At 38.6% G+C, this 144179-nt stretch overlaps 1 protein-coding gene, 1 long non-coding RNA gene and 2 pseudogenes across 2 annotated transcripts; 2 read left to right on the top strand and 2 right to left on the bottom strand.

The window, feature by feature from the left end:
- Positions 1-25389: 25389 nt before the first annotated feature.
- Positions 25390-27960, bottom strand: LOC116420205 (diphosphoinositol polyphosphate phosphohydrolase 3-beta-like). The gene has a single exon (XM_031944510.1). The coding sequence runs from the start codon at positions 27585-27587 to the stop codon at positions 27021-27023; it is 567 nt and encodes a 188-aa protein (XP_031800370.1). The 5' UTR covers positions 27588-27960; the 3' UTR covers positions 25390-27020.
- Positions 27961-73798: 45838 nt separating this feature from the next.
- LOC100931186 lies at positions 73799-75078 on the bottom strand (annotated as a pseudogene).
- Positions 75079-78997: 3919 nt separating this feature from the next.
- LOC116420253 lies at positions 78998-142744 on the top strand. The gene is made up of 3 exons (XR_004230554.1): positions 78998-79133; positions 80079-80203; positions 142683-142744. It is a non-coding gene; the product is annotated as an uncharacterized LOC116420253 (long non-coding RNA).
- A 95-nt stretch (positions 142745-142839) lies between these two features.
- Positions 142840-144162, top strand: LOC100932150 (annotated as a pseudogene).
- The last annotated feature ends 17 nt before the right edge of the window (positions 144163-144179 follow it).

The following is a 144179-nucleotide window of genomic DNA, read 5'->3' as shown; positions in this document are numbered from 1 at the left end:
AGTTGTGTTCCCATTAGATTGTGACTTCCTTGAAATCGGGGATCATTTTTGCCTCTTTTTGTATCCCTGGTACTTAGCAAGGTGCCTGGGGGGAAAAAGTGCTGAATAAATGTTTATTAATTAATGGAGGTGGGAATAGAATTTGGGTCACAGGATCTGGGGATATTATCCAGCCCCCTCAAGGTCATGTGAAAGGAAAAAAGATGATACCATTTTCCAAACATTGTATGACTAAGATGATAACCTCCTCTTTTCCTCCAGTAGAAGCTTTCCAGCTGATCACCTGCAAAGAACCATACAATCTAGGACTTGGGTATGCTCAATTCAATCCAGCTTTCCTCACATGAAGACTGATTGGTCCAATTAAATACCAGAGAATACTGCTTTTTGGCCATATGACCTAAACCCTGCCTGCTATACAGCTACGTAAGCAAGTACTCAGTCATGAGAAAACGAACATTGCTACTAGTGATCAGCCTTCCTTAACATGCTTAGACTTCTGATTTCCTTTGATTGCTGGTCCTCTTGATGAGGTTTAGATTTGGGGTACCCAAATGAAATTAGGGTTTCTGGTGGGCAGGGAGTTTAATAAGGTCTAGTGGCGGCACAAGGGTAGGGAGTTCTGAGGATTCCCTTCTGGCGGCGCAGTTCCCTGTAAAGGAATTTACAGACCCGAAAACCTAGATTGATGAAAGAGGTTTATTATGGGGATTGGAAGTTAGGAAATAGGTGAGGATAAAGAGAGGATGGCACTGGAAAAGAGTATTCCAGTGGGCAGAATGTCCTTGGGGTGCCAACCATGGTGGTTGGCATGTTTGGAACCTCTACAAAGAGAGGGTTTTAGTTTGGCTCTTTTATAATAGGGGGTTTTGGCTATAAGCTGAAGGGGGCTCGTGGGTGGAGTCCTAGGTTGGGTTTCAGGTAGTGTTAGAATTTGAATTGAATTCAGTGGGTTTGGGGACTGAGCCAACCCCACCCAGATAACAAAGATGAAACTGTTTGTGCTTGGGGTGGAGTCCCTTCACTGAGGGTTTTCTCCTTTAAGGATTTTCAGTTTTGGGGTTCCCTCTTCACTCTCACCCACTTGTAAGCAAAAAATCTCCTTGGATACTGAGGAACCCACAATGAAAAGTTTCTGACAGTTCCCTTGTCAGTTACAAGCAGAGACAGACTTCAAGTCCATACTTTTTGACTCCCAGTCAAAGACCAGAGGGCTCTCTCATATGGCAGTGAATGAATGGAATATTGCATTTGATACCAAATCTGTGACTGAGGGATTTTCCAAGAGACAAAGGATTTTTTCTGTGCTCCTCACTTCACTTGCATAGATACGTGCTGTCCACATGCCAAGTCAGATTGTGTATGAACTTCACTGTTTCATGTATTGAGATCCATCCCATGTCCAAGGACATGGTCCCTAAGGAAATGAATGGGTTAGCAATTTTCTCTGTCCCTAACCAGCCTACAAGGATGAACATACCAAGCTGGAGAACTCATGGCATTGCCTTTTTTTTTTTAATAGGTTTTTATTTACAAGATAAATGCATAGATAATTTTACAGCATTGCCAGTTGCCAAACCTTTTGTTCCATTTTTTTTCCCTCCTTCCCGCCAACCTCTCCCCCGATGGCAGGTTGACCAATACATTTTAAATAGGTTAAAGAATAAATTAAATAGACAATAAATATACATGATCAAACTGTTATTTTGCTGTACAAAAAGAATCGGACTTTGAAATAGTGTACAATTAGCCTGTGAAGGAAATCCAAAATGCAGGCGGACAAAAATAGAGGGATGGGGAATTCTATGTAGTGGTTCATAGTCATCTCCCAGAGTTCTTTCTCTGGGGATAGCTGGTTCAGTTCATTCCTGCTCCATTGGAAATGATTTGGTTGATCTCGTTGCTGAGGATGGCCAGGTCCATCAGAACTGGTCATCATCTAGTATTGTTGTTGAAGTATATAATGATCTCCTGGTTGGCATTGCCTTTTGTTGCCAACTAAGCTACTCACCTGCCCAGCTCTACCCCACATCAATGGTATACATTTCTTCAATAGCTTATCAATAAGTCAACTGATAAGCACCCATTCAACTCCTACTTCATCCCAGGCCTTGAACTAAGTGCTGGAGATAAAGAAGAGGGAAAGATAAGCACTCCTTGTCTTCAAGGGGCTCACAGCCTGAGAGCCACAAACAATTAGGTACAGATTAGAGATCAGATAAAGAGAAAATAATTAACAAACAAGACCCTGGAATTAAGAGGAGTTGTGAAAGACTTCCTGTAGAAGGGGATTTAAAGGAAGCCAGGACGGTCAGAGTTAGAAAGGAAGAGAGACTACATTCCAGAAGTGGGGGACAAGCAGAAAAAAGTGCCTGAAGCCAAGAGATGGAGTGTCTTGTTTGTTGAAGCCACTGGATCAGAGAGTACAGGAAAGGAATGAGGAAGGTAGGGCAGGGCTAGGTTATGAAAGGCTCTGAATACCAGACTGCATTAGGTATTTCTGGAGGCCATAGGGAGCCATTGAAGTTTATAGTGGAGTAGGGGGAGGTGTGCCACGGTTGGATTTATTTATGTTAGGAAAATCACTTTGGTGACTGGAGTGGGGAGCAGCTTGAAGCAGGCAGTCCCATCAGTAGCTATTACTATAGTCCAGGCATCAGGGCCTACTCTAGAGTGTGGGTAGTGTCTCTAACTCTAACCCTAACCCTAAATGCTAGAGGTAAGAATATCATCTCCTCTAAGGTCAAAGGGGTTAAGTAAGTCATCGTTCATCTTTACATTCAGGTACCATACCAAGCGTATAGTATACCAACCCCGCCTATAGCACACACTTAAGAAATATTTTTGGAAGTGGAGTCACATGGATGATTCTTTCGGCCATGAGATGGCACTGTTGCTTCACTGAACAGAAGGACTGACCAAGGACCCTAGTGGAATCTTTCTGGAGCTAGGGTTCCATCAATGACCCCCTTTAAATTATGAGAACAATAAGAGTAAGAATAGCTCTCGTTTCTCTGGCCTTCTAGACTTCAAAGCCAATTCTTTTCCAACAGTCCTGTGGAATATGAAACCCAAGAATAATGGGGTTTACTACTATGAGAGGGTCCCAGTGCTTCTTAGGAGAGGAGAGAATTTCCTTGACCCCATGTGTTGGGAAGAGACCAATTTTTATGGGCTCATTCAAAGAAACATTTACGAAATGTTTACTGTTCTTACCTGCTTGTGACTGGAGTGTTCCCTCTGTCTGGAAAGGGTTTACTTAGGAATATCAAAGGAAGAGTATTCCAGAAGAGTATTCATCAGAGACCAGGCAAGATAATATAGTAGGAAGAAACTTACAGGCCAGTTCTGCTCCTCCCCACCACCAGCAACTGTTCCCTAAAGATCTAGCAAATTCAACAGTCCTGATCCGGAACACTGAAAAAAACCCACAGTGATTCATTTTGTTTTTCCTCTCAGGTAACCATAGGGAGATGAACAGAGGTTCGTGGGCACCGCACATACTTATGTGCCAGACTCTGCTATTTGTTGTCATTCAGTCTTTTCAATTGTATCCCATTCTCTCTGACTCCATTTGGGCTTTTCTCAGCAAAGATACTGGAGAGGTTTGCCTTTTCTTTCTTCAGCTCATTTTACAGATGAGGAAACTGAGGCAGATAGAGGTGAGATGATCAGCCTAGGGGCACATGACTAGTAAGTGTCCGGGGCCAGATTTGAATTCAGGAAGAGAAGTCTTTCTAACTTCAGGCCTGGTTCTCATGCCTCCTGGCAACCCCTAGCTGCCCCTAGCCAGGAAGCCACCACCCAGCGCCCTTCAGTGAGGAGACACCAAATTCTGAGCTCTGTCCCACAAGAACAAGAAGTCTTATTATGCAAGGAGAGGTCTGAGGAATAGGATTGCTTGTATTTCAAAGCTGGGCCCGAGATCCAGTGGGATGTGAAAAGGTTACCTGTGGGAGACTAGGAAAAACTCTTGGGCCTGAGCTTGTGTGATGTGCAAGGAACAGAAACAGAAATCACCATCAGCTGTCTGGCTCTCTCCCTGGTAGCAGAATGTGGTGTGTGGGGGGAACGAGGGGGGAAAAACAGAGAAAAGAGTGGAAAACACCCTTTAAATTGGATTTGCATTATTATAGTTTTCTTAAGACAATAAACAAAACAATGAATCGAGCCCCAATGATTTCCTTCAGCCTTTGCTGATTTCTGAGAATATAAATGTTCACACAGAAAATTGAAAATCAGCTTTCTTGAACTGCCCCTATGGTGCCCTTCCCCTCCTGACTCCCAACTTTGCAGTTTGCATGATTCATAAAAAAATGTGTTGATCCAACGATACTGTATGAGGATGGATTCTGATGGAAGTGGATTGCTTCGATAAAGAGAAGATCTAACTCAGTTTCAATTGATCAAGGATGGACAGAAGCAGCTACACCCAAAGAAAGAACACTGGGAAATGAATATAAACTGTTTGCATTTTGGTTTTTCTTCCCGGGTTATTTTTACCTTCTGAATCCAATTCTCCCTGTGCAACAAGAGAACTGTTTGGTTCTGCACACATATATTGTGTCTAGGATATACTATGACATATTTAACATGTATAGGACTGCTTGCCATCTGGGGGAGGGGGTGAAGGGAGGGAAGGTAAAAGTCGGAACAAAAGTGAGTGCAAGGGATAATGTTGTAAAAAATTACCCAGGCATGGGTTCTGTCAATAAAAAGTTATAATTATGAAAAAAAAAGAAGTTAGCAAACAATTCCATCAAAAATAAAGTACAATCAAAACTTAAAAAAAAGTGTTGATAGCTTTTTCTGCTTGTTAAAATTTTCTTCTCCTTCTCCTTCACCTCCTCCCTCCTCTCTCTCTCTCTTAAAAATATTATCCATTATACAGATGAGGAAACTGAGACCAACAGATTTAAGTGACTTGCCCAGCATCACAGAGAAGATCTGAGGCTGGATTTGAACTCGTTTTCCTGATTCCAGCAAGCAATAAACATTTTTTAACATTATATTTGTATCATAAAAGGAATTTAGAGAATCCCCTTCTCTCCTATTTTTGTGTGTGAATGAAATTAACTGATTTTTGAATATTTGATAAAATTTACTTATAAATTCATCTAGTGCCAAGGTTTTTTTTTTGTTTGTTTATTTTTACTTTGGAATTTCTTCTGTGACTTGTTCAATTTATTTTTCTAAGACAGTTATTTAAATTCTCTATTTTCTATTGTTAATTCAAGCATTTTATGTTCTTGCAAATATTCACCTATTTCATTTAAGTTTTGTTTTATTGGCATATAGTTAAAAGTAATTTCCAGTACTGTTATTTCTTCTTCAATTGTTATAAAGTTTCTTTTGTTCATTTTTGATACAGATAATTTTGTTTTCTTTTTTGATATTAAATTGACTAACATTTCATCTATCTTTTGAGGTCGTTTAAAAACCACTTTCTGGTTTTATTTATTAATTTAAATTTTATTTGCTTTCAATTTTGTTAAATTTTTTTAATTGTTAGAATTTCTGATTTTGATATTCAATTGTGGTTTTACAATCTATTGATTTTCTGAGGTTTATTTTTTAGTTGCATGCTTGATTTATTGATCAGGTTTCGATCATTGATGAATTTCATATGTTGATGAAAGTGTGTGGAGATAAAAAATTTTCCCTTAAGGATTGCTTTGGCTGATGATATCTGTTTTTCTGTGATATGTTCATCAACCTTTAGGATTGTTACTCTTCAATTAATAACCCCTTATTCAACATAATTTTACTCGCACTGTGGTCAGTAAAGGATATTTGATATTTCTACTTTTCTGCAATTTTGTGAGGTTTAATACATTGTCAATATTTGTGAATGTTATGTACAATGTGACCTTCTCTCTATTTCCATTCAGTGATCTCTCAAAATCTATCATAACTAATGTTACTAAAATTATAGTCATATTTTTAACATTTCTTATGTATTCTTAGTTTTATCAAGGTCTACAAGGGGTGCACTGAAGTCCTTGATTATTATTGCTTTATTGTCCATTTTTCCATGTAACACTTTAAGGTATACTTGAAGTATTTAGGTGTTAAACTTCTTCCTTCCCTGCCCTCTGTCTGTCCTCTTAGGGTATCATAACCTTACCTACAGATGCTCTTAAATGCATTTCTATCTTCTCTTTTACACGTCTGATGTCTCCCATGACACCTTGGGGTTTGCTGGCTAGATTTCTCTCTTAAAGGCCAGGCCTTAAACCAAAACCAATCTGATTCTCATCGGCAGCCAATAGGTCCCAGGCCAAGTCCCATTTGGTCATTGTTTGGGTCAGGATTGACTCAGATTGCATGTAAATAGTGCTCATTTCTTGCTTTGATCAGAAACCCTGGGGTCTTCCCCTCCCAGATTCATTCATTTACTTATTTATTTAGAATTTTGGGGACTAAAGGTGAAGGAAGAGATCTTTTGCTTCAATGGCTACTCAGCCTTAAGCATTGAATGGGTCCGGCCTGCTAGACTTGAATTAAGAAGACCTAAATTGAATCGGTGCCTCAGATCCTATTTTTCTCTAGAGAACTAACTTAATATTTTTTATTGTTTCTTTAACTATAAAAGGGAGATAATAATAGCAGGGTAATAATCCCGACAGGGGAGTTGAAAGTAAATGAGATGGTGGAAGATCTCAGCTTAGAAAGGCCGAGGTCTCCCACTGCATCCGGGGCCATCTCCAGGCCTGCTGATCTCTCTCTGGCCACTGCCCCAGATGGCTCTGGAGGGAAAGTGAGGGAGGCGACCTCGCCTGACCTTCCCTCACTCCAATCCAATCACTTGATGTCATGTAGTCCCCTCTCTATGTCCTGGACCTATTTGAGAATGAAGCAAAAAATAACAGATATGCTATTTGGTGTATTTTTGTTAACTGTTACTGTGAAATCACTGGGTATGGTACCTTTTAATTTAATTCATTTTCACTATTTGTCCCTTTGAATCAAATCCATTTTTGCTATTGAATTATCTGAGAGCATGATTACTACCCATACTAAGTTCAGCTAAAGCATAGTAAATTTGGTTTCAGCATCTTACTTTAATTGTGTTAATTGTTATGTTTTAACTCTGCATCAAACTGGCCTCAGACTCTCACTATCTGTATGATCCTGGGCAAGTTACTTTACTACTGGTTGCCTCAGTTTTCTCATTTGTAAAATGGGGATAATAATACCACTCACCTCCCCAGAAATATTGGTAAAGCACAGTGCCAATATACAAATATATAGATACACAAATATGTATACAGATACAGGTACATGCATATGCAAACCCTTGAGAAGAAAATGGCAAACCACTCCAGTATCTTCGGCCAAAAAAATCTCATAGTATCGGCACGCTGTGGCCCATAGGGTTACTGAACAAGAAGCTTAGTTTAGCGGACCTTAGGCTGGACTTAAGTAAAAAAGGGATTTCTCCGTGAGATGGCAATAAACGCTAAAAGTCAGAAAGGGTGGGAATCTAAAAGGGGAAGCCTTCAGATGCAAAGCAGACATTCCTGGCTTGGGAATGGGTAGAAATTACAATTCTCCCTTCCACACCACAGGGGGAGGTGGGAGGGGCCTTGTTGCTCCCTGTGATTTGGAAGACTTGTGTAAAATTTTTGGCCTTCTCTTTGTAGTAGAGAAGTCTGAATTTTTTCTTTTTTCTTTTATGGGGTGTTTACAATACCTTAATGCAAAATGTAGTTTGATATTATGCAGGAGTATACCAATATTTTATGCATTGCTGCATTTCTAAACTTTTTCTCTGTCATCAGCACCTTCCACAAAACTCCCCCCACCCAAATCCCATTGAGTTTCTCATGATATATTGAAACCAGGCTGGGAAAGGCATGATAGGGAAGGAATAACTATAATTCATATGTATATGGAAAGAACAGGAGTGAATGGACTTGTTTCCAAGGCACGGACTTCATTCATAATTGGAACTCTGGACACTGAAATCTTAACATTTGATTCATAAACATCCAATATATTCATCATCATTTGTGACATATATCCCTGCTGATTTGTCCAACTTGGAAAAAAATTCCTCCCTTGCCATTGGGTGAGGAAATAAACATTCTTGAATTCTGTAGTGATATGGAAGACAAAACTTCACCTGTTTGCCCTTTCAGTTTCCATGAATGCACCCATGTCCAGAACTTGTCACCAACTAGTTTAGACTATTTACCCACTGAAGGAATGGCCCATTTTTTCTCACGTCTTTGAGGGTTCTTGAGATTGTACTTCCCTCCACCCCCTGGGTCACTGCCTTGTCACGGCAGAGATGCTTGTGTAATTCAATGAAACTTTAAGCATTGCCATGCAGGATTACCCAGGATGGACAGGTCATAGTGGAGAGTGCTGACAAAAGGCGATCCATTGGAGAAGGAAATGCAAACCACTCCAGTGTCTTTGCCAAGAAAATGATAAAGGAGATGACATCAGAAGATAAGCCTCTCAGGATGGAAGACGTCCAGTACACTACCAGGGAAGAGCAGAGGACAACTGTAAATAGCACCCGTTTGAATGAAGTGGTTGGGCCAAAGCTGAAAGGAAGCTTGGTTATGGATGTGTCTGGTAATGAAAGGAAAGTCTGATACTAGAAAGAGCAATGTTGTACAGGAACTTGGACTATAAGATCTATGAACCACTCCTGATACCATTTGGTTGTTTGTGAGAACAAACTCCAAAGTCTGAAATAGTTTTAGAAAGAACATTTTGAGATCATTTGGTAGAGAGAGGCAGAAAGAAGCTGTGACTCCCTCCCCTAGGTAGTGAAAGGTTTACATTATATAGGACTTTGACAAAGATTTCCACTAATGCATCACACAAGAATCATTTGACAGGTATCACACACAAGACACACATGAATCACAGGAAGAGAACACAAAACACAAGCTTGAGTAGACCCAAAATAAGACTTTGGGAGAGATCTTCCCAAAACAAAAATACTTTCAGTGGATCCAGAATCTGGAGGATCACCAAATTCCCCATTTATAGCATTCCTAACTGAGGTCTGCATGACATTTTGGATGCAAGCAATCTCTAATCACCGGACGTTTGAATACAAATATTATTAATAAATTATAATTAATTCACAAAAGCCAATAACTTCCATCTGGCTAATTTTCATTTTCAAGGAATGATTTTTTTCCAAGAGTCTTTGTACCTCTTTTTCCAAGCTGTTAAATTCACTTTTCATATCTTTCTTGCATAGCTCTCATTTCTTTTCTCACTTTTCCTTTAACACTCTTGTTAGAAATACTGAAAAGTTAGGTTTCCACAGAATGTTGCAAGCTTCACGGTAATGTAAGATTAAGTTATCACTGACCAATATACTTTCAGAAGGCAAAACTAACTTAGCTTCAAAATTCTGATAAAAGAGTCTGGGCTAGAAACTGACCAGGATCAATGACTGGGAGAAGGTTTTTCTTGCTTGCTTAATAAGACTCATGCATAGTGTCTTCTCTGTCCATCAGGGAGCAATAACAAAAATCTAGACACATTAGAGTGGGGAAGAACGCTTCCTTGCATTAGGGTTAGGTATGTGTCAGGATCTGTTCCTCTTGCAATTAACGATTAAGTGGGAGGGGATGGGGAGGGTGCTAATTTAGAAAATCTTGCTCTTGCTTCTGTGTTGGTATACTCTCCATGAGGGAGATGTATCCACTTCTCATGAGAATTGAAGGCTGCATCCTACAGTCTCTCTCAATCTTTCAAAACAGACTGAAATTGAACCTATGGTCTTATTTCTCACACTCCCATTTGTTTTTTGAATGTTTTTTTTTCTTTTCTCTCTTAAAATGCCGTCAATTCATCTAGAAATTCTTGTTGGACTTGTGTCCAATCTACATTTTTCTTCGAGGGTCTTCTCAAATTTGTTTTAAGTTCTTCTTTTCTTCTAAGTTTGGGTTTTGATTTTACCTTTTTATTGTAACATATGGTAACATTTTTTCTTGTTCATTCATTTTTTTTCAGCCTATTTCTTTGGACTTTATCTTAGTGTTGGGCTCTGTTAGCTTATGTGTGTGGGGTTGTCTAGCCTGAACATCTGACTTTGTTATGACCTTCTGCTGTTTTCACAGCTCACTTTAGGGAGACGTGCAAGCTTTTGTACTTCCAAGGTTTGGAGAGAGGTTTTGTTCCCTGCCCTCTTGATCTCAACTTTGCAAGTTCTTGACTCATAATTCGGGTCTGTTGGCTTTTGTATGATTGAGTTCCCATAGACTGCTGTTGGCCCCAGATAGTATTATCCCTTTGGGAAGTTCTATAGCTTCAAAGTGATTGAACTTCTAAGTCCCCTTTGATCTAGGACTCTTGTCCTGGTTATTTTACTGCAGATTTTTATGTGTTGGACTAAATGCTAGAACTGAATAGCTGTTATGCTGTTAGAAGAACATATATCCTTGTTTCTCTCTGGAAAAAGAATTGGATTTAGACGAGTGGAAATTAATAGGAGAAAAACTGGGTGAATACTACAGATCTAATTCAAATTCAATGGAGTGGAAATTAGAAGAAGAGAATCGTTGTCAATTTTGCAATAAAAATGCAATTTTCAAAGACATACTTAATACATATAATTTAATACAACTCGCTATAAAAAGTTATTGAAGTGTTGGAATGAAGAAAAAGAAAGTGCAGCAGGGAGAGGTGCCAACTAAACTAGGTGATAAGCAGGAAAATTCAGATAAGAATGGAGTTAAGTACAAATCTGAGTGTGATACTTCACAGCAGGAGGAATTAGATCATTCCTCATCTAAGGAAAAAGAGGAAGAGAGAGAGGCAGAAACACAGTCAGCTTCTCCTGTGAAGCAGAATATGACAAGATTAGAAGAAGCATTAATTAAAGCAAAAAATAAAGGAGAAGATATATCTGATTTTATACATGCATATCCTGTGATTGAAAAGCTTGACCCTTCAGGTCAAAAAGAGAGACAATACACTCCCTTTAATTTGGAAAAAATTAAAAATTTGAAAAAGGGTTGCACTCTTTATGTCCCACAAAAAAATCATCTTATGTGAAGATGTTGCTAGATAATTTGTCTTATGAAATCTTAACCCTGAATGATTGGAAATCCATAGCGAAAACATGCTTAGAACCGGAACAAAATTTGTTGTGGCTTTCGGAGTTTCATGAATTATGTAGGATTCAAGCCCAATGCAATAGGCAAACAGGAGCTATTGGACAAATCACTTTTGACCAACTAGCTGTGAACATCAATATGGAGAGAATTCAGAACAGATTTATTATCCCATAACAGTGTATGAGCAGATTTCTAAGGTTGCAATAAAAGCTTGGTGTTCCCTACCGGGACAAAAAGATTGAGGGGAAGCTTTCACAAAAATAGAGCAAGGTCCCAATGAACCTTTTGCGGATTTTGTGGGACGTTTGCAAACAGCTGTAATCAGAACCATTGGAGATAATGCTGCTACAGAGATAATGACGAGGCATTTAGGTAAGGAAAATGCCGATGAGGTTTGCAAAAGAATTCTATGGGGACTAGACAAAGATGCTCCTTTAGAGGAGATCATAAGACTCTGTGCCACAGCGGGCACAAATGCTTATTATACCCAAACTATGAGGAACATGGGAAGACAGAGTCCCTCTTGGCAAGGAACTTTTGGAGAAATTCATCGATGTTTTCAGTGTGGAAAAGTTGGACATTTGAGGGCCCAATGCAGATATGGAGATAGAGTGAGAAGACAGGGTGAGAGAAAACCCAAAACCCCATGTCCAAAATGTAACCAAGGCTTTCACTGGGCCTCTGAATGTAGATTGACCCAGAGAAGTGAGAGACAGGGCCCAGCTCCTAAGTATCAATCAAAGGACAGGTGGAGCATGATAGCAGCTGAGGTTACACCCAGAGAATCTTTAGAAATTCAGGACTCTGATGTCATCAACCAACAGAAAAGCAATCAGGATTACAGTTGGGGAGAATACAGATTTTTTAACCCAATGGAGCAGTGTCCAGTGCAAACAGCTCCAAGATAATTACCAGATGATAAAGAGAAAGACCTCAAAACAAAGGAGAAGATTTGACACTGAAGGAGCATGACTGATAATGAGACTGTTAAAATAACTTTAAAATCTTCATAAATCACTGGATTTCTAACACAAGAAGAGACTGTTTCAAGTCCTTCAAAATGAAGAAGATTCAAGAAACATCTGATACTGAAAGAGCATGGCTGATAATGAGACTGTTAAAATAACTTTAAAATCTATTATTGGATTCTTGGCACAATAATGGACAATGGATTTCTTTGGGACTATTTCTAGGACTTATGGACAATTGTACAAATTCTCATGTTGATTCATGTTATTTGTTACATCGCTACTAGACTGTGTTATGTTACTATGTGCTTATGTAACTGTGTGTAATGCCTCCCATACTGATGGATTTATGTACACCTTGTTTCAAGTGAGCCCCTCGAGAAACCCCCTAATCTGATTTGATTTTCTATTTCCTTTGGTATTTTCATCTCCCTTGCTGAGATGTCAGGGAAGGCATGATCACCTTTTTGGAGTTCTCACCTCCTTAAGAAGTCAAGGAGGTTATGATCGCTTAAATCAAAAGAAAAGGGGAGATGTTGGAATCTTTACAAAGTGTTAAGATATTGGAGTTGATAGAGACAATAATTATCTAATTGGGCATGGTTCAATATGATTGATTTGATCTTAGAAGGAGATATTTTGGGCCAGAACTTGAAACAAGGTACTAAGTGGAACTGATAGAACAATGCTTGTGTTCATACCTTTAGAGAGCTCATAAGTATCTAAGTACTCAATGGAGTTCACAAGGGCTGGCTTAGTCTGAATTCACACCTCCCTTGAAGTTCTTAGGACCAGAGAGCACTCTGGGAGATAACCCATAATCCCTGCCTCGAGAAGGAGGAGTTAACCTTTGGGAGATGATATATATGGAGGAAGCTCTTAGAGCTAGAGAGAATTTCTCCGGAACATCAACGGGGGTCGGAGACAGGACACTCTGGAAGAAAACCTTCACACACAAGCTACATTTCTGGAACTTATTCCTTGCCTATTATACACAACCATGATCAAGACTGTAACCCCAGGCTATTCTTTGCTCTATAACTGTGACTAGGGTTTGAATAATGGTTAACAGAGTTGATATCCGGCAGCTAGGTTGCACAGTGGATAGAGCACTAGCCCTGAAGTCAGGAGGACCTGAGTACAAATCTGGTCTCAGACACTTAACACTTCCTAGCTGTGTGACCCTGGGTAAGTCACTTAACCCTAATTGCCTCAGCAAAAACAAAACAAACAAACAAAAAAACCGAGTTGATATCAGGCACTTGTTCCTATTCTCTGCACTGATCCTTAGGTCCTATGCTATTTCAGTTTTACCCCCTTCTCTGTCTCTGGTGCTAGAATACTCCTTACTACTGCTACTGCACTGTGCTCCTGGCCAGCCCTGCCCAAATGTCCCCAGCCCTCTCTGTCTTCCTCAGTTTCCCTGGGCTGAAAAAATGACTCATGATGATTTGGCTTTATCTTGATTATCTTGGCTTTCCAATCAGAATTCAGTGTAGCATGCTTTCTAGGTTGTAGTGGAGTAAGTGTGTTAGGTGAACTGAGCAAAAATATTAGCTCATGTTTCCACATTACTCTTTATCAGTTTTTGAGAATAATTTATGGAGTATATGAGTACTAATTGTTCTTTACAAGTTTAATGAAATTCTCTTGTGGACCAGGAGATTTTTCTTTGGTAGTTCTTTTACAGTTAGTAAAAGTTCCTTTTCTAAGATTGAATTATGTAAGATATCTATTTGGTTTAGGGTTAGTTCAAGTATTTTATATTTTTGAAGATATTCCTTTATTTCTTTCTCACTTTTAAAAAATATTTGTGTTCTGATTTTTCTTTTAATTTCTTCTGGTTTCATTCTGATTTCACATTGGTCATTTAGTCTTTTGTTTTTTTTTATTTTATTTTCTCTTAAAAAATAATATTGGACAAAAGTTTATAAATTTTAGTAGTCTCTTAAAAGTCAGATTTTAGCTTGATTGATCATTTCTATATAAGTTTTCAGTTTATATAATTTTAATACTTCCTCTTTTGTGCTCATTATAGGCTTTTTATTGGTTCCCTAATTTTGTACAATCACAAATCATCATTTTTAAAACATTTTGTTGATATAGGTCTCCTTTTCCTCTGAGAACTACTTTAGCTATAGCCCCCACATTTTATGTTGTTTCACAATTGTCAATTCTTCTATGATTTATTCTTTGACCCATTCTTCAGAAGCAATGTTTGCAGATTCTCTGAAGTACGTAGGGGATTGTATCGGCAGAGCATACTGGTCAGTCTCAGAAGAAGAGGGCTCATTGGCCAGTTCCCACATTACATGTACATTATCCCATAGGAAGAAACAGGAAAATATAGAGGGGGAGCTGTGGTAGAGGAGATGGATATGCTGAGTTTAAAAAATTGGGAGGTGTCAGTTGTACTTTGGGGTGAAAATGTCTGGAGAAGGGAGGGAAACAGAAGTAGAGCACGATTAGGGGAAAATTCCCACATTTGACTTTAGTAGGGAAAAACAGACTCTCGATGGCATCAGGCTCTACAATAGCAACAATAGTTGTGTTGGCATTTGAGTGACTAGAAGCTTCGGGGGGGATGTCTTTTGCCTTTTTTTTTTTTGTATCTCTGGTGCTAAGCAGTGTAGTATACTCATAAGAGATGCCTCATAAATACTTGTTGAATTGACTTGGTACAGGGAAAATATGATTTCATATGCTTCTGGTTGGGAAAAGACAGTAATAAATAACCTTTTAAGGTTCACAAAACACTGCATCAAAATCATAAAGTATATAAAATCCTTTAGCTGGAAGAATATTAAAAAGATGGGTCTTTGTTTCAGGGAGTCGCTTGGAATAACCGAAACTATTATGTAATCTCAAATGCCATCACATTTACTCTCTACCAATTGCCACCCACAGGGGAGATAAATCAGCCTAGCTGAAGCAAGCCAGCACCCTGAGGGAGAAAAAGGAGGCAGTTTGTGTTTGGCAAGTTATTCTCTCACTATCACCTTGACCTTCACCCCTTCATACCATCAACTTTCTCCCCACAGAGCCTGATGGAGATAACCCAGATCTTGAATCCAAAAGCTTTGGGAAGAACAGTGCTCCCAGCCTGCCCCCAGCCATCCTCCTGTGAGGTTGCAGCCTGGAGCACAACTGCTCATGTGGCAGCTAGGTCCACTGAGGACCCAGAAAGAAAAGTTCATCCCACCAAAGTCTTTGGCTCTGTCGTATGTTTCAACATCAGAAACAGGTAGGATTTTATCAGTGGAAATCACATTAGAGAAGAGACCTGACCGTCCCCCAAAGGACCATAAGACCTCTATTTTCAGCTGACTCACAGCTGAAATCTGCCCCGTTAGAATGTGAGCTTCTTGACAACGATAGCTGTTGTACTTTTTGTAACTTTAGCTCTTAGTACAAGGCTTTGCATAGAGTAAGTGCTTAATAAATATTTTATTTATTCATCCTTTCTTTCTCATCTGCTTCTCATTTGAGGCCTACTTTATCGTCGGTCTGAAATCTCCCTGTGTGCTAACTTTGACCAGGGATATTGGTTGTCTCTACAGATGTATATCTGAATGTGGTTAAGAGGCCTTCTGATTCATCCACTGGGACGTTACTGTGAGTCTCAATCTCATCTATCAGATCGTAGCAATGTTCTGGGTCTTGAATTAGTGTCTCGGGTATAGCTGAAAAACTCCACGATCCATGGCGAGCATCTCTTCCATTTAGGGTTTGTACTAGATATCCTCTATAAGACAACTGCCATTAAACAGCCCAAACCCTTCTTCCTTTCACATACATGGAATTTAAATTGAGCTCATACGTAGTGTGAAACATTTTTGAAGAACAGTAAAGACATACAGTATAGCCTCAGACACTTACCAACTATGTGACGCTGGGCAAATCTCTTGAGTCAGTCAGTATGCATTTCCTAAGCCCCAGAACCTACTGTGTACCAGGCAGTGTGCTAAGCTCTAGTGACAAAAGATAAAGACAATCCCTGTCCTTGAGAAACTTACAATCTCAGAATGATTTCTGAAAGACTGGAGAGACTCACATGAACTAATGCTAAGTGATAAGAAGAACCAGGAGATCATTGTACATGGCAGGCAATTAGAAAATTATAAAATGATCAGTTCTGATGGACATGGCTCTTTTTAACAATGAGACGATCCAGGCCAGTCCCAATGATCTTGTGATAAAGAGAGCCGTCTAGACCCAGAGAGAGCACTGTGGGAACTGAGTGTGATTTACAACAGCATTTTTTTTTTTTTTACCATTTTTGTTGTTGTTTATTTACTTTTATTCTCTTTTTCATTTTTTCCCCTTTTGATCTGATTTTTCTTGTGCAGCTTGATAATTGTGGAAATAAGTGTAGAAGAAATGTGCATGCTTAACAATATTGGATTGCTCGCTGTCTGGGGGGGGGGGGAGAATGGAGGAAGAAAAAATGGTAACACAAGGCTTTGCAAGGGTGAATAAAAAAACAGAAGCTTATAATTTAACCGTGGGAAGTAGGGAGAGAAATGAGAGTTGAAAAGCAGATTGGGGCAGTAGTAGGAGGGACCGAGGGAATTAAGCTGGGTTCCCATCTTAAATGGTGATTTGAAGTCCATGGCCTCATCCATGGGCCTGGAGTCTGGAAGACCTGAGTTCAAATGTGACCTCAGACATTTGGTAGGTGTATGATCTTGGGAAAGTTACTGTACCCCGGCCTCAGTTTCCTCAACTATATAGTGGAGATAAGAATCGTATCTACCTCCCAGGGCTTTTGTGAAAATCAAATGGACAGTATTTGTAAAGTACTTAGCACAACATTTGGCATGTAGTAGGTTCTGTATCTAGCTTTATTTCCTTGTTCTCTACATATGTGAGATATGCAGGCCAAATTGGAGGAACTCAAATAATGTGCCAGCGTTAGGGGACCAGGCAAGATTTTTTGCAGATAGGATTTTAGCTGAGACCTGAAGGAAGAGTTAGGAGCAGTATTCCTGGCATGGGAGTGGGAATAGGACTGGAAGTAGGTAAGACAGCCAATGAAAATGCAGAGTCAAGAAATGGAGTTACTACTTGTTTCAGGGTCAGCAAGGAGGCCAATGTCCCTGAATTCCAAAGTAGGCAGAGGGAAGTAAGATGTGAGAAGAATAGGAAAGTAACAGGAGGCTCTAGTTATGACATTATTTGCATGTTGTCTCTCCCATTGAACTGCCTCGGTTTCTTCATCTGTAAAGCAGAAATAAAAAGAAATAGCTACTTCCCAGAATTATTATGAGGATCAAATGAGGTATTTGTAAAGTGCACAGTGCCTGGCACAGAGGAGGCACTTCATAAATGTTTGTTTCCTTTCCTTCTTTACCTCGGTCTTTGAATCTCAGAGACTCCATTAAGGTCAGTCTTTCGAGAATAGAAAGATGGAAATTAAGAAGAGGTCCATCAGCACATCCACATTGAAACATCATGATCCCCAATGTGCTGTATGAGGAACTAAAAATGGGGCAAGCGGGAAGTTTTTACAGTTTTGAGGAAATTGGGATACAACACTCAAGGCATACTAAAATGGAAATGATTAAAGACAAGGTCAAAATTATGCACCCACAATCAGCCCTTTTACATTAATCAAGTGAGAACAAATAACCCTTTTTCTCTGGATGTGAGCAAGACCAGGTTACCTCCCTCAGTGTTGAAATAGAATAATCCTAAATTTGTTTCTGTAGTTAACATTTCCATTCCTCACTATATAGGCCTATTAGTCATTTCCTGATACACAAAATGATCAAAGGATATGAACAAACACTTCTTAAGAGAACTGCAAGGTATTCACAACCATATGAAAAAAATGCTCCAAATCATTTATAATAAAAGAATTACAAATCTCACCTGAGGATTCACTTCACACCCTGCAATTTGGGAAAAATGGCAAAAAATAGTAACAGACAATGTTGGGGAGGCTGTGGAAAGATGGGCACATGAATCTGCTGTTTTAGGGCTATGACATGGTATTGCTACTTTGGAAAGCAAAGTGGAGTTATGCAAATGACATGATTAAAATATCCACACCCTTTGACCCACAGATTGCATTACTAAGCTTATACCTCAGGGAGATAATCAATAAGAAGAAAGTGCATACTCCAAATATATAATATTTGTAGCCTCCTTTTTTTGTGATAGTAAAGAATTTGAAACAAAGTCAATTGGGGAATGGTTAAACACATTGTGGTACGTGAATTCAATGGAATAATATTCATGTGTCATAAGAAATGATGTGTGGAGTGAATAGAGAGAAGGATGGAAAGCTCTATATGAACCGAAGCAAAGTAAAGTGAGCAAAGCCCAGAAAACAATATACACAACGACTACAACAATGTAAATGGAAACAATGATGACATGCCGAAAAATCAAAAGCAAATTTAACAAAATTATAAGGATCAAGGAGGGGCTTAAATGAAGAAGTATGAAAAGACATCCCCCAACTTACCATTTAATGGAGGTAGGGGCACTACAGGTGTCACATAAAACACACGTTTTGAGACTCAGTGTATTGATCAGTTGCACTTTTTTTTCTTCTCTAAAAAAATACTATTTGGCATACGGAATGGTTCTTGGGAGAAGCAGAGTGGGAGGGATATGTGGGATACCATGGTGATATGAGAAACAGAAAACAATAATAAAAATGTATTAAACAAACAAACAAAAAAACCTTCCATTATTCAGTTCTTTCCTGGACTCCTCCCCTGAATGACTGAAAGGACTTCCTCCCTGTGATCAGTATCTTAACTATGACTTAGTTGTCTTTAATCACTGAATGGGTATTGCCTCAGTCACACTGAGACTTGGGAGAAGGTCAATGTCTCCTACTTTATGCAGAATCATCTCCAGTCATCCTGATCTAGAGCATTCCACTGGACCCAGATGTTTTGGGAGAAGAAAGTAAGGCTGGTGACCTTGCCCAGCCCTCCCTGGCTTAAATCCAATTTCTAGTTGCATGTCATGGCATCAGCTCCATGATATCATGGTCCACTAAAAGAATGAAGGACAAACAACAAAATTGTAACCTTGAAGACAAAAAAGGATACTTCCCTTAGCTGTATTATGGTCACTGTTGTGTTTTTAAGTGTTTAAACAGCCAGCTTTCCAGAAAACAAAGCAAAATTTAAAAAACGTGGCATGCTTAAATGTAATCTATGTTATTAATACTTTCTCCATCACTTCAATCTAGACAATCAAAACAATGGCAACAATCAAGCCCTGATTTGGAACATTTCCTGATTTTCAAGGGATAAATACTCATACTAAAAATTGGACTATTTTCCTAGATATGGATCCTGGGTCCCATCAAGTAGGTTTGGAGGCCAGGATTTTGATACTGGAGGTGAGTATGGTTATTGGCTAGTAAACGGGCATTTATTTAACATCTGCTAAGTGCTAGGTTGGGGAAGTGGGTAGAATGCTGGGCCTGGAGTCAAGAGGCCTTTCTGAATTCAGGTCTGGCCTCAGACATTAGTTGTGTGATCCTGGCCACACCACTTCACCCTGTTTGTTTCGTTCCTTCCTAGATAAAATGAGCTGAATGGGGGGAATGGCAAACCGCTCCAGTAGCTTTTCACAGAAAACCTCATTTGGGGTCACGAAGAATCAGACATGACTGAATGGCAACAAGTTCTCGGTGATATGCTATGCATTCATTGCCTTTATCTCTTTCTCTGAGAAGGGTCTCCACTTCTCTCCTCAATTTATCTCCATGTTGATGATTCTCACATCTGCCCTAATCTTTCTGGTTCTTGAAGGTCCCTACCTTCAAATCTCAAATCTCTAACTGCTGATGTTCAGGAGACTTCTTAAACTGAAGATTGGTTCTCTTTCCTCCTAAGCTCTCCTCACCTCTTACCTTCCCCATTACTGTTGAAAGTGATACCATCCTCCAGTTCCCCCATCCTTGAGACTTACGTGTTATCCCAGACCCCTCACTATCTCACCCCCCTATATTTAATCTATTGCCAAGCATTATTGATCTGACTTTTCCGGCATCTCCATTATATGCTCCTCTCTCTTCACTAGCACCGTAAGCCTTCCTCACCTCATGCTTCAGCTATTGCAAAGGAATCATGTCCAGTGAGGCTCAAGGTAGCCACAACCCAGGCCAATCACCAAAACCAAATTCTGATAATCTGACAAATTATCAAACCAGTTAAAATTTTATTTTGTCTTTTAAAAGAAATGACAGAAAATGAGGTATTCTGATCCTTTGAGGAACAAAGTTAGAACTAGGCTGAGGCAGAGAAGGGAGATTATCAAGGACAGTCAGTCATCATCTTGGGACAAAAATCCCAGGCTGAGGGAAGTCCCAAGAAGATGTCTTTTTCCAGTTTCTCCTTTCAATGCCTGTCTATCCACAATCATATCATATAAACTGTTGTTTCCTTACCCAGACATTTCCAGTGACCTGAATTTTGCTTCAATCACAAAGGGGCTAAGGCTACTAGAGATAGATGGAAAATTTAAGATTAGACAACTTCTGCATAAATGTTGGAAATTTCCCTACGAACTAGAAGCATTATGACTAAATTCATAAATTTGTATCTAAAATAAACTCCCTAAACCATGTGGAATCACATGAAATTCTCCCCTGGGCTCAAATTGAGCTAATAACTGGAACAAGATATTATTCCAGATTGGGAAATTTTTTCCATACAGCCTGAAGAATCTGAGATTAACTGGTTGGGCATCTTACTTGAAGTGGAATGGGATTTGGTAAATGAATTACCCCACATTTATGCCTATATTTGAAACCTGAACCCTAAAGGAGGTGAGTGTAGGCTTTTCTCTCTGTCTACTTCATTGTCCCCTCTCCAGAGTTCCAGAGAAAATCTCTTAAAGAAAGCTTAGGTATGGTTTCTGTTTAGGGCTTCCCCAGAAGGAGTTAGCAGGCTCCCTTAAAGAAATGAATAATGTACAAAGGGAGTATCAGGTATGGGACAGGTATTGATTTCCTCAATCATAAAAGAAACACTTAAAACTGAAAATGTCTACAAACATGTTAACAACTATGTACCATTTAAGCATCTTTTATAATCTCTTAGATTTTGAGTTTTTCATATATTCATATACTCAGTTTTGAGTATTTCATTTTCCTCTGTGCTGTGTATGTCACACAAGTGCCGACATCCCCTTAATTTACAGAGTGACTTGGCTTTTAACTTTTCCTCTGCCTAACCATCTTGGCAACCCTCTTCTCCTCTAAAAAAACTCTGTAGTCCTCTGGGCAACTGGTGGTCAAACCCTGGAATTTGGGGTTTAGCCTCTCAGCTTTGCCCATGTCTAGAATCCCAAGCTGGAGGCCCTCATGTGGGAGATGAGAGGGACCTACTTTGGGGGGCTGCCATTCTGTTTCCCCTACTGTTCACGTGCAAATCGTCTCTTTCCATCGGCTGTATAACTGGAATAAGCTGCATCTTTAAAACTCCCCAAATGGACAAGGGATAATATTTTCCTCTTCCTCTTCCTCTCTTGGTCTCTGTCTCTTCCCTGCTCTCTCCAGAGACATTCAGGGATGTGGCTGGCAGGAAGGATTGCTTCCCCTTCATCCACACCTTTAGGCTCTATGGTCCTGAGAAAAGGGTTTGGGGTTTTGGTCTATGTTGCTTGGCTTTTTCCATTCTAAGCATAGGTGGTGGAGTCCCCACTGGATCTGGATTCAAACCATGTCAACCTCGGGGACAGGGTTCCAGGAAGGGTGCTGTTGCCAGCCTGGGGGGAGGGGGTGCCAGGAATCAAGTCTTGGGGAGGCTTTGGACTTGGAAGTTGGTGGGACTGTGTTCTATAGAAACCGAACCCAAGTTGTGAACTGGATCTCTCTGTCTTCCCCAGGGTATAAGATGGTGTTGGAGACGATTAGGTTCCTAAGTGTCGGGGGAAATATTTGTTCTTGTTATAGGTGGCTGGGTGGCATAATGGAGAGGGCCTAGCATCAGGAAGACCAGAATGCAAATCTAGTCTCCAACACTCAAAAGCTGTGTGACGCCTGATTTACTCAATTGTTTACTCAACAGTAAGAAGGGGATAATAGCACCTACCTCACAGGATGGTTGTGTGGATGAAATGAGAACATTTTTGTCGATCACTGAGCACAACAGCTGGCACAGAGTGGGTTCTTAATAAATACTTCTCTCCCTCTCCCCATTATACCTTTGAAGTAAAAGCTAATCTGTTCAAGTGGTTAAATGGATCTAGAAGAGAGGTGGTTGTTCGACTGTGTCCGAGTCTTCAAAACTCTGTGGGCCATAGCACGCCAATACTGTCTGTGAGATTTTCTTTCTCTTTCTTTTTCAATAGTATTTTTTTCCAAATATATGCAAAGATAATTTTCGACATTCACTTTTGCAAAGCCTGATTTTCCAGATTTTTCCCTCTCTCCCTCCTGCCCCTCTCCCCAAGACACCAAGCCATCCAATATAAGTTAAACTTGCAATTCCTCTAAACACTTTTCCATATGTTACACTGCTCAAGAAAAATTGGATCAAAAGAAAAAAAAAACAGGAGAGAAAAAAGTAAGTAAACAATGGCAACAACAACAAAAGGTGAAAATCTATGCTCTGATCTACATTCAGTTTCCATACTTCTCTCTCTGAATGTGAATGACACTTTCCATCCCAAGTCTATTAGAATTGCCTTGAATCACCTATCAGATTTTCTTGGCAAAGATATTGGACTGATTTGCCATTTCTTTCTCTAGTGGACTAAGGTAAACAGGGTACACAGGCCAGATTTGACCTTAGGTTTCCTGACACCAAGCTTGGCACTCTTTTCACTGAGCTGTACTTTACTGCCTTTACCTTGAGATGCAGAGAACCCCCCTTTAATTGGTGGGAGCTTGGGCTAATGGCAGATACTACTAGACATCCTCTAAACTCCTTAAAGGGTATTGGAGAAACCTTTTGAAGGAGTGAAATGGAATATATGATCTGTGTTAGCTAGTGGGAGACCATGATATTCACTGTTACTCTAAAAACTTAGTTTACTGATCTGGACTTGGGAAAATAAACACAAAACAAAAGTCAGCCAGAGATATGAATTCAGGCTTGGGGTCACTTCAAGAAATTCACGCTTCAGCTGCCATGTACTTCTCATTGCCATTAATTGGGGTGAGGGGGTTTCTTTCTTCTCTGCTCTCCTACTCCAAGTTCCAAGGTGGAAGCTTCATGAGTCTTGTGTGACTCCCTCCAAGGGGAAGGGAAGAAGAATTTGTTGTTTCTTAGTTTTTTTAATGACCTTTTCTCAAAGGTGGCTTCTCCTGCTTTGGTAACCAATCATTTTGGACATAGTCCCATGGACACAGGGACTGATTCCCAAGGCACATTTTTCAGTGTTGAGTCAGAACACGTCTCTCTCTATACAGTTAATGGGCACGTGTATAAATCCATGAGTGGGGCTCCAGGACAACAGGTGAAGGGAGAGGAAGCTCTCCAGATCGTTCTGGTTACACTTAAGAATGACAAGCTGAAATGTGCCTCATGGAAGTTTTTTCTCCTCAGTCCTGGTTCTCCTCTGGGGCATATGACAGCCTATCAGATAGATGAAGGCTCCCCTCAAGCCCCCTCAATTATTCTCTTCTCTGGGCTCAACAAACCTAAGCCTTTTACCAATTCTACCATAACAAACTTTCAGGTCCATCCATCATCCGGGTTAATTTTCTTTAAAATATTTATGTATGTATATGTGTGTGTATATATATATATATATATATATATATATATATATATATATTGCAATGTTGTATTTCAAATATAAAAATATTCATACCCATCCTCCAAAATAACCATGTGAGTCAATTACATATTTTCACCAACTTTTATTTCCTCATTTTTTTCTCCTTTAAACAGACTTAGCAGAACATGCCAGACTTTTCTTGAAAAATGGCACACTATTAGGCACCCTAATGCTTATTTGTAGAAAATAGTTCAAGGGACCACTCTGATTGCTCATTTAAAGTTCTTCCCAGTGTTAAGAGGATGGCCCCAGCCAGCCCTAATCCAACTGGGAAACCTCAGCTGGTTTACAAAGTGAGTTTCATGTCACCAGTCATTCAGATTTGTGGGCAAGCTGCCAACTCTTCAGAATTGACTTTTTTTACTTTTCATTGGACGGACTCTTGCTTCAAAAACACGTAAGGGAGCAGGGGAAAAAAGTTAAGGAGGCATCTTTAAGCAAAAGAAGTATGCACAAAATAAAAGTTAAAACAAAATTCATGGGAAGGGAAGAAGAAAAGAGTCTTGGCCAGTTATTCCCCACACTCACTTCTGTTTAGGACTTCTTCCTAGCTCTGTAAAAGAGCAAGTGGTGTTCTTAGAACTAATGTTGCCAAACTAGTTTGGGAAACAAATTTAACAAGAAGCAACCCTGTGTATTTATCCTTTCAATTTCCTTTGGAATATGACAATTATAAAATGTCAGATCTGATTTTATAAAGAATAGTTTTAGGGATTCAAAGTAATCTAGGGGATTCTGTGATTTGCATAGGTACCAAGATCTATCCACACATTCACCAGAATTGAAAAATCCTAATGTGGCCCCACATATGGCAACTATTTTTGACCAAAATTACACTAAACTATCAATGGCATATTTGTTTATGTTTACTTTAAGAAGTACATGAGAAGCAATCTGACATGGTAGCTAGAGTGTTCACCTCTCAGGTAAGGAAGGCCCTAATCCAAATTCCATCCTTTGGTCTCTCTGTGATTTCCATTCCCAATTAACCCTGCCACAGAGTTCCCCAAATCAGTGGAATCACAAATCATACGTGCCCCCTCCCAAAATTCATTCCTTATCATTTGGATAGGACAAACTAAGATCATGGTTATTATCTCTAAGAATGTTGTGTATGAGTGTCACAATTGTTGAGTGTATGTATGGACAAGAAATCCATAAAACTAGAATACAGTTTCCTTGGGTTGTGTGTAATTCTAAGAACGTTTTTAAAAGAACCAGTGCAGCTGGGAAATCTTGAGCTCATGAGAATTTTTAGAGTAGAAAAGATAACCTATGGGATTTAAAAGCCTTAATTAAGGGGGAGAAAAAGGCTAGGATGTTTGATTTCCTGTCCAGTGAAGCTGGGGGGTAGTCATATAGCTTGCGTAGCTGACATAATTTGGAATATGAAGTTCCCTCTCAATAGCTGGGGCAGGGGAGAGAGATTAAAAGGTGCTTCCCCCCCTTTTTTTCATTCATTTTTGTTTTAGGCATTTCCCCCACCCAATTTTCATGTGGACTCTAACTTATACTCAGTATAAGTGCAAGATACCAGTTTCAGCTATAGGAATAACACTTCCAAATTGGAACAGCACAACTTTTAATTTCTATCAGCATTTTACACAACGGTGTTTTCAAAGTTGGGTAATGATTTGTATATTGAATAACAAAAATGGTTTGAATTACATTGAATTTCCATTTTACACTCCAGGACATTTGCAAATTGTTTGAATGTTGTATACAGAATGATCTTCAACTTCTTTTTCTTCTTTGAAATGTGAAAAGTCCAACTTTGATTCTGATCAGGAAAAGGAGGAATAAAGTTCCAGAAGAGGTCTTGAATTGAAGCCGGGAGTCTTTAGACATTTTAAATGGTTTCCAAGGAAAGTCAATTATATGAAGAACTTAATGTCAAATGCCAATTTATAGTCTCAGAGTTCTGGGGTAGGATCAAATGTCCCATCGCAATCTTCACTGGACACCATAGCCCATGTATCAGAGATCCTCAATAGGGCTATACTGTGGGGTTGATCAGCAATTGGAGAGGTGCATAACGTTTCAATGCTTGCAGAACAATATCCAGCCCCCCTCCCCTTTCCCACCCACACCCACATACAGTGCAGTCATCATATATTACACCTGGACATACAAAATTCAATCTCTGTTGGCTACTTGTAGGCAGGCTAGAAAATCAGGGGAACCAAAACAAGGGATCCAGATAACCTGCCAAACGACAATATCATTTTCACAACAAGAATCTCAAATCATCTATACAACAACATTCTGTCAAAGCAATCAGATCAAGAGGGTATCTGGGTACGACATAAACAGTGGCCAAACACTTTTTTTTTGGGGGGGGATCACCAAGAATTTATAAATGGGTAGAACTGCAAATCTTATGAAAAGGGGAAAAAGAAACGCCACATCTGTGCATTTACCATTAGCAATATATGACAGAGAAATGATGGTGATTTTCTCAATGTAGGAAGTTGTGGGGAGGGGTATGACTTGTTTGAAACACTCGAGCTGTACTGCCTTTTGTATTTTTTTTTTCCGTTTTGAAATATGTAGATTGAGAAATGGAAATCTGCATTTCAGAAAGCTTGCTTTAGGTGGGCCGGATTATAATGAAGTATTTAGGAAAGTATCAAATATTCAAGTCATTCCTCCCATTGACTTCCTTCCAAAACACCCAATACCCACCAAAAAACCACATTGAAACCAAACTGGTATGGGGGAAACCGACCAAGATAGACCATCAGAATATGGAATAGAAGAAGGTGAAGGCTGATTTGAAGGAAAAAGAGTGATTGAGGAGGTGGGGGAAGGGGAGAAGGAAGAGAAGGGAGGAAGAGGAGGGGGACTCGGGGGGGCCAAGGGTGGGAGGGGCAGGGTAGGCACGCAGTTAAGGCATCTTTTGAAAAATCCCTTACGGCTTTGGTTTTACTGAATGAAGTATTTTACACTGGTACAGACCAAGGGCGATATTTCAAAGCATCCGCAAAGCGGGCAAAGGGAATACACAACGCAGAAGGGTTGCCATCGAGTTTCCAGACGCTAGCAGGTGAACGCAGACCAGACCCCCCCCCTCCCCACTCCCCCCACCCTCCCCCACCGCCGCCGTTAGCGGGCCGCAGCTTTTACCCCCCCCCTCCCCCACCCCCCCTTCCCCGTGCTCTCCCCCTCTTCTTTTCAGGATGACCTGGAACACTTTTTATCTGCCGGAACCCGAGGCGGGCTCTGCCGCAGGTTGCCCGGCGCTGTCGCCGTCGGGGCCCTCGGAGCCCTCGGAACCGGCGGCCGCCGGCGTGCCGCCTCCGGCGGGGCTGCTGCCGCTCGGGGAGCTGGCCGACTTCCACTTCTCCAGGTACTCGGCCTGCACGGGTTTGTGGCCCTGCAGCACCTTGATGGCATCCTCCACCTTGAACCACTGGCGCTTGCGGCCGATGTTCACCGAATCTTCCCAGTCCTCCAGGATTTCGGTAACGGCGAGCACGTAGACGTGGGTGCGGTGCTTGCGCTCCAGGTTCTCGAACAGGCCCAGCAGGCGGCCCAGCTTGCCTCGGACCCCGGCCTCCTCGTAGACCTCGCGCACTGCCGCGGCGCCCGGCTCCTCCTCGGGCTCCATGCCCCCTCCGGGCACGATCCACTGGTCTGGGTGCCCGCTGCTGCTCACCAGCAACACCTCATCCTCTTGCTCGCCACGGAAGCACAGACAAGCCGCGCGCTGCTTGAAGCCTTCCAGGTCATAGGTTCGGGTCTGATCGGGCTTCAGCTTCATCTTGCCTTCTGCCGTTCCCGGACTAGCGCACGCGAGGCTGGACCTGGGGCGGAGGCTGGAGTCGCTGATGGTGAGGCCGCCGCTGCGGATGCGGCTGCTGGGGGTGCCGGAGTCTCGGTCCGGCCGCCTCGGTGTCGGATGCTGATGCTGCAGCCTCTGGGGCGAGAGGACGCCGCTGCCCGGATAGACTGGGATGCGGCTGGCGCGGGCTCTGGGACAGGCTGCCTCCGCCCCCGCCTCCTTCGGAACCGCCCGGGATGCTACTACGCCTCGAGCGTCTGTGCCTCCTCCTCCGCCGCCGTCGTCGCCGCCTAGGCGATCTCTCTTGCCGCGGTCTCTGCTGCCGCGGTCTCTGCCGCCGCCGCCGCGGTCTCTGCCGCCGCCGCTATCTCTGCCACAGCCGCTGCTGTCACCGCTGCTACTGCCGCCGCCGCCACTCAGGAGCTTGGAGAAAAAGGGAGAGGTGCCGACGCACGAGCGACCTACCACCAACCAGAGCCCAGGGCGAGGAGGACGGGTATAAAACGGGGAAGGAGGGGTGGAGGAGGATGGGCAGGCGAGGGGGAGGATGCTCCGGGAGCCAAACGCAGAGCGGGAGGAAGGGAGGAGGACAGGAAGAGGCGAGGGGTTGGGTACACCGCGCCCCCGCTGTCCTTGCCAAATGGGGGCGGCCGGAACTGACCGCGATACTCCTGTGGAGGCGGCGGCGGGAGGGGGGGGGGGAAGAGAGGCGGGCTCTTGGAGACACGGGGCAGCGCAGATAGCAGCGCGTGCCTCCCTTGTTCCTCCCCCCCCCGCCCCCCGTCCGCGCCCCCTCCCCCAGCCCCGCACCGCAGTGGCGTGCGGACGGTCCCTGTGGCCACTCACCGGCACCCCTCCGAGCCCCTACCGCGGGCCGGGCTGCTCCCACACTGCTGCGGCTGCTGAGCGGCAAGGCTTGCACTGTCCCTCCACATGTCCTAATGCATGCCTGCACACACGCGCGCGCGCACCAACGCACACACGCGGGCACACGCGCGCGCACCCATACCAGTGCACACACAGACGTGCGCACACACGCACATGCGCGGGCACACACAAAAGCGCACACACATCTGCACACACGTGCGCACACCAAGACCGACACCCCCACAAGCGCACACACGTGTAGACACGCGTGTACACATACACACGATATGCGCACACGCATGCCGAGACCGACCCTTTCCATACAGACACACACATACATGTGCACTCACACACAGAACACACATGCAAGCCCCGAGACTGACGCCCCACGCTGTGCACCCTCCCAAGGCTAACATTCCTCCACAGTTGCACACACAAGCCCGCGGGGGAACACGTGCAGACCTACCAATACTGCCAACTCAGTCGGGTGGCTGTGTAGCCACCGCATCTCTGGCTCACGCCTTCTCTACGAATGGCACAGCCCTAACCACCTCTACTGTCCAAAATGGGGCGTGGAGTCGGGGCAGGAAGGGAATGTGGGGTACTCCATTAGCCAGTTCTTTCCAAGCCAACGTACGCCGACCCCCCTGATGCTACAGAAGTTCGTGGGCCCGCACTTTCAGCCCTGGCACCCGAATTCCGAGGGTTTCTGGGGATCCAAGTAGCCCTCGATTGCCCTGCCCACATCTTTCTCCTACTGCTGAAAGAGCATCCAGGACAGACACCTAGGGAAGTGCTGAACCAGGGAGAGAAGACCATCCCCTTCATATTAGCCTTGCAGATACAAGGCAGTCCATTAAGCACAGCTCTGACTGTCGAGACAGTTGATTCCTTAGGAGTGTCTTTAAGAGTAATTTGATGTTCTTCTTAAAGCTCTGCTGTTAATAAGTTAGCTCCATATCTGAATATGTGGTGAACTATTTAACTAACAGAACCTCTGCAAATAGCTGGAACCACACAGGGATGTAAAAGGAACACGTTTCCTTTTCCCCACCTTAGTCAACATGTCCAAACCTTTCAGTGCATTAAGGCACACTGCATCAGCCACGAGTGCTGCCTTAAGTCTCACTTTCTACAAGAACCTTTTCCAGGTCCTTCTTAATCCCTATGAGGGAGAAAAAAAAAAAAAAAAAAAAAAAAGACAAGGATTGTCTTTTTCTTTTCTCTTATTTCCCTGGCCCTCAGTGCAGTGTCTGATACATAATGGTGTTTTGGTACCTACCAGTGGTGTGATGGTACATGATGATACATACTATTGGATTGATGGGTGTTCTAGGTATTGGTGTTTCAAAAACAGTGGGATTTGATCATATTTTTTAGCTTTCCTTTCTGGTTATTTTACCTTGCTAATTTTTTTAATTGACTTTTCTCTTTTAGATTTGTGAAAACTTATTAGAAAATAACTGTTATTTATTATTGAGATGAGTAGTTTCTTCAGAATTCTGTTTACCATATCTTCTAAGTTTTTATTCTGCATTATATCTATTCCGCTTCTAATTTTCAAGGTTATCTTCCGCATTTATTTTGGGGAGGTTCATTTGTTCATTACCTAGTTATAAAATTGCATATCCAGATCCATCCTCTCATTTTCTCTTTTTGTTAATTTGTAATCTCTAGAACTCCTTATCCCAACTCCCATACTCACTGATAAATTATGTACCAGAGGTTCTCTCCTCAAGGCTTTTGAGTCAACTTCTGAGGAACAGTGTTACTTGTCTCTTGTACTCCAGTGCATCATCCCCAATATAAATTGCCAATAATATCAATCGTCACCATATCATTTAACCAATTATGATTCATCAGCTTTTGTAAAGATATATTTACTGACACACGTATATACACACCCTTTATATATATTATAAGTATACAGCTAGAGCAATGTTATGGTCATGTCTTATTTCCATCCATTTTGGGGACTCAGAGTTATTCCTTCTGAAAATTTTGGTTGAATAAATGTCTATTTCAATTTTAATCTTATATGACTAAAACCTGTACCACAGGATGTTAAATTTACCTAAAACCTTAAGTATTCCTTAGATAAGATGCCAGGTGAAGAATTTCAACGGTACTTGCCTCTTTAGCAACATATAGATTCCTTAGTCAGCCTATTTGTGAACCGGATAAATGTAGTCATCTGACTTAGTTTATTTGATGAGGTGACTTTGCTTAGGAGGTGAAAGAAATCATGACTGTCTAAGTTTGTTCAACTTTGGTGCCATTGAAGGAAGTATGAGATTTATTTCTCTTTACTTCACTTGGAAGTAATTCTGCCTATAAGAAGACTTGTCAGAATCTGCAATAGTTTTCTCTAAGACCTGAATCTATACTTAGACATAATTACAAAACTTATATATTTACCTCTATAATTTTGGCATTGTTTTCCACACTGTATTATAAATATACATTCCGTATTAGTTACTGCCACATGAACTCAAAGGAAACATTTCTTCCATAACAAATTTGGTGATACTGGAAAGACCGAATCTTCCATTTCAGAAATTTTTAAGGGAACATTGCATTTTCTGGTTGGCTTTCTGGAGGGCCTTGGGACCAGCCTTGGTCTCAGTAGAATAATCACCACAAGAATGGTCAGGAAGGGAGTCCAAAGTCTCTAATTATCTCCTTCACAGTCTGTCTTTTCGCCTGGGGCTGGGCTAGCTTTTTGGGTGACCTCCAGAATGGGTCTTGGTTTCAGTGGAGGAAAACAGGAGGCAGGAGAGCCACCAGAGGCTGGTCAAGTCTTCTCTCAAAGTGCAGGAGGCAGGAGAGCCACCACCATGATGGGAGATGGAATCTCTGCGGCTGACTTTGTTCTCAGTTTAAATACTCTATTACAAGTACATCATCATAGTTGTCAATCTTGTAGAATTATATAACATAATGGTGTACTAGAGAATCATTATCTCAATTCCACTGAGTTAACCACCTTGTTTTAGGATTAAGTCAATCATACTGAACTAGAGAAATATTAACCACCTCGCTAAACTAGATAATCATTGTCTTATCAATTCCACTAAGTTGACACCTTGTTGTAGGATTATTAAATCAATCATACTGAACCTTAAGTATATTTCTCCAGAGTTTCTGCCCCTTACAGGAAAACTCAGCCAGGCTATAAAAATTGCTGTCTAAAAAGGAAAAAAAAAACACAGAAAAGAAGATAAGCCTGTCTTCTGTGTGCATCCTGTGTACTTCTATGAATTATTGTTCTATATTTTGGTTTTGGTGTCCTATATTTGAAAACTCAGTCTTTTGAAACTTGAGGGGCTTAGTCTCTTGGCTGCTCAGACACCCTGATGAGCAAACCAATATGATTTAAGTGTTTAAAGCAAGGTCTGGACTAGGAAACTCTAACTTTAAAGACTTAATGTATTTTATTTTTCCCAATTACATGTAAAGATAGTTTTCAACATTCACTTTTATGAGATTTTGAATTTCATGTTTTTTCCTCCTTCCCCAAGAGGGCAAGTAATTTGACATAGGTTGTAAATGTACAATCATATTAAACAAACTTCCATATTAGTCAAGTTGTAAAAGAAGAATCAGAACAAAAGGGAAAAAAAAAAACATGAGAAAGAAAAAAAAAGTGGAAATAGTATGCTTTGATCTGCATCCTGACTCCATGGTTTTCTCTGGTTGATGATCATTTCAGAATTGTCCTTTATCATTGTATTGCTGAGGAGAGCTATGTTTATCAAAGTTGATCATCACACAGTGAGAAACTCTGACTTGTAATAGGCAAAACAAAGCATTTCTCCCCCAAACCCTGTGTTTTATTAATATGTTGTGCCTTTTTAAATTTTTTTTTCAAGGACATGAGCAAAACACTTGTTTATGGGTCATGGGCCTTATCTCCAGTTCCACTCAGGTAGGGTCTGGTGCCATGATTCTGACCACTTGTTAGGTGGTCTTGCTTCAGTTGCTCTGCTCTTATTTAAAGCTCTGCACTGATTAACTCAGAGAACTCCTTTTTGATCTGGTTCTTGTTCTGTTCTAATCCTGGTAGGGTCCAGCACTGTGGTCTGATCCCAATTAAGTACTGTGGTTAAGTGATCCTGGTAAGAATGCACATTTGGCATAATATCAATGAGGAGAGCTCAGATATCATCTAGGGAGCTCATTCTTTCAATATACTGCTTCCTTATCTGTTCTACGGTGTAGTCACCAACAACAAAATTTGGAATGATACATGGAAATTAATTTTGAGGGGTTCAAATGACTTTATTTTAATGCATTGGTTTAGGTAACTTGGTTCTTCTGTAAACTGGTTTCAGTGATTCTTATTAGGTAGAAAAATGTGGTTCCCCAATTATCCTTCTTTTGGGTCCTTTAGATTTTGCTTCAAATATTCTTGATTAAAAAAAGTTCTTTTTACTCTAAAAATAGGGATCTAGTCAGCCCATTTCTTTTTCTAAAGACATCCTGATGAGTTTTCTCTTGGCTTATTTAGAAAAAATTCCCAAGGAATCCAAATTATCTAAAGCTTGAATTTAAAAATCTCTGTGAAAATGTTTGAACAGGATTAACTTCAGAGGAAAGATAGCTCTGGCTCTGAGAAGGATTCTTTGATTTTAACACTGTGGACTTGGATTGGTTATAGAAAATCAGTACCTTTACCAGATGACTTATTGGCACATTTGGGTAACTCTTGTTATACTAGATTCTGCTCTAACTTTGAAAACTGGGCTGTCCGACTGCCTTTGACACCTCACCCTACTTTGATGATCAGAAAACCCCACTTCCTCATATAATCAAAGAGTCAGGGTATTGATTCCCAGGATTGCTCTAAATCTTCCCAAGATAAGCAGTGGGAGACTAATAAATGGGAGACTGTATTGATTGAAGTTCCAACAGATCCTGTGGTAGTCAAAGAAGTACTAGTGTTGCTAATGGGTAAAGCTGCAAATGACATCCAGGGTTTGTTTTTTGCATTAGCCCATGATGGGGAAGCTATGACATCTGATGGGATTGTGGCTCCAATCACCTATGTTTATGACAGCAGAATACAAAAGATAAGGGGAAAATGGCTTGAGCAAGAATTTTAATCAAGCTGCTCTAAAATGATACCTTCCTTGGACAAAGAAAAATATGGACTACCGTATCGCAATCTGAGTAGTCCCAGGCTTCCAGAACAACTGTGCAGGCTCCTATTCTCATGATGATTATCTGCATTGTAAGCAGAGAGGACTTTGGGAATAGGGGTGCCCCCGCCCCCTTAGATCTACTGGAATTCTTTCCAGTCATTAGAGGGAACTGATGCCCCAAACATCTTCATTCTAGCCTAGGTAAGAATTTGGGAAAATTCAGCACTACTAAGTTAGTAAAGCATTTCTCTCCTGCTATCTGTAATATACTGCAGTTCTGATGCTAAACTCCCCTTACTTCCAATGACCCTTTGATTGACTTTCAGTGAGAGACAAAAAAAAAAAAAAAAAAAAAAATGGCCAGATAGTCTCTTCTTTGTCTTCTGAACTTTGGCTACGTTGAAGTGACAGAAATGAAGACAAGAAAGAAAGGATACTCTATGGAATTATAAACTGATTAGAGACTGACTTTGCAGCTGAAATGTAATTTCTTTACTGTAAATTTCTAAGTTTTGATCTCAATGTTTTTGTAAATGATGAAATATCTTAATGGATTTTTTTTGAGAGGTTGATTTACAGCTTTTTAAACCCAAGTTTACATGCAAATAGTACTTAAGATTTTTTTTTAAATAACAGTTTCCCTTGGAAGATGATAGATTAGTTGTTTTAATAGAAAAATTCACCATCTAGAGAATGATGGGAGAAAAAATGGTTTTCAGCCTACAGTTTAACAAAACTTAATGGTTTAGGTAAATTAGAGGGAAAATCGCCGAAAGAGAAATTGAAAGAGATTATGTAACTTAAACATAAATATAACACACACAAAAAGAAAGAAAGTTTAAGCAAGTAGATATGAAGAATGGGTAGAACATTAAGGATAGTTGGAGTCCTCCTTGATACAGTGGAGTAGGGGATTTTCACAAGGAATTTGGGAAAGAGAGGTTTGATGTGGCTTTGTTCTCCCTGAGATAAGGAAGATGAGAAACTTTTTTTGAAGAAACGCTTGTTAGGAATTTGAGAAAGATAATAGTTTATCAAGTTTCAACATTTATCAAGTGGAAACTTTAGTATTAATTTGTAGTCTAAAAATATCGGGGTAGCTTACAAAAATTTTGTCCTTGAGGCACCATTAGAAGGATGTGTTCACATTTTTCTGTGGGTGCTATGCAAACATAATATTATATTTACAATGTTCATATTGCAGGAAACTCATGGGCCCTCAAATCGGGGGATGAGAGTATGAGACTATCACTATAAATCTTTGGAAGTGAGCTAACCAAAAGCTAACTAACTAGTTTCAGGTGCTGGCCCCTAAAGGTCCTGGGAAAATTTGAGACTTTAATGCTACTAAGATTTGGTTTGATTGATTGGGTTTATTGTCAAACTAAATTATAATGTAGTTTCATTTAAAGTGAAATGTCTTCTTTTATCAGGATAATTGTGCTTTATACGAATAAGAACTAAAAGTGTAATTACTCTGTACTGGTTTTTTAATGCAACTGGCATAGAATACCAAATTGATAGAAGACATAATTTTCTACGTAAGATGATTCAGAAATACATTCAAATAAATTGTTGTTATTGGATTGGCAGTGTTTTTTTTTTTTTTTGGATGACTTAAAATTACATAATATTTATGCTGTTGTTAAGCTTCTAATTCTTCTTGTGTTTTAATTTTTGGAAAATCATTGCATGAGAAATGCTGTGAATTTGAAGTCATACCTAAAGAATAATATAATTTTATTCCCAGGAAATTAACTTCTCTTTTAATCTGGATGCTGTTAGATTATGAATTGTGGTGTTGGAGAATGTTGTCACAATGTTTAAAAACTCTTAAATATATATTTGAGTATATTTTGCCTTAAAATTGTTATTTTAATGATTATTAAAGAATAACAAATGGGGAAAGAACTATAGACTTTTTTCTTATCTGTGAAGTTCTCTGAAGACTTAGTAGATTTCTTCTATTTGAATGGAGTAAATAAATCTCATCAGCTCTGACAGCAAGTTGTAAAAATTTTGAAATAATGAAGTGGTTTTAATGAAAAGTTAGAACTTTTCATAGCTGACATAAGAGGACATGCAAGATTATTATGTGAAGAATGATTTAAAAAAAATTATTTGGCCATTGCTTATGAAAATTATAAATTTTTACCTAGGAGTATTATTTATTACACTAGTCTTAACAGACCTCACATTTAAAGATTTTATCTTTGCCTTAAGCATTGCCTTATCTTTGCATTTCTTTAAGATACAGATATCTGTCAGTGTGGAATTACTTTTTTGGGGTTTGAGTGAGCTATCATGTATTCACCTGTCTGTATGTAATTACAGAATGTGATTATTTTCTTAATTTGTAATGAGTGGTTTTTGCTCCAGGATGGACTTAAACTCGAAAGGAAGAAGATAAAAGCTTGTATGTGCTTATTGTTAATTGTTATTGCAACAACTTTGGAAAAAAATGACTGTACTTAGCCCTAAGATTAGTAGAATTTGATATTCTAGGTAAGCACTCTTGGAACTTATTTTGATATTAATCTGAGTTTTGATTTCAGGTATGATTGTCTAAATTATTAAATCAATAATCCACCATTCAAGGAAATGCTATGTGCTGCTCATAGGGAGTACAATCTGAGAACTGTTACAGGTGGTTGTATTTGCCTGGGAAACTTAAGGGGGATGATTTTGCACAGGGAATAACATTGAAGGAGCCTCTTGTCTCAGTTTTTCCATTGTGATATGGTTAATCCTTCAATTCCTTTCTTTTTTTGGGGGGGGGTTGTTTTATTGAAGCATTTTATTGTCAAAACATATGCAAGGATGGACCCACACTTAACATCATCTACCAAGATAAGATAAAAATGGGTCCATGATTTGGGCATAAAGAATGAGATTATAAATAAATTAGAGTTTATCTATAGAGAGATAGTTTATCTCTCAGACTTGTGGAGGAGGAAGAAATTTGTGACCAAAGATGAACTAGAGACCATTATTGATCACAAAATAGAAAATTTTGATTACATCAAATTAAAAAGCTTCTGTACAAACAAAATTAATGCAAACAAGATTAGAAGGGAAGCAACAAACTGGGAAAACATCTTCACAGTTAAAGGTTCTGATAAAGGCCTCATTTGTAAAATATATAGACAATTGACTTTAATTTATAAGAAATCAAGCCATTCTCCAATTGATAAATGGTCAAAGGATATGAACAATTTTCAGATGATGAAATTGAAACTATTTCCATTTATATGAAAGAGTGTTCCAAATCACTATTGATCAGAGAAATGCAAATTAAGACAACTCTGAGATACCACTACACACCTGTCAGATTGGCCAAGATGACAGGAAAAAATAATGATGAATGTTGGAGGGGATGCGGGAAAACTGGGACACTGATGCATTGTTGGTGGAGTTGTGAACGAATCCAACCATTCTGGAGAGCAATCTGGAATTATGCCCCAAAAGTTATCAAACGGTGCATACCCTTTGATCCAGCAGTGCTACTACTGGGCTTATACCCCAAAGAGATACTAAAGAAGGGAAAGAGACCTGTATGTGCCTAAATGTTTGTGGCGGCCCTGTTTGTAGTGGCCAGAAACTGGAAAATGAATGGATGCCCATCAATTGGAGAATGGTTGGGTAAATTGCGATATATGAATGTTATGGAATATTATTGTTCTGTAAGAAATGACCAGCAGGATGAAGACAGAGAGGCTTAGAGAGACTTACATGAACTGATGCTGAGTGAAATGAGCAGAGCCAGGAGATCATTATACACTTCAACAACGATACTGTATGAGGATATATTCTGATGGAAGTGGATTTCTTTGACAAAGAGAAGATCTAACTCAGTTTCAATTGATCAAGGATGGACAGAAGCAGCTATACCTAAAGAAAGAACACTGGGAAATGAATGTCAACTGTTTGCATTTTGTTTTTCTTCCCAGGTTATTTTTACCTTCTGAATCCAATTCTCCCTGTGCAACAAGAGAACTGTTTGGTTCTGCACACGTATATTGTATCTAAGATCTACTGTAATCTATTTAACATGCATACGACTGCTTGCCATCTGGGGGAGGGGATGGAGGGAGGGAGGGGAAAAATCGGAACAGAAGAGTGTAAGGGATAATGTAAAAAATTACCCTGGCATGGGTTCTGTCAATAAAAGTTATAATTGTTAAAAAAAATTAAAAAAAAAACATATGCAAAGAAAAATTTTCAACATTGACACTTGCAAAACCTTGTGTTCCAATTTCCTTTCCCTTCTCCCATCCCTCCCTGAGAAAGAAGACAAGCTTATAATTCTGTATGATTTTAATGGTAGGGAAGACCCAGACTACCAGACATGGCAGGGAGTCCTTGGGAGGAATGGAATCAGAAACAGCAATAGTAATGATCACTTACTGCTAACATGACCATCACCAATACTATCTTCCATTTACCTCACAGCAAACACTGGCATTTAATAGATTATGTGATTTTTTTTTAATTTTCAAAACATACACAAGGATAATCTTTCAACATTGACCCCTGCAAAACCTTGTGTTCCAACTTTCTCCCCTTCCCCTATCCCCTCTCCTATATGGCAGGTAACCCAATATATATGTTAAACATGGTAAAATATATGTTAAATCCAATATAGGCATACATATTTATAAAATTATCTTGCTGCACCAAAAAAAAAGATCAAAAAAGGAAAAAAAATGAGAAAGAAAATAAAATTCAAGCAAACCACAACAAAAAGAGTGAAAATGTTATGTTTTGATCCACCTTCAGTTCTCACATTCTTCTCTGTAGGTATAGATGGCTCTCTTCATGACAAGATCATTGAAACTGGCCTCAATCGTTATTGGAAAGAGCCACATCCATCAAAATTGATCATCATATAATCTTGCTGTTGCAGTGTATAATGATCTCCCGGTCCTGCTCATTTCACTCAGCATCATTTCCTATAAGTCTTTCCAGACCTCTCTGAAATCATCCTGTTGGTCATTTCTTACAGAAGAGTAAGATTCCATAACATTCATATACCATAACTTATTCAGCCATTCACCAACTGATGGGCATCCACTCAGTTTCCAGTTTCTGGCCACTACAAACAGGGCTGCCACAAACATTTTGGCACATACAGGTCCCTTTCCTTCTTAAAATATCTCTGGGATACAGGCCCAGCAGAGAAACTGCTGGGTCAAAGGGTATGCACAGTTTGATAACTTTTGGGGCATAATTCCAGATTGCTCTCCAGAATGGCTGGATTCGTTCACAACTCCACCAACAATGCATCAGTGTTCCAGTTTTTCCACATCCTCTCTAACATTCATCATTATCTTTTCCTGTCATCTTAGCCAATCTGACAGGTGTGTAGTGGTATCTCAGAGTTGTCTTAATTTGTATTTCTCTGATCAGTAGTGATTTGGAACACCTTTTCATATGATTAGAAAGGGTTTCAGTTTCTTCATGTAAAAACTGTCTGTTCATATCCTTTGACCATTTATGAATTGGAGAATGGCTTGAGTTCTTGTAAATTTGAGTCACTTCTCTATATATTTAGAAATGAGGCCTTTATCAGAACCTTTGAATATAAAAATGTTTTCCCAGTTTATTGCTTCCCTTCTAATCTTCTCTGCATTAGTTTTGTTTGTACAAAACCTTTTTAACTTAATATAATCAAAATTATCTATTTGGTGTTCAATAATAAGTTCCAGTTCTTTGGTCACAAATTCCACCCTTCTCCACAGATCTGGGAGGTAAACTATCCTTTATTCTTCTAATTTGTTTATAATGTCATTCCTTATGTTTAAATCATGAATTCATTTCTATCTTATCTTGGTATATGATATTAGGTGTGGGTCAATGCCTAGTTTCTGCCATACTAGTTTACAGTTTTTCCAGCAGTTCTTGTCAAATAGTCAATTCTTATCCCCCCAAAACGTTGGAGTCTTTGGGTTTGTCAAGCACTAGATTGCTGTAGTTATTGCCTATTTTGTCCTGTGAACCTAACCTATTCCACTATCCTATTCCATTCCTAACCTATTCCATTATCACCTAGTCTATTTTTTATTTTTATTTTTATTATTATTGTTTTTTATTTTATTTTTATTTTTATTTTTATTTTTATTTAATAGCCTTTTATTTACAGGATATATACATGGGTAACTTTACAGCATTAACAATTGCCAAACCTCTTGTTCCAATTTTTCACCTCTTACCCCCCCACCCCCTCCCCTAAATGGCAGGATGACCAGTAGATGTTAAATATATTAAAATATATTAGATACACAATAAGTATACATGACCAAAACGTTATTTTGCTGTACAAAAGAATGACTTTAAGTATTGCAATTAGTTGTGAAGTAAATGCTGGGATAAAAGAGTTAAATTCTGTTGGTTTTAGTTTAGGTTCTTTCTGGGCAATGTTAATTTTATGTCCTGAAATGGTTGGTTATCTCGTTGCTGAGGATGGCTGGTCCACAGAACTGGTTACATATTTTTTTTGTATATAATGATTTGGTTGTCATTTCACTAGATCAGTTTTAGTCTCTCAGGTTTTGAAACATCTTGTTGGTTCTTTCTTACGAAGTATTCCAACATTTATACAATTTTTTAGTTTTTCAACTGTGGAATCATTTCAGTTTCCAGTTTTATCCTAAAAGGGTGTTTTTGTGAATAAGGTCCTTTTGCTTTATAATAATTTTTGGGATATAATCTTAGTTACCTCTGAAAGGGATAAGTTTGATAACTTTGAGATGGTTTCAAACTTCCAAGTGGGTGGATTCTTCCTTTGAATGCATAAATGTCCCAATTTCCCGATCCCCTCCAACAATAATCATTTTTTTCTGCCATTCTGCCAATGACAGGTGTGGTTATTTGAGTTGTCTTAATTTGTATTTCTCTGATTAATATGACTTGGAGATTTTCATTGACTAAAAATGTTTCTTTCTTCTCTGAGAATTGTTGTTCATATCCTTTACATTTTCAATTGGAAATGGCTTTGATTAAAGGTTAATTCTTATATATTTTGGAAATTGAGGCTTTATCAGAACCTTTGGTGTATATTTTCCCTTTTTTCTAATCTTTGTTTGCCTTGTTTTTTTTTTAAACTTTTAGTTTGATTCAATTTTCTATTTTGATCAGTAATGATTCTAGTTCTGCTTTGGTCATAAGACCTTCCTTTCCAGGTGTTGGAATAAATTTTCTTGTGTTTTCTAATTTTTAATAATTTATTTTTATTGGGGTTATGAACCCTTTTTGATTATCTTGGTGTTGGGTTAGTATGGATAATGCCTAGTTTGCCATATTAGTTTCCATTTTCCAGCATTTTTATCAAAGTAAGTTCTTATCCAAAGCTGGGATCTTTGGGTTTGTAAAGACTATTACTATATTTTGTTGATTTTTCCTTGAACTAATTTTGCATTGAAATTATTTAGCAATCAATAGTTTTGGTAATGCTGTTATAATATAATTTTAGATTGGTACAGTAAGCCAATCATTTTGATTTTCATTAATTCCCAATTCTTGCCTTTGTTTTCACTATGGAAATTTTTTTTTTTTTCATTAAATAGTTTTGGGAGTCTGATTGATATAGCTAAATAATAGATTAGTTTAGGTTATTGTTTTTTTTATATTTGCTGCCCTATTCAAGAGCATTTATATTTTTTCAATTTTAGATACTTAATTTGTGTGAAAGTGGTTGTAATTGCTCATAAAGTTTTGAATTTTTGGCAGATAGATTTTTAAATTTTTATATTATGTAGTTACTTTTAAATGAATTTCCTTTGTAACTTTGTTGGATTTTGTTAGTGATATATAAGAATGCTGATGACTATGTGGGTTTTTTTTATAACCAACAACTTTGCTAAAAAGTTTATTTTTCTAATAACTTTTTTAGAGAATTCTGGGGTTCTCTAAGTATACATCATGTATGGAAAAGTGATAATTTGCTTTCTCTTGCCTATTTCTTATTCCTTTAATTCTTCCTCAGCTTTTTGCTGTACGTTTCAATACAATATTAAATAGTAACGGTGATAGTGGGCAACCTTTTTCCCAGATCTTATTGGGAATGGTTGAGTTTGTCTCCATTACATATGATGCTTATGGATGGTTTAAATAGATGCTGCTGATTATTTTAAGGAAAGTCCATTTTTCCTATATTCAAGTGTTTTTAATAGGAATGGATGTTGGATTTTATCAAATTTTCTGCATCTATTGAAATGATCTATGGTTTTTTAATTTGTTATTAACATGGCTAATTATATTGATGTTTTCCTATATTGAACCAGCCCTGATTCTTGGTATAAATCTACTTGATCATGTGTATTATCTTGGAGATGATTTTCTGTGTCTTTTGCTAATATCTTTAAGATTTTAGCATCATATCATTAGGGAGATTGTCTTTTTCTTTCTCTTGTTTCACCTACCTGGTTTAGGTATCCAGTACCATGTTCGTGTCATGGAAGAATTTGAAAGGACTCCTTCATTCCTAATTTATCAAATAATTTATATACATTGGGCCAATTGTTCTTTTAAATGTTTGGTAAAATTCACATGTAAATCCATCTGGTCCTGGGATTTTTCCTTAGGGAGTTGTTAATGCCTGTTCTATTTCTTTCTGAAATGGACTATTCAACAATTTACTTCCTCCTCTGTTAGTCTGGGAAGTCTATATTTTTGGAGTAATTGTCCATTTACAAGCCAATTCATTAATCTTTTTCTTTTCTGTTTTATTCAATTCCTCTTATTACCCTTTGGCTCATCCCAAAATTTTGGTATGATGTCTCATTTGTCTATTATCTTGGTGAAATTTTAATTGTATCTATAATTTGCTGTTTACCGAATCATTCTTTAAGATGAATTGTTTAGTTTCCAATTACTTTTGGTCTTTACCTAACTTTTTGTTGAATGTAGTTTTTATTGCATCATGATCTGAAAGAACATTTACTATTTCTGCTTTCTTGCATTTAATTTGAGGTCTTTATGTCCTAATAATATTGGTCAATTTTGAATAGGTTCCATGAACTGCTGAGAAGAAAGTATATTCCTTTCTATCTCCATTCAATTTTCTCCAAAGATCCAACATACCTAATTTTTTCTAATATTCTATTTACTTTTTAATTTATTTCTTATTTGTTTTGAGGTTTGGTTTGTCTAATCTGAGAGTGCAAGGTTGAGATCTCCACTATTACAGTTTTGTTGTCCTACTTCTTGCAACTCTTAACTTCTCCTTTAGGAAGTTGGTGCCATACCACTTGGTGCATATATGTTTAATATTGATATTGCTTCGTTGTTTATGCTCCGTTTAGCAGGATGTAGTTTCCTTCCTTATCTCTTTTAATTAGATCAATTTTTCTTTTGTTGATCTGAGATAAGGGTGGCTACCCTCTGTTTTGACTCACCTGAGCATAATAGATTTTGCTCCAGCCTTTTACCTTTACTCTATATGTATCTCCCTTTTTGTGTTTTTGTAAAAACATATTGTGGTTCTGACTTTGATCAGTCTATCTGCCTCTCTTTATGGGGAGTTCATCCCCCAATTTACAGTTAGAATTACTAAATCTGTATTTCCTGCATCCTAATCCCCAGATTGTGCTTTCTTATTCTTGCCTCCCAGTCTTTCCCTTACTTTGGTCCTTTGTATACGAGCTTTCCTCTTTATATCTCCTCCCCTTTGAATCTTTCTTCCTTCCTTTTCTTTTTCTTTTCCTTTTCCTCTCCCCTTTTAATGGGGTGGGAGATTTTCTTAAAACAAATGTCATTATTTTTCTTTGAGGGCCACTCTGATGGTAATTCTGTTCCTCCCCTCTCAAATTCCTCAGATATGTGTTTCCTTGCCTTTGTGGTATGGTTCCCTCTTTTTCCCTTTCCTTTTTTCTGCATATTCTTTATTTTACTTCCCTTTTTTGTTATATCAGTAAAATCAAATTATCATGTTTTTTTGTATATCCACAACAAATAATTCTCAGAGTCCTTTTACCTTTTTGCATCTCTTGGTTTTGTTGGAATCAATTTTTGTTAGTTCTGGTTTTCTTGAAACAAATGGTCTGTTCATTAAATTCCATCTTCTTCCTGGAAGAAAATGCTCAGCTTAGCTGGGTGTTTTTTTGCTATTAGTTCTTGTGCCTTTCAGATATCATATTCCAGGCCTTCTTTCCTTATGTGGGGCAGCCAGATCTTGGGTGATCCTTATTGTGCACCTGTTTTAAATGTTTTTGTGTTTTTTTTTCCTAATCGAAGTTCTGAATTTGGCACAATATTCCTGGGGTTTTTATTTTGGGTTTTTTAGAGGTGTTCGATGAATTCTTTCAATCTATTTTGCTTCTGTTCTATTATCTGGAGTTCTCTTTGATGATTTCTTGTAAAATAGTATCTAGGCTCTTTTTTTCTTCATAGTTTTCGGAGGTCAATAATCTAGTTATCTCTCTAGATCTATTTTCCAAGTCTGTGTTTTGCAAGTAGATGTTGGTTTTTCAGTTTGTCATTTTTGTTTTGTTATGTTTCTTGCTGTTCAATAATCATTAGTTTCTATTTGTTCGTTCTAATTTTAAGTTTTTTTCTTCATTAGCTTTTTTTCTTTTGCATATGTCATTGGTTTTTAAATGGGTTGTTTTGGTCTGTGGAATTTTTATTTCACTAATTTTTTTTTTTTAGTTTGGATTATTTTCTTTTTCAATTACAGACATTTGAGTTTTTATTTTTTAATTAAATTTTTTTTTTCCTGGTGATTTTTAATTTTTCTTCTTTTAAAGTTTTTGGTAAGGTTCTCTTTCCTTTCCCCATTTATTTTTTTTTTAGGGATTTTGGTTTTCTGAAGGATCAGAAGGAGGACAGTCGTGCGGTTTGGGCTCTTCAAGGTTTGTGACCTGTTTTTTCCTTTGGCTGGATTTTTTATTTTTATTCTGTTTAAGCCTTTTTGGGTGGGTTCCTGGAAGGGGGTTAAATTTTGCGGGGGGTTAAGGGTTTGGCCTGGTGTGGGGCCTGGGGTTTTCCTTCCCCCGTGGTTAGAGGCCAAGCCAAATGCCCTTGGGCGGTGGTTGGGCCCCGGGGGGGGGGTGAAATTTGGGGGGCCTTTTTTTGTGGATGGAATGCAAATTTTCTTGCCTTTGGGCTGGGGAGCCTTGGGGCCCCCCGGGTTTCGGTGCCTCCCCACCCTGGGTGAGGGGGGGGGTGTGGGATTTTTTTTTTTTGGCCTTGGGTTTTTTTCCCCTGGTTTAAAAATTTTGGGGCTGTTTTTGGCCCTGGGTTTTATTTTTTTTTTTGGAGTGTTTTTAGGGCCATTTTTGATAAAGGGGTAAGAAAGGTTGGGGTTTTTCTCCCTCTTGCTCCCCCACCAATTTTTAACCCTTTTATTTTTTTCAAGTTTAGTAATTGACGGGTTTTTTTTGGTTTTTTGTTTTTGTTGCAAAGAATTTTTGCTTTTTTTCCCTTTTTTGGGTGCCCTAAGTTTTTTTTATTTTTGCCTCCCAAAATTTTGGTGATGTTCACTTGTCTTATTTAGTAAAATTTTAATTGTGTTTATTTGGCACCCAATTTTTTTGATGAATTATTTAGTTTCAAATTTTGGTTTTTTTCTTTTTGTTGAATTAAATTTTTTTGCTTGTGTTCTTTCTTGCCTTTCCCGATTTTTTTGGTTTTTTCATTTGGCTTTTTGTGGGTTCATGGGTAGGGCTTTTTTTTTTTTTTGGCTATTTAATTTTTTTACCTTTTTTAATTTCTTTCTTTTTGTTTTGGATTTGATTTTCCTGAGAATGGGTTGGTCTCCATATTGGTTTTTTGTTTTTTTCTTTGCCTCTTAACCTTTCTTTGGAAATGAGTGCCACGGGTTTGTTTTTTGTTTGCTTCGTTGTTTTTAGGGGTGTGTTTTTCTTATTTTTAAATTGATTTTTTTTTTGTTGATCTGAAAGGTGCTCCCTTTTTTATTTACCTGAAGGGTTAGATTTTGCCCAGCCTTTTACCTTTCTTTAATGTATCTCCCTGTTTTAAATGTTTCCTTAAACAACAATTGTAGGGTTCTGACTTTTTAATCCAGTCTTTATCCCCTTTCTTCTTTATGGGGAGTTCATCCCCCATTTACGTTAAATTACAATTCTATTTTCCTCTATCCTAACATCCCCAGATTACTTTTTTTCTCCCCTTCCTTATTAAACTTACTGGTCCCCTTGCGTCCCAGCTTTTTCTTTATCATTCCTCCCCTGAATCCTTCCCCTTTCTTGTACCCTTCCTTATTACTTTTTCCTTTTCCTTTTCCTCCCCACTTTTAATGATTGGGAGATTTTCTTAAAAAAAATGTCCATTATTTCCTCTTTTGAGGCCCGTGAGGTATATTCACCCAAATGTTCCTCCCCTTTCTAAGTTCCCTCAGATATGATAGGTTTCCTTTCCTCATTGTTGCATTAGTTTCCCTCTTTATCTCCCCTTTCCCTTTTTTTCTGACACTATCCCTTTCCATTTTACCCCTTTTGTTTATCAGTAAAATCAAATTATACATTGGTTTTAATTATTCCACAACAGAAATATAGTTCTTAAGAGTTCCTTTTACCTTTTTCTATTTCTCTTGAGTCCTGTTGTTGGAGATCAAATTTTTTATTTAAGTCTGGTTTTTTCCTTAGAAACAAATGGAATTCCTCTGTTTCATTAAATGTCCATCTTCTTCCCTGGAAGAAAATGCTCAGCTTAGCTGGGTAGTTTATTCTTGGCTGCATCCCAAGTTCTTTTGCCTTTCAGAACATCAGATCCCAGGCCCTTCGATGTGGAGGCAGCCAGATCTTGGGTGATCCTTATTGTGGCACCTTGGTATTTGAACTGTTTTTTCCTGACTGCTTGTAAAATTTTTTCTTTAGTCTGAAAGTTCTGAAGTTTGGTCACAATATTCCTCGGAGTCTTTATTTTAGGGTCTTTTTCAGAAGGTGTTCGATGGATTCTTTCAACACCTATTTTACCTTCCAGTTCTATTACTTCTGGGTAGTTCTCTTTGATGATTTCATGTAAAATAGTATCTAGGCTCTTTTTTTCATCATAATTTTCAGGTAGTCCAATGATCCTCAGGTTATCTCTCCTAGATCTATTTTCCAGGTCTGTTGTTTTTCTAAGTAAATATTTGACATTTTTTCAATCTTTCATTTTGTTGGTTTTGCTTGAGTGATTCTTGATGTCTCAATAAATCAGTTATTTCTATTTGTTCAGTTCTGATTTTTAGTGAGTTATTTTCTTCATTAGCTTTTTAAAAATTCTTTTTGCATATGTCCAGTTGAGTTTTTAAATGAGTTGTTTTGCTCTGTGGAATTTTTTTCCATTTCACTAATTTTTTTATTTTGTTTTTTCAATTCACAAATTCTGTGTCCCTGCACTTCTTGGGCGTTTTTCACCTTTTCCAATTCACATTTCAGGAAGTTGTTGCTCTCTTGCATAGCTTCTCTTTCCTTTCCCCATTTTTCTTCTAGTTCTCTTTTAAGGTTTTTAATAGTCTCTTCTAGGAGAGCCTTTTGTATTGGGAATCAACAATTGTCTGGAGACTGTCTGCTATTAGTTGCTTCAGGGTTGAAAAGTTGCTCTCTTTCTGTATAGAAACTATCAATTGTCCTTTTGATTTTCTTATTCATTTTGTTAAAGCCTGTAGGGTCTGCCTTCAGAGCCAGGAGGTTACCAGCTTCCTCTGCAGAGCAGTGAGAGGTATATGGACAGGTAGCTGTCCTGCCAGTTGGCTGCAAAAAGCAGGGAGGTACTGGAGTGCTCTGGGAAAGAGTACTCCACCCAGAAGTAACTCAGGTCTGAGGGCAGAGCTGGGAAAGTAACAAACCCCACCCCTGCAAAGAACCCTGGCTGTGTGAGATAATGACTGCCCTGGGGCTAGACTCTGAGCAGTGAGAGTTTCACTATCCCAAGCCAAATCCCGCCCTGGGGCTGTGGGTATTAGCAGCTGAGCAGTGAATGGATTTGCAGGGACCTGAAGTGTCTCTGCCCAGGGAAGCACAGTCCTGTTGGGGAAATTCTATTGCCCCAGGCCAAGCCCTTCACTATGCAGATTAGAGGCTGCCCAGGCTGTGCCCCCTTGCTGTGTGGGTTTGTAACTGGCCCTGCAAAAGCCTCGACCTGCAGCATGTGGCTGCAGGGCTGTATTATGGGTCTGCCTGAGTCACTTCCGGGTTTGAGTGGTTACAGCCAGATGTTGTGAGGTTCTGGCGTTTTTTAGAGTACCCTCTGTTTTAGGTTTTACTTTCTCTGCCAGTTTACTGCTTTGTAATCAAGGCAGAGCAGTGAGCCTATAGCAGAGTCGTCTCTATAACTTCTCTAGCCAGAGATCACCCCCACCCCTGGTCTGCTCAGGACCCTAGTCTCTCCCTGCCTGCGCTACTCTGTTCCTGGCCCCTCAGGACAAACCTTTCCTGGCGATCTTCTAGATTGACTTCGGCTGGTAAATTGTATGCTTCTGATCTTCATGAATTTAAGCAGTGAAGAGCTATTTTTGAGGCTGAATTTAATAGTTGGTTGTGAAAGGAATGAGATGGGCTTAGAAAGTCCCATGTACCTTCTCCACCATCTTGGCTCCGCCCCCTGGAAAGAAAATTTTATGAGCAATAAGGAAAAAAAAAACAATTCAAATACAATGGAGCTACAATTAGAATCACACAAGACCTAGCAGCAATTACATTAATAGATTGCAGGTCTTGAAGCAATATATATCAAAGAGCAAAAGGAAAAGATCTGTGGACAAAAATATTATACCCAGCAAAGCTAAGCACAATCCTGAGTGAAAAAAAAATAGACATTCAGTTAGTTATCAGAATTTCAGGATTCTGTTGCAAAAATACCCAAACTTAATATAAAATTTGACATATAAGATCCAAGATAAATATAAGATAACCATCAAAAACTAATTTTAAAGAACTCAATAAGGACAAACCGTTTTGTACATGGAGATGTAAAGAATATGTCTAATATTTTAGTAAATGGGTAGTTCGAAAGAAAGATTCGGGTAGAGTTGAGTATGATATAATTCTAAGAAGCAAAATGATGTAGGAAAAGGTAAAAAGAGTAATTATGTTATAGGATTGAGGTGCAAGTACAAAACTAACTAGAGGAATTAGATGGGGAAGAAGGGATGGTAGTTCTGGAATCCTACTCTCATCAGGAATGGACAAAAGATGGAAAAATCTATCTATCTATCTATATAAAGTCTTCTAAATTTATTAAGAAATAAGAGAGGGGGGAATGAAGGAATAGGCTAAGGAAGGCTATAAAAAGGTGTGTATATTACAGGGAATGGGATGAGATGTGTAGATTAATAGGAATAGGATAAAGGGGGGAGAGGGTAGGGAGAAAGGATAGGGGAGAGGTCCTGGGGCAGGAGGGAGGTTAAGTAATAACAAGGTAAGAGGAGTTAGTAGGGATAGAAAATAAGAGATATACACATACTAATAATGATCAGAAGTAGAACTTATTAGAAGACAAAAGTAGGGATAGCAATTACTAATCTCAAAGTTAAAGCTAAAATACGTTTTATCAAAAAAGAAAAATAGGGAAACTACATTATATGCCAGCCATACTAATCAATATTGTTTTAGATTATTTAAAAGAAGTAGTTCATATAAGGTGGGAATATTGCTGTAGTGTGGGAAATGGTGAGTTGGTGGATTTAGACAAATAGGGAAAGACTTAGACTTATCCACCTTCAGAAAAACAGAGGGCAAACAAGCATAGTACAACAGATTGTACTATGTACTTACACAGATGCATGTCAATATATATGTGTGTAATTATAGATATCTGTGTGTGCGCATCTCCACACTTAAATGTAACCTTCTTTAGGGAGGTGGGGAGAACAAAGGGGAAAAAAAGAATAAAATTAAACATGCAAGTAGAGAACAAGTTACAAGGAAGCAAAGATGGACAGCTCTGAACACAATGTGCAATATTTATTATATAGGCTTACTTGAAGTGGAAATTTATTGTTTCATATTTTGAGACCTGAGTTATGTTATGCTCATGGAAATTTTTTTCTTTTTTTGTTTTTTTTCTATTATTTTGTTTGTTTTTCTATTCTGAAAATTTTAAAAGTAAAAAAACAAATGAAAACTCCATTTATTCCTGTGCTATGAATTTTTTATTTTTATTTTTATTTATTTATTTTACTGAGGCAATTGGGTTAAGTGATTTGCCCAGAGTCACACAGCTAGGAAGTGTTAAGTGTTTGAGATCAAATTTGAACTCAGGTCTTTCTGACTTCAGGGCTGGTGCTGCTCTCTAGTGTTTTTAAGAGGAATGGTGTAGAGCATTTTGTCAAAAGCTGTTTCTGTATCAATTGAGGTAATCATAGAATTTTTTTTATTATTGATATGATCAATTATGCTGCTTGTTTCTTTAATATTGAACCAGCCCTGAATTCTACCTTATCTTTGTTTGATTTTACTGCAGTCTTGCTATTATTTTATTTATTTTTTTTTGCATCAATATTCATTAGGAAAATTGACCTATAGTTTTCTTTTTCTGTTTTTGTTCTTTCTGGTTTAGATATCAGCACCATATTTGAGACATATAGGGATTTCGGTAGGACTTCTTCTTTGATTATTGCTTTATTCTTTAAATGTTCAAAAGAATTCACTTGTGAATTCATTTGATCCTGGGACCCCATTTGTGGCTTATCTAGCCCTAACCCTCCAACTTATTTATGAATTAATTTCAAATTAGTGGGAGAAGAAAAACAAAACAACCTTAAAACTCTAGCTCAATTCATATTTGGATTTCAGCATTTTAGTGTCAAACAAATTTTTAAAATATCGAGGAAAAAAGCCATAAAGGAATATAAGATCTAGTAGTCTAGAATTATAAAGAGAACTCAGAATCTATCCAGAATAAAATATATTGCAAAGTTGAGTGTAAGCTCATAATAAATGTCTGAGGTCAGATTTTTTTTATTAAAGCTTTTTATTTACAAAACATATGCATGGGCAATTTTTTTTAAACATTGACCCTTGCAAAACCTTGTGGTCCAAATTTTTCTCTTCTTCCCCCTCCACTTCCTCTCCTAGATGGCAGGTAATCCAATATATATAAAATATATTAAAATATATATTAAATCCAATATATGTATACATATTTATACAATTATCTTGCTGCACAAGAAAAATCGGATCAAGAAGGAAAAAAAAACAAGAAAGAAAACAAAATGCAAGCAAATGATAACAGAAAGAGTGAAAATGCTATGTTGTGGTCCACACTCAGTTCCCATAGTGAGGTCATATTTTTCAAACAGAAGTTGTTAGCCAAAAGATTATTGAAACATTGAAGCAAATTTAAAAAATAAAGGTGTTACACAGGTGGACAGAGCATGCCACATGCAAATATTCCAAATTTTACACACACACACACACACACACACACACACACACCACAGCCTGTGTAATGAAGTTCATTATTTTATTTTTGTATGCTTATGTGTTCAATTTCTTTTTAAAGATAGGGTCTTTTTTATCTTACTTCCTCTTTTGTCAATCTAGGCAATTTACATTTTCATAGATTCATACATTTCAAATAAATAGATTTATTGGCATATAATTGGACAAAATTTTGTTATTCATTGTTTTCAGTTGTGTCTGACTCTTCTGACTTCATTTGAATTTTCTTGGTAGAGGTATAAGAGTAGTTTAGCATTTCCTTCTCTAATTCATTTTACAGTTGAGGAAACTGAGGCAAACAAGATTAAGTGACTTGCCTTAAGGACACAGAACTAATAAACGTCTCAGCTCAACTTTGAACTCAGGTCTTCCTGAGTTCAGACCAGCTGTGTCACCTAGCTTCCCCTGTAGGACAAAATAACTCCTAACAATTTAACTTCACCTGCATTAGTGGTGAATTCAAACTGTTTATTTTTGATACTGGTAATTTGCTTTGAAATCTTCCAGGAATTCTTTTTGGGCCTGAGACTAATTCATATTTTTCTTTGAGGCTTTGTGTGATGACTGCATTTAGCACCCAGATTATATTAAAATCAGCCGGAATCAGAATAAGGGAAAATCCTTGATCTTTATTCTTTGCGGAGGCGAAGGGGAATGGCAATACGAAGTGAGAGCAGTCGTGACACGAATCAGATCAGCAGTGCCTCAGCCTCTCTCACTCCACCCACCAAATCATCTCTACATCATTTCCTATACAACACATCAAAACTTGCACAGAGAGTGGGCGGGGCCCTTCTTTCTCCAAGCATATATTAATAGAGATTGTCCAATTGCTATTTAGCCTCACATGCTTGGGACCTCGGTGCATCAACTTGAGCTTCAGGCCCATTACATCTCCCACTTTCTTTTGTTTTAGAACATAGGTGGTCATGCCATCCCTGACTTCTCAGGGAGGTGAGAGCCCCCAAGGGGAGGTGAGAGCCCCCAAGGGGAGGTGATCACACCCTCCCTGATTTCTCAGGAAATGAGGTAAAAGCACCAAAAAGGAGATGATCATCTCTCCCCCCGGCCCGCCGACTTCTCAGGAAGAGAGGTGAAAGCACTAAAAAGGAGGTGATCATGCCCCCCTGACTTCTCAGGAAGGGAGATGAAAAGTACCAAAGGGAAGTGGGGGTTGCTAGCGGGTTTCTGGGCTGAAGGGTCTTATTATGCACAAACCCATCAGCATGGGAGGTATTACAGAAGCACATAGCAATAACACAGAGGCTATTAGTGATGAGTCTCCCCACAGTCAGTGCAGGCTCGATGTGGTGTAACAAACATGAATTGTACACGCAAGTAGCGGAATAGCAAACAATATAAATCAACATGGTGTTGGAAAAGATCACCAGAAGTCCTAGAAGGAGGGTATGTAAACAATAGTCACACATACGCTTTCTTCAGCAGCCAAGAGATAGTCCAAAACCCAATCTATTGTCCATTGCTTCACACGTCAGGGAATCCAATGATCCCCCCAAGTTTTTGAAGTCCTGCAACAGTCCTTTTATGTGTTAGGGAATCCAATGATTCCAGCAGATTTTGAAGTCCGGCAATAGTCTTATCGTTTCTCAGAAAATCCAATGATTCCTGAGGGTTTTCAAGTCCTACAACAATCTTATCATGTCTCAGAGAATTCAGTGATTTCTGAGGGTTTTGAAGTCCAACAATTTTCAATGTCCATGAGTCAAATGCCATAACTGCCATGCTCTTTCAGTGGTGGGCACAGTCAGCAACGGAAACACCCGATGTTTCTTGGGTCTTCTCCTTTGTTTCAAGGGTCTGCTCCGTCTCTCTGCAATGGACAAGGCGAATATGGCTCGTTGGCACCCATCTGATTCCTTCTCCACCTGTAGAGATACAAGCAAACCCTCTCCCCAAAGCAGTTAGCCTATCTGGTCCTTTCCATTCACCAGTTTCTGGGTCTCTCCACATCACCTGGCGATTATCTAAAGATAGTGGAGTTGCTCTCACTGGACCCTGCCCTTCCGGTGGGTTATAAAACCTGTCTGCCGGAGCCAGTGCATCTTTGTCAAAAATCAAGAAGTTAATAATATAAAGGCCTAGATTTAGAAGTTCTCTAGGGTTACCTGTGGCTCCCCCTTTCTTTTGTTTTTGGAGGAGCCTCTTAATATCTCTGTTTCTCCTCTCTACTATTGCCTATCCTTGAGGATTAAAGGGTATGTCAGTGGTGTGTAAAATCTAATACTGTGAACAAAAGTGTGCAAAATGTTTAGAAGTATATGCAGGTCCATTATCTGTTTTTATTGCTTGTGGCACATCCATAATGGCAAATGCTTGTATGAGGAATTCAGTGACCACTCGGGCTGTCTCTTTTGCTGCTGATGTTGCAAAAGTGAATCCCGAAAAGGTGTCTACCACAACATGGATGAAAGACAGACGACCAAAAGATTTATAATGGGTCACATCCATTTGCCAGATTTTATTGGGTCTCAAACCACAAGGGTTCTTCCCTGGAGGCAGTGTAGGAGCGTGGAAAGGAAGGCAAGCCATACAGGCTTTTACTATGCTCCTGGCTTCCTCTCTTGTTATTCCAACTTATAAACTTAAGCTCGAGCAGCCTGATGATATTTAGAATGAGATGCCTGGGCTTCCTGGAATAAAGGGGTATTGACCAACATAGTTAGAAGGCTATCTGCCTTTGAATTGCCATCAAATATGGGACCTGGAAGTCCACTATGAGAATGGACATGTAATATATAGATCTTACCTGGATGCTTTCTCACTTGCTCTTGAAGTTTCTTAAAGAGCTGATATATATTAGAGGCTGCAAATTTTATTTGGGCTGTGGCAATTCTTTGTACCACACCTACTGAATAGGCCGAATCAGATATTATATTTATGTCTTCTGGATAATAAGTAAGAGCTAGAATGATCGCGTACAATTCATTCTGCTGAGTGGACTGAAAAGGAGTTCTGACTACTCTCTTTATAGTTAGATCATGAGAGTACACAGCACAAATATTATGTTTGGATGCATCTGTAAAGATAGTTGGTCCTTTAAGAGGAACTTTAGAAACCTTTTCTTCAAGAATCCATTACCAATTATGTAATAGTCTGGTTATCTTTAATGGAAACCCATGTGTAAAATTTGGAGTCATGGCTAATAAAATTTGCCACTCTGGGATGGTCTCACAGCATACATTAATTTGTGCATTAGTATAAAAGGTGTATATCTTGTCAGGTCTTGTCCCAAATAATTGTACTGCTCGCTTAATGGCCTTTAATAAAGTTCTAGCCACAAGTACTTGGTAAGGAGTAAGGCTTTGTTCTGGTTGTGCTGGGAGGTTTACCCACTCTATCACACTGTCTCCTTGATGAAGGACTGCTGTAGGTGCCTCTTGTGTAGCAAAAGCTGATATTTCCAAGGGTTTTTGAGTGACTCTTTCAACCACATTGGATAAAGCCAGTTCAACTTCTCTCAAAGCCTCTTGAGCTTCTTTTGTAAGCTGGCGTGGTGAATTTAAAGCACTGTCTCCCCTTAAAATGTCATATAATGGTTGCAATTGATAGGTAGTCAAGCCTAACATTGATCGCATCCATTAGATATCTCCTATCAATTTCTGAAAATCATTTAAGGTGTTTAACTTTTCTGTTCTTAAGGAAAGTTTTTATACTGTGAACACCTTAGGAATGCTTCATATCCTAAATATTGAAAAGGAGCATGTCTTTGAATTTTTTCTGGAGCTATGTGCAATTTGCTGTATCTTAGTGTTTCCATGGTCTTTTATAGACATGCTTCTAACATGTGTTCCTCAGGTGCACATCCCAATATATCATCCATGTAATGTAATAGCATAACTTTTGGAAATGCTTTTTTTTCTTTCTTTTTTTTTTTTAAATAACTTTATATTGACAGAACCCATGCCAGGGTAATTTTTTACAACATTATCCCTTGCACTCACTTCTGTTCCGGTTTTTCCCCTCCCTCCCTCCACCCTCTCCCCCAGATGGCAAGCAGTCCTATACATGCTAAATAGGTTACAGTATATCCTAGACACAATATATGTGTGCAGAACCGAACAGTTCTCTTGTTGCACAGGGAGAATTGGATTCAGAAGGTAAAAATAACCTGAGAAGAAAAACAAAAATGCAAGCAGTTTACATTCATTTCCCAGTGCTCTTCTCTTTGTCAAAGAAATCCACTCCCATCAGAATCCATCCTCATACAGTATCGTTGTCGATGTATATAATGATCTCCTGGTTCTACTCATTTCACTCAGCATCAGTTCATGTAAGTCCCTCCAAGCCTCTCTGTATTCATCCTGCTGGTCATTTCTTACAGAACAATAATATTCCATAACATTCATATACCACAATTTACTCAACTATTCTCCAATTGATGGGCATCCATTCATTTTCCAGCTTCTAGCCACTACAAACAGGTCTGCCATAAACATTTTGGCACCTACAGGTCCCTTTCCCTTCTTTAGTATCTCTTAGGGATATAAGCCCAGTAGTAGCACTGCTGGATCAAAGGATATGCACAGTTTGATAACTTTTTGAGCATAGTTCCAAATTGCTCTCCAGAATGGCTGGATGTATTCACAGTTCCACCAACAATGTATCAGTGTCCCTGTTTTCCCACATTCCCTCCAACATCCCGCATTTTCTTTCCATGTGAAGGTTTTCTGGAGGTAGCCTTAGTCTCAGTTGAAATAAATAATTACTCCAAAATCGCAGGCAGCTGATAAAGATCTGAACTTTTATTGTGTCCTTCAATATAGCCCGGTTAGCTCAGGCCTATCTCTCTGCCTGGCTCCAAGAGATCTTGCAGCTTTGTCCTTGGCTTCTGCCTCTGCTTTCTTCAGCCTCCAGCCAGCACCAAGTTGGAAGATGCAATGAATCTCTTGCCTTGAAGATAGGGCTTGTGGGTTCCAAGAGCTCTCTCCGACTCCAAGTAAAACTCTCTCAAGCTCCCAAGAAAAACTCCTTCCAGCTCTAAGAGCTTCCTGTATATATATATAATCTCCCAAGGGTTAACTCCACCTTCTGGAGGGAGAGGGATTCTGGTGTATCTCCCAGAGTGCTCTCTGGCCCTAAGGGAGGTGTGAATTCGGTGTTTCTTTCTAAACATTGAACTCTCCCAAACGTGTGAACTCCATTGAGTACTTAGATACTTATGAGCTCTCTAAAGGGATGAACACAAGCATTGTTTCCATCAGTATTAGCAACTTTTCACCTTGTAAGGAATCGCTCTCAGGTGTGAACCAATAAGCACTATATCAATTCTATTGAGTTAACACCAGGATTCTGACATCATCCTTGAGTTTTCTCCTTGTTTCAAGTTGAGTTGGCACTAGGATTCCAACATTTCCCTGTCATTCTAGCCAATCTGAGGTGTGCCTCTGAATGTAGTGGTATCTCAGAGTTGTCTTAATTTGCATTTCTCTGATTAATAATGATTTGGAGCATAGGAAATGCTTTTCTTACTGGAGTAAGAGCAGCAGCAACATACATTTGACACATAGTAGGGCTGTTTTTCATTCCCTGTGGCAAAACTGTCCATTCATATCTTTTATAAGGCTCAGCTAAGTTAACGCTGGGCACTGAAAAGGCAAATATTTTCATATCCTCCTTGTCCAGAGGGATAGAATAGAAACAATCCTTAATACCTATGACCCAAAGAGGCCATTCTCTAGGCAACTGAGTAGGAGATGGAAGTCCAGGCTGAAGAGTTCCTATAGTTTCCATCTGTTCATTCACTTTTCTTAAATCCGTTAACATCCTCCATTTTCCAGATTTGTTTTTCACAACAAACACTGGGGAATTCCAAGGACTTAGAGAAGGTTTTAAGTGTCCTTGGTGAAGCTGCTCCTGTACTATATCTAATGAGGCCTGAATTTTATCGTTACCTAAGGGCCACTGCTCTATCCACACTGGTGTATCAGTTTTCCATTGGACAGGAACAGGTGGAAGTGTTGGCAGGCCTTCAACAGCAGCCCTTCCTAAAAAACCAAAGTACTCATTTTTAACCGTAATTGTAAAACGTCTCTTCCCCACAGATTGATGGGGATTTTTCAACTATAAAAGGAGTAAAAACTCCTGTTTTGCCTTCAAAAGTTCATCTCATAGGAGCAGCACTAACTTCAGCTGCTATTGATCCTCCTACGCCAGATATGTAGGTGTCTGCTTTAATCTTTGTCCAGTGACTGGGCCAATTGGCTTCTCTAATGACCGTCCGATCTGCACCAGTGTCTACCAGTCCTTCCAATGGAAGGCCATTTATATAGATCGTGAGCATAGGTCAGTTAGCTCTTACAGCTGCTGGCCAGTATATTCCTGGATTTTTTTGCTTGGAGTCACAATCTGGGTGACTATCACCAGATTGCTTATTAGGAGTTTGTATCAGTAAATCCCATGCTACTACTTCTGGTTGACAAATCACACATTGTCTACCTGTATTAGTGACTGGGATATTAGCTACACATTCCCCAGTTTCGCACATCAGTGTGTGGATGGACACTGTTTTGTATGTACAAAAAGGAGGTGAAATGGTCAAGCCCACTGTGCCTGGAGGCAAGGGATCCATAGGCTGGAGAGGAACAGATTTCACCTCTCCAGGGGGTATCTGTTGTCTCAGCTGCATACAACTCTATTCTCCCTAATTGTAATCCCTTTCTCCCATCAGGTTGCTTCCTGCCTGGTTGATTGTGTGATCCCTTTCTCCCATCATATGGCTTCCTGGCTGATTGGTCATGTCTGGGTATTGGACTTCTAGGCACTCTCTGGGTGCACCATTGGCTGCCATCATGCCCCAAGTGTTTTTTGCATGGGGCCCTGGGGCTGGGCCCCTCATCCCGTTTCCCTGAACCTGTCTACATTCTGAGGCCCAATGGAAGCCTCTGTTGCATTTTGGACATGGGGTACTGGGTCTTGTTCTCCCACCCTGCTTTCTCACTCTGCCTCTATACCAACATTGAGCTTTCAGATGTCCTACTTTACCACACTGAAAGCATTGATGTGTCTCTCTAGAAGTCCCTTGCCAGAAGGGACCCTGTTTACCCATGTTGGGATCTTGGGAAGTCTGCATCATAGTCTGGCTATAAAAGGCATTTGTGCCCAGTGTGGCACAGCGTCTTATGAACTCCTCTAAAGGAGCATCCTTGTGCAGTCCTAGTATAATCCTTCTGCACACCTCATTAGTATTTTCTTTAGCAAGTTGCCTTATTAAAACATCTGTTGATGCATTTTCCCCATTAGTTCTTGTGATAGCAGTCTGCAAACGTCCCACAAAGTCAGCAAAGGGTTCATCTGGCCCTTGTGTTATTTTTGTGAAGGCCTCACCTTTCATTTTTATTGTGAATCGAAGCCCATGCTTTGATAGCATTAGCAACAATTTGCTCATATGCTGCTAGTGCATAATCAATCTGTGCTGTGATGTCTGCATAGGGACCTATACCTGTTAGTAGGTCACAGGTGATCGCAGCATGAACAGCATTTTGACTATTTTGTTGGGCTTGTATCCTACAGAGCTCACTATATTCAGAAAGCCACATGTAATTTTGTCCAGGTTCTAGGCATACCCTTGCTATAGATTTCCAGTCATTAGGGGTTAAGATTTCAAAAGCCAAATTCTGTAATAACATCTTAACATAAGCTGATGTAGCCCCATAAAGAGTGCAAACCTTTTTCAGGTCTTTGAGGATTTCTATATCAAAAGGAGCATATTTTCTACGTTCTTGACCTGAAGAGTTAAACTGTTGAATCACAGGAAAAATATGTGGTTGTAACTCAGTTACATCTTTCCCTTCTTCCACGGCTTTGAGTATTGCCTTTTACAATCTACTCATAGGAGCAGTTGGATGTTGTGGGGGAGGTGCTGGTGGTGTCACTGCCCCCCCCCCCCCCGACTACCCTTCCTCCCTCCATCCCTGAAGGTGGAATTGATGGAGGAGAGTCAATTATCTGCTCCGTAGGCTGTGTTGAAGCTGCCTCATGGGATGGAAAGTCATTATATACTTCAACAACAATACTATATGATGACCTGTTATTTTTTTTTACATGACCAAACTGTTATTTTGCTGTACAAAAAGAATCAGACTCTGAAATATTGTACAATTAGCTTGTGAAGGAATATCAAAAATGCAGGTAGGCATAAATATAGGGATTGGGAATTCAATGTAATGGTTTTTAGTCATCTCCCAGAGTTCTTTTTCTGGGCATAGCTGGTTCAGTTCATTACTGCTCCATTGGAAATGATTTGGTTGATCTCGTTGCTGAGGATCGCCAGGTCCATCAGAACTGGTCATCATATAGTATTGTTGTTGAAGTATATAATGATCTCCTGGTCCTGCTCATTTCACTCAGCATCAGTTCGTGTAAGTCTCTCCAGGCCTTTCTGAAATCATCCTGTTGGTCATTTCTTACAGAACAGTAATATTCCATAATTTTCATAAACCACAATTTATTCAGCCATTCTCCAACTGATGGACATCCATTCAGTTTCCAGTTTCCAGCCACTACAAAAAGGGCTGCCACAAACATTCGTGCACATACAGGTCCCTTTCCCTTCTTTATAATCTCTTTGGGATATAATCCCAGTAGTAACACTGCTGGATCAAAGGGTATGCACAGTTTGATAACTTTGAGCATAGTTCCAAACTACTCTCCAAAATGGTTGGATTCGTTCACAACTCCACCAACAATGCATCAATGTCCCAGTTTTCCCACATCCCCTCCAACACTCATGATTATTTTTTCCTGTCATCTTAGCCAATCTGACAGGTGTGTAGTGGTATCTTAGAGTTGTCTTAATTTGCATTTCTCTGATTCATAATGACTTGGAGCATCTTTTCATATGACTAGAAATAGTTCCAATTTCTTCATCTGAGAATTGTCTGTTCATATTCTTTGACCATTTTTCAATTGGAGAATGGCTTGATTTTTTTTATAAATTAAAGTTAATTCTCTATATATTTTGGAAATGAGGCCTTTATCAGAACCTTTGACTGTAAAAATATTTTTCCAGTTTTTTGGTTCCCTTCTAATCTTGGATGACCAGTTCTGATGGACCTGGCCATCCTCATGAGATCAACTAAATCATTTCCAATCGATCAGTAATGAACTGAACCAGCTACGCCCAGAGAAAGAACTCTGGATGATGACTAAAAAACATTACATTGAATTCCCAATCCCTATTTTTATGCCCATCTGCATTTTTGATTTCCTTCACAAGGTAATTGTACAATATTTCAGAGTCTGATTCTTTTTGTACAGCAAAATAACAGTTTGGTCATGTAAAAAAAAAAAGTAGGGTCCTTGGGCTCCACGTTGGGTGCCACATGTGATGATCACGTTTAGCACCCAGATTATATTAAAATCAGCTGGAGTCAGAGTAAGGGAAAATCCTTGATATTTATTCTTTGCCGAGGTGAAGGGAAATGGCGATACAAAGTGAGAGCAGTTGCAACAGGAATCCAGCCAACAGTGCCTGTGCCTCTCTCACTCCACCCACCAAATTGTCTCTGCGTCATTTCCTATACAACACATCAAAACTTGCACAGAGAGTGGGTGGGGGCCATTCTTTCTCTAAGCATATATTAATAGAGTATTGTCCAATTGCTATTTAGCCTCACGTGCTTGGGACCTCAGTGCATCAACTCAAGCTTTAGCCCATTATAGCTTTGGATGGAGCAATTTTGATTTTATTGTCTTCTTCAGGGTTTGTGCTTTGAGCTTCTCTTTCCCCATAGTATATTCCTATGGTCAGGATCTTTTTCTTGGTTGTTGTTTGCTCATTTTCTAATCAATTCATTGAATTTTAACTTTATATTGAAGTTGGCCTCTGCTCCCAAGGAGGGGGCACTGTCCTAAGTTTCAAGATTTTGTGCAGCTGTTTTCAGAGCAACTTCAGAACTAGTTCTGTAAGCTTTCAGTTCTTTAAGGGTGATTTGAGGTAAGGAGAGATGTGTTTACTAATCTTCTGACCTGTGCTATAGTCTGTGAGTAATTGCAAGTACTCTTTTCTGCCCTAGAACCATGGTCAGGGTCCTGCTCCTTTGCTGCCACAAGCTTTGGTGTACTAGTACTCCTCTTCACTCTGGGAGTGAGACCCAAAACTGAACTGTGGATCATTGTATAGGTCATGCAACAGAGTCCTGTACTCTGTGCTAGCAAATGAATCCCTATAATCTCTTTCTGACCAGTTGTTACCCTCTGTAAGTTGAGAGCTCTGGAAGCAGCCACTGCCACCACTAATTTCGTTGCCCCTCAGATACACTGCTGTTTTTTTGGAGCCTGAATTGGACTGTGCTCCTCTCTCACCTTGGTATAACCTTTCTTTGCTGACCTTCTAATTGTCTTGGGCTAGGTAATTGTTTCACCCCATCCTTTTTGTAGATTTTGCCACTCCAGAATTTGTTTTGGGGTATTAGTTAAACTTTTTTTAGAGGAGTATTTGGGAGAGCTCAGGCAAATCCCTGCCTTTTCTCCATCATCTTAGCTCTGCTCCTCCAGTGAACACTCTAACCTCAATATATACAGTGAAAATAATTATTGTTCCCCCTAAACTCTTCCTCTTTTCAAACTGCTCTATTGTCTAGGGCATCATTATCTTCCCAGTCAATCAAGTTCTCAACCTGGCTGTCATCCTAGAGTCCTCACTATCTCTCTTTCCCCCCCCGCCCCCCCCCCCCCCCCCCCCCCCCCCCCCCCCCCCAGTATCTAATTTATTTCTGAGACCTATTGATATTACCTTGATAATGTCCTTTGAAGGTTCTCTTTTCTCTCTTTTGGTGCTGTGCCACTGTGGCACAAACCTTTACCACTTCATGCCTGGAATTGTGATAATCTGCTAATTGGCTTCTCTGCCATAAGTCTCTGCCCACTTTAGTCCATCTTCCACTCAGCTAACAAAGTGATCTTTCTAAAGTACATTTAATCTTGTAATCTTCCTACTTAATCAGTTACAGTGCCTCCCTATTACCTTCAAGATAAAATATAAATTTCTCTCTTTGATTTGTGAAGTCCTCATAATTTGGCTTCCTCCTACCAGTCTTCTTATACCTCATTCCCCTGCATATATTCTTTAATGCAGTGATACTGATTGTACACTTAATGGAAAATTAGAAAGAGGAAAGGACTTGGGGGAGGGGTGAAAAGATAATAAATTTGGTTTTGAACATGTTAAATTTAAGATGGCTATCCAGTTTGAAATGTTTAATAGACATTTGAAGATGGGACACTAGATGTCAGCAGAGAGGTTAGGCTTGGATAAGTAAATTTAAAACTCCTCTTCAAGAACTGATAATTGAATCCATGACAACTAAAAAGATCACTTCATGGAACTGTATTTTAAATATCTTCATTTTGAACTCAGAGAGATAAGTCTTTCTGGCTCTAGACCTGATACTATCCAGTGCATTATCTAGCACTCAAAGAGAGCATTATAGGGTGGAAAATGGATGATTCTAATTACATTAAATTAAAAAAGGTTTTGCACAAACAAAACCAATTCTGCCAAGATTAAAAGGAAAGCAGAAAACTGGGGGAAAGATATACAGCAAGTTTCTCTAATAAAGTCCTTATTTCTCAAATGTATAAAGAGAACTGAATCAATTTATAAGAATACAAGTTGTTCCCCAATTGATAAATGGTCAAAGGATATGAAGAGGCATTTTTTTAGAAGAAGACATCAAGTTTATTTATAGTCATATAAAATGTTCTAAATTACTACTGCTTAGAGAAATGTAAATTAAACCAACTTGTAGGTTGTGGTAGACTTTATGGTAACCTCATACCTATCAGGTTGGCTAATATAAAAAAGAGGAAAATGTCATGTTTGAGTGGATTTGATAATGTACTGTTGATAGAATTGTGAACTGATCTGACAATTCCAGAGCACAATTTGGAACTATGCTCAAGGAACTTGGTCAACCATTTGACCCAAAAATAGTACCATTAGATCTGTATCCCAACGGGATAAAATTTTAAAAAAGAAAAGCACCTATATGTATAAAAGTATTTATAGCAGCTCTTTCTTTCTTTTTCTTTTCTTTTCTTTTTTCTTTCTTTCTTTGCTTCTTTCCTTTTTTCTTTCCTTTCTTCCTTCCTTTTTTTGGTGAGGCAACTGGAGTTAAGTAACTTACCCACAGTAAGTGTTGTGTCTGAGGTAGTATTTGAATTCAAGTCTTCCTGATTCCACAGCTAATACTTTATCCAGTGTGCCATCTAATTGCCCCATAGCTCTTTTTCTGTTGGCAAAGAATTGGAAATTGAGGAATCAACTTGGGAATGGCTGAACAAATTGTGCTTTATGATTCTGAGAGAAGATAACAGTATTCCAACAGTGTGCAATACAATAGTAATTGTACTATAAGATGTGGCATGCAGGATGCTTTCAGAAAAATCTGTAAAGGCTTACATGAACTAATAAAAAATAAAGTGAGCAGAACCAGGAGAACATTGTACACAGTCACAGCAATTGTGAATAGCTACTCTGATCTTACCTCTGCAGTGATCCAAGACAATTTTGAAAGGGCTTATGGATGACTCTATCCACCTCCAGAGAAAGAGTCTGAATACTATCAAAACATCCTTTAAATTTTTTTTGTCTGTGTTTTGCAGCATCGCTGATATGGAAATATGTTTTGCATAACTATATAGGTATTATCTCTATCAAATTGCCTTTTCATGAAGAAGGTGGGAAGGGAAGGAGTGAAAGAATTTAGAACTAAAAAAAAGAATGTTAAGAATTACATGTAAATTATATTGAATTGCTTGCCATCTAAGGGAGGGGGTAGGGGAGAAGCAGGAGAAAATCTGAAACACAAGGCTATGCAAGAGTAAATGTTGTTAAATTATCTGTGCATATGTTTTGAAAATAAAAAGCTTTATAAAAAAAGAATTACATGTAATTGGAAAAAATATGAAAATGAAATGAAAATGAAAAAAATGAAATGAAAATGAAAATGAAAAATGAAAAAAAACCAAGATTTACTTACTGATATCTCAAAATGGAAAATTAAGAGCATCTTTAAATATCAGAAGAATTTACAGATGTAAAATATAATTGTTTACCATATCACAATTAAAAGCTTAAAATTTTTCTTATCAATGAGCTTTTCACTAGTGAAAATAAATAATTTGTCATCAGTTTCAGTTTCCTGAATCATAAGGTATTTTTTCACCATCTCTTTTCCTCTATCATGTTCTCTGCCCTTTCTCTTTCTTTGCCCTTCCTCTCCACTTATGCTCTCTCCAGTGCATCCATCCCCTTTTGCTCCAAAGTGTATTATGTACACTTTGTGAGCAATAGAATCTGTTTTTTTTTCTTTTTTCCCTGTTTCTTCCTACCCCTAAACATTCTACAGTTAAGAAAAGATATATTTATGTATATATATGTAGCTATGTACATACATATACACACATCTTTCTTCTCCCTGCTGACTCTTTGATTAAATTCTGCTTCAAAACTTACCTTGCTATTACTTAACCTTCCCCCACCCAGGGATCCCTCCCTTGTCTTCTTCCCTTACCTTTTACTTCTCCAACTGCCCACCCCTCCCCCCCTTATTTTTTTAATAGATTTTGGAGGGTGCTATACCCTTTCTGGTATGTATGTAGTGTTGCCTATTGATTCTATTACCGATGTGAATAAGTTTTCAGAACAACGAGCCCTCCTTCCCCCTCTAAGGCCTCTGAACCTCATTTGTAAAACATGATTACTATTTCCTTAACTCTGCCAATCTTTCTTTTGAACTACCCTATTGTTGATATAAATCTTAAACATAAACTATACATTTCCCATCTAAGAAAAACCAAACAATTTGTTCAGGTTTAAACAGTTTGTACTTAAAATTGATTTTTGATATTAGCTCTTATATGTTAAATTTTCTGTTAAGTTCAGTTTTGGTTGTTAGAAAGTCCTGAAAACCTGCAAGATTGTTGAATATTCTTTTTTCTCATTCAAGATTATAAATAAATTTTCTGGATATAATATTTTTGGCTGATTGTTGATAGATATAATTCTAGGACCTGCAGTCTTTTATTTTGGTTGCTAATAAGTCTTGTATAATTCTAATTATAGCACCAGTGTATTTGAATTGTTTTTTGTTTGTTTGTTTGTTTCTCAAAAAAAATTGTCTTTGATCTGGGGGTTTCAAAATTTGGCATTATATTCCTGTGTTTTTTCAGCAAATGATTTCTTTGAGGTAGTGATCAATGGATTTTTTCTATTTCTCCTTTCCCCTTATGTTCTATCACTCAAGGACAATTTTCTTGGATTATTTCCTGCATTAATGTGTCAGTCCAATTATTCTTAATTTTCTCTTTTTGATCAGTTCTCCAGATCTGTTTTTTTTTATCAGATGTTTCACATTCTGTTCTATTTTCTAATTCTTTATGATCTGTTTTGTTATTTCTTGGTCTCACATAGGTTCACTGGCTTCTCCTTGTCCAATTCTAATTTTCAAAGAATTATTTTCATTTTTGAGACTCTATATCCTCTTTTCTATTTGGTTAACTTTTTCCCCCCATAATCTTGTTTTATTGGATGTTTTTTTTAGTTTTTCCTCAGTGTCTCTTATTTGATTTTTAAATTTGTTTTTGAGTTCTATAAATTCTCTTAGGGCAGGGAGCCATTTCATGTTACTCTTTGGGGCAGAAGCTTTTTTTTTTCTTTTACTAAAGTGTCCTTTTGTGAAGATGAACTCCAGTCTTCCCTGTTCCCATAATATGTTTCAGTGGTGGACTTCTTTATTTTTTGGTGGTTCACTTTTTTATTGATGCTTTTTATTTTCAAAACATATGCAAGGATAATTTTTCAACACTGATCCTTGCAGAAGCAATAAACTGGGAAAACATTTTTACAGTCAAAGGTTCTCATAAAGGTCTCATTTTCCAAAATATATAGAGAATTGACTCTAATTTATAAGAAATCAAACCATTCTCCAATTCATAAATGGCCAAAGGATATGAACAATTTTCAGATGAAGAAATTGAAACTATTTGTAGCCACATGAAAAGGTGCTCTAAATCACTTTTGATTAGAGAAATGCAAATCAAGACAACTGTGAGATACCACTACACACCTGTCAGATTGGCTAAGATGACAGGAAAAGATAATGACAAATGTTGGAGGGAATTTGGGAAAACTGGGACACTGATACATTGTTGGTAGAACTGTGAATGGATCCAATCATTCTGGAGAGCAATCTGGAATTATGCCCCAAAAGTTATCCAACTGTGCATACTCTTTCTCTAGCAGTGTTACTACTGGGCTTATATCCCAAAGAGATCTTAAAGGAGGGAAAGGGACCCACATGTGCAAAAATGTTTGTGGCAGCCCTTTTTGTAGTGTCTAGAAAGTGGAAAGTGAGTGAATGCCCATTAGTTGGAGAATGGCTGTATAAGTTATGGTATATGAATGTTATGGAATATTATTGTTCTGTAAGAAATAACCCACAGTTGGTTAAACAATCCCATCTTAGAAAAAGAACTAGAACAAGCTATTAATCAACTCCCTAAAAAAAGTCCCCAGGACCAGATGGATTTATATGTGAATTCTACCAAACATTTAAAGAACAATGAACCCCAATGCTATATAAACTATTTGAAAAAATAGGGAATGAAGGCCCCCTACCAAATTCTTTTTATGACACAGACATGGTACTGATGCCTAAAAGAGATAGGTTGAAAACAGAAAAAGAAAATTATAGACCAATCTCCCTAATGAATATTGATGCTAAAATCTTAAATAAAATATTAGCAAAAAGATTACAGAAAATCATCCCCAGGATAATACACTATGACCAAGTAGGATTTATACCAGGAATGCAGGGCTGGTTCAATATTAGGATAACTATCAGTATAATTGGCCATATTAATAACCAAATTAACAAAAACCATATGATCATCTCAATATGTGCAGAAAAAGCATTTGATAAAATCCAATATCCATTCATAATAAAAACACTTGAGAGTATAGGAATAAGTGGGCTTTTCCTTAAAATAGTCAGGAGCATATATTTACAACCGTCAGTAAGCATCATATGTAATGGGAATAAACTGGAACCTTTCCCAGTAAGATCAGGAGTGAAACAAGGTTGCCCACTATCACCATGATTACTCAGTATTGTATTAGAAACACTCGCCTAGGCAATAAGAGTCAAGAATGAGAATAAAGGAATTAAAGTAGGTAATGAGGAAACCAAATTATCACTCTTTGCAGATGATATGATGGTATACTTAGAGAACCCCAGGGGTTCTACTAAAAAGCTATTAGAAATAATTCACAACTTTAGCAAAGTTGCAGGTTATAAAATAAATCCCCATAAATCCTCAGCATTTTTATACATCACCAACAAAATCCAACAGCAAGAGATACAAAGAGAAATTCCATTCAGAATAACTGTCAATAGCATAAAATATTTGGGAATCTATCTACCAAAGGAAAGTCAGGAATTATGTGAGCAAAATTACAAAACACTTTCCACACAAATAAAGTCAGATTTAAATAATTGGAAAAATATTAAGTGCTCTTGGGTAGGCCGTGTGAATATAATAAAGATGACAATATTCCCTAAACCAATCTATTTATTTAGTACTATACCAATCAGACTTCAAAGAAAATATTTTAATGACCTGGAAAAATAACAACAAAACTCATATGGAAGAACAAAAGGTCGAGAATTTAAAGGGAATTAATGAAAAAAAATCAAATGAAGGTGGTCTAGTTGTACCTGATCCAAAACTATATTATAAAGCAACAATCACCAAAACCATTTGGTATTGGCTAAGAAATAGATTAGTTGATCAGTGGAATAGGTTACAAAATAGGCGATAACTATAGCAATCCAATGTTTGACAAACTCAAAGATCCCAACTTTGGGGATAAAAAATCATTATTTGACAAAAACTGCTGGGAAAACTGGAAATTAGTATGGCAGAAACTAGACATGGACCCACACTTAATGCCATTTACCAAGATAAGATCAAAATGGGTCCATGATTTAGGCATAAAGAACAAGATTATAAATAAATTAGAGGAACATAGGATAGTTTACCTCTCAGACTTGTGGAGGAGGAAGGAATTTGTGACCAAAGAAGAACTAGAGATCATTATTGGTCACAAAATACACAATTTTGATTACATCAAATTTAAAAGCCTTTGTACAAACAAAACTAATGCAAACAAGATTAGAAGGGGAGCAATAAACTGGGAAAACATTTTTATGGTGAAAGGTTCTGATAAAGGCCTCATTTCCAAAATATATAGAGAATTGACTCTAATTTATAAGAAATCAAGCCATTCTCCAATTGATAAATGGTCAAAGGATATGATAATGGTCAGACAATTTTCAGATGATGAAATTGAAACCATTTCCACTCATATGAAAGAGTGTTCCAAATCATTATTGATCAGAGAAATGCAAATTAAGACAATTCTGAGATACCACTACACACCTGTCAGATTGGCTAAGATGACAGAAAAAAACATAATGATGAATGTTGGAGGGGATGCAGGAAAACTGGGACATTGATGCATTGTTGGTGGAGTTATGAATGGATCCAACCATTCTGGAGAGCAATCTGGAATTATGCCCAAAAAGTTATCAAACTGTGCATATCCTTTGATCCAGCAGTGTTAAGCAGTGGGCTTGTATTCCAAAGAGATACTAATGAAGGGAAAGGGACTTGGTGCAAAAATGTTTGTGGCAGCTCTCTTTGTAGTGGCCAGAAACTGGAAACTGAGTGGATGCCCATTAATTGGAGAATGGCTGAATAAGTTGTGGTATGTGAATGTTATGGTCCATACTCAGTTCCCACAGTCCTCTCTCTGGGTGTAGATGGCTGTCTTCATCACCAGATCATTGTAACTGGCCGTAGTCATCTCATTGTTCAAAAGAGCCACATCCATCAGAATTGATCTTTGTATAATCTTGTTATTGCCATGTACAATGATATGGTTCAGCTCACCTCCCTCAGCATCAGTTCATGTACATCTCTCCAGGCCTCTCTGACATCAGTTTCTTATAGAACAATAATATTCCATAACATTCATATACCATAACTTATTCATCCATTCCCCAACTGATGGGCATCCACTCAGTTTCCAGTTTCTTGCCACTATGAAAAAAAAGGGCTGCCACAAACATTCTTGTACATGTGGGTCCCTTTCCCTGCTTTAAGATCTATTTGGGATACAGGTCCAGTAGAAACACTGCTGGTTCACTTTTTTTTTAAAAAAATAAGAGATGTTAGTGTAAGCACCTCTAACTAAGTCAGGCTACAGATCAAACTACTTAGAGGGCTCACCGTAGACTAATTTGAGGAGGAAGATTTATGTCATCAAGTTAACTAAGAAAACTTAGCAAACATGAATAGCATGAAACAAAAAGCCAAAGTAATACAATAAACAACATCAAGTCTTCTTGTACCCTGGTAACCCACTCCCAATGTTCATTTAATCAACACTTTTCATCTTGAGTTCCAGATGTCCCAGGTAGTAATCTGATTCTTAGAAACATCTTCCTTTGGACATTCTGGAATAGGTCTCATTGTAGAACAGCTTTGAGGGAGGCTAGTTGTCCTAGTAGCCTTGCTTCCAAGTCACTTCCAGAGATTTCTTGGTAATTCTACAAAAACCTGCCAGTAACAAGATTTAATACAATTTAGTGCAACCTTTCAAATTTGGTTTTCCAATAACTAATTTATGTGGTGAAAATCAGCTCAAACTTTATGGTTATGATTCTCTTAACAACTGAGCTATAAGAACATCAAATTAGAAACTCATAGTTCACTTGAAACTCCAGAGAATTTCAGTTTTAGCATGCGGTTGTCTTCTTTACCTAAACCCCATACCTGATAATGACACTTCCATCAGCACTCTGAAGGAAGAATCTTTAAAAAGGAACCATGATGGGCTGACTTAGAAAGGAATCCTTCTGTTTCTTGGTATTATCAGATACTTCAATATAGGAAATGATTTAACTTTATTTATAATTATCAATGCAATTTTTACATGTAAAATCCTTAATCCAATTAAGAACGTATTCCTAAAACATATTCAAGGTCTGTATATCCTGTTTGAAATATTGGGAAGCTATACACACACACACACACACACACACACACACACATACATACACAAATCATATATAATTTATCCTAGTTCTTAGAAGAAATAAATATGATCCTGTTGCTCTCTTTTACATTTCATCTTTGTCTTATTTCCCCCCTTTTGAGAATATTATCTTCATATCTTCATATCATCCTGAAAATAATTTCAAGGACCTAATCTTATACATGAACTATTCACAAGTGGATGGCAAGCCAAGAATATATTTTACCTAGCTTCTTGGGATATGGAGTTGGCTACAAATTCAGATTAAAAGAGTAAGATTTTTTCTACTTACATCCTGTTATAGTAACTCGGATATTCCAGCATCAATCTAGTAATTAATAAGTTTAGCATTTTATTCACAAAACTTTCACTGTTCACCTGCCCTGACTATAGAAATTTGCTATGAAGGGAATATGAGGAACATGGTTATGACATTATCAAGACTGCCTTCTCAAAGCTATGGACTGACCTAATGGGAAAAACTCCCTTAACTCTGATTCCAGGTATGTCACATTTCACAGGCAATCATGTAAGATAGTTCCACATTATTTACAGGATATCAAAAGCCAAGCTCAGAATTAATGACATAGGAAATTTTCCTCTTCACAAAGGAAAGAGCACAATGAGGAAACTGAATCAAGAGTACCCTACATTCACCTAGGCAAAGTCATCCCTTCTGCTTTCTGAGACACAGATATCTATCTACCTGTTCACAGAGCCCTCACCCTTTGGACAGCAAATGATATTCTCCTTGAATGGTGAATTATTGAATTAATAATCCATACAATCATACCTGAAATCAAAACTAAAAATAATATCAAATTATACTTCCAAGAGATTTTAGCTCAGATTGCAAAATTTTACTAATCACAATTTAGGGCTGGGTTATTACTATATTCTTTATGTTGCAACAACAGTTATCAATGAGCAAATGGAAAGGATTTCATTTATCCTTCATTTATAAATTAAGAGTAATCATATTCTGGAGTTTCACACATACAGGGACTACATGATAATTAATTCAGAACCCCAAGAAAAATAATGGGGGTAAGTCTCCAGACTAATATCCATATTGCATAAGGCAAATCTTTAAATCTGAGGTCTGTTAAGTTGTTTCAATGATGTAGCTTCGATATATGTTATTTATTAACATATATTATCCACTTTAAAGCAAAGATATTTAATGAGGCATTAAATATTTAAGTTTTCAAATATTTTCACCACATTTTTTACACCTCAATTCATAACCTAACAGCATCCACATGAAAAGGAAAGGTGCTTTTTAAATAATATTTCTGACACAATGGTTCCCCGACTTTCACAACATATGAAACAATTTAGAAAAACAAAAATAACATACACAATATCATGTATTTAAAACACGAAGCAATACTTCAGCCACACGAAGCAATTATCAGCCATATGTCATCAATTCAGTCAAATGCGTTGCCAAATTATCTTACATAGAAAATCATTTACTTGATCATTTAAGGCATTCTATATTGATTGCATTCAAGATCAATATAGAATATTTACATTTACTAACAGTTACATAGTGCTTACTTTACAATCATATAATTCTCACTACTACCCTGGGAGGTGGGTACTAACTACAATTATCACTTTTGCAGATTAGGGAACTGAAGTAAATAGAGGTGACAGCCTTGCTAAATGTCATACAGTTAGTAAATTTCTGATGTTTGAACTCGGGTTTTTTTGATCCATGTTTGTTATCCCATAGCAGCCATATTTTGCATTAAGTTCTGATTTACCACAATTGTCCTGACAGGAGAACATATCTCACTGTAAATGAGACCACAACATGATTTACTTTCAGGACAAACTTCAACCAAATTAAATCTGGATATATAAATCACTAATGGTAACGTTGAAAACATCCATTTTCCCAAAGGCCTTTAGCAGCCAGCACTTCAAATTTCAAGAGTCAAGGTTTTCAGTTAGCCCGTTATAAAAGATTCGTGGCACCACTTTCATATACCCCATTTTTTTTGGTTCCTTTAATATCACCTTAGTGCTATCAATTTTTTTGTGTATGTTTTTAACTTAATCTCACCCTTAACCCTAACCCACTTTGAGGGTTCATAAAGTACAAGTTTCATTCTTCCCTGAGACTTTTCCAGCATCAATCTAGTAATTAATAAGTTTAGTATTGTATTCACAAAAATTTCACTATTCACCTCCCCTGATTATAGAAATTTGCTATGAAAGGAATATGAGGGATAGGTTATGGCATTATTTGAACTCTAGGAAGTTCAAGACAAAGTTGCTTATTTCAATAAACTACTTTATTACTTTACCAACATCACTTTCTTCAGCATTTGCTTTCTGTGCTATTGGAGACAGATATCTCATTGTTGCACATTGTACTTTATATATATTGTAGATCTCCTTTATCTTGTTTGTTTATGGGAAAAATGCAATGCAAGACCTTAGACTCTACTATGAGGCTTTTCTTGCAGGCCAGACTTTTTCAAACATTAATTGTAGTGTGCTATATTGAAATAGCTTTAGTAATTCCATTTTATCCTTATCTACCTTTGTGTGATGCTCATTTCCAACTCTTTTAAATCTTTAATCTGATTATTGGAATGTAACAAGACTACCCCCCCCAACCCCAACCTCAATGTCTCTCAGTCCCCTTTACCAATAAGAAACTAGGTGTCTCAATCAATACAGCCTATATTTTCACTCTCTTTAACTATGTATTAACTGTGTACAAACCAAGGTTCAAGGTCCTTGTGCTGACTGAGAGCCTTGGACCTGATCTATTTTGCATTCACATGCCTTGCTAAAGTAATAATTGTCTGGATGAGTCTTGGAATTCTTATTTCTCTGTAACAGTTTCTGCTGAGCTATCCAAAAGGATATTTCAAGTTTTTGTGTGATAATTGGACTTTCATAGAAAGTGCTTGTTCCAGGGTAGAATGCTCCAGTAAAATTTCTACTGAGGAACTTTTTGGGTGAAGGGAACCCTATCCCCCCAAACCACATCCAAATGGCTACCTTTATAGAGGTGAGTACCCCCTGATGAGAGTACATGGGTGCTGGCTCTAGTAGAATAGTTGGCAAAGTAAAGTATATCACTGATTATTAACATTCTACTCATAGAAGAAATTAAATTAGGATGACAGCTCAGTGATTCATGTTTTCCCTTAATAGTGAGGATTTTACAAAAACTGTTTCAAATGCCCATTATTATAGTGAAAATGTGAGACCAAAATGCATTTTTAAAGTGAATGATTGGAAAACTTGGATGAAAAAGGTAGAAATGCTAAATCAAAACATATTTGAAATGCTTAGATGCATTTTTCTGTGATACGAATAGAAAGATTACTTGTATACAGTTAAAGAAAATTAAGAAATCCAATCATGTACTAATATTTCAGGCAACAGACTGAAAAATGCCTTGACTAGGCAGGTACTGCCTAGCTTTGTACATGGTTTCTTAGACAAATATATATTTATAAAGTTTTAGTTGTTGTTCTGTCTAATTCTTCATGAATAGTCTATTAGTATAGCCAGTTGATGGGGACCCACTGAGGCTCTGCTTTTATGACCACATGAAATCCTGATTTATAAGGAAATAGCCAAAAAAAATACCAAGAAAACCAGAATAGACTCCATCTGAGTTTATGCCATATGTCATGCTTATTGCTCAGATGCCATTAATACTTTTGGAATTTGTGGTTTCATGTCCAGGATTCACATCCTCCCAGTCTGGGCTACCTCCAAGATGGAGCCTATCTGGTGTCAAAGAAGTTTTCTTGGTATTTACCATGCTCTAAGTATCTTATTTAGTGTCTGCCTCCATCTCAGCTCATGAACAAATTTATATGCCTGGCCATCTCTTTCATCTTCCCTTGGTTTCTATGAAGTAAATGGAATTGTGATCTCAAACATAGTGAAATTTAATTCTATGAATCTGTTCTTCAACTGTCTTTGGCCAATACCCTGGGGTTCCTATCAATACTGAGGTCTTATAGGGAGTCATTTTTTGGCTACTTCTTCATAAATCAGGGTTTAATGTTGGTCATATTCTGTATTTTGAGTCATGAGATGCATTATCTTTTTCGTTCTTTCTTTTTGTCCCCTTCTGCTTATAGTTCCACAAAAAGGCCTTGGTTTTTCCCAGTGTCTTCCAACAACAAGTCTCTCTTTTCTCTTCCAGAGGCTGCTTTAAGAAAGGAATGACACTTTCTTCTTTTTTTTCTTTTACTTGCTTAGCCATCAGTTTGGATCTTGGAGGTTGACAGTCTGTAAAATGTCTCCTTTTGAAAACTTCAGCTTTGCCTCATTTCATGGAATTAGGCGTTCATTGTAGAAATCATATTCAAAATGGCACTTTAGAAATACCTGCTAAGGAGTGGTGGTGTCTCTGTAACTGGGCAGGATTGTCAGTGTGACATTGCCACCGCCACTGATGCTCTTCAGGGGCTCTTATAACTCCTTGAGGTTGTTCCCAAGCTATTGTCCATTGACCTACTTAATGACAACTGCCACATGAAGAAGATCCCACTGATCTATCATTTCTTCATGAAGGATTCAGGCAATTACCAAGTCATTATTCTTAACCTTCAGTGTCACATCTAAGGGCTCTCCTACTCTCTTGTGGATATCAAGTATAGCAATAGCATCTACTGGTGGCAGCTTGTTGTTCACCGAGAAATGATTAATTTCTTGGCTAAATGAAGTTAAATCATAACACTTTGATGCCACAATGTCATAGACCTCCAAAACTAGCTGAAAGTGAGGCTCCTTGAGAATACTAACCACCCCTGTGATGTTTTTTCATCTACATTTATGAAAAGGCTGATGGCTTCAAGACTTTCATTCACCAGTTCCAAGTTATTAGCACTGACAGCTTCAAGTTTAAGATCTTCTAGTCTCTTATGAATATTAGGGAAGGATTCTATAATTAAATTCTTCATGATAATCTTGAGGAAAATGAGGTGAATTTCTGTCCCTGTAGATGAGAGCAACTCAGTGAGGTTGTCTAAACCTGCTGCATCTTTTTGGAGGATGCACTGGAATGAGGAATATTTGAGACAGGAAGACCAAGGCTATAACAGTCCAGGCAGTGTGTGGTGAGTTCCTAAATTAAGCCAGTAGCAGCTCTCACCCCATGACCCTGGCCATCACTCCAGCCCCCAGCCCATGGCTGCCACTACCACTGATATCCCCTGTGGACCAAGTCCCAAGTAGGATTGCAAATGTGTAGAGGTGCTGGGGCTGGGCTCCCCTTGACATGGCTTGGTCTCAGTGTCCCCTCCCACTTTTTTTTTTCCCCAATAAAATCCGAGGCAAGAGTCTCAGTAGACCATTGTCAGAAGAGGGAGCCTTGTGAGATTTGAAGAGGGGTAAAAGGATTTGGAGTATCAGCTATAGTGAGTGGGAGAATGAATCCATCAGAAATGTTTAAAAGGATTGCCATGCACTGAAGGCTCAGTTGAGATTATGTAATATAAAAATGGAGTGGGCCCAGTCAGCGTGGGTTTCTGAATTTCTCAAGTTCCAGGCTACAGTTGTCACCCATACTCTAACCAGGATCAGGAGCTTGCTAATCTTAGACTAGGAGATCAGACTTTGCCCTGATTCAGGCAGTTTTGGACACACTGGAAGTTTGAAGGTTCCTGAGGAGCCTTTGAGATCTTTGAATAAGACAATATCTTCATATGCTGTAAAAACCTGCTCAGGGCAAATGACTTTGAATGTAATAATAGTAATGCACTGAGATTAAACATCCACCACATATGCTACAACGAATGCCAAAAAGTACAGAGGAAAAAGGGTTCATTGTCCAATATGCTTCCTGGATTGGCATGAAAGTGTTCTTCCCAGTCTGCCCTCCTTGGAAGTTGCTGCCATGAGGTGTTTTTCTTCTTTAAAATATAATATGAAAGTTCTTTCTGAGCTCAGGTTTCTTGGGGAGGTAACCCTAGTATCAGTTCAGATCAATAATCACCCCAAATGCAGCCAGCTGATAAAATGAAAATGTTTATTTTCTCCTTTCTTGGGCCCGGGTAGCTTTAATAGAGGCCTCAGCTTTCATTGGTTCCAAGAGCTCTTGCAGCTTTGTCCTTTGCCTCTGCTTTCTTCAGCCTCCAGATGGAATGAATCTCTCTTGCCTCTGAGAGAGGGCTTCTGGCTCTCAATCTCCCAGAGTGCTGAATCTGGTTGCACCTCCGAGAGAGGGCTTCTCTCTGAACTGAACTGACACTCCCTTCTCACTCTTTTCCGCTGAACTTTAGACTGAGCCTCTGTCCACTTCTTATATATGATCTCCTAAAGGTTGACTCCTCCCCTCTGAGGGAGGGATTAAGGGAGGCGTGAATTCACAAAGTTACAAAGTTAACTTTGTGAATCTCCCATACTTGTGAACTCCAATGAGTACTTAAATACTTCTTGCTTATATGAGCTCTCTAAAGGTGTGAACACAAGCGTTGTTTCTATCAGTTGTACTTAGTACCTTGTTTCTTCTGGCCCATAACATCTCCTTGTAAGATCAGATCGATCATACTGAACCATGCTAAATTAGATAATTATTGTCTCTATCAACTCTAATGACTTAACACGTTGTAAGGATTCAACAACTGCCACAATCTTTAAACTATCACAGTGTGTGTGTGTGTGTGTGTGTGTGTCTACAACATCACTTATACTTTGAAGATGCACTGGAGTTAGTAAAAAGTACCTGTATTATGCATTCTTTTTTATACTCACTGGAAGAACGGAAGTATGGATTGAAATTAAATCCTTTGTTACTTGTTCTTGGAAGGTCCAATGTGCATCCAGCAAGTGATAGACCTCAGAAGCTAATGATGCAAATGCCCAAGTTATCCTTTGTTCCTTTCATTATGAGTTTCCTTCAGGGTTGACCTATACCTTAAAAAAGGTGCCTGGGAGATGTATCTAAATTCAGTGATCTTAAGATCCATGTCTATAAGCTGGAAGAACCCTTCCCTAAGAGACTGATAAGTTCAAATCCCTTCCAAGAAGTGAACTAAATGCTTTGAACTCAGGTCTTCTGTCTCCAGATCCACCTTTCTTTCTAATACATAATACTTCTCTTTTCCTTGCTCCTGTGGTAAGGGATAAATGGTGTATATATTCCTCCAAAGGAATCTTATAAAATCATTTGATTTTAAGTCATGTCTGACTCTTTATGATCTCACTGTCCAAGAGGTTTTTTGGCAAAGGTATTGGAGTTTGTAGCACTTGTTTTTGTAGTGGCAAGGACCTGGAAACTGAATGGATGCCCATCAGTTGGAGAATGGCTGAATAAATTGTGGTATATGAATATTATGGAATATTATTGTTCTGTAAGAAATGACCAACAGGATGATTTCAGAATGGCCTGGAGAGACTTACACGAACTGATGCTAACTGAAGTGAGTAGAACCAGGAGATCATTGTATATGGCAACAGCACAATTATACAATCATCAGTTCTGACAAATATGGCTCTTTTCAAAGATGAGTTGATTCAGGCCACTTTTTTTTATTTAATAGCCTTTTATTTACAGGATATATGCATGGATAACTTTACAGCGTTAACAATTGCCAAACCTCTTGTTCCAATTTTTCACCTCTTACCCCCCCCACCCCCTCCCCCAGATGGCAGGATGACCAGTAGATGTTAAATATATTAAAATATGAATTAGATACACAATAAGTATACATGACCAAAACGTTATTTTGCTGTACAAAAAGAATCAGACTTTGAAATATTGTACAATTAGCTTGTGAAGGAAATCAAAAATGCAGGTGGGCATAAATATAGGGATTGGGAATTCAATGTAATGGTTTTTAGTCATCACTCAGAGTTCTTTCTCTGGGCGTAGCTGGTTCAGTTCATTACTGCTCAATTGGAAATGATTTGGTTGATCTCGTTGCTGAGGATGGCCAGGTCCATCAGAATTGGTCATCATATAGTATTGTTGTTGACATATATAATGATCTCCTGGTCCTGCTCATTTCACTCAGCATCAGTTCGTGTAAGTCTCTCCAGGTCTTTCTGAAATCATCCTGTGGGTCATTTCTTACCAAACAATAATATTCCATAATATTCATATACCACAATTTATTCAGCCATTCTCCAACTGATGGATATCCATTCAGTTTCCAGTTTCCAGCCACTACAAAAAGGGCTGCCACAAACATTCGTGCACATACAGGTCCCTTTCCCTTCTTTATGATCTCTTTGGGATATAAGCCCAGTAGTAACACTGCTGGATCAAAGGGTATGCACAGTTTGATAACTTTTTGAGCATAGTTCCAAACTACTCTCCAAAATGGTTGGATTCGTTCACAACTCCACCAACAATGCATCAATGTCCCAGTTTTCCCGCATCCCCTCCAACACTCATGATTATTTTTTCCTGTCATCTTAGCCAATCTGACAGGTGTGTAGTGGTATCTTAGAGTTGTCTTAATTTGCATTTCTCTGACTAATAATGACTTGGAGCATCTTTTCATATGACTAGAAATAGTTCCAATTTCTTCATCTGAGAATTGTCTGTTTATATCCTTTGAATTGGAGAATGGCTTGATTTTTTATAAATTAGAGTTAATTCTCTATATATTTTGGAAATGAGGCCTTTATCAGAACCTTTGACTGTAAAAATATTTTCCCAGTTTATTGCTTCCCTTCTAATCTTGTCTGCATTAGTTTTGTTTGTACAAAAACTTTTCAGTTTGGTATAATCGAAATTTTCTATTTTGTGATCAATAATGATCTCTAGTTCTGCTTTGGTCATAAAGTCCTTCCCCTTCCACAGGTCTGAGAGGTAAACTATCCTGTGTTCCTCTAATTTATTAATAATTTCATTCTTTATGCCTAGGTCATGAACCCATTTTGACCTTATCTTGGTGTACGGTGTTAAGTGTGGATCAATGGATTCAGGCCACTTCTAATGAGCTTGTGATGGAGAGAGCCATCTACCCTCAGAGAGATGACTGTAGGAACTGAATGTGGATCACAACTGGTATGTTCAACTTTTTTTATTGTTTGCTTGCTTTTTTTCTCTTTTGATCTGATTTTTCTTGTGCAGCATGATAAAGCTAGAAATATGTTTAGAAGAATTGCACGTGTTTAGCATATATTGGATTACTCACTGTCTAGGGAGGGGTGTAGGGGGAAGGGAGGGAGGAAAATTGGGAACATAAGGTTTTGCACCAGTGAATGTAGAAAGCTATCTTTGCATATATTTTGAAAACAAAAAGCTATTATTTCAAAACAAAACAAAACAGAACAAAAAACAAAAGTACTGGAGTAGTCTGCCATTTTCTTCTCTAGTGAATTAAGGCAAAGAGCAGTGAAGTGACTGGCCCAGGATTACATAGCTAGTATATGTTTGAGGCTAGACTTGAACTTGGATCTTCCCGATGCTAGGCACATCACTATTTAGCTGCCCCAGCAAAACCATAGACATGACAAATAGATGCCTAAATTCATCCCATGATAAAAGAAGCATGTGTGGACCTCCCCATAAATAGTATCTGTGGCTGATGAGAGTCTATCCATTAGTTGTAAGGCGAGGGAAAAAAACATTCAATAAGGTTATTTCGTTACCGTGGTGACAGTTAATATTCTCTTATTGGTTCACTAGTTAAACATCATGGCCCAGTTGGGCCTCTTGGCTTTTGTTTTTTTTCATCGAATCAATGAAGGAGTTACATAGTCAGTCAGGCTGGACATTAAATTTATAGAACAGTCACAAGACATTTTGAGTTAAAATTCACACCACCTTCATCAAACAGGACTTAGGTTATTGCTCCTCCTACAACTTTTTACCCTGGCTAAGGCCCTAAGGTATCAGGGCACAGGATCATCCCTATATCTTAGTTATCTTTCACTAATTAAAATGGTATAGGGAAAATGGAAATGAAAGGAAGAAATGATTATATTTTACTCTTCATTCACCTCCCAGCTCTACTTTGATTTTCCTGGTCTTTATCACCATGACTCAGCAGCCTTCTTAACTTGAAACTTCCTTCAGTGCCTGAGGCTTTTGTTCCTTAGAACATCTCTCCACCATACCCAATGGGAGTGCTGGTAAGTTCCTTCTAAGGACTTCTATTTTCATAGCCCCAGACAGCCATGCTTCATTGTCCTTTTAGCTATGTTTCTGACTCCTGGATTTTACCAAGGCCCAGCAGGGTACCCATTGCGCCCCACCACTTCCTTGCTTCTCAGTTCTTTTTTTATGTATTATTGACCCCATTCAAATTTAAACACATTGAAGGAATGTCTTCCTTTTTACATGAATTTGTATTCCCAGCACTTAGCACACAGCTTAGAACATATTAAGCGCTTAATAAATTTGTGCCTGCCTACTTCTAGTTCTTTAGAATGAAATAGTTTGTTTTTTTTTTAAACAAAGGAGGAAACTGACATTCACAGAAGGCCCATAAGATCATCCAAGATGGAAGGGATCTTAGAGCTCATTTCACTCAACCACATCCTTTGACAGGTGAAGAGCAGGCAGAGAGAGAAAAAAGGGGGGAGGAGGGAGAGTGACAGAGAGAAGGAGACTGAAAGGGAGAGGGAGAGGGAGAGAGAGAGAGAGAGAAAGAGAGAGAGAGAGAGAGAGAGAGAGAGCTCCATTCAATAAAAAAACTAGAAAAGCTAGGATTGTTTTCATTTCAGAGCCAGCACTGTTTCTAATACTCTACCTGGGTAGGCTGACTATGAAACAATGTTGTAGAAGGAATATTTGGTTTAGATTTCAAATATTTGGGGTTCACTCTTAGTTCTGCTATTTCTGTGTGTATATGTGTGTGTTGTGTCTGAAACTTAGTTTCCTCATCTGTAGAATGAAGGGGACCTTCCCCCCTACATAGAGTGAGTTCCTGGGAGAAGACCATTTCATTTTCTTTCTTTTTTCTTTTTTTAAAAATAATTATAGCTTTTTTATTGACAGAGCCCATGCCAGGGTAATTTTTTTTTTTACAACATTATCCCTTGCACTCACTTCTGTTCCGAATTTTGCCCTCCCTTCCTCCCTCCCTCCCTCCACCCCCGCCCCTCCATGGCAAGCAGTCCTATACATGTTAAATATGTCACAGTATATCCTAGATACAATATATGTGTGCAGAACCGAACATTTCTCTTGTTGCACAGGAAGAATTGGATTCAGAAGGTAAAAATAACCCGGAAGAAAAACAAAAATGCAAACAGTTCACACTCGTTTCCCAGTGTTCCTTCTCTGGGTGTAGCTGCTTCTGAGACCATTTCATTTTCAAGGTATTCTGTAGGGCTACATCACCTAAATCCATAGCTCACTAGCCCCAACTACTTTACCTTTAATAGTCAGCCAGAGGTTACAAAGCAAAGACTTGGAAGTGAAAAGATGGAGTAATAGAGTCGGGAGGCAGCGCGTGCATTTAAAGGTAACAATATTTTTTTTTTGCATAAACCTGGGACACAAACTCCCACAAATATACTACCATCAGTGGGAAGATTGAAGACATGTAGGGAAAGGCTACGGAGCATCTGAAAGGTGAAGCAGTAGGGAAGACCAGTCACAGAAGGGCAGTTTATGTCTCTGGTACCGTCAGTTGCATCTGTTGATGTGATCTTGCTATTTCCAAGGGGATCTGTCAGGGTTGCCTCTAACACATAGCAGTGTAGTTTTGTCCATTGAGGGGGAACATGAAAGGTTCTGAAGAAGAAGGTCGATTTAGCTGACACTTGAAAGAAGTCAGGGAAACCCAGAGGTAAATGACTTCCAGCTCATTATACAGAAAAGGAAACTAAGGCAATCAGGAGGAAGTGAGTTTTCCAGGGTCACACAGGTAGGAAGTATCTGAGGGCAGATTTGAACTCAGGTCCTCCTGACTCAGGCCCTGCACTGAGCTATCTCAGGAAGCATACCAGATTGTGTTCCATCTTACCATTTTGTAATGAGCTGAGGTATTGGGAAGAGAAAACGAGGTGTCCCCAAAGGGTGTGTGTGTGTGTGTGCGCGCGCGTGCGTGCATGTATGTGTGTGTGTGTGTGTGTGTGTGTGTGTAAGAACATTTGTAATTTTGTTCTTGTCATATCTGGGAAGTAAGTGTCCCTTAAAGAAAAAGTAATTGATTTTGAGTGGTTAAGGGAATTCAAAAGGTAACTATTTTACTTGCTGATGGGATGGGGTGGGAGAGGAGAGCACCTTAGAAAATGTGGTATCAAAGTAGACACATCCTAATACCCTTTAGGGCACCCTCGAACCCGAAGGCCAGATGGAGCCTGCCTGAATTTGAGAGAATATTCCAGATTATACTTGGTATACCTGATTTGGGGAGTTACAATACCATTTCTCAGCAAAATCTCTTTAGTTCATCTCAAGTTATCAGTTAATGACACCCTCCTGGTGATTTAGAGTTTTCATTGTGTTCTCTCTCATGTAACAGACCATATTTGGGTTAACCACAGTTTTGTTTCGTTTCTATCTCAGTACTGACTTGTGGAGACTAAGTGAATGGAAATGTAAGAGATAAATTTCAAGAAACTGAGATCATAAGCTTTATCACTGATACTCATCCTCCTTGAGGAGGGGGAGGATAGAGAGGAGAGAAGGATGCATCATTCTAGGCAAACAGTGTTGTTGTTGTTATTGTGTGCTTTTCCCAGTATCAGCTTCCACATAGTTCATTTTCTGATTGTGGCAGTAGTGCCAGCAGCAATAGCACTTGGGAACTCACTCCCCCCAATCCCTTCTCAGTTACCATGGAGAAGTCATGTCTTACTCTGAGCATATTACTCACTTCTCACTTCTCATGAGATTTCTTTCCTCTCCCTCTTTGGGATGAAGGAGAACAGAATTATCATTTCCTGGAGCAGGCATGCCCCGCCCCCCGCCCCCCAATGATCCCCAGATCAAAAAAAAAACATTAAATGACTTCTGTCCATCCTGTAAGCTTCTTTCATAAATATGTTCCACCTTCTTGGGTAAGATGGAGATTTCATTCATGAACGAGGGGGAAACCAGCTGGTTTGGGGGAAAATCTCTCAAGTGAGCTCTCGAGTCAGGAGAAAGGTGGGATAAGCAGACTTGGGGGTCATCAGCGTAGAGATGATCATTGAATCCATGGACATTGATTTGATCACCACAACAAAAAAAAATACCTAGGAGAGGAAGTGGGCTCAAGGTGGAGCCTTTGGTAGACCCCTGTAACTACTGGGTATGGTGGAGCCTTGGAGGTAGAATCAGCACAGGGAACTTAGAAGGAGCTGTTAGATCAGAGGAGAACCAGGAGAGAGTAGTGCCAGGAAAACCTAGGGAGAAGAGAGTATCAGGGAAAATAGGGTGCTTGTCAGGGTCAAAACCTACAGGGAGGTCAAGGAGAATGAAGATTCAGAAAAAGCCATTGGATGTCTCTGGAGAGACCAGTTTAACTGAAATGATGAGGCCAAATACCAGATCAAAAAGAATGAAAAGATTGAGAGGAAGAAGTGAAGCCTCCTTGTTGGAAAGCAAATGGCAGGGGAAGAGTTCTTGAGGAAAGGGCAGCAACAAAAATGGTCCTAAAAAATGAAATTGAACATTTTGATTATGTAAAATTTAAAAGGTTTTGCAAACTCCAAAGAAATTTAAGGAAAGGAAGAAATCCATAATTAGAAAAGAAGGTTTAAAGCACCTTTTTTGAGATTACAAAGGTCTGAAAACCAATTGGGGGAAAGACTAGACAAATTATGGCATATGAAACAGAATACTCAATGCTTGTTTCTATACTAAAACATTTTGCCCACTTATCTCACTTGCCCATCCCACATGCCTCGCTCAAGACCTTGCCCAGCCTTGAACAACTCCCATCAGCTGCTCACTTTGTTCTTGGCCATATGGTGCTGAATAGAACTAGGGGGAGTCACAAAAAATATGCCAGTACTTCGACTTCAAGCTTATGTTGAATAATATCAATTGGGCCCTCACTGAAGCAAGGCAGATGTTTGGTTTTGGTTTTGGTTTTGTTCTTTTACCCCTTCTTAACTAAGTCACTATCTCATTTGCCACAATGGCTATTACCAGGCTTTTCATCTTTCATCAGGTCGTTCATATAACCACTTCTATTGCCCTCTCAGCTGAGCAGCATGTCTAATACTTCCCAGAAAGAGATTGAGGCTCTTCACCAAGACTTCCTTCTTTTCTTCTCATCTCATATCATTCAGACATCTTCTCCCAGCTATTTTTTTCTTTTTCTAACTGATACAAATCTCCATCAGGTTTATTTTTTTTAAAGAGGGGTCGTTTTTGTTGTTGTTGGTTTGTTTTTTTCTAGGAGGTGGGGGCAGGGGAGGAGAGAAGTGGTGGGGTATGGAATAAAAAGGAAGCACATAGGTAAGCTGTGTTTTGCTAATTGTTTTTTATATATTTTATATGTTTTTTTTTATAACCAGGACTAATACATACACTGCCCTGTACAGCAACAACACAATAAAGGCTTAAAGCTCAAGCTGTTCCCATGGCAATGCTGAAGATGATAGTTCAGTCTCTGGATTTTGGAATTTAGGCTGCATCCTTGTGATTTGGATGGCTTTACTGGGCAAGTAGCACAGGCCATGCTCCAATAAGACTTGAACAGGAGAATGGCAACCTGGCCCGGGTAGAAGTACATGAAGTGCTTCATCCCATGCATCATATAAGTGCCAAAGTTTCTCCCCATGATGCATTGTCAGTGGGATTGGGGTTCTTTTCAAATTCCCTCTTAATATGTGCTGCTATGTCCTTCCCTGTGTTACACCTCTCCAGGACCTGAGGAGCACATACCACAGAGACCTGCTTCTGTGGTGTCTCACATGAAGGGGTGTTTTTTTTTCCCTTGACAAAGATAACCTCCTTACAGTCACCCTTGAGGTATCACTTTGCATATTCACCAGCAGATTTTCTCCTTTGTTAACTCCACTCTCTCTGAGATTGTTGATTCGAATTCTCTCTCTCTCTCTCTCTCTCTCTCTCTCTCTCTCTCTCTCTCTGTCTCTCTCTCTCTGTCTCTCTCTCTCTTTCTCTCTGTCTCTCTCTGTCTCTCTCTCTCTCTCTCTCTCTTTGTCTCTCTCTGTCTCTCTCTCTGTCATTGTCTCTGTCTCTTTCCTTGTCTCCCTCCCTCCCTCCTCCCCCCTCTCTAATTGCTTCCATGCTTCCTACCAATGTATTCATTTTGCCATTATTCTTGCAAAGCAAACCTAAAATAATAAAAAAAAACAACCAATCAAAAACCCCTCACCTGATCATCTTATGTCTCTCTTAGATCTTGCAGATAAACTCCTTCAGAAAGTGGTTTACCACTATCTTCCTTTCCTTCTAAACTCTCTGCATCCATCATCCAATCAAATCATCATCATTCAATTGAATCTGCTTTCTCCAAAGTCACCAATAATTACTTCGAAAATAATGGACTTTTTTTCAGTCCTCATCTCTTTTGGCCTCTCTTTGGCTTTCAACACCCTAATTCCATTTCTAACCCACTGTCTAACCACGAGCCCTCCTCTCCTATGTACACTGTCCTCCACAGGTTTTTAATGACACTCCTCTCTCCTCATTTTTATCCTATTTATTGGACCACTCCTTAGCCTTCTTTGCTTCATCTTCCTCTGGGTCATCCCTAGTAAGTGTAGAGGACCACAGATATGGGGGACTCTGAGAACAGTATAGTTGAAGCAAAGATTCTTACAGCAGGGTGTTAACTCAGTGTGATTAATGAGATGATGGTTCTCTAGTTCACATGTACTTAGTACTTAGTGTGGTGATGTAATGGTTCTCTAGTTCACACCTACATAGGGTCCTGTAATGATGTAATCATACTGAGGTATTTAAGGGCTGAGAGGACTGGAAATAGAGACATTCCCTCTTTGACCATCTTCCTGGTGTCTCTCCTGCCTCCTGCACCCCTTCACTGAGATCAAGGCTGGTCCCCAGATCCTCCAGACACTACATGTAACTACTAGTGTACCTTAGGGGTCTCTCTTGGTATCTCATTTCCTCTAAATTATCTCACTTGGAGATCCTTATCAGCTTCCATGATCCCAGTATTGTCTCTGTGCAGATAGTCCCAAAAAAACCTTTTCATCCAAGCCCTAAGCTGTTGGTTGTCCTCCAGTCTTTCACTTCCAATTGTCCATTAGACATCCTGAATTTGATGCCCCCTAGACATCTCAATTTTAACATGTTCAAAAGCAAATTCATTATTTTTGCTCTTAATTCCCCCTTCTTCTGAACTTCCCTATTTCTTTCAAGGATGTCACCTTCTTCCCACTCCACATTAGCTTAAAACCTTGCTACCATCCTTGACTCCTCATTTATACTTGCCTCACAATCCGATCTGTTGCCAAGTCTCATCTTTTGTACCTTCACAACATTTATTATTTATTCCCCCTTCTCGAATCCCTACAGGAACCACCCTGGTCCAAGCCCCCATAGCCTGGACTATTGCAAGAGATTTCTGGTTTGTCTCCCTGCCTCAAGTTGCCAGGCCATCTTCCACTCAGCTGTCAACATCATCTATCGTCTGACCATGTCACCTCTCTGTTTAATAAACTTCAATAGAGCCCTATAACCTTCGAGATGAAATATAAAGTACCCTGTTACATGTAAAGATCTTTATATGCTGACCTCTTTCCCCCATAGCATGTCTGTGCAGGTTATTCCTACTAAAACCAGATCCCAGTTACACCACTTTTCCAATCCTTTGACAAGTATACACCCCTTGAGATCCAGCCATGCTGAGCTCCTTCCTGTTCCTCCAACACCATCCACCACCGCCATCTCCTGATTCCTCAACTTTTTACCAGTTGTTCCCCACACCTATAATGCCTTCTCCTCAGGTGAGTGAACTAAACCCATGGGTACACAGACTGCAAACAAATAGGGTTTGAGGGATGATTAAAGGTTTACATAAGTAGATACCTACAGAAACAGGCAACATGCATTTAGGGTTAGGTTTAGCAGCCACCATTAGGAAATCACAAACTGATGCTTCATAGCTCCTGTATGTTGTAGTTGGAGTAACTGCACCCACTCTGCCAACCCACAGATGTCTGGCAATGGTCAGCATGCTCTCATCAGGTGGCAGAAAGAGTGTTGGGCTCCCATGGGACATCATTCAGTGTGTGTGACCTATTTCAAAAGCACAGGGTGCTTTTACTGCAAAACATTATACTTCCAAGTACTGGACAAAGGTTATTTCCATATTATTGTTCTTTAAGAAATGACCTGCAGGATGATTTCAGAAAGGCCTGGAGAGACTTACACAAACTGATGCTGAGTGAAACGAGCAGGGCCAGGAGATCATTATATACTTCAGCAACAATACTACATGATGACCAGTTCTGAAGGACGTGGCCCACTTCAACGAGATGAACCAAATCATTTCCAATGGAGCAGTAATGAACTGAACCAGCTACGCCCAGCGAAAGAACTCTTGGAAATGAGTATGAACCACTACATAGAATTCCAATCCCTCTATTTTTGTCCACCTGCATTTTTGATTTCCTTCACAAACTAATTATATCCTATTTCAAAGTCCGATTCTTTTTGTACAGCAGAATAACCGTATGGACATGTATACATGTATTGTATTTAACTTATACTTTAACATATTTAACATGTATTGGTCATCCTGCCATCTGGGGGAAGGGGAGGAAGGAGGGAAAAAGTTGGAACAAAAGGATTTGCAACTGTCAATGCTGAAAAATTACCCATGCATATAAATTATAAATAAAAAGCTATAATAATAGTAAAAAAAAAAAAAAGGTTATTTCCAAGTGACTCAGGAGAAGAAAGGTGGAGGGTGCTAAAAACAAGAATACTGATAAAAAAAGTGATCAGTTGGCCTTTGAAAGCCACAGGCTGGCATCATAGTGACTGAAATGCTGCACCTTTAGTGAGGGAGACCTGGGTTTAAATTCTGCCTCAGACACTATGTATCTGTATAGTCATAGGCAAGTCACTTTACCCCTTGTTAGCTTCAGTTTCCTCATTTTAAAAAATGGAGATAATTACAGCACCTGCCTCACAAGATTATTGGAAGAATTATGGTAGCTAACATGTGAAGTACTCTGAAAACCTGAAAGTGCCATCTAGCTGTTAGCATTAGTTATTAGCATCGTTATTATCCTCTTCTGTAAATACATATTACATAACATACATAAATACAGACTATGGACCTCCTCCTTCTAAGAAACACGGGCAAAACTTCTCCCTTCACCCAAGCAGACCTCTCTTGCTTAGTACAATAAACAATTCTATCTTTTCAAGTGGGGAAACCCTATGACTTGAGAAAGTTTTAGTCCCCGGTCCTTTGTTTCTGCAAGTGTGACCTTGCCTAGCTCCTGGAAAGAAAGTCTCTCTCAGAATGTAACTTTTCATCAGTAACCAATCCAAAATGAAGCGATGAGACATACTTGGGAAGTAACACATGGTTACATTTTTGGTTTTCCCCAGCAGCCTCCATTGTTATTCAGCATGGATGGATAAGCAAAAGAGCAAGCTGACTGTTACAAACCTTCTCTCTTCATTCTCTTCCCCACCCTCTGGAGAAACAATTTCTCTAGAATGTATCTTATGACTGAAAAAGTAAAAATCACACAAACAAAAATCCCCCATCTGCCAGAAGGAGCAGAGGAGCAGGACTCCACCAAACCATCTCTTTCCTTGGATGGGGGGAGAGAGAATGGAAAGAGATTACAAATGAAAGAGAGAGAGAGAGAGAGAGAGAGAGAGAGAGAGAGAGAGAGAGAGAAACAGAACAGACAGACACAGAGAAAAAAGAACAAAAGAGCAAGAAAGACAGAGAATGAGAGAGAGAAAAAAGAGACAGGGAGATGGAAATCAAGAGATGAAGACACTTTGAGACAGAGACAGAGCAAGAGACATAAAGACAAACAGAAACAAGGAGAGACAAAAATAGAGGCAGAGAAAAAGAGAAAGAGAACGAGAGAGACAGAGATATAGAAAGACAGAGAGACAGAGAAGGAGACACAGCCATTCAGAGAGAGACAGAGAGAAAAAGAGAGAAAGAGACTGAGAGTGAGATAGAAATATAAAAAAGAGACACAAAGAGATAAATCAAGAGAGACATACATACACACACATAGACACACAGAGAGACAGACACACGGAGACAGAAACACGGAGACAGAGAGACAGACTGAGTAAAAGAGATACAGAGACAGAGGTAAAGAGACAATGCAAGACAGAGTGAGAGAGCGAGACAGATACAGAGATAGGAAGATAGACAGGTAGAAATAGATGAAAAGAGAAAGACAGAAGAGAGAAAGAGACAGAAAGATAGAGACAGAGAGAAGAGAGAGAGAAAGCGAGATAGAGAAACAGAGACAGAAACAGAGGAAGATACATAGAGAGAAGCACAGAGAAAGAATGATAGGTAGGGAAAGGCAGGGAGATAAAGAGAGAAAAAGAAAATGATATAAAGTTAGAGAGTCGGGAGGCGGGAGGTATTTAGGGTTAGGGTTAGGGTTAGGAAAGAGAAAGGGAGAGAGAAACAGAGAGAGAGACAGAGACAGAGAGTGACAAAGAAAGATGGAAAGAGAGAGAAAGAGAAAGTCAGAGAGAAACAGAGAGGCAGAGACAGAACGATGGGGAGAGAGAGACAGAGACATAGAGAGACAGACAGAGATAAAGACAAACACAGTGTGAGAGAAAGAAATGGAGACACAAAGAGACAGAGATAAAAGGAGAGAGAGAAAAAAAGACAGACAGACACAGGGAAAGGTAGAGAGACAGAGACAGACAAAAAGAGAAAATGAGAGAGATTAGAAAGAGAGGGAGATAGACAAAGACAGACGAGAGAGATACTTATAGAGACAGACAAAGAGAGGAACAGAGAGAAAGAGAGAGACACAGAGAAAGATAGAGAGACAAAGAGATGGACATAGAGAGAAAATGATATAGAGAATGAGAGATAGATTTAGAAAGAGAGACAGATAGAAAGAGAGAGAGAGAGAAAGAGAGAGAGAGAGAGAAAGAATGAGATAAAGAGAGAGAAAAAGAAAGAATGACAGGGAAAGATAGATGGATAGAGAAAGAGAGACAGAAATAGAGAGAAAAAAGGAGAGAGAAACAGAAATAGAAAGAAAGAGAAAAACAGGTTAAAAGAGAAGTCTAAAGAAAGTGAGAGAAAAGAGACAGAGATAAAGACAGAGACAGAAACAGAGACAGAAAAAAACTGAGAGAGACAGGGAAAGATAGAGAGACAAATAGATGGGTATAAAGAGAAAAAATGAGATAGGAAATGAGAGAAAGTTAGAGAGAAGGGAAAGAAAGAGACAAAGAGAGGCAAATAGAAAGTGATGGAAATAGAGACAGGGACAGAGAGACAGAGAGAAAAAGAAAGGGAGAGAAATAGAGAGACAAAGAGCAAGAGAATGACAGAGAGACAGAAAAATAGAAAGAGACAGAGATATGGAAAGAGTGAGAGATGAATGAGAAAGGGTGAGAGAGACAGAGAGAAAGAAACAGGCAAAGAGAGAGAGATGGAAATAGAGACAGAGAGAGAGAGAGACAGAGAGACAGAGACAGAGACAGACAGACAGACAGACAAAGAGATGGACAGAAGATAGAAAATGAGAGTATTAGAGAGACAGAAAGACAGAACGAGAGAAAGAGCAAGAGAGCAAGAGTGAGAACAAGGGGGGGAGACTGACAGACAGGCAGACAAAGAGAAAGTGAGACAGAGAGAGACAGAGAAACAGAAGCAAAGATCAACAGAAGGAGCAAGAGAAAGAGACAGACAGAGAGAGAAAGAGTGACAGAGACAGATATACACAGAGAGAGGGATAGAGACAGAGACAGACAGACAGACACAGAGATACACAAATAGAGAGAGAGAGCAAGAGAGAAAGACACAGAAAGACAGAAGAAAGAGAGAAAGCAAGATGGACAGAAAAACAACAAAGGCACAAAGAGATAGAGACAGAAACAAAGGAAGAGACAGAGAGAAACAGAGAAAGAGGTAGAGAAAGACAGAGACAAAGAGATAAAAATAAAGAGAAAATGAGATAATGAGAGTTAGAGAGAAAGGCAAAAGAGAGAGATGAAAAGGGAGACAGCAATACAGAGAGAGAGGGAGGAAGGAAAAGGGAGGGAGAAACAGAGACAGAGACAGAGAGACAGAGAAACAGAAGCCAAGATCAACAGAAAGAGCAAGAGAAAGAGAGAGACAGAGAGAGAAAGAGTGACAGAGAGATGGAAAGTGTGAGGCAGAGAGTGATGGAAAGAGTAAGACAGAGAGAAAAAGGAAAAAGAGAGTGAGTGACAGGCAAAGATAGATAGACAGAGAGAGAGACAGAAATAGAGAGAAAAGGAAGAGAGACAGAGATAAAGAGAAAGAGAGAAAAAAGAAAGATTAAAAGAGAAATAGAAGAAAGAGAGAGAGAGAGAAAAGAAACAGAGATAAAGACAGAGACAGACAGAGAAAAAACAGAGAAAGAGACAAGGCAAGGTAGAGGGACAAATAGGTGGATATAACAAGAGAAAATGAGATAGGGAATGAGAGAAAGTTAAAGAGGGAGAAAGATTGGGGAGAAAGAGAGAGACAGAGAAGCAGAGTGAGAGAGAGAGACAGAGAAATAGAGACAAAGACAGAAAGAGTGAGACAGAGAGGAAGAGAGAAAGACAGACAGACAATTAGAGAAAGAGACCCAGAGACAGACATAGAGAAAGAGAGATAGAGAAATACACAGAAAGACATATTCAGAGAGTGAGAGACAGAGACATAAAGTGAACCAGAGAGAGATACAGACTGATAGAGAAAGATATAGATAGATATAAAGAGACAAGTACATAGATATAAAAAGAGAAACAGATGGAGAGACAGAAAGAGTGAGAGAGAAGAGAAAAACACACAGAGAGAAACAAAAAAGAGACAGAGACAGAAACAGAGGAAGAAAAAGAGACAGAGACACAGCATTGACAGAAAAAGAGAGAAAGAGAGAGAGAGAGAGAGAGAGAGAGAGAGAGAGAGAGAGAACGAACACACAGACTTTGCATTAATGATTTGGAGCAGTTTCATGTGGTTGTTTGATATCTTGGATTTCTTCCTGTGAGAATCAGCAGCCTGAACACATATATCATGTAATAGTTTTTTATCTAAAATATTTGTATCAATTCCCCATTCACCTTGGATAGGAGACCTTTATTCAAGAAACTGAATACAAATATTGTGTTTACAGTACTATTTTTAATTTTAACTACATTGACTTAGTTGTGCAAAATCTTTCCAATTTTCCATATCTAAAATAGTCCATTTGTTGCGTCGTCTTTTTTCAGACTTGGAGTAATGAGGATATTATTTGAATGTTGCCTCAGCTCAGAATTGTCAAGAGCTCTTACCCCTTTCAACCTCCTTTTCCTCATTTGCAAAATGGAAATAATAATAGCATCTATTTCACTGGCTTTTTGTGAATGCCAATGAAGAAATATATGGAAAGCAATTTGTAAACTTTAAAATGCTTCATAAATATTAGCTACAATCAAGCAATAAACATTTAAGTATCTACCATGTGCCAAGCACTGTGTTAAGTGATAGGGATACCGAAAGAGATAACAACCTGCCTGTCTTTAAGGAGCTTATTACAATCTAATGGTGGAGATGACATGCAAACAAAGACAAAGAAAATCATATCCAGATAAGCTGTAAATAATTAACAGAGGACAAGTACTGGAATATAAGAGGGGTTGACTAAGGCTTTCTGGAGAAGCTGAGATTTATTCAGAAATTAAAGGAAGCCAGGGAGGCCAGTGGTCAGAGCAGAGAAAGGAGAGAATTCCAGGCATGGAGACAGCTAGAAAGAATGCCCAGAGCTAAAAGATGGAGTGTCTTGTTGATGGAACAGCTGGGAGGCCGGGGTCACTGTGTTGAACAATACTTGGTGGCAAATGAGAAGTAAGACAACTAGAAAGGTAGAATAGGGCTAAGTTATAAAAGGCTTTAAATGCCAAATAGAACATTTTGCTTTTGCTCATGGAGGATAGGGAGTCATTGAAGTTTATTCAGTTTGCTGTGTGTAACAGGAACAGACTTGTGCTTTAGAAAAGTCACTTTGACAGCTGAAATCCTGGAGGGGTAAAATGTCAAGGCATGCAGACCCTCCAGCAGACTGCTGTAATAATCAAGGCATGAAGTGATGAAGACTTGCACTAGGGTGTCAGAGGAGAGAAGAGGGCATATAAGGGAGAAGTCAAAGGTGTGATCAACAGGCCTTGGCAAGAGCTTGGATATAGACAGTGAGAGATAGTAAGGAGTCCAGTATGATCTCTGGGATGGGAGTCAGAGAGACTGGGAGGGTGGTGCTGCATTATATAGTAGATATATAATATCTATAACATATATAACATAATATATAATAATAATAATAATAAGATATAGAAAATAAACTAAACTGGCCCATTTGCCTTTTTCTTAAATACCTTTTTCAAATCGTAATTGGTTTAAACCAGTTAACATGAAATCTCAGCCTCTCCATTGTACAAATAGTCCCAGAAGGCAATTGTGTTCAGCTTATACAATTATTTTTTCATAATTTCAAATTGTGGTGTTCTCTTCTTTTCTATAATATATGATGGTTCTCTGGGAACAGGTTTCTTGGGGAGGTTTTCTAGAGGCAGCCTTAGTTTCAGTTCAGAATAATAATTACTCCAAATGCAGTCAGGTGTTAAAAGTTCAAATCTTTTATTGTCTCCCTTCAATATAGCCCGGTTAGTTTTCTTAGAGGTCTATCTCACTCCTTGGTTCCAAGAGCTCTTGTAGCTTGTCCTTTGTCACCTCCAGCTCCCTCTGAATCTTGGTTCTGAATCTTCATAACTGTCACCTCCACTTACTCCTGGCTCTCAATCTCCCAGAGTGCTCTTTGGCCCTGAGAGCTTCTTGCTTATATTCTGTACACTGAGTACACAGCAATCATTATATCACTGGGAAACTATTATTTGCTGTAGGATTAAATCAATTCTAAACTAGATTTAACCGTTGTCTCCTCAATTCCACTTAGTACCTTGTTTCAAGTTCTGGCCCATACCATCTCCTTGTAGGATCAGATCAATCATACTGAACTATGCTAAATATGATAACTATTGTCTCTATCAACTCTAATGATTTAACACTTTGTAAGGATTCCATCATCAAATGGCATCTTTGAAAGGTTCCTGCAATGTCTATATGAAATGGTCATGGAATAAAATTAAGATTAGGGTCCTCAAATGGAGCAGTCACTTTGGGAAAACACATTCTTGATAAGAATCTAAAGAACCTAGAACAAAAGATTGATAAATATTTTTAAAATAATAATAATAACAAAAAATAAGTTTGTGTGTGTGTGTCTCTGTCTCTCTTTTTCTATGTCTCTCTTGCTCTTGGTCTCTGTCTCTGTCTCTGTCTCTCTCTCTCTCACAAAATATGTAATAATTATTTCTTTTAAAAAGTCTAGTCTGCGTGCCTTGACATCTTACCCCTCCAGGATCCCAGTTGATCCTATATCTGATCCATATTCCAATCCCAAACTTAACATTCATCAAGGGATTTTCCTGTGAATTTAATCCTCCAAGCTGTGACTTTTAATGGCTAACAATAGAAAGGCAAAAGCAAGCCTTGAAGCCACTTTTTCTAACAGGGCAAGGAGGAAATTCTTAGATGATAGATAGGTGTATGTGCTCTTATAGGTTCTTCCTAGAAAGAAAATAGAAATAGGAAATAGACTAATGCATAATGTGTGATTTAATAAACATTTTCAATGACCTACATTTATCTTCCAGGCACTTTTCATTTCTTCTTGGTCAATTTTCCTTCCTTTTTTTCTTTTTCAGTTATATTTTTTCACTGACCCTAAATCAACTTTCTTTCCCTCCCAAAGAACCCTACTCTCAAAAAAAGAAAAGAAAAAGAAAGCCCTTGGTATGAAATATTCAGAGTCCAGCCAAACTAATTCTCATATTAGCCACATCTAAATGTGTGATTCTGCGCCTTGAGTCTATCACCTCGGAGGCAAGAAGTAGACAGCTTGTTTCATCATTGGTTCTCTGGAAACCTGACTGGCATTTTCTCTACCAAATTTCAAAAGACATGCTCTCTTTCAAACTCTGTCTCTCTCCATCTCTCTGTTATATTTCTCTCTGTGCCTCTCTCTCTCTCTCTCTCTCTCTCTCTCTCTCTCTCTGTTGTGTGTGTGTGTGTGTCTATCTCTCTTTCTCTCTGTGTGTCTATGTCTCTGTGTATCTGTCTCTGTCTCTCTCTTTCTCTCTCTGTAGTTTTATTTCTCTCTGTTTCTTTCACAGTGTCTCTGTCACTCTCTGTTTCTTTATCTCTCCTCTCTGTCTCTGTCTCTCTCTGTGTCTATGTCTCTTTCTCTGTCCATCTCTCTCTCTCCATCTCTCTGTCTTTCTCTTTTTTTCTCTCTCTTGGTCTCTCTCTTTCGCACTCTTTCTCACACTCTCTGTCTCTCGCTATCTCTCTCTCTCTCAATGTCTTTCTATCTCTCTGTGTATCTTTGTCTCTTTGTCTCTTCTCTCTTTCTCTGTCTCTGTCTTTCTGTTTCTCTCTCTCTGTCTCTGTCTCTCTTTCTCTCTTTGTGTCTGTCTCTGTCTCATTCTCTCTCTCTGTCTCTCTGTCTCTCTCTTTTCTTTCGGTTTCTTTCTTTCTCTTTCTCTCTATGTCACTGTGCTGCTGTCTCTTTATTTCTGCCTCTGTTTCTCTCTCTCTCACTATCTTTCTTTCTCTAATTTCTCTCTCGCTCTGTCTCTGTCTTTCTCTCTTCATCTGTCTCTGTCTCTCCTTCTGTCTCTGTCTCTTTTTCTCTCTGTCTCTCTCTTTTGCTCTTTGTGTGTCTCTCTATCTCTCTCTTTGTCTCTCTCTCTCTAGCTGTCTCTCTGTCTCTGTTTATCTCTCTGTCTCTCTTTCTCTTACTCTTTCTCTCTGTCTTTCTCTGTCTCTCTGTATGTCTCCATATTTCAGTTTCTCTATCTCACTCTCTCGGTGTCTTTTTCTCTCTGTCAGTGTTTGTCTGTGTCTCTGTCTCTTTATTTCTGCCTCTGTCCCTTTCTGTCTCTGTCTTTTTCTCTTTCTCTCTGTTTCTCTCTTTCTTTGTCTCTCTCTCTCTCTCTCTGTCTTTTGCTCTTTCTCTCTCTCTCTCTCTCTCTCTCTCTCCCAGCTGTCTCTCCCTCTGTCTCTGTCTCTCTTTCTCTTACTCTTGCTCTGTCTCTGTCTCTCTGTATGTCTTCATATCTCTGTTCTCTCTCTCTCTCTCTCTCTCTCTCTCTCTCTCTCTCTGTCTCTTTCTGTTTCTCTCTCTGTCAGTGTCTGTCTGTGTCTCTGTCTCTTTATTTCTGCCTCTGTCTCTTTCTGTCTCTATCTCTCTGTCTCTCTCTTCTCTCTCTCTGTCTCTCTGTCTCTGACTTTTTCTCTTTCTCTCTCTTTGTCTCTGTCTCTCTTCTCTCTCTCTCCTCTGTCTTTTGTTCTTTGTATGTCTCTTTGTCTCTTTCTCTGTCTCTGTCTCTATCTCTGTCTTTCTCTTCATTTGTCTCTCTGTCTTTGTCTCTGTCTGTCTCTTTCCCATCTGTCTCTCTCTGCCATGCTCTTTCTTTGTCTCCCGTTCTTTTTCTATCTGTCTCTGTTTCTCTATCTCTGACTCTTTCTCTGTCTCTATCTCTCTCTTTGTCTCTATCTCTGTCTCTCTCCTTTTCTCTGTCTTACTCTCTCTGTCTCTGTCTTTCTCTTTCTCCTCTGTCTCACTCTCTGTCTCTCTCTTGTCTCTGTGTCTCTCTGTTTTTCTGTCTCTGTTGTTATGTGTCCCTGTCTCTGAATCTGTTTCTCTCTGTCTTTTCCTTTTCCTCCCCGTTTTCTCTCTTTCCCTTTCTCTTTCTCTATCTCATTTTCTCTCTTTATTTCCATTTCTTTCTCTCTCTCTTTCTTTATCACTCTTTCTTTCTCTGTTTCTCTCTGTCTCTCCCTCCCCCCTCTTTTTTCTGTCTCTTTCTATGACTTTGTCTCTCTCTGTCTCTTTCTCTGTATCTCTCTGTCTTTGTCTCTCTCTCTCTCTCTCTCTCTCTCTCTCTCTCTCTCTCTTCTCTCTCTCCCTCCCTCGAAATCCAATGGCTTTTTCTGAATCTTCATTCTCCTTGACCTCCCTGTAGGTTTTGACCCTGACAAGCACCCTATTTTCCCTGATACTCTCTTCTCCCTAGGTTTTCCTGGCACTACTCTCTCCTGGTTCTCCTCTGATCTAACAGCTCCTTCTAAGTTCCCTGTGCTGATTCTACCTCCAAGGCTCCACCATACCCAGTAGTTACAGGGGTCTACCAAAGGCTCCACCTTGAGCCCACTTCCTCTCCTAGGTATTTTTGTTGTGGTGATCAAATCAATGTCCATGGATTTCAATGATCATCTCTACGCTTGATGACCCCCAAGTCTGCTTATCCACCTTTCTCCTGACTCAGAGCTCACTTGAGGAGATTTTCCCCAAACCAGCTGGTTTCCCCTCGTTCATGATGAAATCTCCATCTTACCCAAGAAGGTGGAACATATTTATGAAAGAAAGCTTACAGGATGGACAGAAGTCATTTAATGTTTTTTTTTTGATCTGGGGATCATTGGGGGGCGGGGGGCGGGGCATGCCTGCTCCAGGAAATGATAATTCTGTTCTCCTTCATCCCAAAGAGGGAGAGGAAAGAAATCTCATGAGAAGTGAGAAGTGAGTAATATGCTCAGAGTAAGACATGACTTCTCCATGGTAACTGAGAAGGGATTGGGGGGAGTGAGTTCCCAAGTGCTATTGCTGCTGGCACTACTGCCACAATCAGAAAATGAACTATGTGGAAGCTGATACTGGGAAAAGCACACAATAACAACAACAACACTGTTTGCCTAGAATGATGCATCCTTCTCTCCTCTCTATCCTCCCCCTCCTCAAGGAGGATGAGTATCAGTGATAAAGCTTATGATCTCAGTTTCTTGAAATTTTATCTCTTACATTTCCATTCACTTAGTCTCCACAAGTCAGTACTGAGATAGAAACGAAACAAAACTGTGGTTAACCCAAATATGGTCTGTTACATGAGAGAGAACACAATGAAAACTCTAAATCACCAGGAGGGTGTCATTAACTGATAACTTGAGATGAACTAAAGAGATTTTGCTGAGAAATGGTATTGTAACTCCCCAAATCAGGTATACCAAGTATAATCTGGAATATTCTCTCAAATTCAGGCAGGCTCCATCTGGCCTTCGGGTTCGAGGGTGCCCTAAAGGGTATTAGGATGTGTCTACTTTGATACCACATTTTCTAAGGTGCTCTCCTCTCCCCACCCCATCCCATCAGCAAGTAAAAATAGTTACCTTTTGAATTCCACTTAACCACTCAAAATCAATTACTTTTTCTTTAAGGGACACTTACTTCCCAGATATGACAAGAACAAAATTACAAATGTTCTTACACACACACACACACACACACACACACATACATGCACGCACGCGCGCGCACACACACACACACACCCTTTGGGGACACCTCGTTTTCTCTTCCCAATACCTCAGCTCATTACAAAATGGTAAGATGGAACACAATCTGGTATGCTTCCTGAGATAGCTCAGTGCAGGGCCTGGAGTCAGGAGGACCTGAGTTCAAATCTGCCCTCAGATACTTCCTACCTGTGTGACCCTGGAAAACTCACTTCCTCCTGATTGCCTTAGTTTCCTTTTCTGTATAATGAGCTGGAGAAGTCATTTTTACCTCTGGGTTTCCCTGACTTCTTTCAAGTGTCAGCTAAAATCGACCTTCTTCTTCAAGAAGCCTTTCATGTTCCCCCCTCAATGGACAAAACTACACTGCTATGTGTTAGAGGCAACCCTGACAGATCCCCTTGGAAATAGCAAGATCACATCAACAGATGCAACTGACGGTACCAGAGACATAAACTGCCCTTCTGTGACTGGACTGGACACACACATTAAAATATCCTCTAGTCCTGCAGCATTGCTACTAGGTCTGTATCCCAAAAATATCCTAAAACAGGGCAATTTTCATCCATATCCAAAAATCTTTTTGTGGTGGCAAAAATTGGAATTAGAAAAAAATGCCCATGAATTGGGCTGATGAAGTTGTTTTATATGAATGTAATGAAATCCTCTTGTTCTATAAGAAATAAGAAGCTGGATTTCAGAAAAACCTGGTAAGAGTTGCATAAATTGATGATGAATGAAATGAGCAGAACAAGGAACACTTTTTACAAAGCAACAGGAACACTGTGCAGTGATCACTTCTGATAGACTTAGCTTTTCTCAGTAATACAATGATGTAAAATAATTCCAAAAACCTTATGATGAAAAATGCTATCCACATCCAGAGAGAGAACCATGGAATCTGAATGAATATCAAAGCAGACTATTTTCACTTATTCAGTTTTTCAGGCTTTTCTCTTTTTTCTCTGTTTCTTCTTTCATATTATGACTAATGTGAAAATATATTACATGAGTGCACATACATAACCTTTATCAAATTGCTTGCTATCTTGGAAATGTATTTGAGAGGGAGAACTATTTGAAACTAATTTTTTTTAATAATGGCTTTTTATTTTCAAAATATATGCTCATTTTCAGCATTCACCCTTGCAAAACCTTGTGTTCCAAATTTTTCTCCCTCTATCTCCCTCATAAACAGCAAGTAATCCAATATGTTATACATATGCAATTCTTATGCAATTCATGCATAAACCTGGGACAGAAACTCTTTTCTTCAAAAATAATTGAATATCTCCTATTTCATCGAATATCCATCTTTTCCCCTGAAAGATAATGCTGAGCAGTTGATTCTTGGCTGGACTACAGCCAAGTCCATGCTCCTTTGCACTCCAGAATATTATATTCTAGGTGCTTCAGTGCTTAAAAGTGGAAGCTGTTGGGTCCTAGATAATCCTAATTGTGGCTTTGTGATATTTGAGTTGTTTCTTTCTGTCTGCTCACAGTATTTTTTCCTAGATCTGATAATTCTCAAATTTAGCTACAATATTCTTTGGAGTTTTTATTTTGAGGTCTCTTTTAGAAAGTGATGGGTGAATTCTTTCAATGGCTATTTCGCCCTCTAGTTCTAGGATATCAGTGCAATTTTTCTTGATGATTTCTTGAAAAATGTTATCTAGGCTCTATTTTTCATCATGGTTTTCAGGTAGACTAATAATTCTTAGATTGTTTCTCTTGGATCTATTTTCCTGCTCAGTTGTTTTTCCAGTGAGGTATTTTACATTTTCTTCTAGTTTTTCTTTTTTTTTTTTTTTTTGTTTTGTTTTGTTTGAGTGATTATTGATATCTTGTTGAATCATTCACTTCCAATTTTTAATGAATTATTTTCTTCAGTTAGCTTTTTTACTTTTTTTTGCATTTGGCCAGTTGAACTTTTAGAAGAATCATTTTGTTCATTGGATTTTTTTCCATTTCATTAATTCTATTTTTAGGAAGTTGTTCTCTTTTTCCATTTCACCAATTCTGTTTTTCAAAGAGTTTTTTTTTAATTTTCCATTTCACCAAATGTATTTCTGAAGGAGTTGTTTTCTTCAAACAATTTTTGTTTCCTTTTCCAAACTTTCCTGCAAAGCTTTCATTTCCTTTCCTCATGTTTCTTCTTTCTTTTAAGATCCTTTTTGAATTCTTCCAAGAGAGCCTTTTGTCTTGGAGGCCAACTCATATTGCCTTCTGAGGTTTCATCTGGAGATGTTTTTCCTTTAGTGTTCTTAGAGTTTGAAGTCTGTTCTCTGTTTCTATACAAGCTATCTATGGTCAGAGTTCTTTTTGCTTTTTTGCTCAGTTTTAAAGGTTGAGGTCTGCTCCTAGGGCAGGGGGAAGATTGTCCAGGGCTTCCTCTACAGGGTGACAGCGGTTTTCACTACCTTGGGACTGGTGTTGCTTCCTTTCTATGCTTGGTGGGCCTGGCTAAGTCCCACTTGTTATGCTGGGGTTCAGGGGCTTACTATTTGTTTTCTGTGGTTGTGTTGGATGTTTCGCAGCTGGACTGCTGGTCCACTGGCTTCTGAACCAGGACAGAGTAGCCAATACTGCTGTATTTTGGCTAAGAGCCTCCTGCTAGATTCCCGGTGCAATGCCTTTTTGCCTTGGGCCTCTCTGTGCTGCACCTGTGCTGAGCTGTGTCCCCCACTTCCAGGCTGAGATAGTTCTTTCCTGAAGTCCTTCCAAGATATCTTCCACAGGAAATTTGTTATGCTCTATGTATTTGTGGGTTCTGTCACTCCAAAAGCTGTTCAGAGATTTAATCTGGTGTTGGTTCTGAGGGAAGCCAGGAAAAACTCAAAGTGCTGTCTACTCTCTCCTATCTTGGCTCTACCTCCCATAAACTCTTTCCAGGATAAGATATATGTACCATAGGCTCGATGGCAAAAACCTAGGCATGTCATAATCAGAAGAGGAAGAAAGTGTTTTGGAAGGAGCAGAATGGCTCCTTCCCCTCCATGAAATGCAATTTCTTTATCATTTGCAAATGGGAGAGGTAAAGAAAACACTGAATCTAATCATTGGTAGAGCAATTAAGTTCTTGATGTGCTTTAGTGACTGTGAGTCAAATTTACAACCATTTCATACTATCAAAGGATAGAGGAACATGTAGAGGGTGATTCCTTCTAAACTGCATCCTCATTGACAGAGAACTTATATAATAAATGCTACACATTGTTTTAAAAGCTGCCCTGCTTTTCTTTCCTTCCTTGTTGGTTTTCTTTTGCTCTCTGTTGTGCACTTTTTACCTTTTTTCCTTCTCTTTCTCCCATACCCTAAAGAAGGCTACAATTAAGCATGGATGTTCATCTATATCTACACTCTACATTTGTATATCCAGAGATATCAATATATACACTCACACACATGTATGTAAGATTGTACTAATTTCCTCCTATCATCTGTTATCTTTCTTTTTAAGTCCAAGAGTTTTCATGTTTTTCTAAATCAATCTTCACAGCATTTCCAACACTACAGCAATGTTTCTTTCTGGATTCAAACAGTATCTTCTTTTATAGAATTGTTGAGATTAATTTGGATATTTATAATAGAATGACTTGGTTGCTCATAGTCGTTCTTAAAACAATACTGCCACTATTGTATACAATGTTCTCTTGGTTCTGCCATTTTGCTCTTCATTATTTCATGGAGGTTCCTCCATGCTTTTTTAAAGTCATTGAATTCATCATTTCTTATAGTAGTATAATATTCCATCATGAACATATGCCACAATTTGTTTAGCTATTTCCCAATTGATAGACATCCCTGCAAATTTTAGTTCTTTGACATAATAAAGATGCACCAAATACTTTAGAACATATAAATTCTTTTCCATTTTTCCTAAACTTCTTGGGAAACATACCTAATAATGGTATTGCTGGATCAGAGAATATAGGCAGTTTAATAACTCTTTGGGCATAATTACAGATATCTCTCCAAAATGGTTGGATCAGCTCACAGATCCACCAACAATAAATTAAGGTCCCAATTTTTCCACATTGCATTTGTCACTTTCCCCTTTTATAATTTTGGTCAATCTGATAGGTCATTTTAATTTGCATTTTTCTAATCAATAGTTATTTAGAACATTTTTATGTGGCTTAATTGTTTTGATTTCTTCATCAGAAAATATACCTGTCCATATCCTTTGTGCATTTATCAATAGAAGAATGACTTCACATTTTTATAAATTTGATAAAAAGTCCTTAAAAATTTGAGATATGAGGCCTTTATTTGAGGACCCAGCCTAGATCCTGGGAAAAAGCCATTTTCAGAGGGTGCAGAGACAAGATGAGTAAGGTCCCATAGGCTTCAATGCTTCATGGAAGCATTCCAGGAAGGACAGGAGAGGTTCAAGAATGACATTCTAAAAACAGAAAAGGAAATTATTCTAGTGAAGAGGAAGGAAACAGGATTTATCTGAAGAGAGGGCTGTGGATACACAGGGAAGCCACCATTCACACCGGATTTACCAGGAAATGCTCTGAGGTCATTCTGTCTCTGTTCAGCTGGTTTATCTATCATCTGTTCTGACAACACCCATCAATGAAAGCTCTTCTTTCTTTTGTGACCAGGGAGCTTTGTTCTTCCTATTATTGCCTAAGGGTGATGAGCTAGGGCCTAGAATTTCCTTGATGTAGAGAAGTCAGGGAAGAGGAAATTCTCATTATTAATAAAGATCAGCATCTTCTCCATTACCTTGAGTCTAACCTTTTCAGAGGATCCAAAAAGGCGAATATAGTCTCTATAATGTCATGAATATGACAAGGACCTAAAGATCATGGCCCTTCCGTGACTTAGGACCAAGAGGGGGTGACTCACCAACTAGTAGTCTAAGATAGGATTTGAAGTCCCATTTTCATGACTTCAAGTAAAATCCCCATCTATCATCCACACTGCTTCTTAGATTAAGTAGGATAGCATCAGCATTAAGCAGGTGGTCATCTTTGTCCATGCCCTGTCTGGAGTCTATTTTAGGAAAGACCTTAAAAAAGGCTAGGGACATATAATGAGCATGGGACCATGCCACATGAGGAATAATCAAAAGACCATAGAGTGTTTAGAGTTGTTTGATTGTGAGGTCCTTGAAAGTGGGGATTGTAGTCTTCTTGTGAGTGTCAGGAATTGTATCTGATGAATAGTATTTGCTTAATGAGTGCCTGGTGGTTAGTTTTTACTCCAGAGAAGAGAGAGCCTAAAGTTGCAACTTGGGCAAGAAAACAGAGAGAGCCTTGGAAGGAGAACCCAGAAAGAAGAAATTTGTCCCTTGTCTCTTCTACTCATTCGTTGGGTAAGCACAGGCAAGTAGCTCTAAATTTTGGTTTCTTCCTTGTGACATGGAAATAACAAGACCTGAGAAACTTATGCCATGGGATTGTTTTGGGACTCAGCAAGATAATGCAATATATGAAAATGTTGGGTATTTTCATTTAAGACCATCATCGATTTGAAGGGCAGAGACAAGGAAAACAACTTAATATTTTGCTTAGTCCCAAAGGTTGGAACAAAGATCCCTGAGGGAAAGCAGCAGAGCAAGCATTTAGAGTTACCCTAATCCTAAATGATTTAGGACCAATGTCAGAAAGAACTTCCTGGAATCAGTTGTTTAAAACGGAAATGTTTGCTTCAAGAGGGTAGTGAGCTGCCCATCATTGCAAGCAGATTCTATTTGTTAGGGTTGGTACAGAGAGTTCATTTGCTCACTGACAAGGTAACTTCTGAGGTCCCTCCCAACACAGAAAAGATTAGATTGTAGAAGAATGGCATAGACCCCACCCACATTCAGGATATTGGACTTGATTCCACTCAATAAACACTTGAGAAGTGACAGCTGCAAAGAAGACAAAGGATGAAGCTAAGACACAAATCCTATTTCAAAGATATAGGTGGATTCCTATGCTATGGGAGGCTCAATGGCATGAACAAACCTCTCAACAATCTAATCCCTTTCTTTCTTAACAATCCAAGAAAAAAGAGTCCTGCATCAAAAAGATATCATAACATGTAAACCATATGGTTGATGAATTTTAAATTTCATCTTCTCCCTTGATTGACTGACTAATCTAGGTTGGGAGTTGGAGAGCTCCACCCTTATACAAACAAAAAAGCCAGATTGGTTTGGTCTGTTCCTGAAGGAGCTTACATTATCCTGAGTGGGAGATACCCTATGAATACATAAAATAATTTAGCCACAGGTGAAATCAGGGAGGGTTTCTGCCTAAGACTAAAGGGAAAGGTTATTTCCTTTTATTTCAAATATACCTGTAGTCAGTCACAAGGAATAACTTTATCAAGGGTGCGGCAGCCTGAAATGTAAATAGATCCAAATACAAATACCCAGAATCTCCAGAGATGAAGCTTCTTTTGGGCTCATGATCAAACCAATTCATTTTGTTCCTTAATTCATCTCTCAAGCCTCCTCCCATGTGGTTCAGACTTTCTTTGGTCTGTTTTTGTTTACAGGTAGAATGTCTGGATGAAAACAAAGTTCTTTCTCTAAGGGTCAGTTTCCACTTTTTGGTCACTGCAGAACCCCCAGGGTTAATGATTATAATGACTAATCTCTCTCTGTCTGTCACACACACACACACACACACACACACACACACACATACACACACACACCCTTTCCTTATGAGATGCCTCATGCTTAGGATAGTGAAAGCAGATGCGTGGTCACTTAGCCTCAGTAGCTAAGGAAGGGACAGGGGCATCAAGAATATAGGATTTTATTCATCCAGCCCTGGACACGTTCCAGACCCCAAACTGCATGTCTCATTTGGGGCTCACATTTAGTTTACGCTACACAGAGCTTTGATTTTGAGGAGGTGGCTCTCTGTTCTGGGGCAATGACTGAGTTTGATTGCCTCCAAAGGTGACCACTCAGTCCCATCTTCATGCTCTAACAGAATGTAGCCCTGGCAATGGGGCTGCACAGGGCATATTTTGGCATAGATGTCATTGGTTTTTGCTTGCGTAAAAAAAAATGAGTTCCAGACCAAGCTATGCAGGTTATTTATAGTGATGGAGGATCATCCCATATGTTTAAGGTCTACAATATGTCATAGTAGGAAATAAATGGTACTGAGCAAGTGGATCCCTAATGGAATCTTTCGAGAAATGAGTCTCCCTACTTCTAATGTCTCCTCTTAACTCCTTCAATGGGTAATTTCTAAAAGCCTTGGTAAATCAAATGCTTAGCAAGTGCCTGAAACATATTAGTTAGCTGTTATCCTTTGTTCTTGAAGAGGAACAAAATGACATTGCCATGTTAGATGTTAGTTACAGTATGTCCAACTATGGTCGATAAGACCAATATAAGCTTGGAATGCTCTGCCACAGATCAGAGAAAAATACTCCCTATGAACATTTGGGATAGTTTCTCTAACTTTTTGCATCTCAAGTTTTTTTCTGAGCTAATTTAATTCTGCTTTGCTCATAGAGCACCTTCTCTGATTGTGCTGGGTGGTCCTGTGCTAGAGTCTGCCATGTCCCACAGTCTGTTCTAAAGTTCTTAAAAGGGACCTTGAGAATGTTCACGTATCACTTTTTCTGACCTCCCTGTGAGCTCTTCCCCTGTGTGAGTTATTCGTGAAGTAGTCCTTTTGGCAAGCATATGTTTGGTATTTGAACAATAAGGTCAGTCCAATAGAGTTGTGCTCTCTGCAATACAGTCTGAATGCTTGGCAGTTTAATTCGAGAAAGGATCTCAGTTTCTGGTACCTTATCTTGCCAGGTGATCTTCAAGATCTTCCTAAGGCAATTCAAATGGAAGTGATTCAGTTTCTTGTCATGGTGTTGCTGTACTATCCAGATTTCACAGGTGTACAACAATGAGGTCAACACAACGGCTCTTTAGGCCTTCAATTTGATAGTCATTCAAATACCTCCCGACTCTAACCCTAACCCTAACCCTAACCCGACTTCTTATTTCCTAACTTTACTTTGGAGCCTCCCAAGTACTGAAAAATGTTGGTGTTTTTTTCTTCTTTAAAATATAATAATAGGATTCTTTCTGGGAGAAAGCAAGTTTCTCGGGGAGTTGCTCTGGAGGCAGCCTTAGTTTCAGTTACAAGTAAATAATCATCCAAAATCACAGCCAGCTGATAAAAGTTTACATCTTTTATTGTGTCCTTCAATATAGCCCAGTTAGCTCAGGCCTATCTCTCTGCTTGGTTCCAAGAGCTCTCTCTGAATGTCTCCAAATCCAAAGGTTTGTCCTTCCGACTCCAGCCAGCACCAAGATGGAAGATGCAATGAATCTCTCTCACCTCTGAGAGAGGGCTTGTGGGCTTCCTCCCAGAGTGCTCCTCTCTGACCCCAGTCAATGTTCCGGAGAAATTCTTTTAAGCTCTAAGAGCTTCCTCCATATATATGATCTCCCAAAGGTTAACTCCTCCTTCTGGAGGCAGGGCTTAAGGGAGGTGTAAATTCAGATATCTCATCCTAAACTGTGTGAACTCCAACAAGTACTTAAATATTTCTTGCTTCTATGAGCTCTCTAAAGGTGTGAACACAAACATTATTCTCTATCAGTATTAGCAACCCATCACCTTGTAAGGATTTGCTCTAAGGTGTGAACCAATAAGCACTGTATCAATTCTATTGAGTTAACTAACACCAGGACCCTGACATCACCCTTGAGTTTTCACCTTGTTTCAAGTTGAGTTGACACTAGGATTCCAACAGACCTAGCTCTGGAAATGCAGGTATCGATCTCATTGTCAACATGGACATCCCTGAAAAGTGTACCGATGAGGTAAGTGAACTTATACACAGCATTCAAAACTTCTCCATTTGGGACAAATTAGATTACATTAAATTAAAATGTTTTTGCATGAAAACCCCACACAGCCAAGATTAGAAGGGAAGCAGAAATTTGGGAAAATATTTTTACAGCCAGTGTTTTTGATAAAGGCCTATTTTCTAAAATATATAAAAAAGTGAATCAAATTTATAAGAATGCAAGTCATTCCTTAATTGATAAATGGTGAAAGAATATGAACAATTTTCAGATGAAGAAATTAAAGCTATCATCTATAGTCATAAAAATGATCTAAGTCACTATTGATTAGAGAAATGCAAATTAAAACAACTCTGAAGTACCACCTCACATTTTTCAAATAGGCTAAGATGACATAAAAAGATGATAAATGCTGGAGGGATGTGGGAAAACTGGGATACTAATGCATTGTTGGTGGAGTTGTGAAATGATCCAACCTTTCTGGAGAGTAATTTGGAACTGTGTCCAAAGGGCTATAAAACTAGTATACTCTTTGATGCAGCGGCGCCACTACTAGGTCTATATCGCAAAGAAATCACAAAGAGGGGAAAAGATCCACATGTGCAAAAACGTTTGTCGCAGCTTTTTTTGTGGTGGAAAAATTGGAAAATGAGTAGATTCCCATCTGTTGGAGAATGGCTGACTAAATTATGGCATATTAAAATAATGGAATATTATTGTTCTATAAAAATCATGAACAGGCTGATTTGAATATTATTGTTCTTTAAAAAATGATGAACAGGCTGATTTTAGAAAAGCCTGGAAAGAATTACATAAACTAATGCTGAGCAAAATAAGCAGAACTAGGAAAACATTGTACACAATAAGAGCAAGATTAAGCAATGATCAAGTATGAGAGACTTGGTTCTTCTCAGTGGTTCAATGATCCAAGGCAACTCCATTAAACTTTGGATGGAAAACAACATCTGCATACAGAAAAAAAGTGAACATAGCCTGTGTTGATTTACATTCAAGCTCCATAGTTCTCTTTCTGTATGCTTGTTTCATTCAGTATCGGTTCATGACAGTGTCAAAAGTATACATATGAGGTATCTAACAAATATTTATTTCCTTTCTTATTAGGCTAACTTTTCCTTACTTTTCTGTGCATGGCATAAAGTTAGAAAGGATGAAAGGCTATGTATCACTGCTTAGGATGATGGTACTTTAAAAGCGGGGGAGTGAGGGAGAAGGAATCACCTACATTTCAGGGAGCATCTGGAAGGTGGCTTAAGTCCCTTTCAAGTCTGAGACTGTGAAGATGAGTCTGACATACTCTGCCTTGCATCCTTGCTTTCCATCTCAGGAATGCAGCTGCCCCTCATGACACCCCCCTCCCCCCAATCATGGTCCCTTCTGCAGTCCAGGCAATCACTCTTCCTGCTCAACCCATCTTGACCCTCCCTCCATGAGCATCCTCTCCAGGTGGGCTCTTCCCTCTTGCATCCCACTCTAAGTCACGTGGAAAGCAAGGGAATCACCTGCACCATCATCCCAAGATCAAGACTTGGCCCCAAACACCATCCTGGCTTTCCTATAAAATGAGTGCTGTGTCTCCATCTGTTTCTGAAGGCTCTTTTGGAATAGGGGGCAGGAGGAGGAGACATAGAGAGGATGAGGGAGGACAGGAGGGAGAGAAGGACAAACAGATTCAGACGGAGATACAAAGACAGAAGAGGGATGAGGCAGAAAGAAACAGAAAGACAAAGAGGTAGCAAGAGAGAAAAGTAGGAAGGTGGAAAGAAGGAGGAAAGTGAGGAAAGAGCAGGGAAAAGAAAAACGACAGAGAGGAGTATGGGAAAGGAAAAGAGTAGTGAGAGGGAGCAAAAGATGGGGATTGGGAAAAGGGCGAAGAAAGGCATGATGGAGAGTGGGAGAGGGAGAGAAAGACATAGGGCAGGGAAGGAGCAGTGGGAGAGAGAATTAGATAAAAGGCACATGAATTGACAATTGCAAGAGTCTCGCCTCCCCTAAGACAATGATATCAAACTCAAATAGAAGGTGGGGAGCGGTGGCATTAATCTGTATATAAGTATCGCTTCAAGCCACATATTGACTTAGTTTTAAAATGTAATGTTTTGTTGCCTTTTTATCTATTTTGTTAGATATTTTCCAATAATGTTTTAATCTGGTTCAGACTGCACTGAGGAGTGTGATGGGCAGCATGTTGCTTGCCACAGGTCCCATGTCAGACACCTCTGCCCTAAGTGATCATTAGTACAGAGATTCCCTATCTGATCTATGCTTGTCAAGAGAAAAAAGGGAATAGTTGGTAAATACATACATTTAATCCTGGATCTGCAGATATTCTGGGCGGTCAACTGGGCTGAATATCTAGTTGTCAACTGAGAAGCCAGGACTTGATAGGATTGCCATCAGGATTTATTTAATTTCATTAAATCTGTGGAACTGATGAAAAAAATGACTTTCCTTGGGCTTCAACTTCAGAAGAAAATGTATGATGTGTTCAGCTGGGGCCACCCAGTGGTGAGAAGTGGTATAGCTCTGTGAAGTACACCATATGAATCCAGGCAGAGTTTGCTCACTGTAAATGTATCTTAAGCATTTGCTGGGTGTCTCAGTCGCACCGCTAGGTATTGGGGGGGGGGAAGCTGGGGGCCCCCCACATTAAATAAGAGTCCAAGCCTGCCATAATCTATCTCTGTTGAAGAGGTTTTGAAAAACTGATCCATATGGTGACCCTGTGGGCAAAGACTGCTTTGATGCTGCCCTGTGCTTGAACACACAGTAAACACTTAATAAATAGAATTGATTCTTACAGCACTAGAGGGAGGACTGGTATTATCAAGAAGGATGGGAAAGTCCCAAACAAGAAATTTTGAAGATACAAATTCCCCAGCCACCATACAACCTCCATGTCTCTAAACTTCACCCTGGGCTCCCGGGCTTCTTGATTGGACATATTTGCTACTTCTAGGCCAGACTCCAGACCCCCATACTCCTTTCCTCCCATGTATCATTTTCTCCTTCTTCTTTTCCAACTAGCGTTCTGCAAACAGTTGAACAGGTTATCAGTTTAGCTCCACTATTCCAGGAAATGGACCTATTGATCAACCATCCCATGATATCACTCACCATCCCCATGACTTCTTTGTGTGAAACCTCCTCCTCGGCCCCAACTACTCTAGAGGAGTTATCTCCCCATCAGGCTAAATTCCTTGAGGTCAGGCACTCTTCTACTTGCTGGATTTGTATCTGTAGTGCTTAGCACCATGCCTACTACATAGAAAGGTATGCTAGATGCCTTCTTTTTCATTCTATTATTCACAGATATGTACAGATAACTGCAGGTACGTTAAAGAAATACAAATGATTGATTTCAAAATGCCTAAAGACAAAGGGCTTTATTGATTGAAAAAGAGGAAAGGTTTCCTAAAGAAGATAGTATTTGAATTGAGCTTTAAAAGATGGGAAGGAATTCACTAAAGGCACCAAGCATACAGCAAGGACCAGATGCTGGGGGAAGTTCTAGAAATGCAGAATGCATGGAGCAGAGACATATGCAATAAGGGGAGCAAGAAAGCCTAGACTGCCAAGCAAGAGAGTCTGAACTTTTCCTGGCAAACAAAAAGTAGAAACTGAAGTTCTTTGGACAGAGGGATGAAATTACCACACAAGTTGACAGAATGTGAACTAAACTATCAATGGGGGAAAATACTTTGGATTTTAGAAGGGGCCAGCCGGAAGTCACAGCTAGTTGTCATTTAAGGTGATAGAAACGAAACATGTTTTTGACCCTTAGAGATCTGGCTTTGTTGGTCGCTCTCTTGGGTACAGTCAAAACCATGCTCTCTGTTTGGAAGCATCATCTTAGATCTCTATCTCTGGAGTCAGAGCAACAGCTCTACGATCCAGTTCTTTGCTCTGTTTTTGATTCCAAAGTACCCCATCTTCAGTTAGAAAGACAGCCATGTATTCTTCTGCTGTAAGGGTCCATCTCTAAGATCCCCTTTCTTGAAAAGGGAGCAAGCACCACAGTGTTACATCTCTCCCTCTGGAGTCAGAGCAACAGTTCTGATTGCCTGTTCTTTCTTGGATTTGAGTATAACATGCCAATCCCCATTCTACTTTTGGATCTGGTTCCTTAATCTCAGCCCACACTTGTCCCATAGTTCCTGCCTAGTCAATTTCCTGTGAGCCAAATCTGTGATCCTGTGCAGAAAAGATGAACCAATATGTTTACTTTTTAGACTCCTAATCTTTACTGGATCTGGCCCTCATCTGAGATCTTTGTTCATACAGTTTTTATGAGAGCTGGACTGCTATGTTTAACTCCTACTCCATCATCTTGGCTGCTCTCAACTATACCTCTCTTAAACCAACCTAAGGTTTCATTAGTTAAATTTGCCACATCACACTGCATATTTAGCTTATTAGTCACTGAAACCGCCAAATATTTTTCAGACAGATTGTGGCCTCATCACACTTTCCTTCTCGTACCTGTGGAGTTGATTTCTCATACTCTAGTACAAAACTTTACATTTTTTTCCATTGAATTTCACAATTTGAGATTTGTTTCAATGCTCTAATCTATCACCAATTCTCTGGCTCCTAACTCTGCCATTCCCTGTTAGGTATCCCTCTTAGCTTTATGTCATCTGTAAATTTGACAATTGTGCTATCAATTCTTTATCTATGTCACCGATAAAGACATTCAATGCCACAGGGTAAGAAAAGTCCCCACTACAGATTTTCTCCTCAGAGACAATGGCCTACTAATAACTACCAGGAGCCTACTTTTCAAATAGTATCCATTCCCCTTTATTGGGCCATTATCTAAGCATTTCTTTCTCAATCTTGTTTACATACATAACTTATGATGATTTGTAAATTGCTTTCCAAAAATACAAATAAAATACTTCCACAGTTTCCAAAGTATTTCCATTGCTTTTGAGCAATGTGTTTTGTAACCCTATTAAAAAGGAAATGAGATTAATCCAGCAAATCTGTTCCTTATAAAGTCATGTAGTTGGGATCCCAGTCTCTTTATCTAGGTATGCATTAATCACTCTTTTTAATGACATATTTTGCCAAACCCAGTTTTAGCAAAAGTCCAGATAAGTTCTATGGACTAGAAAAGGTAGACTCTATTCTCTTTTCTTTTTGAGGATCAATAAAATAATTTTTGGCAGGTTAGGGATGACATTTAATAATTACACTAGTTTGAATTACCATTTTTCTTATCAGCCCACCAATGAACTAATAACATTTCTCCAATTATGTCAATCTGACTTTCTATAAAAAATATTTTATAATTATGTTCAGATGCATGTCCTTTGATCCAGCAATACCACTACTAGGTTTATATTCCAAAGAAACTTTAAAATTTTTTCAATAGTATTTTATTTTTCCAATTACATGTAAAGATAGTTTTTAACATTCATTTTTTCTTTTTTTATTAAAGCTTTTTGTTTTCTATTTTAATGATCTAAAAAAATAACAACAGAATTCATATGGAAGAACAAAAGGTCAAGAATCTCAAGGGAATTAATGAAAAAAAAAAATCAAATGAAGGTGGTCTAGTTGTACCTGATCTAAAACTATATTATAAAGCAGCAGTCACCAAAACCATTTGGTATTGGCTAAGAAATAGATTAGTTGATCAGTGGAAAAGTTATGTTCACAAGACAAAATAGTCAGCTATAGTGATCTAGTGTTTGACCAAACCAAAGATACTAACTTTTGGGATAAGAATTCATTATTTGACAAAAACTGCTGGGAAAACTGGAAATTTGTATGGCAGAAATTAGGCATGGACCCACACTTAACACCATACACCAAGATAAGATTAAAATGGGTCCGTGATTTAGGCATAAAGAACAAGATTATAAATAAATTAGAGGAATATAGGATAATTTACCTCTCAGACTTTTGGAGGAGGAAGAAATTTGTAACCAAAGATGAACTAGAGATCATTATTGATCCCAAAATAGAAAATTTTGATTATATTAAATTAAAAGCCTCTGTACAAACAAAACTAATGCAAACAATATTAGAAGGGAAGCAACAAACTGGGAAAAAAATTTCACAGTTAAAGGTTCTGATAAAGGCCTCATTTCCAAAATACATAGAGAATTGACTCTAATTTATGAGAAATCAAACCAATCTCCAATTTATAAATGGTCAAAGGATATGAACAGACAATTTTCAGATGATGAAATTGAAACTATTTCCACTCATATGAAAGAGTGTTCCAAATCACTATTGATCAGAGAAATGCAAATTAAGACAACTTTGAGATACCACTACACACCTGTTAGATTGGCTAAGGTGACAGGAAAAATTAATGATAAATGTTGGAGGGGATTCGGGAAAACTGGGTCACTGATGCATTGTTGGTAGAGTTGTGAACGAATTCAACCATTCTGGAGAGCATTCTGGAATTATGCCCCAAAAGTTATCAAACTGTGCATACCCTTTGATCCAGCAGTGTTACTACTGGGCTTATACCCCAAAGAAATACTAAAGAAGGGAAAGGGACCTGTATGTGCCAAAATGTTTGTGTCAGCCCTGTTTATAGTGGCTAGAAGCTGGAAAATGAGATGCCCATCAATTGGAGAATGGTTGGGTAAATTGTGGTATATGAATGTTATGGAATATTATTGTTCTGTAAGAAATGACCAGCAGGATGAATACAGAGAGGCTTGGAGGGACTTACATGAACTGATGCTGAGTGAAATGAGTAGAACCAGGAGATCATTATATACATCAACAACGATACTGTATGAGGATGTATTCTGATGGAAGTGAATCTCTTTGACAAAAAGAAGATCTAATTCAGTTTCAATTGATTAATGATGGACAGAAGTGGCTACACCCAAAGAAAGAATACTGGGAAATGAATGTAAACTGTTTGCATTTTTGGTTTTTCTTTCTGGGTTATTTTTACCTCCTGAATCCAACTCTTCCTGTGTGACAAGAGAACTATTCATTTCTGCACACATATATTGTATCTACAATAAACTGTGACATATTTAACATGTGTAGGACTGCTTGCCATCTAGGGAAGGGGGTGGAGGGAGGGAGGGGAAAAGTCAGAACAGAAGTGAGTGCAAGGGATAAAAATTACCCAGGTATGGGTTCTGTCAATAAAAAGTTATAATTATTAAACAAAAAAGAAAAAAAAAGAAATATTTTTGGAAAATAAAAAAATAAATTGCTAAACAAAGAAACAAAGAAAAAAAAATACTAGTGCCTGACACAGAATAGGTACTTAATAAATATCGCTGGAAAAAAAAGCCTTTTACTTTCAAAATATATGCATGGATAATTTTCAACATTCACCCTTGCAAAACCTTGTGTTTTAAACTTTTTTCCCTCCCTTCTCTCCACCCCCAACCCTAGATGGCAAGTAATCCAATATTTGTTAAATATGTGTAGTTCTTCTCTATATTTTTACACAATTATCATGCTGCACCAAAAAATCAGACCAAAAAGGGAAAAAATGAGAAAGAAAACAAAATGCAAGCAAATAACAAGAAGAGTGAAAACACTATGTGATCCACACTCAGTTCCCATACTCTTTTCTCTGTGTGTAGATGGCTCTCTTCATCACAAGATCATTGGAACTGGCCTGAATCACCTCGTTGTTGATGAGAGCCTCGTCCATCAGAATTGATCTTTGCACCATCTTGCTGTTGCCGTGTACAATGATTTCCTTGTTCTGCTCATTTCACTCAGCATCAGTTTGTCTCTTTCCAGCCCTCTCTGAAATCATGCTCATCATTTCTTATAGAACAATAATATCCTATAACATTCATATACCATAACTTATTCAGCCATTTTCCAATTGATAGACATCCACTCAGTTTCCAGTTTCTTTACACTACAAAAAAAAAGTGCTGCCGCTAACATATTTTGCACATGTGGGTTCCTTTCCCTCCTTTAAGATCTGAGAGATATCATTTGTTCTTCTAATTTACTTCTTTATGTCTAAATCATAAACCCATTTTGACCTTATCTTGGTATATGGTGTTAAGTGTGTGTTAAGTGTGGGTCAGTGCCTAGTTTCTGCCATACTAATTTTCCCAACAATTTTTGTTAGTGAGTTTTTATGCCAAAATTTGGGTTTGTCAAAACGAATTGCTATAGTTATTGCTTGTTTTGTCCTGTGATCCTATCCTATTTCACTGATCCACTACTCTGTTTCTTAGCCAGTACCAAAAGATTTTGATGGCAGCTGCTTCACAATATAGTTTAGGTCAGGCACAAGTAGGCTATTTCCATTTGCATTTTTCATTAATTCCCTTAAAATTCTTAAACTTTTGTTCTTCCAGATGAAGTTTATTATTTTTTTTCTAGCTCTGTGAAATAATTTCTTGGGAATTTGATTGTTATGCCACTGAATGAGTAGATTAATTGAGATTGTATTATCATCTTTATTATATTCACTCAGATGACCCATGAGCACTTGATATTTTTTCCACTTGATTAGATCTGACTTTATTTGTGTGGAAAGTGTTTTGTAATTGTGTTCATATAGTTCCTGACAATGCTTTGGAATGTAGACTCCCAAATATTTTATATTACCTATGGTTATTTTAAATGGTATTTTTTTTTGGGTGCTTACTGCTAGACTTTGTTGGTAATATGTAAAAATGCTAATGATTAATGTGGATTTATTTTGTATCCTGCCACTTTGCTAAAGTTGTGAATTTTTTCTAGTATTTTTTTAGTTGATTCTCTAGGGTTCTCTAAGTATACCATCATATCATCTGCAAAGAGTAATAATTTGGTTTTCTCATTACTTACCCTAATTCCTTTAAGCAAATTTTCCTCTATTATTGCTAAAGCTAACATCTCTAACGAAATATTGAATAGTAATGGTGATAGTGAGCAATCTTGTTTCACCCCTGATGTTATTGGGGAATGGTTCTAGTTTGCCCTTATTACATATGATACTTGCTGATGTTTTAAATAGATGCTACTGGTCATGTTAAGGAAAACTCCATTTATTCCCATATTCTCTGGTGCTTATTATAATAATAGGTACTGGAGGGCAGCTAGGTGGTACAGTGGATAGAGCACCAGCCCTGAAGTTAGGAGGACCTCAGTTCAAATCTGGCCTCGGACAGTTAACACTTCCTAGTTGTGTGACCCTGGGCAAGTCACTTAACCCCAATTGGCTCAGCCAAAAAAAAATTTCAAAAATAGGTACTGGATTTTGTCAATTTTTTTTTCTGCATCTGCTGATATAATCATATGATGTTTGTTAGTTTTGTTATTGATATAGTCCATTATGCTAATTGTTTTCCTAATACTGAGCCAGCCCAGCATGCCTGTTATAAATCCTACTTGGTCATCATGGAGATGACTTGCTGTAATCTCTTTGCTAATATTTTTTTTAAGATTTTTGTATCAATATTAATTAGGGAAATTGGTCTATTATTTTCTTTCTATGTTTTGACCCTACCTGGTTTAGCTATCAGCACCATATATCTGTGTCATAAAAGGAATTTGATAGGACTCTTTTTTTTTTCCTATTTTTCCAAATAATTTGCATAATAATGAAATTAATTGTTCTTTAAATATTTGGTAGAATTCACATGCAAATCCATTTGGCCCTTGAGATTTTTTCTTAATTGATTAATTGTTAATTAATAGCCTGTTCAATTTCTTTTTCTAAAACGGCACTAGGTAATTTATTTCTTCTTCTATTAATCTGGACAATCTATATTTTTCTAAGTATTTCTCCATTTCACTTAGATCATCAGATTTATCAACATATAGTTAGGCAAAATAACTCCCAATTATTGATCTAATTTTCTCTTCATTGGTGGAAAGTTCTCCCTTTTCATTTTTGAGACTAAATTAGATTTTCTTCTTTCCTTTTTCTAATCAAATTAAATAAAACCCTAAATAAAAGCTGATCTATTTTGGTATTTTCCCATAAAACCAATTCTTAGTTTTGTTCATGAATTTATTAGTTTTCTTATTTGCCTGATAAAACAAAACAAAACAAAACTAACTCTTTCCCCATTCTTCATTATTAGTTACCACACCTCACTCTCCACACTGTTTTAGCAAGGTAGACACCACAGGGGGCAGAGGAGTGTGTAGTGGCATGCTGGCAATCAAAGCTGATCTAAGTCCCAGAAGCAAGTCAATATCTGTAATTTGATGAAAATCTAGAACAAAACACCCACAAATCTAACAAATAAAGGTTAGAATAGTCTGAGATAGAAAGACTGGTCCACATGGACTGCTACAAGATGTGTCAAAGGCCAAAATAGATTGGCCAGCAGCTTCCTATGTGAAGAAATGCTTGTCTCACAGGCAAAAGGCTATCAGCTATAGTTCCCATAAAAAACAAAAACAAAAACAAAAAACCAAAACCAAAACCAAAACCAAAATCAAAAACCAAACCAAAACAAAACAAAAAGCAGCAGTTAGGTCTCACAGATCACTGTTAATTGTCCTCTTGTTAGTTGGAAATCTTTTAAAAACCACTTGAATATCATAATCACAATATCCATTAAAAGATAGATGATCATGCTAAATACTTATTTGCCCAAGTATTTAGGCTATAATGATGACATATAACCAGACTGGAAATAGCTAGTTATGACATAATTAAATTACATTAACAGTTTCTATTGACCATTGCTCTGATCATAGAAATCAGTTACAGGAGGAAAAAATGCAGAGACATAACTATAACATAACATAAGGAGTTAAAACTCAACTTTCAGCACATACAGGATAAAATAGCTTTAATTCATTTTTGCTTCAGTTAATCGTCCCACTAACTGTCAGAGGGTGGAGCTTTAAAACTCCCAAATAGCATTAACTATAAGCCCAAGAAATTTTACTTCCAATAACAAATCACATTAACCACAGTTTCAGATAAATCCTAAACAGATATTTACCATAACCTTATATTTATAACGGTAAGAATGTCTCAGCAAGTTCACTTCTTTCATATCTAAGTAGATGTTTCCATAAGTGAACATTATACATAGAAACCAGTTTGCTTTTAAAATACCCAATACATAAATATCCCAAATTGCATATTGTCCATAACAGAAACATTTTCAAAATGACAAAGAAAAAAAAAACTATTATTTTCAGAAGCCCTTTAAATGATGGGCATAACCTCAGGATATTATCAATACAAACAAGTAAAATTTATACAGAATATCCTAATTCCACATAAAACAATCCAAGAAGTTCTTTAAAACATTAAAGTTTTAGAAATGATCCTACCAAAGTATAGATCACATTTATGACCGTATTACTTAACCAAGAAAACCATTATATATCAAAAGAAACAAATATTCAGTCAATTAACTTAAAAGTGGTCTTATCTCTGGAAATCATTTGCCAAAACCAAGCTGGAACACACTTAGTAGGGGAGGAGAGGGGGGAGGAAGGAGAGGATTTCACGTGGCCCTTCCCCCCACTCCACTTCCAAAGAGGCAGGGGGGGAGAGAAGGTGAGCTAAACTGCACCCCATACTGATCAGATGCTCCATTGCTAAAGTAGCAGAGAGAAGTGGGGGTGGGGGTGAGGGGGTGCTGTGAATTTAATTTTCACCTTTGAAGACAAAAGATCCGGTTTCTCCCTACCCCAGCCAACCTTCTTCCACATGTAAATTTTTCTTCTAGTCTCTCCTAAATGGCCTTCAAAACTATTATGATTTATAATACATTGGATAGCTAAATGATTCCATAAAACCTACATGTCCAGCAGAGCTGGATTTAAAGCATAATTTATAAGGTTAACAAATTACCCAAAGCAATTACCAAAGTTTCAGAAGGTAACATACTTAACCTAATTAGAGGCACGTGACCCTTTTTCAGGCAAGTTAACAGAACTTCTCTTTAACAAGCCATTGTTCTCAAGATCTTATACTCAAAGATAACCAAATCTAGCCTGCATATGCAACCCTAAAATTATTTCCCACAATTTCATAATCATCCTGAAATTCCTAATCAAATGATTTCTCCTGCCTGTGTTTCAATCGGATACAGTTTTGCAACAGGTTAAAAAGTTTAAAATTACAAGCAAATTTTATACTGAGCAGTTGCAACACTGAAATAACCAATTCTTAATCATTGTTCTTAAAATGTAACAGAGCTCTTAAATAAACAAAACAGACAGACAAATCATATAGACTGCACAATTACATTAAATAAAACATTTAACACATATAACCACAATATAACCACATATAATCAAAAAGGCATTCAGAATCAGATCAGACCCGATGTGTCTTAGAAAACATCCAAGCCAGAGGGGATCATCCAGCATCTTGAAATGATAGATACCCATGAGGGATGTAGAAGACCCTTACCCAAATTGACTATTCAGAAATCACTTAATAGAAGGCAGAAAAGTTGTTTATTGAAAACCTCCAGAGGATGAGCCATGCCATCGCGAGATAAGAAAGAGAAAGCTGGCGATAGGAGGGCTAAAGAAGTAGTAAGGATACATAGCTTTTATACAAGAGATTACATCACAAGTAAGAGAGCATTGAGAAGGGAAGGGGGAGGCATCTAATTGGTTGTTGCTATTTGGGGAGATTGGAATGGAAGGTTTCTGTTTCCCTGAAATCTCCTGATTTCTAAGAAACAGAAAGTCAGGCCTTCAGGCTTAATCAAGCAGACAGTGGTCCAGCTAATAGACTAAATATCGACAAATGTCAAGTACCAATAAATGTCATCAGCTCAGGTTAAGTAAATATGTTTATAGCTGGCCAAGGCTTAAGTAAATATGGGCCTGCACATATTATATAGGTCAGAGGGGAAACACAGAAATAATAAAAATAAAATACAGAAAAAGAATTCATACATCCCTGTAAGTACTTCACTTTATCTATTCCCCACAACTCTCCCTTTCAACATGTAAATGATTTTTATCATATTTCTATGAAGAACTTATATACTGCTTAAAATCAGTTATCATATCTATACATTGCTTGTGAAGTTCACCATCAAGATCATCCCTCTCTAATACATTCCAGCCTTTTCTCTGAAGAATCGTCATTTTAGTAGCATCTCCTGTGTGCAATATTTTGATAGGAACCATTGAACTATTCTGGTTACTATTGTAGGGGGGTAGACATAGTGGCAACAGGATAATACCACTGATTGCAACAAGTTCATACCATAAAAATGGCTTCTATCCACTATCTTAGAAACAGTTATCACAGAAGAGATTGGCATTTGGCAAACATAAAAATACAAAGATAAATAAACAAAGATGACAATCTAGGGAAACTGAGGCACAACATTACACACTCTCCTTCTGAATATTTGAATTATTGAATTACCTCCCCTAGATACCTGGGAGGTCTCAGCACCATAATTTTGACTAATCCAATGTGAGGCAAATAAATCAAAATGAAACTAGAAAATGCAAGGACTTATGGCAAGGGCAAGTCTCTTCCTGACAACCCCAGAGTTATCAGCAGTACAAAGGCCCTCATCAGAGAATCCAGTTTGAGATGGACAGTTCACTGTGTTAGGTAGTGTTCAGTCATTTGTGCACTTAACTCAGCTTCTGCTTATAGAGGGAGTAGCAAGGCTCAAGACAGTCATGCTGCCCATTCAGAGGGGCATCTCACTCCAGGGGAGAAGGGTGAGGCCTGGAGTAGCTCCACCTGTTCCCGCCCAGAGGGACAGACAGGGCTGCTACTAGAATACAGATTTCTGAGCAGAGCTATCAGAGCATGCACAGTTAAACCATCAAGGCAGGCAAACCCCGAATTTTAGAGGCTTAATCTCAAAACTGAAATGTTATTGAAAATGCTGAGATATCAATTAAGAAACTGGGGTTATAGGGCTGGAGACTCCCAATTCCAAGACAGGTGTCTATATCTTGGAGATTTCCTAAAAACAAAATAGTCCCAGAAACTGAGTCTGCCAGGGAAATCCCACAGAATAAGGAGTTTCAAAGCTAAAGCCCAGTAAAAATAAAACGGACTGCTTAAGGACTTCCAGTTCAATCTTAACTGTTGAGATAGGGGGTGGGGCAGAAGTACCTAAGGCAAAGTGAACAGAAAACTAAGGGTTCCCACTCTTTTAGGTATTTTGAGAAAAATCCACCAGTTTCCCTAGTTCCCTATCTCTTCCTCTCCTTTTTTTTTCCCTCATGGAAAGGAATCATCCAAAAAAAAAGCAAATAGTCAAATAACCATCCACATATAAATCCCAAAAGTGAATTAAAGTTCCGAGTCAGGGTTTAACAGTCATTCATCAACCATTCCCAAGTCCCCCATATCAGTTCAAATTACATCAGGAGCATGGGTGATGGTCTCCATCTTAGCTGCTTCGGGCTGAGAAATGGGCAAAGGCTCTCAATCCATACGGGGGTGTGGGAGTGGTATCCATCTGAGCCTCAGATGGGCCGATCCATGTCTCAGAAGAGGTTCAATAATCTGTAATTTGGCCAAAATCTAGAACAACAAAAAACCAAATCTAACAAGGTTAGAACAGTCTGGAACTTCAACAACATGTGGGAGGCCAGTATAGATTGGCCAGCAGTTCCTATGTGAAGGAACACGTTTACTTTAAAGGACAGGCAGACGGCTATAGTCCCAATAAATAGCAGTTAGGTTTCACAGACCATTGTTAATTGTCCTCTTATCATTTAAAAAAACATTTTAAAAGTAAAACACAAATATCCAGTAACAGACAGATGACCAGACTAAATACTTATTTGCCCAAGTATTTAGGATATAATGATTACATATAACCAGATTGGAAACAGCAAGGTATGACATATTTGAATCGCATTAACACTTCTTATTAACTATTGTTCTGATCGTAGAAATCAGTCACAAGAGAAAAAAATGCAAGACCATAACTATAACATAATATAAGCAGTTAAAACTCAATCTTCAGCACATCAGAGAGTAGAGCCTTAAAACTTCCCAATAGCATTAATTATAAGCCTAAAGAATTTTATCTCCAAAATTTCAGATAAATCCCAAACAGTTATTGACCATGACCTTATATCAGTAACAGTAAGAAATTTATCACTGACAATTCATACAATTCTTATATACCCAAGTAGATGTTGCATCTTGAATAAATTGAATATTATACCAATCATTTTGCTTTTAAAATACCCAATGCACAGAAAAATCCCAAACTACATATTGTTCACAAGAAAAACATTTTCAAAAAGAAGGCGGGAAAAACTATTATCCTTGGAGTCCCTTTCAGATCATTGGCATCAATACAGTTCATTAAAACTTTCTATTTTCACATAAAAAGAATCTCAAAAGTTCTTGAAAATATCAATTAAGCCTTTTGAAATAACCCTTTCAAACAATAGATCACATTTCTGATCATATTCTTCAATATTCACAACCATTATTTATCTAAAGAAACAAATATTCAATCAATTAACATCTTGTAAGAGTAGCTTGCCCCTTTAAATAGTCGTTTGTTTTCTTCAGCCAAAGGAACCAAGCGGCTGCTGCTTTCCACTGCTGCTCTGCTGCTCTCCCCCCGCAAAAACACATCCCGTGTCACAGCCGTCTCTCTGTGACTACCCTTTTCAACCAGTTCCTTCTTTTTCCCACTGATTTCTTCTTGAAATCATTTGCTTCTACTAATCAGTCCTTCTTAAATCACCTTCATTCTCCTGTCCCATCTCTCTGTCTCTCTCCTCCCAATGCCTACTTGCTCAAACCTTCTCCGAAATACTTTTGACTAGATACTCTATTTAAACTATAAATTGCTTTTGTAAATAAATCTCTTTTCCTTTGTTTTTAAATCACCTTTTTAAAAATTTAAACTTCAAGATTCACAATTAATTTTGAACCAAATTTCATAAAACTCATCATATAGATTACAAATTACCCAATCCTTTAAAAAAGCAACATACCATTTAAGTAGGGACATAAACATGAGCCCTCTCCCCCCCCCCAAGGTAAGCTACTGGCATTTTGTTTAATAACCTATATTTCTAATTTGAAGTCCAACCAAATAATAAAAAAAGAAAAGTTTTTCTCTTCAGATGTAAAGGCCACAATATTCAAAAATTTTTTAAGATTTTTACCCAAAATAAATCTAACATGTGCAAGGCAACAGTAAAATTATTTCCCCCAATTTCAATTTTATTTCAATTTCAAAATTATAGTACCTCTTTAAAATATAGTAAATTCCCAAAACTCTTAATCAAATATTGCAGACAACCAATTACCCAGGTTAGCCTTCTTAAACTTTCTGTTCTCTAATTCCATGAAGGAAAACTTACTAATAATGATTTTTCTTTTTTTCTCCTGGAAATTTTTTTTTTCTTTAGAAGTATGCCCAGTTTTCCCACAGGTCCAACAGGTCACAACGCCCCTGTGCTCAACTATTTACCTCTCTTACTCTATTTTTATTTCTCCCTTCCAATATCTGCAGCTTCTCATTTTCAATCTTAACACACATACCAATTTAAAGTTATTTAAAAATTAACCATTACTTTAGTTTGTGAAATTTCCTAAAATCTACCTAGATATTTCATTCAAACGTCTTTTCTTTAGTAAGTAGGAAAGAGTTAAGTACCAATCCTTGCTTTACCTTGAGAATTCTTTTCTCTGGCTGAGTCCTGATAACAGACTCCTTGTTTACAGGAGTGATAGCTACTGTTCTTCTATTTTCTCAAAACTTTCCAAACTTTCAATCTATGTTTTTATTTTTTTCCCCTTCTTTTCCCATTCCTGTAAAGTCACTGCCAGAGACAGAGGGAGAGAAAGAGAAAAAATATTTTTTCTTGAAAAGCCCAAAACTAGTTCCCAAATTCTAAGACCAACACATTCTGAGCCACTCTGAATGAATTCCAATTCCTACAATTCAGCCTGACATTTTTCTAAGCCTGTAACACAGAGGCTGAATTCTTATCTCTTACCAGCTTTCTAACTTTTAACACAGAACAAAGGCAATACCAAGCAGACATACACAAAACTCTATTTTCACCTTTTACATACAGATTTAAGTCTGATATACCCAAGTAGTCCTGGGATATACATCCTCCCATTTTTCTTCTCTTTTATATCTGGGAAGTTCATCCCAGTGTTGAATTCCCTAGCTAATGTCCTGATACAAGTTTTTGGACTGCTTCTATACTACCTTGGACCCGATGCAGGTGTCAGCAGAGGCCCTACATTACCCTCACACCCTCACAGCCACCCAAAATCCAGAGGGCCCACCTCTCCAGGCCAAGAACCTAGATCTCCAGCTGCCCCAAGGTGGAGACCCGAAGATCTCTAATCTCTAATCCTGCTCTCATTTTCTAATATCTCGGTGGGAAGCCTCCAAAATGTAATGTCGTAGAAACTGAGGCAAGATAGAGATTAGAGAGTTTCTACTAATTTATTTGAAAGGGAGAGATTTACTGGGACCAACTGGATCCATGGTTTGGTCCCAGGGCTGAATGAGACTATCGTCTCCAAGAATCCAGCAGCCAATGTGAGTTTTCAATGACACATGGCTCAGATACAGGGGTAGTCGAGGCAGGGGCAGAGTCAGGGTGGTGATAGCAGGAACAGAACTATGGATCTGGTTTTCATAGGGTAGAGCGACATATGGGGGAAATCTGATAAATTGGGATTACAGAATGGGGAGAGGCACCGAACATTCTGATAAATTGGAATGGTGAGAGGAATCTAACATTCTGATCATGTCAAAGATAGAAGGGAGGGAGGGGTGGTGTTGAAAGATTGATCAGAACAATTAGACAATGAGGCAGAAAACTTCAGGGAAACTGAGGCATGACAATTTAGGGAAATTGAGTCAGGATAATAAAAGAGAACTGTGGCAAAACATCGCCTACTCAAAAAATAAAAAAAAAAAAACTCACCCTTTCCCCATTCCTCCTTCTTGGTTACCCCCATCCCCCACTCTTGTTCTCCATACTGTTTTAGCAGGTCAGATACTACAGGGGGCAGAGGAGGTAGAACATTGTCTTACATTAGCAGCAGGTAAGCTCCTGAAGCCTTCCATGAGGTAATAATACCGAGAGACTGCTTCCCCTTACATTAAACAAAATAACTTATTGTTCTAATTTCCTCTTCATTGGTGGAAAGTTAGCCCTTTTCATTTTTGAGACTAACAATTTGATTTTCTTCTTTCCTTTTAATAATCAAATTAAATAAAAGCTGATCTATTTTTTTTCCTATAAAACCAATTCTTAGTGTTGTTTATGAATTCATTAGTTTTCTTACTTGCCTGTGGAGGTGGGTGGGTGGGGACTTCCCCATTCCTCCATTTAATTACCACACTCTGGCTCCCATACTGTTTTATCGGAGCATATACCACAAGGGGCAAAGGAAGCACAGAACAGGCTTACTTTAGCAGCAGGTAAGCTCTTGGAACTTCCATGAGACAACAATGGGGAGGGGCCACTTCCCCTTTGATTATGAGATGTATTAATATATAGTTAGGTACAATAACTCCTCATTATTGTTCTAATGTCCTATTCATTGGTGCAAAGTTTTCCCTTTTCATTTCTGAAGCTTACTATTTGATTTTCTACTTTTCTTTTTCTAATTAAATTAAATAAAGATATGTAAATTTTCCCCTAATACATATACTTACTTTTGTTTATGAATTCATTAGTTTTCTGACCTGCTAAAAAATACTAACCCTTTCCCCATTCCTCTTAGTTACCACACCCTGCCCCCATACTGTTTTAATGGGGCAGACATCACAGGAGGCAGCACTACCTTATGTTAGCAGCATGTTAGCTCATGAAACCTTCCATGGGATAACAATGGTAGGTCCCACTTCCCAATAGATTATCAGATTTATTGACATCTAGTTAGGCAAAATAACTCCTAATTATTGTTCTAATTTCCTCTAAATTGGTCGAAAGTTGTCCCATTTCATTTCTGAGATTAACAATTTTATTATGTTCTTTCCTTTTTCTAACCAAATCAAATAAAAGCCGTTCTGTTTTGTTTTCTTTTTCTTAAACCAACTCTTACTTTTGTTCATTAATTTATTAGTTTTTATATTTACCTGCTGAAAAAAAAATAACTCTTAACCCACTCCTGCTCTTTAGTTACCACATCTGCCCCCCATACTGTTTTAGTGGGGCAGACACCCCAGGGAGCAGAAGAGGCAGAGCACTGTCTAACATTATCAGCTTGGAAGCTCTTGAAATGTTCCATAAGACAACAATGAGGAGGGTCCACTTTTCCTTAGATTATTCGATTTATTGACATATAATTAGGCAAAATAACTCCTAATTATTATTCTAATGTCCTCTTCATTAGTGGAATGTTTGTCATTTCTGAGATTAACAATTTTAGGTTCTTCTTTCCTTTTTCTAACCAAATTATGTAAAACCTGATCTATTTTTCCCCATAAAACCAACTCTTAATATGCTTTATTAATTCATTAATTTTTTATATTTCCCTGCTAAAAAAAAAAAAGCAAAAAAAACTAATCCTTCCCCCATTCCTCCTCATTAGTTATGATTCCCGCCCCCCCCTCCATTCCCCATACAGTTTTACTGGGGCAGACACCACAGGGGGCAGAAGTAGGCCAGAACACTGCTTTGCCTTAGCAGCAAGGAAGCTCCTGGAATCTTCCATGAGAAAAAAAATGGAGAGGGTACACTTTTCCTTAAATTATGAGATTTATTGAAATATAGTAAAACAACTCATTATTGCTCTATTATCTTATTCATAGGTGGAAAGTTCTCCCTTTTCTTTTTAGAGACTAACAATTTGATTTTCTTTTTTCCTATTTCTAAGCAAATTAAATAAAAGCTGATGTATTTTCCCCCTAAAATCAACTTTTAATTTGTTTATTAAATCATTAGATTTTTATATTTGCTTGGTAAAAAAACAAAAAACAAAGAAAAAACTATTTCTTTCTCCATTCCTCCTCCTTAGTTACCACACCTTGCCCCTCATGCTGTTCTAGTGAGGCAGACACTACAGGGGACAGAGGAGGCAGCACTACCTTGTCAGAAGCTCCTGGAAACTCCCATGTCCTGGAACCATGGACAATAATGGTAGCTCCCATTTCCCAATAAATTATCAGATTATTGACATATAATTATGCAAAATAAATCCTAATTATCGTTACAATTGCCTCTTAATTGTTGGAAAGTTGTCCCATTTCATTTCTGAGATTAACAATGTTATTTTCTTCTTTCCTTTCTCTAACTAAATCAAATAAATGCTGTTCTATTGGTTTTCTTTTTCTTAAACCAACTCTTACTTTTGTTTATTAATTCATTTGTTTTCATATTTGCCTGCTTAAAAAAAAATAACCCTTTCCCCATTCTTCCTCATTAGTTACCACACCCCATCCCCCATACTGTTTTAGTGGGGCAGACACCCCAGGGGGCAGAAGAGGCGGAGGACTCTCTTACCTTAGCAATTTGGAAGTTCTTGGAATGTTCCCTAAGACAACAATGAGGAGGGTCCTCTTTCCCTTCAATTATGAGATGTATTGACATATAGTTGTATACTTATTATTGTAATGTCCTCATTGGTGGAAAGTTCTCCCTTTTCATTTTTGAGGTCAACAATTTTAATACATTCTTTCCTTTTTCTAGTGAAATGAAATAAATACTGAGCTAATTTGTTTGTTTTTCTTCTCCAAAGTAACTCTTAGTTAAGTCTATAAATTCATTTGTTTTCTTACTTGACTGCAAAAATAATAACAATAATAATGATAAATCTTTCCTCATTCCTTCTTCTTAGTTACTACACCCTGCCCCCCTCCAATACTGTTTTATTGGGATAGACTCCAAAGGAGGCAGAGGAAGCAGAGTATTACCTTTTTTTTTTTGTTTTTTTCTCTCTCTCTCTCTCTCTCTTTTTTATTTAATAGGCTTTTATTTACAGGTTATATGAATGGGTAACTTTACAGCATTAATAATTGCCAAACCTCTTGTTCCAGTTTTTCACCTCTTATCCCCCACCCCCTCCTCCAGATGGCAGGATGACCAGTAGATGTTAAATATATTAAAATATAAATTAGATACACAATAAGTATACATGATCAAAACGTTATTTTGCTGTACAAAAAGAATCAGACTCTGAAATATTGTACAATTAGCTTGTGAAGGAAATCAAAAATGCAGGTGGGCATAAATATAGGGATTGGGAATTCAATGTAATGGTTTTTAGTCATCTCCCAGAGTTCTTTCTCTGGGCGTAGCTGGTTCAGTTCATTCCTGCTCCATTGGAAATGATTTGGTTGATCTCCTTGCTGAGGATGGCCAGGTCCATCAGAACTGGTCATCATCTAGTATTGTTGTTGAAGTATCTAATGATCTCCTGGTCCTGCTCGTTTCACTCAGTATCAGTTCACATAAGTCTCTCCAGGCCTTTCTGAAATCATCCTGTGGGTCATTTCTTACAGAACAATAATATTCCATAATATTCATATACCACAATTTATTCAGCCATTCTCCAACTGATGGACATCCATTCAGTTTCCAGTTTTACAGTTAAAATTCTAACAATTCAATCACTTCCCCATTCCCCATATCAGTCCAAATTACATTAGGAGAAGGGGCGATGGTTCTCAAAAGCTGCTTCCTGCTGAAAATGGGTCAAGATGCTCAGTCCAGGGAAGGGGATGGGTTTAGTGTGGCATGCTGACAATCAAAGCTTGATCTAGGTCGTAGAAGCAAGTCAACATATATGTAATTTGACTAAATCTTGAAATAAAAAGAAATCTAACAAAGAAAAGTTAGAACAGTCTGAGATAGAAAGATTGGTCCACAAGGACTGCTACAAGATGTGGCCTCTCATTAGTTATAAACCTTTAAAAAAAACTTGAATATCCAGACACAATATCTATAACCAATAGATGACCAGACTAAATATTTATTTGCTTAATTATTTAGGATATAATGATTACAGATAACCAGATTGGAAATAGCAAAGTATGACATGATTGAAGGAACAATTTCTCATTGACCATTGCTCTGATCATAGAAATCAGTTACAGGAGGAAAAAATATGCAGTGACATATTAACTACAAACCCAAGAAATTTTACCTCCAATAACAAATCCTAAACAGATATTTACCATAACCTTATATTTATACAAATCATTTTGCCGCTTTTAGCTAAGAACCAGGTAGCTACAACTTGTTAAAAATGTCTGGAATAGTTTTGAGGGATGGGGGAGGAGAGGATGCCATGTGATTGCCCTTTCCCCCACTACACATTCAAAGAGATGGGGTGTGGGGGGTGAAGTCTGACTAAATTTCACTCCAAGCTAACTAAATGTTCCAATCGCTGAAGTAACAACAGTGGGGGGTGAGTTTAAATCTTTAGAAAAGATCCCTACCCCACCCAACATTTAAAGTAGCAGAAATCAGTGGGTGGGTGGGTGAGTGGGGGAATTCCATAAATCCCACATGTCCAGTAGAATTTGATTTAAAGCATAATTTACAATGTTATAATATAGGTAACAAACAGCTTTAAATTCTCAATAATATAAAACTGCTTTTCCTATCTCATTTCAAATAATGAAACAGCATAGTTCCTTTTTTTCCCTCTGCTCCCATGTGGATATTATTCCCAATGGACACCTCCTAAGCTCCATCTTGGCTAGAGTTGAAGCTTTCAGAAAAGTCAGATCCTTTTTACTACATACTTTACTTAATTAGAGGCACATGACCCCTTTCAGGCAAGTTAACAGAACTTCTTTAACAAGCTATTGTTCTTTTAAGATCTTATAATTAAAGATAACTCATTTTAGCCTGCATAGGCAACAGTAAAATTTATTTTCCACAATTAGAATCATCCTAAAATTCCTAATCAAATGTTTGCTCCAGCTGGAGTTCAGTATTGAAATAATTTCAAAATTTGATCATTGTTCTTAAATGTAACAGAGCTCTTAAATGAACAAAACAGAGAAATTACACAGAACACCAAACAGAACTAGACTGTCCAGCAGCCATTTAACATTTAACACAGACCAGGGGCTATTTGGAAAGAATAGCCTTGAGGGAAGTTGTCTGCTCCAGTCTTTCCTACCATAATCCAAACGGAGCCTTTTTTTATATTTATTTATTTATTTTTTTGCTAGATGGTGTCTTAAAAAGATACCCAGATAGTGACAACCACGTCCAGTTCTACACTAATCAAAAACCAAGCCAAAAGGTGTCTTTAAAACACACCCAGATTTATACTCTGAAATGCCCAGAGTTGTGCCAACTGTCACACAGAACCAGATGTGTCTTAGAAGATACTCAGGTACTGCCAACTGCATCCAGTATGAAACTACTTCTTAGAATTTTAACACCTGTCGGTGTCCTGTTATTCTGAGAACCCAAGTGTTGGCACCAGCAGGTATAAGACCAGGTGTCTAGGAGATACAAAACCAGAGGGTATTATCCAGCTTCCCAAATAAGAGAATACAAGTGCTAACACAGATGTTTGGATTGGACTTACTCTCTCTTGGCCGAATCGAAAGTATCCACTGTTGGGAGTGGCCTCAGCTCGTGAACTGCTTTTTTACTTTTCCTGCATTCTTCTGGAGGAATGCAGAGGGCTAGCCTTTCCAAGAAAGAGAAAACCCAGATCCCCAAATGTCTCCCAGGCCCAAAGTGGAGGCTTGAAATGTCTCTCACCTCTAGTCCCATTCTTACTTCCTCATATTTTTCTGGGGCCTCCAAAATGTAATGCTGAAGAAACTGAGCAAGACAGAGGTTAGAGGCCAATTTAATAGTTTATTAAATGTAGAGATATACTGGAAAAAATGGGTCTTGGTCCCCGGGCAGGACGAGACTATCATCTCAAAAAATCCAGCACTAAGTATCAGAGAGCAAGCTTTTGTATAGGATAAGAAGAACAATGACATAATGGGGGAGGTACCTGGATGGGGATAACCTTATGGGGGGAGGCACCTAGGGTTGTGAAGACCGTGTATTTTTACATCAGCAGGAGTCAGGAATTCAGGTTAGGGAAAATCGTCAGTCTTTATTCTCAGTGAAGAAGGATCGGAGGTGGAAGAGAATCGGCGATAGCAATGTGTGCAGCTGAGTCAAGAAGCTACCTGGATCAGCAGCCACACGACCAGCACCTAGGAGAATCAAACCCAGGCCCAATCTCTCCCAGTTTCTCTTCCTGTCTCTCTCTGCCTCCACCCACCAAAATCGTCATTTCCTATACAACACATCAGGACTTGCACAGAGAGTGGGCAGGGACCATTCTTTATCCAATCATGTATATTAATAGAGTATAGTCCAATTACTATTCAGCCTCACGTACTTGGAACCTCAGTGCATCAACTCAAACCTCAGCCCATTACATTTCCCGCTTTCTTTTATTTTAGAACACAGGTGGTCATGCCATCCCTGACTCCTCAGGGAGGTCAGAACCCCAAGGGAGGTGATCACAGCCTCCCTAACTTCTCAGGGAAAGGTGAAAGCACCGAAAGGAGGTGATCACAGCCTCCCTGACTTCTCAGGAAAGGCGGTGAAAGCACTAAAAAAGAAATGATCACATCCTCCCTGACATCTCAGGAAAGGAGATGAAAAGCACCAAAGGAAGTGGGGGTTGCTAGAGGTTTCTGGGTTGAAGGGTCTTATACCACAAACCCATCAGCATGGGAGGTATTACACAAGCACATAGCAATAACGCAGAGGCTATTAGGGATGACTCTCCTCACAGTCAGTGCAGGCTCGATGCGGTGTAACAAACATGAATTGTACACGCAAGTAGCGGAATAGCAAACAATACAAATCAACATGGTGTTGGAAAAGATCACCACAAGTCCTAGAAGGAGGGTATGTAAACAACAGTCACACATACACCTTCTTCAGCAGCCAAGAGATAGTCCAAAACCAATCTACTGTCCATTGCTTCACATGTCAGGGAATCCAATGATCCCCCTGAGTTTTTGAAGTCCTGAAAAAGTCTTTTTATGTGTTAGGGAATCCAATGATTCCAGCAGATTTTGAAGTGTTGTAACAGTCTTATCATTTCTCAGAGAATCCAATGATTCCTGAGAGTTTTCAAGTCCTATGTCTCAGAGAATCCAATGATTCCTGAGAGTTTTCAAATCCTATGGCTCAGAGAATCCAATGATTCCTGAGGGTTTTGAAGTCCAACAATCTTTGATGTCCATGAGTCAAACGCCATAACTGCCACGCTCTTTCAATGGTGAGCACAATCAGAAACAGAACCATGCGATGTTTCTTGGGTCTCCTCCTTTGTTTCAAGGGTATGCTCCGTCTCTCTGCGATGGACAAGGCGAATAAGGCTCGTTGGCACCCATCTGATTCCTTCTCCACCTGTAGAGATATAAGCAAACCCTCTCCCCAAAGCAGTTAGCCTATCTGGTCCTTTCCATTCACCACTTTCTGGGTCTCTCCACATCACCTGGCGATTATCTAAAGATAGTGGAGCTGCTCGCACTGGACACTGACCTTCCGGTGGGTTATAAAACCTGTCAGCCGGAGCCAGTGCATCTTTGTCAAAAATCAAGAAGTTAATAGTATAAAGAGCTAGATTTAGAAGTTCTCTAGGGTTACCTGTGGCTCCCCCTTTCTTTTGTTTTTGGAGGAGCGTCTTAATATCTCTGTTTCTCCTCTCCACTATTGCCTGTCCTTGAGGATTAAAAGGTATGCCCGTGGTGTGTAAAATCTTATACTGTGCACAAAAGTGTGCAAAATGTTTCAAAGTATAAGCAGGACCATTGTCTGTTTTTATTGTTTGTGGCACACCCATAATGGCAAATGCTTGTATGAGGAATTCAGTGACCACTCAGGCTGTCTCTTTTGCTGCTGGCATTGCAAAAGTGAATCCTGAAAAGGTGTCTACCACAACGTGGATGAAAGACAGACGACCAAAAGATTTATAATGGGTCACATCCATTTGCCAGATTTCATTGGGTCTCAAACCACGAGGGTTCTTCCCTGGAGGCAGTGTAGGAGCATGGAAAGGAAGGCAAGCCGTACAGGCTTTTACTATGCTCCTGGCTTCCTCTCTTGTTATTCCAAATTGTAAACTTAAAGCTCGAGCAGCCTGATGATATTGAGAATGAGATGCCTGGGCTTCTTGGAATAAAGGGGTATTGACCAACATAGTTAAAAGGCTATCTGCCTTTGAATTGCCATCAAATATGGGACCTGGAAGTCCACTATGAGAATGGACATGTAATATATAGATCTTACCTGGATGCTTTCTCACTTGCTCTTGAAGTGTCTTAAAGAGCTGATATATATTAGAGGCTGCAAATTTTATTTGGGCTGTGGCAATTCTTTGTACCACACCTACTGAATAGGCCGAATTAGATATTACATTTATGTCTCCTGGATAATAAGTAAGAGCTAGAATGATAGCGTAAAATTCATTCTGCTGAGTGGACTGAAAATGAGTTCTGACTACTCTCTTTATAGTTAAGTCACGAGAGTATAAAGCACAAATATTCTGTTTGGATGCATCCATGAAGATAGTTGGTCCTTTAAGAGGAACTTTAGAAACTTTTTCTCCAAGAATCCATCGCCAATTATGTAATAGTCTAGTTATCTTTAATGGAGACCCATGTAAAAAATTTGGATCCATGGCTAATAAAATTCGCGCCACTCTGGGATGGTCTCACAACACACATTAATTTGTGTATTGGTATAAAAGGTGTATATCTTGTCAGGTCTTGTCCCAGATAATTGTACTGTTCGCTTAGTGGCCTTTAATAAAATTCTAGCCTACAAGCACTGGGTAGAGTGTAAGGCTTTCTTCTGGTTGTGCCAGGAGGTTCACCCACTCTATCACACTGTCTCCTTGATGAAGGACTGCTGTGGTGCCTCTTGTGTGGCAAAACTGATATCTCAAGGGTTTTGGTGACTCAACCATATTGGATAAAAGCCAGTTCAACTTCTCTCAAAGCCTCTTGAGCTTCTTTTGTAAGCTGGCGTGGTGAATTTAAAGCACTGTCTCCCCTTAAAATGTCATATAACAGTTGTAACTGATAGATAGTCAAGTCTAACACTGGTCGCATCCATTGGATATCTCCTATCAATTTCTGAAAATCATTCAATGTGTTTAGCTTCTCTGTTCTTAAGGACAGTTTTTGACCTGTAAGTACCTTAGGATACACTTCATATCCTAAATATTGAAAAGGAGCATGTCTTTGAATTTTTTCTGGTGCTATGTATACTTTCTAATTCCTTAGTGTTTCTATGGTCTTTTGTAGACATGCTTCTAACATTTGTTCCTCAGGTGCACATCCCAAAATGTCATCCATGTAATGTAATAGCATAACTTTTGGGAATGCTTTTCTTACTGGAGCAAGAGCAGCAGCAACATACATTTGACACATAGTAGGGCTGTTTTCATTCCCTGTGGTAAAACTGTCCATTCATATCTTTATAAGGCTCAGCTAAGTTAACGCTGGGCACTGAAAAGGCAAATCTTTTCATATCCTCCTTGTCCAGAGGGATAGAATAGAAACAATCCTTAATATCTATGACCAAAGAGGCCATTCTCTAGGCAACTGAGTAGGAGATGGAAGTCCAGGCTGAAGAGTTCCCATAGTTTCCATCTGTTCATTCACTTTTCTTAAATCCGTTAACATCCTCCATTTTCCAGATTTGTTTTTCACAACAAACACTGGGAATTCAAGGACTTAGAGAAGGTTTTAAGTGTCCTTGGTCAAGCTGCTCCTGTACTATATCTAATAAGGCCTGAATTTTATCGTTACTTAAGGGCCACTGCTCTATCCACACTGGTGTATCAGTTTTCCATTGGACAGGAACAGGTGAAAGTGTTGGCAGGCCTTCAACAGCAGCCCTGATTAAAAAACCAAAGTACTCATTTTAACCCTAATTGCTGTAAAACGTCTCTTCCCCACAGATTGATGGGGATTTTTTCAACTATAAAAGGAGTAAAAAGTCATGTTTTTCCTTCAAAAGTCCATCTTATAGGGGCAGCACTAACTTTAGCTGCTATTGATCCTCCTACGCCAGACATGTAGGTGTCTGCTTTAATCTTTGTCCAGTGACTGGGCCAATTGGCTTCTCTAATGACCGTCCAATCTGCACCAGTGTCTACCAATCCTTCCAATGGAAGGCCATTTATATAGATCATAAGCATAGGTCGGTCAGTTGATACAGCTGCTGTGAAATATATTGCTGGATTTTGTGATTTGAAATCGGAATCTGGGTGACTATCACCAAGCTGCTTATTAGGATTCTGTATGAGTAAACCTGATCCTACTATTTCTCCTGGGTGATAAGTCACACATTGTGTGCCTGTATTGGTGACTGGGATGTTATCTACACATTCCCCAGTTTCCCACATCAGTGTGTGGATGGACACTGTTTTGTACGTACTCTCAGGAGGTAAAATGGTCAATCCTACTGTGCCTGGAGGCAAGGGATCCATAGGCTGGAGAGGAACAGATTTCCCCTCTCCAGGGGGTATCTCAGTTGTCTCAGCTGCATACAACTCTATTCTCTCTAATTGTAATCCCTTTCTCCCATCATATGACTTCCTGGCTGATTGGTCCTATTGGAGTATTGGCCGTCTAGGCACTCTCTGGGTGCATCTTTGGCTGCCATCGTGCCCTAAGTGTTTTTTGCATGGGGCCCTGGGGCTGGGCCCCTCATCCCGTTTCCCTGAACCTGTCTACATTCTGAGGCCCAATGGAAGCCTCTGTTGGATTTTGGACATGGGGTACTGGGTCTTGTTCTCCCACCCTGCTTTCTCACTCTGCCTCTATACCAACATTGAGCTTTCAGATGCCCTACTTTACCACACTGAAAGCATTGACGTGTCTCTCTAGAAGTCCCTTGCCGGAAGGGACCCTGTCTACTCATGTTGGGATCTTGGGAAGTCTGCATCATAGTCTGGCTATAAAAGGCATTTGTGCCCAGTGTGGCACAGCGTCTTATAAAATCATGTAAAGGAGCATCCTTGCGCAGTCCTAGTATAATCTTTCTGCACACCTCATTAGCATTTTCCTTAGCAAGTTGCCTTATTAAAACATCTGTTGATGCATTTTCCCCATTAGTTCTTGTGATAGCACTCTGCAAACGTCCCACAAAGTCAGCAAAGGGTTCATCTGGCCCTTGTGTTATTTTTGTGAAGGCCTCACCTTTGTCATTTTTATTGTGAATCGCAGCCCACGCTTTGATAGAATTAGCAGCAATTTGCTCATATGCTGCTACTGCATAATCAATCTGTGCTGTGACGTCTGCATAGGGACTTATACCTGTTAGTAGGTCACAGGTGATCGCAGCATGAACAGTATTTTGACTATTTTTTTGGGCTTGTATCCTACACAGCTCACTATATTCAGAAAGCCACATGTAATTTTGTCCAGGTTCTAGACATACTCTTGCTATAGATTTCCAGTCATTAGGAGTCAAGATTTCAAATGAGAAATTCTGTAATTGCATCTTAACATAAGCTGATGTAGCCCCATAAAGAGTGCAAGCCTTTTTCAGGTCTTTGATGATTTCTATGTCAAAAGGGGCGTATCTTCGACTTTGTTGACCCGAGGCATTAAACTGGGTAATTACAGGAAAGAAATGTGGCTGGAGCTCCCTGATGTCCACGCCCTTTTCTTCGGTCTTCATTAAGCCCTCTTGTAATCTACTCATAATTGGATACTGGGAATGCTGGGGGGGAGGTGCTGGTGCTGTCACTGCCCCCCCCCTGCCCCTCCTCCCTCCATCCTGGAGGGTGGAGTTGATGGAGGAGATTCAATCACTTGCTCCTGAGGTGGGGCTGAAGCTGCCTCCTGAGGTGGAAAGTCACCACACCCTTGCTCACTTAAGTCTCCATGCCCTGTGGGGATATGGTCATTAATATATTCATTGCCATCCTCCTTAATATCAGGCCTCCCTTTTTGGCTACTCCAAATGGGAGCAATGGGTTTTTTCTTTCTTTTAGGATAGGGTTTCTTAGTGTTAACTGAATTATATTGTATAAATAAAATACCTGGATGGAAATTGAATGAGGACCGTTTTCATTGTAATAGGCAGACAACTGTTGTCCAACCAGGGACCAGATCTCTCGAGAGATCTGCTCCTGCTCTACGAACCAAGGGGAGATGCGGTTTAATGTAAGTAGAAGTCTAGCTACTTGTTCCCAAGTCATAAGTAGCCTTTGTCCTTCTATCAGTTCAAGCATGCTTTCTATAGCAACACTCGTGGGTGGGGTTGAAGGGGTTGGGGGTGGGGACGGAGAGTCTTTAGCTAGCATTTGTCCTATTTTAGCCAAAAAAAAGATTACTGGTTTAGTTTTTTAGAAAATAAGTTCCCTGTTTGTCTATTAACAATACTCACCCAAGTTCCTGGTCACCGGAGACTTCTTCAGTCCTTGGTTCCCACCTTTGGGCGCCAAATGTGAAGACCGTGTATTTTTAAATTATCAGGAGTTATGAATTCAGGTTAGGGGAAAATGGTCAGTCTTTATTCTCAGTGAAGAAGGATCGGAGGTGGAAGAGAATCGGTGATAGCAATGTGTGCAGCCGAGTCAAGAAGCTACCTGGATCAGCAGCCACAGGACCAGCAGCTAGGAGAATTGAGCCCAGGCCCAATCTCTCCCAGTTTCTCTTCCTGTCTCTCTCTGCCTCCACCCACCAAAATCGTCATTTCCCATAAAACACATCAGGACTTGCATGGAGAGTGGGTAGGGACCATTCTTTATCTAATCATGTATATTAATTGAGTATAGCCCAATTACTATTTATCCTCACATACTTGGGACCTCAGTGCATCAACTCAAACTTCAGCCCATTACATAGGGTGACACAATGGAGGGAGGTGCTGGAGAGGTTACTGATATTCTAATGACATCTAAAATGGATAAACCATTATCCTGTCAAACATTAAGAAGGAATGACTATAACCTAAAGATATAAAACCTTTATCTCATCAAACATTAAGAGGGAAAGGTTATAACCTGAGGCAGAGTAACTAAATAGGACAATGGGGAACCCAAGGCAGGACATTAAAAGGGAACTGTGGCACAGCACTCTATTATGCTATTCATTGGTGGAAAACTCTAACTTTTCTTTTTTGAGAATAACAATTTGATTTTCTTTTTTCCTTTTTTAAATCAAATTTTAAAAAAAGGCTCATCTATTTTTTTTTTGTTATTTTCATTTCCCAATAGTAACTCTTAGTTTTGTTTATTAAGTCATTAATTTCCTTATTTGCCTACCAAAAAAACTAACCCTTTCCCCTTCTCTCTACTTTGTTTCGGAAGCCCTCCCCATACAGTTTTAGTGGGACAGACACCAAAGGGGGCATGGGAAACAGCACTACTTTATCTTAGCAGCATGTTAACTCCTAGATCCTTCCATGAGACAACAATGGTAGGTCCCACTTCCCAACAGATTATCCTATTTATTGACATATATTTAGACAAAATAACTCCTATTTATTGTTCCAATTTCCTCTTCATTGGTGGAAAGTTGTCCCGTTTCATTTCTGAGATGAACAATTTTATTTTCTTCCTTTTAATAAACAAATCAAATTAAAGGCTGTTCTATTTTGTTTTCTTTTTCCTAAAACCAACTCTTACTTTTGTCTATTAATTCATTAGTTTTCATATTTGCTTGTTAAAAAAACAAAAAAACAAAAACAAAAACCCTAACCCTTTCTCATTCTTTCTCATAAGTTACCACTCCCCACCCATATTGTTTTAGTAGGTCAGACACCCTAGGGGGCAGAGGAGGCAGAGCACTGTGTAACATTAGCAGCATAGAAGCTTTTGGAACTCTCCATAAGACAAAAATTGTCAAAGGCCACTTCCCCTTGGGTTATCAGATTTATCGAGATATAGTTAGGTAGAATAACTTCTAATTATTTCTCTAATGACTTTTTCATTGGTGGAAAATTCTGCCATTTAAATTTTGAGATTAATAATTTTATTTTCTTTCCTTTTTATAAGCAAATTAAGTAAAAGGTAATCTATTTTGCCCTAAAATCAACTCTTAATTAATTCATTCATTAATTTTTTATATTTGCTTGTTAAAAAAACAAACAAAAACAAAACAAAAAAAAAAGTAATCCTTTCATATTCCTCCTACTTATTTACTACTTCCAGCCACAAATACTGTTTTACTGGGGCAGATACTACAAGGGGCAGAGCAGGCAGCACTACTTTATGTTAGCAGCATGCAAGCTCCTGGAATCTACTATGGGACAATAATTGTAGGTCTTACTTCCCAATAGATTATCAGATTTATCGACACATAATTACGCAAGATAACTCGTAATGATTTTTCCAATTTCTTCTTAATTGGTGGAAAGTTGTCTCGTTTCATTTCTTAGATTAACAATTTTATTCTTTCCTTTTTCTAAGCAAATCAAATAAAAACTGTTCTATTTTGTTTTCTTTTTCTTAAACTCTTACTTTTGTTTATTAATTAATTTATCATATTTGCCTGGTAAAAAAAATAATAACTCTTTCCCCATTCTTCTTCATTAGTTTCCACACCCCGACCCCCATACTGTTTTAGTGGGGTAGACACCTCAGGGGGTAGAAGAGGCGGAGGACTCTCTTACCTTAGCAATTATTAAAAATTAGTTCGGTATATTTATTGTTCTAATGCCCTCCTCACTGGTGGAAAGTTCTCCAATTTTATTTTTGAGGTAAAAAATTTTATTTCATTATTTCCTTTTTCTAACCAAATTAAATAAATGCTGATCTATTTTGTTTGTTTTTCTTCCCCAAAAGTAACTCTTAGTTTATTCTATGAATTCATTAGTTTTTTTACTTAACTGCAAAAAAAAATAACACTTATTTCTCTATTCCTTCTTCTTAGTTACTACACCCTGCCCTTCCATACTGTTTTAGTGGGCCAGACTCCACAGGGGCCAGAGAAGGTCCTGGAATCTTTCATGAGACAACAATGGGAGGGCCTACATCCCATTAGAATATCAGAGTTATTGACATATAGTTAGGGAAAATAACTTCTAATTATTGTTTTAATATCCTCTTTCATTGTGGAATATTCTCCTATTTAATTGTTGAGATTAACAATTTTATTATCTTTTTTCCATTTTGTTTTTTTTCCCTAAAGTCAATTCCTATTTTTATTTATGAGTTCATGAGTTTTCATATTTTCCTGCTAAAAAAATCGAAACCTTTCCCCATTCCTCCTCATTAGTTTCCCCTCCCCCATATCGTTTCAGTGTGGCAGACACTACAGGGGGTAGAGGAGGCAGAGCACTGTCTAACATCAGCAGCATGGAAGCTCTTAGAATGCTCCATAAGACAAAAATGGGCAGAGGCCATTTCCTCTTAGATCATCAGATTTATTGAGATATAGTTAGGTAAAATAACTCCTAATTTACGCTATAATGACTTTTTAATTGGTGGAAAGTTCTGCCTTTTAGTTTCTGAAATTAACAATTTTATTATCTTCTTTCCTTTTTCTAAGCAAATAAAATAGAAGCTGATCTATGTTCCTCCCTAAAACCAACTCTTAATTTGCTTTCTTAATTCATTAATTTCTTATATTTGCCTGTTAAAAAACAATCCCTTTCCCTATTCCTTCTCATTAGTTACCACACTCCACCCCTCCCCCCATAGTTGTTCAGTGACTCAGACACCTTAGGGTCAGAGGAGGTGGAGCACTGTCTTACTTTAGCAGCATGGAAGCTCCTGGAATGTTCCACAAGACAACAATGGGGAGGGTCCACTTTTCCTTAGATTATCAGATTCATTGATATATAATTAGGTAAAATAACTCCTAATTATCGCTCTAATGGTCTCTTCATTGGTGGAATGCTCTCCCTTTCAATTTCTGAGATTAACAATTCTTTCTCTTTTCTAACCAAATTAAATAAAAACTGATCTATTTTTTTTCCCCTAACAGCAACTCGTAGTTTTATTAATTCATTAAGTTTTAAAAATAGTTTCTTGCTAAAAAAAACCTTTCCCCATTCCTCCTCATTAATCACCACCTCCCTCATATTGTTTCAGTGGTGCAGACACCACAGGGGCCAGAGCCCGACTCTAACGTTAGCAGCATGGAAGCTATTGGAACGTTCCACAAGATAATAACGGGGAGGGTCCACTTTCCCTTAGATTATTGGATTCATTGACATATAGTTAGGAAAATCACTTGTATTTATTGTTCTAATGACTTTTTTATTGTTGGGAAATTCTCCCTTTTCATTTCTGAGTTGAATAATCTTATTTTCTTCTTTCCTTTTTCTAAATAAATTATATAAATAGTGATCTTTTCCTCCCTAAAACCAACTCTTAGTTTTCTTTATTAATTAATTAATTATTTATATTTGCCTGCAAATAAAAACCTTTTCCCTAATACTTCCAATTAGTTATCACCCTAACCCTCGCTCCCCCCCCCCCCCATAGTGTGGGAGTTGGATAGACACTAAAGGGGGTAGAGGAAGCAGAGCACTGTTTTACATTAGCATCATGTCAGCTCGTGGAATGTTCCATAAGACAAAAATGGGGAGGGGCCACTTCACCTCATATTAAGAGATGTATCAACATATAGTTAGGTAAAATAACTCCCAATCATCGTTCTAATGTTGTATTCATTGTTGGAAATTTCTCTTTTTTTGTGACTAACAATTTGATTTTTTTTTTCCTTTTTTTAATCAAATTAAATAAAGACTCATCTATTTTGCTGTTATTCACCCCCCCCCAATACTTACTCTTATTTTTTTATCAGTTTATTAATTTTCTTATTTGACTGTTAAAAAACAAAATAAAACTAATCTTTTCTCTATTTGTTCTTAGTTAACACACCCCGCCCCTCACCTTTCATGTTTTTTTACTGAGGCAGAGGAGGTGGAGAACTGTCTTAGGTTAGTTAAGGTAGTGGAACCTTCCATCAGGTAACAATAGGGTGGGGCCACTTCCTGAACTTCTACCAGTTGTCTGGACTTGAACCTACATATCGGTAGCTGGCAGATTTCCTCTGACTCCGGTGGTCTTGGAGGATTACAGATCGTTGGGTAACCCTTTTGGCCAACTCCCTCCCCTAAGATTTCTTCCTCTCCATCCCCCTCTACTACTTCCTCTGTCTGTCTCCTCATTTTTGTTTATATTAATCTTCCTTTTCCATTTATGCCCAGTCTTTCCTTGCTGGCTCTCCCCCTTGTCTTTATTTTTTCCCAGGTTTAGCTTTTCTCTTTGTGTACTGCATCCCATCCACTTCCCTTCCTAATCTTTCTCTCCATCCTTCTCCTCCTATACTTCCTTCCTTTCCCATCTGCTTTCTTCTGAGTTTTTTCCATTATCACCATATTTTTTCTGTGGTGTTACCCCCTGGCAGTGCTTATTTCCTTGGTCATGTTATCCTTATTTTTGCCCTTTTTCAATCTTTTCGTCCAGGTGTCCTTCGTGATACTCGTTTCCACGGCAACCACTTCTGTTTATTAGCCATCGTTCATCGAAATCTTTGAACTGCTGTCCAACATGTCTGAAGGGCTAGCAGCTGAAGGCAAAGAAAAACTAACCCTGGTTCCTCGACCCTTTTATTTGTTGGAACAGGGTTGTATTCAGTGAGGCAGAAGGCTCAGCCCTGGAGCAGTTTGAGGGGGGCCCATGTGCTGTCATCGCTCCTGTTCAGGCATTCCTTTGAAGAAATTTGTTCCCCAAGAAGACTTCCTGGAGATGTGAGGGATGAGGAAGGATTTGTTGCCAACCTTGGTGAATTAAAGCAGCTTTTTTAAAGCTGGGTCCCATCTTTCTGGGTGCAAGGAGAGGAAAAGGAGACCGTTGGCTTGTCAGATAGGCCAACTGCTGGGGGTGAGTGTAGTTGTCAGAGGGGTCACTCCTCGTTAGCCGTGGCCACCCAAGATCATCTGAGCTTTGAGCGATTCCACTCATTAATTCGGAGGATTTCATTCAAAAGTTTCCCTGAGCTCAAAGATGCCATCTGTGATCAGTATTCTATATGGGCCAATAAATTTGGGGTGTTACTTTTTCTTTATTCCGTGATACTAACCAAAGGTATTGAAAACATAAAAAAAGAAATTGAGGATTCAGCAGAACCATTGATTGATCCCGTCTATGGTTATGGTAGCCAAAGTCTAATTAACCTGCTCTTAACTGGGCATGCAGTTTCTAATGTATGGGATGGAGATAAAGAGTGCTCTGGAATGAAGCTTCTAGGCATACATAAGCAGTCTACAGTGGGCTTCTTAACACTTATGGAGTCACTGAGTTATTGCAAGGTCGGCTCCTATTTGAAATCACCTAAGTTTCCTATTTGGATTGTTGGTAGCGAAACTCACCTTACTGTTTTATTTGCTAAGGATATGGCCCTGGTGCCTCCTGGGAACACCATAGGCGGGAGGATTTTTCAAAATGATCCTTTGGATTTTACCAGATACGCTATTAAAGCATGTGATGAAAGCATTGAATCTGGTTTCAGATGCTGAATGTGTTAGAGTTATGAAAAACAAATTAGACCCCGAAGGCCTAGGAATTATATTACTAGGTCCTTTCCTCCAAGAATTTTTCCCAGAGCAGAATTCAAACGTGCCTGAGTCCTTTACTGTATACCACTATAATGGACTAAAACAGTCCAATTTTAATGAAAAGGTCATGTATGTAGAAGGCACAGCAGTTGTAATGGGTTTTGGAGAGTGTTTGCTGCATACAGATGACACACCAGTTAAACGCTGTCTGCAAACAAAATGGCCATCCATAGAATTGCTTTGGACAACTGATAGATCTCCTTCATTAAACTAATTTGCACATATGTTTATAAAGAAAACATTGTATACAAATATTTAGGAGATATTTTAAAAAATGGAAATGGAATGCAAAACGATATACTTTGAATAAAAGTAAATTCTGATATTAATAAAATTATATTGACAG

This window comes from Sarcophilus harrisii, chromosome X (genome assembly GCF_902635505.1).
Source record: "Sarcophilus harrisii chromosome X, mSarHar1.11, whole genome shotgun sequence".
Taxonomy (NCBI): Eukaryota; Metazoa; Chordata; class Mammalia; order Dasyuromorphia; family Dasyuridae; genus Sarcophilus; species Sarcophilus harrisii.
This window is presented reverse-complemented; position numbering and strand designations above follow the sequence as displayed.

Bases quoted from the DNA above. Each gene is read 5' to 3' on its own strand.
- LOC116420205 (XM_031944510.1), bottom strand. From the start codon at position 27,587: ATGAAGCTGAAGCCCGATCAGACCCGAACCTATGACCTGGAAGGCTTC.